The sequence below is a fragment of the Streptopelia decaocto genome (assembly GCF_964273445.1).
Source record: "Streptopelia decaocto genome assembly, chromosome: 1".
In the NCBI taxonomy this organism is placed as follows: domain Eukaryota; kingdom Metazoa; phylum Chordata; class Aves; order Columbiformes; family Columbidae; genus Streptopelia; species Streptopelia decaocto.
This window is the reverse complement of record NC_138663.1, coordinates 113073854-113183762: the sequence shown is the minus strand read 5'-3', so window position 1 is coordinate 113183762 and position 109909 is coordinate 113073854. Positions and strand designations below refer to the sequence as shown.

Sequence of the window (109909 nt, the reverse complement as noted above, 5' to 3'; positions counted from 1 at the left end):
TGGTGTCCAGCCAGGGTCAACCCACCACAAAGGCAGAAAACACCAAGGCTGCCTGGGCTAGAGGGGCCAGAGAGGACATTTGCAGCTGTGGATAGCAGATGCATTTCTCTGGCTTCTTCCAAGCAGTGATGCAGCTGCTGCATGTTCTTTAAAATGCAAGGGAAACAAATGGGAAAGCCAGTGTCCATGCAGGATGTGCTAGTGCATATCTAGTTACCACCATATTTGCAATTGCCACCCATGCACCCAGAAAGTAACCATGACCTGAATTTCAGTAATTAGGTTGTCCTATACTTCCAATTCAGAAGGACAACTTGGCATCTATGACCTCAAAGAGAAGGCAAGGGGAGTCTGCAGTCCACTTGTACAGAAGTTATAGAGCTGCTTTCCAGATCCCTGAGCAAATCCACAAGTACAGTCCCCAGGCAAAAGTATAAGGAGCAGAGAGGAATGGCAGGAGGGCTATTTCCCACTTGCAGCTGCCTTCCAGTATACAGGTGTTTGACCTCCCACCCTCGCAAAGGCCACGACCAGCAGGGGGACAAGCTGGACAGTAGTGGTGTGAGGTCAAAGAAGCCAGCTGCTTATGCCCAGATCATACCAAGGGACCAGTGAACCCCGCTGAGGTGGTATCTCCTTAACCTGAGTGCAGGAACCCAACACACCCAGCCAGACTTTCAGACCATTGCAAAGCAAGAAGAGGTAAGCACAGGCCCAGAGTCCAGGAGCTTTATTTGCCTTCCTGGTTTGTCTCAGACTGCAAAGGGCAGCAAGATGCAAAAACCTGGAGAACCAGAGAAAGAAGAGAAGATGGAAACCAGCCCCCAGCTCTGAGATGTAAATTGAAGTGAATACAACTCAGCTGATAGTATAAATAGAGTGATCAAATGTTTTGGGTTTTTTTGTTTGTTTTTTTTATAATAATACTAATTAAAAACAAAAAACAAACAAACACAAAACCAAAAAAACAGGACTAGTAATTACAGAAAAGCTGCACTTTGAATATACCTAGATTTTCTGGTGGGCAGGACCTTGAACTAGAGAAGAGGTAGGAGAATCAGAGATGGAAGGGAGGACCTGCTGAACGTGCAGGGTTAAGGCACATGAAAAATAATTCTTTAGCAAGGGAGAAGGGAACACTGCATTTCCCTTATTCTTATAATCACGTGTTAAAAAGAAAACAGGTTCAATGCCTACAAAATAAAATATAGCTTAAAAACACTTCACCTTTAGAAATTAGGACAAACAAAAAAAAAAAGAGAGAGAGAGACATTGTCAATGGAGTCCCACCTCTAAAGACATGCCAGGCCTCTTGCATTATTCATCACATTCAATTGATGTCTTTACCTCAATGAGATAATAAGGGACATTCTTGAAAGACATGCTTATATAATAAGTTTGCTGCAAGGCATTTCAGGAGAGACAAGGACACAGTGACATATCAGTATTTTAATTTAAAAGATAGAACTGTAATCTTGACAACAGCTTCAAATGTATTATCAGACATCTTTGTCCACAAAACTGAACGTACAGCACACGGTACAAAAATATTCTGGGCAGGCAAAATTTTGTTTTGTCTAAATTTGGGCAGAACTTAACATACTGCAGTGCCATTTACTGCTACTACTGTCCATGTCCAGCAGAATAATTAAACAAATGGCAACAGATTTAAAGCAGAACAAAGGCAGAACAAGGGGACATGACATTTCCTAATTGCTGCAACAAATGACTACATTTGGCATTAGGCAAACCTCCACAATTAGATGCTACCCTTAAAAATATACAGCAAGCTTTCAGGAATGGTAGCACACAGCCATATAGATGTTATTTCCACAAAGCAGAATTGTTGAAATAACTAATCACATGAGGGGCCAAGATGCAGCAAGGGTGAGTTTCAAAATTATGTAAAAACCACCTACAAAGCAAGTTGAGATTCACTTTCAAGTGTCAATATACACAGTATAAGTAACACTGTCTTATTAGAACTTATCAAACAGCATTTGCAAACATGAAATCATCAGGCAGGAAATTCACAGGACACAGTGGTAAAGTTTTGCTAGTGTATTTCTCAGCATCTCCTGCTGAGTTATGCTAAAAGGCATCACTGCAAATGAAAAGTCTGCATCCTATTTTGGAATTCATCACACATTCTACCACCATTTCTCTAGGGTTCTCAAATGTTAACATCGTGTGTAAAAATCAACAAACAATAATCATTTTTTAAGCTATTAAAAAAAAAGAGGTTACAAAGTTGATGGACGTTATTTTTGCAAAGTGCTGAAGAACAATGCTGTATGTTAGGGAACTAAAATCTTGGGTTTTACCTCGTATGGTTGAAAATAAGTGGGACTATCACTTAACTGCTGCATGCTGCCTTCTTCCAGATACTGGAGATTAATGTTCAGGCACAATGTTCTGGTGAGGGTTGCTGAACCAAAGAGAGGGATGAAGAGAGAGCCTTGCAAAGATTTGGGTACAACCCTTTACCATCTTGTGTGACTCTACAAACTAGACAGCTGTGGAAATAGGACTCTCAGCTCTTTTCCGAAGGTGCAGGAGACCCAAGCAGCCTTTCATTTACTCTATAGAGCAAACTGCAGACTTTACAGGCCTGAAGCTGAGCAATGTGCATACCCCTCAAAAAGCCAAAATCATGCCAGTCTAAATGCAACCCCTCATTACCTCTCCTTGTCAATCAGCACCTGTGGATGCTCAATGGCTGCTCTGCTGTTCAGTTGGTATTTTGCAGAATACGACTTAGAATAATTGCACTTTGTAGGGCATAACCAGGCAGGAAAAACAAAAGAAAAACCTAATACATAAAAATGCTTCCTTCATACTGTCTTAGCATAAACTGCACTGGAAGAAGCACGGAAGAATAATCTTCTAATCTAATGCTCCATGAACAAAACATACTCAACATCCCAATGCCTTCCCTCTTAAACCAACTTCTAGACCATCCAGGAAAGAAAAATCAAAATGTGGCATTTAAAAGACATTTGAGGAAGGCAATGGCACTTGGATTACCACAAGAAGGTGGCAACAGTGCCGCTCAGCCTTTCCAGCTTTCCTCCCACCCTCACTCAAACGTAACACGATGGAGGCGGAGGAGAAGGGGAGGCCATTTCAAACCTATTTTAGCGGGCTTTTGGCATCTAAGCGTGCAAGCAAGAGCATCAACATCTAGAAGCCTAAAGTCCCTAGATAGCTGGGAAATTGAGCAGAGAAATATTTCTGGCATCCAGAAAATGGGTCTGGAAACCAAAGTCTGATGGCAGGGCTTAAAGACCCCTCAACATCAGCTCTTTTTGATGGATACTGGCAATAACCACACTGTCTGAAGATGTATTTACTGTCCCCACTTGACTTCTACAGAGGAAGTTGCACTTCGATTCTTCTTTAATGAAGTCAAACCCTCAAAATCTAGTCACAAGAGGGAAAATAAAGTGATGAAAGCCCTGTAGTTACCTTGTTAGAAAAATATGTATCAAATGCATTGTGCAACACATTTTCAGAAACCACTGTAGAGTTGTTCAAGTCTGTGCCCAGTTGTTCAAGTCTGTATGGAAAAATACTGTAGAAACATCAGCTCTGCTATGTCTATTTACTCAGGGCAGGGAGTTTATGAATCAATGTTAAAAATCTGGCTGTTTTCTCCTAAAAATTAGCCTTGAATAAACCATTCCTGCACCTTCAATGCCATAAACATACATACAAAAGGAAAGCTTTAGTGTAATTCCTGGCTTTTTGTTCAGCCCGGTAGCACACAGAACATGATGACGCACAATTATAGGGAATTAATTCACATAACTGGGAAATGAGAAATCACATCTGCAGTTAATCATCTTGTGCTTTTTCCAAACCATAAATCATTTTTTGCCAAGGAAGAGAACAAAGACATCAGAGATGTAATTAAATGTGACATTTCCCACAAATCAAACGCTTCCTACAAATGTGCTCATAACATCATAGACCAGCAAAGCTTCCAAAATTGCTCTAGTGTTGATCTGATGCTCATCATCTCTCTGTGGCTCATTTGAGGCAGAGTGTGATACCTATTACATGCTACCATAATGCAGAATTGTCACAGCTAACCTACAAGGTAATTTCACTGTAGTACTCCAAATCCCATCAAAGGCAAACACCCCTGCCTTGGCCGAAATTACTTCCCAGGTGAAATGGTTCCTTTCATAGGCTGAACTGCAGTTGACACCTACAATCTGTTCATAGCCCCATCTATAATTTCAGGTAAAGGCTCACAGTGAAATTTTGGTCCTTTGGACAGAAATGGCAGAACTTAAAGCCTGCAAATGAGCTGGGTGACACTTTCCAGATGAGTCCACTCATCACAAACTCTACCACAGGACCAAAACAGGCAGAAGTTGAATTATTAAAGCACAAACTACTTCCTTTCAAAGCAAGACTTCATTTAGCTAAAATGTTCATGCTTAGTAGGTTAAAAAATACCATGCAAAACTGAGACAAACTCTTGTACTCCAGGTAAAAGGTTTTGTTCCATTCAAAATAATTTTAAGGTTTTCAAGTTGCCAAGAGAAAAAAGTTTCCATTTTGGAGGATTTTTTGTGTTACTATTGTTTTTCCCATTTTCACCATCAAAATGAAACAAAACCAATTCATTCAACTGCCTGTGTTCCTCTACAACTCTACCTGGAATTTTACTCTGAAGAATCATTTTCTTCAGATTTAACAAGCTTTACCTTTTCAATCAACTTTCAGCAAGCGAAAAATCAAGCTTGTGTCTCCATATCAATACAATATTATTATTCCCCAAATAAAAGCAGGTTTGCAGTACAAACAACAAAGACAACTCAGACTGATTGTGTTAAAGAGAGAGGTAGTTTAGGTGCCAGAAGTTTCAGCTTGGGACATGCTGATACAAAAAAAAAAAAAAAAAAAAAAAACAACCTAATCTTAAAAAAAGACTTATGATAAGAAAAATGTCATATAATGTATGTGCTTGATATTTGTGCCCTAATTTATCATCTCACAGCATCTGTGGCATACAATTAAAAGCCAGCTAAAACTAGACTAGACTTGCTTCACTGCCCCATTTGAGCAGGACTTCAGAAGAAAAAGAACAGATACAGAAGGAAAATGAAGTCCACATTCTTGATCAACTACTGACTTTTGGTTCCTAAACAGAGATTTTCTAAGGCAACTTTATTTTCAAAGATGACTTGGTAATTTCGGAAAATTGGGGGTGTCAAACTGGGCAAGCAATACCTCCAATGACTTTTAAAATTCCTATCAGAATTTTAATAGAAAATAATTGTAATGAAACAATTTGTTTTGTTATAACGAAGATACTGTTTTTAACAAAAATAAGTATTTTTTAAAATCTAATAACATTAGGATTTTAAAACACTGATTGATTGTAAATTTCCCCACAGTTTCAAGCCACTCAAACCAAAACCAGCATAAAATATCTAAAAAAAAAAAATAAAAGAGAGAGAGAAATGGAAAGGACATTATGTTTTAAGGCAGGAGTGTCAAACTCATTTTCACCAGGTGCCACATCAGCCTCACAGTTGCCTTCAAAGGGCAGAATATAGTTTTAGCACTGTATAAATGTAACTGTTCCTACAAAATGAGGTTTGGCACCCCTGTTTTAAGGTTTTGGATTCAGGTCTAAACACATGTATGGAATTGTACCATAGGAGAGCTATAAATATCAACATTTCAGCTGCAGCTACCAGTTCATATTCTGTTGTTCAATCTAGATGTCTTGCAGTTTCTGGATTGTGAAGAACAACATTTGTAACTCTCAAACAAATTAGATTCTACAGTCTACATTCTTCACAGAAATCTTTGAATACTTTGAATACATTATTTGAAAGTCTGGTTTTTTTTCCAGTAATTTAAGTAAAGGTTATGTGTCCATATATTTCAATTTCTTTCCTTAGTACTAATACTACATTCCTTCCAAAATTAAAACATTTAGGGGAAAAAAATAAAAGAGATAAGGATAGCTCTAGACAAATTTACCTGTTCTAATAGGAAGCTATGTTCTAATTCTGGAAAATTCAGAGGAATGTTATTCACTCAGTTTACTGATCTTTGTCTTGTACCCTGAGCAATCACATGCCATGCTATTATATTATTATCCAATCTTGCAAGCAGACGTGCTGTCCTTGAAAAGAGATTATAATCTCATCTCATTATGGTAGGACTGGCCCTCAACAACTATTCGAAACAACGTAAATGTCCTGAGTTGGAGGGGACCCACAAGGATCATCGAGTCCAACTCCTGTCCCTGCACAGTACAACCCCACAGTTCACACCATGTGTCTGAGGGCTTGTCCAGTCTTTTCTTGAACACTGTCAGGCTTGGGGCCGTGACACCTCCCTGGGGAGCCTGTTCCAGTGCTCCACCACCCTTTGGGGGAAGAACCTTTTCCTAATGTCCAACCTAAACCTCCCCTGGCACATCTTCCTGACATTCCCTCGGGTTCTGTCATACTTTTCACATATAACCTCCATAAGTCCTCAAAGGATGTGAGATCTAAGTAGGTGTAAAAACACTTTAGGAAACCACATAGCAAAATTATTCTTTTACAATTGTCATGGTTAAAAAGATTAAACTGGCCAAACCCCACCCTTATCATTAAATGCACTGATAGTTCATAGAGGTATGTACAGGAGAAAAAAGTCCTACTCTAGTTAACAATTGACATGTGTGGGCATGCCTGAATGGGATCCCAGCCCATTCGGAAAAAACTTCCACAGTTGTGCAAACCATTCTGGCATGTGATTCGATCAGGTCACTTTACCACACAATCTGTTGAATCGAGGTCTTGGTTAACTATGTCCAAACCCAGTATGTGTCTCATCTCAGCACCTCATCAGATGGGGACAGGCATGTGAACATATTCCCTCTGTTCAATGACATCAGAAGATGTTGGCTAGAGCTGTCAATCGAATGAAAAACACAGTAATACCAAGTAGTTGTGGAAACTGTTTGGGAATTTGTTATGATTTATTTTCATCAGAGGTTCTTTGATTACGTTGACCAAGTCTGCCTTTTATACAGTGCGTTAGAACAACCCAGAGCATGCCAGAACACCAGTGTTGTGTACCAGCTCACCTGCTGCCTATTTCCAGTGTGCAACACAACACACTGGTCTTCCTTGGGCTGGTTGGTCCCAAGCCTGCTCTCCTGCACACTGCACAGCCCAACAAGCAAACGTGATAAAGAAATTATGTTTGTTATCCATCATAACATTATGGCTTTTTATCTTTCACATACCAAAGCACAGACTCACTGTGAATCTGCTTGTACTGTATCACTGCTGCGTTCCACGCCATCTTTGACCCAGAAGGAGACACGTAAACAGGGCATTACTCACTAAATGACTAACTGCAGAATGTGCTCACTCCATGCCTGCCACAGGTAGAGGTGCTCACCAGCAGAGCACCGGTCACCAGAAGGGACAGGGAATACCAGTCCGATCTCTGTGCAAGGTCAAGTTCTCACTGGCTTCAGGAGGAACATAACCCATACAAGAAGCCTGGGTTAAAAACTTGCGCATGAAAGTGCAGAATGCATTAAAATCTCACTCAGAGCCTTAACATCCAAGGCAAGGAGTACAACCCTTCCCCACTTTCAAATGGGCAAAGTGACAAGAGCCTGAACACCACTCAAGTCAGGAGCACCTCTGGTACCCCTCAAGAGTTAAAGTCTTTCAGAGTCTGCGTTTTCCCATGCTGGATCTCAGCATTAATATCCCCTCCACAGGAGCTCCAGGACTGTCAATCATCTTCTGCCAGAGGTGCTGCTCTTCCCCTTGCGAGTCCATCCAGTCAACCTCCTTGCCATTACTTACACCTGTCAATTACAAAAACATGAGGCATTTTGGCATATCAGTAAGTAGTTCCTTCATATCCTTGCTCATTCGGTCCCACAGCGTACAAGAAAGATGACAAGCAATTTACACTGCCACCTTGCCACCTGTACAGGGAGTTATGCTGACACCAGGTAGCTCCTGGAGAGCACCAGTTTGCCATTACACTCCTTTGTGGCATGTGGGCAGAGGCACACAAACCTCCACAGTCTGCACCACAAGGAACTTTCTCCTAAGAGAGGAGGAATGGACCCACACTGCTTCCAGATCACACCATAATCAGCAGAAAGGCTGTTGCTGGACCAAAGCAGTCTCCTCCTCCTCACTGGGGTGTTAAGAAACACTTTCAAGGTATTCCCCATTCTTCTAGCCTGTACAGAAGTACAACTGGGCCCAAAAGTTTTGGGTCTTACTCAAGAGTAAGTAAGTAAAGAACTAAAACATCTACAGATTACCTGTTGCCTTCTCTCCCTTTTCAGTTTCCCCAAGTTTCCATATACTTTCCATACATTCAGTAGCATTTCTGTCCCTCGTACACATGAATCATGTAGGATGGAGAAGAAGAGCAGAATAAGAAATGCAATCACCAGTCAGGTGGGATCTTACCATTTCCAGTGCTCAAACGGACCCCTCCCAAAAAAATGTTACTGGAGAGTGACTCCTTGTCCCACACAGTTAGTTCTAGGCAGACGTTACGTATATCCCTTGAATTCAGGCCACTGAATGCAAAGGTATGATTCCACTGGGGGTTCACGCTCTTTTTTATTATGGGAGTTTTGTGTTTTGTAGCTTTGCTGTCATCTGGAAGAAGGTATCTAGGAGAGAGGAAAAAAAAGGAAAATTCAATATGTAGACAGGATGTCACAATAGTCATAAAGAATTACAAACATGTAGAGACCCAAATGAGATCAGGACTCTACTCCCCGCTGTTATTAAATTGAGCGTATACCTGAACTGCATATTTAGCATTTGTGGTCTTACAGCTATAGTGTCAGTTATCACCAGCAAAAACAAATTAGGTCTCCTTGCCCCATTCCTTGGCTCTTAACCACAAACTTTTTACTTCAGTGAGACAAAATATAGACAGGATCATAAAATTGTTGGCCAGAAGAGGCCTCTGGAGTCACCCAGTCCAGTCTCTGTCTCACAGCAGGGCAGAAAGTCCTCCAGAAAGAAGTAGAAATGCTGGATAAGGAAGGAATTTCAGCAGTTTAGCACCAGTACTTTGAATTCCCTAACACCCTACTGAGTGCAGAAACACTTTTAGTGGTGAATTTCTTTAGTGAAACTAAGAGAACTTAATATGTTAGCTGAAAATCAGAGGCCTGTACAAATTTTCATAGTCTGTACCTTCAGCTCCTTCAGCAAAGCTAATGAAATGACTGTGTGGTTGCATATAAATACTAAAGGGTAACATGTACTATAGTAATGAATCACTAGAGCTGGATCAGGATTCCGCTGCAAGTTTTTACTTGACAACTAGCAAGAGCTTGTTTACTGCAGGGGGCTAATAAGGGCTGTTATGTCAACTTATCATCCCAAGCTAGTCTGAAGCTAACAGTGCAGATCAGAATGCTGCAGCACCTCAACTTGTTTGTGGCAACTTCATTATGCATTTGGCGATGACACATAACAGAGAAATAGTTCAAGGAAAACAAGACTCCCGTTCACTGTACTGAATAATCCATGTCAGCAACAGCAAACACCACTAACTAAAGAGAGTCCAGAGACTTATTTGCCACACATTGCTACTGCTAATGTGAAAAGGCTTTGGCAACATTTTCTCCTTGAAGCCTGTTGCAAGCTCCAGGTAAGAACACATTGTAGTGGGATCAGTCTATTCAGTAAAAGAAAATGCCTTCACATATACCAGGCAAAGAGAGATGGCATGGGAGAATAAATACATGGAAAGAATAGTTCAAAATTCTTCATGAAGTGTATGAGCTGAGTGATAGTTTGAAGCACACTACAAGATCAAGATAAATTCTCAGCTCCACCAGGGAATTAAGGGCAGGATAGTCACCATTTAGTAACAGCACTCAAACTGTTAGAAATTAACTACAGCGTATTTAAAAATCAGCAACTCTGAATGCTAGCACTGAGAGCAAAAACTGGCAAAGTCTTTAAGCTATCCATTATTTCTTAAATGTAATATTTCAGATGGATAACTTACATTTATGAAAAAAAAACAATGTAATGAGGCATGCAGGATTATATTAATTTTATTGAAAGGCAAGTATATCCTATATGTAACATTTTCTATCTAGTTTGGCTTTTGAATGTCCAACACAAAATGCTGCTTATCTAATAAAAACATGCATATATGTCATACTACATATATTTTTATGTACGCACATGCATACAAGTGACACAGACCTTAAATTTTTCAAAATGAAGCATCTTTAAAATCCAACCTGAAAGTCATCAGAGCAGAATTTTTAAACATCTTCTGTCAAAGAATATTGAATGTTGACAACGAGACAGAATTAGAGTTAAGACACTATGTTTGAAGCCAGGGATAGGCTGCCTGGGAACCCTCAGGGTTTAAATGTGTTCCTTGACACTATACCGCATGCCAAAGAACTTTCCCAGTTAAGCACTAGAAAAAAACCCAAAACTGTTTATAGTGTAAGAGAGAAAAGTTTTTTCTCATTTAGCATATTTACTTGAATCAAACCAGAATTTCTTCACACAGATAATGAATATTCTCTTTCTATATGTTTCAGGTGACCTCTATTAGAAAGAGCCTCATCGAGCATGCCTGCTTTTATAGGTGTTATTTGCAGTTTTACAAGGAATCCAAACAGACTTGTATCTTTCTGAAACAAGTTTCTTACTCAGGACATAGCCTGGCTATTCCTCTTAGTAAAAATTACATACTATTTCAATTTCCTGAAAATGTAAATGGTATAATCTCTAGTGTGAGGGCTCTAATTTACAACTTCTTGCCTCCAGGAGTGATGAATATTCACCTGCCCCTCTCTGTCGACTCAGTGGAAATGTTTTCTTTTACTAAATGTTATATTCTATAGCAGTGTGCACATTAGCACAGTGGACACTTCTGTATGAATGGTTCCATACCATTTGACTGACTGGTGTTTATATATGATTGAATTTAACCACTGGGACAAGTTGTACCTCTCTGCCCTTATTCTGTAGCACCCTTCCCTTCAGCATACCACTTCAAGGTGCTAGTCGCTTTTCAGGACTGACACTCCATACATATATATACAGATATACTGAAAAATAAAAAGGGTCAGCCAAAACATGATACAGCAAAGCCATAAAAAAATGGGGAGAAAAAAACAAAACACAGACCCTTTCACGAAAGTGTCAGATGTGCCTCCTGATTTCACTGCTGTTAAATTCTTTGCTTCTTTGATGAGGACTTCTAATATACCTCCACATGGCATGTGGGACTCCCCCTTTTTTCCTTTTTTAAAGCTCTTCTTTCCTATACGTAGAAAAGAGTCGCAACATCATAATCAGAAATTATATACACACTGCTAGACTGATTTGGAAATGTAAATTGTCTTAGCTAGATTTTTTTTTTTTTAATAATTTACTGCAATGGCATTAAAGTATTCCTTAGGAGGATATTCTAATTATCTATGGGTAGAGAAACTAAGAAGGCAGGGACAGAAAAATAACTCCATATTTGACAAAGAGCTTGACCATGTAAATAGCTAGTCCTTACTAGACACAACAGAGCGCCCTATCTGAAGTGCCATCTAAATGTAAGTATTTGTGGGTTACTGTGCTGAACACAAAGGGCTGCACATCCTCTAAGTCCTATGCTTTTTCAGAATCCACTTCTACCACTGATGTTAAGGCAGCCTCACACCACAAGCAAGGTATAAAGGCAAAGCTTAAAACGCAGAAGTACGCCACTTGAATTCCATGTTTGAAGACACAGTGCTCCTTGGAGACCGTGACAAAGGACACGGTGCTCACTGACACGCTGCTGGTTTTGAACAGCAGCATGAAGACATGGGTACTTGCTGCTTCTGCAGATTCCGAGAGGCTTATCAGCAGGGATTGTACACACTGATGTGGGCTGAAAACATCAGAAAAAAAATCAGGAGTGATGTTAAAATGTACTAATTAAAAAAAAAAAAAAAAAAATCAGATGGCGTATATCTGGACTTTTCAGCTAACAATTAGCTTTTAAGAGAAAATCTTGGAATTCCTGCTAGCAGAGGGAGAGTTATCTGCCAAAAAAAAAAAAAAAAAAAAAAAAAGAGAAAGAAAAAGAAAATGTCTGATACATCTATCAAATCTTAATGCTAGCAAGCAATACTATCACTAAGACAGTGATATACCTGTCGTCTGGTACACTTGAGTGCTACTCAGTGATTGCATTAATTTCAGATGATTGCTGTTCCTCATGCTAATATAATGCAAAGAGTTAGTAACTATTTCCTCCTGTTCACTGTTGATGAAAATAATGGCTTGCCCTAAAAAATTCAAATAATATTTTGCAGGACTGAATTACAGTAATAATACAGTAAAACTGAGCAGAGGTAAAGCAGTGTGAAAAAAGACTGAAAACGAGAAGATAGGTAATCTTAAGGATAATCCAGCATGAAAAACTAAGTGAAGTCTGTTACTTTTATCAGCTATACACTGTGTATAACTAGCTGAACAAAGAACCTACAGACTATGATGCAGACAATTTATTTCTATGTGGCTGTCCTCAATCATGTTACCTAATGTCTGAATTTTTTTAATTAGGTCACAGCCATACATCAGTATTTGACTGCACACTCCTGTTCCCTTCTTTCTCCTTGAATTCAATTTAAGTGAAGAGGATGGAGCAGGAAAAATATATTCATGGTTCAAAATTCCCACAGATAAAGACAACTACTATATTTAAGTATGATTTCAATCTTCACAAATACCTTTACTTCACCCTAGGTGAGGATTTTTACTACTCGAAGGGGTGTTATCATATGCTGCCATTAATGTTTGCTTTACCTTGAAACTGCCCTAGAGGAAGCATTAGGTTTCTGTCTGGGGGAATGTAACGTAAAACAACTGTCAGTTCTCCTTTATATTGAAGACCAATGTCTGTCACTACCTCCACCTGAAAAGAAAAAAAACAAACAGAAATACAGCTAAGTTTAATCATTCATGTTCTCAATTTGATTTTAATTCTGTTGTACCAATATAGTGTTTGAAACACTTCTTAAACATATACCAGCCCATTTTTAGATAAATACACATTCCAGATTGAATGCAATCACATTTTAGAAAATTTTATGAGGTAGGGAGTGTAAGCTCTCAGAAGAATAAAGCCACACAGCATCAGACACTGTTCAGTGAACATGCAGAAGAGATACCTACCACGAATAAGTGAAGCAAACAAACAGAAAAAAAACCCTCAATCTTATTTCTGCACATATAAACTGTAGCTAATTTAAGTTGACATTCAGCTCTTATTTCCCCTAATCAGAATTTTAAACCATAATTGGTTCCATGTATTTTAGAGGAGTCACTCCTGAGTCATTATTGGAATGGAGGTGTGGGGAACCAAGGCAAGGGAAGAGAGCAGAGTCCAGCTCTGAAATAGAAAAGCTTCTTGAAAAGTGCTGTTCTCAGCATCCTTTTCCATTTCTATACAACTACTATTTCTGCATCTTTCTGTCTTACAAACATTTGAATCTTGCCCAGATATCATGAGTTCAGTGCTTTTCAGAGCATCCTTGTTAAAAGAACATTAGGCCTTCACTGACATGTACTGAACTTCCATTTGCATAGCAAGAAGTTGGAAACTACATTTTAGAACAATAGATGCAACACAGAGAGAACATGTTACGCCAGTTCAGACTGACCTCTAGAAAAACAAACTGCAGTGAAAAAAGAAGCCTTGCACATTTACATTAGAGATCAGGTCTATGAAAAACTCAGGCAGATGGTGACCTTGCTCAGCGATACCCAGTAATGGAGGTGGGACTATGCAGATGCTTCCATTTCTGCACATGCGTCAGTGCTCAGGTTTGGGTACAAATCAACAAATCTTCCTCATCTCTCAACAGGGACAAAGCACGTGTATAAAGAAGAAAGGACCCCTGAGTGCTGAGAGACACACACCGAGGTACCACAGAAGTCTTTAAAGAACTGCTTATAGACAAATGCCTGATCTGTGAGAGCATTTATCTGCAATGCATTCAGCTTGTTTCCTAACAAGCCAGGGAGGTCAGAATTCTATTATCAAGAGCAAACATAAAAAAAAGCCCCACCAGAAATACATACAGAGACATGAACAGAGTCAGCACTGCCTTCCTATCACAGACCCCAGGCTAAGGCACTGACTGTGCTTACTGGAGCTGAGTCTCTGCACAAGGATGGGGACAGGGTACAAAGCGATTTTAGTGAAAACAACATGGCACTTTTGTGACTTTGAAGCACTTTCACAGCAACTCGGGCATTCCGGCACTGACTCGGACTAAAACGATCCTGTCTCCACCACTGTTTGATGCCAGTTGCTACAACAGATGACAAAAGATAACCTGTAGCAAACAGCTGTGGAATAATTTGTACAACTTCTAAATCTTGCCAGTCAGGCAGCTCACTTATGGTCTGAACTATGCAAGTTTAGGATCAAGTTTCCCATAAAGACAGCAAGGATTATTTTTTCTGTTCTACTGGTAAGCAAGTGATGGTATAAGTTCTTAGGTCAGGAGCAATTTGTCAGCCTAACCCCCAAAACCCACATAGAACAGGGCTCTAGACTCTGCCTCCTTTTTAACCACAGAACTATTTTATCTTACTTTTCTGATCTAACCACACTCCTCTTGAAAACAGACATTCTATGCTCATAGAATAAAAATGTCTTAAAGTCTCCAACCTTTTCACTAAAGCAGCTAAATGATTCATGATAGAACAAATAAAGCACTGTAATAAAGCACTGTAATAAAGCCCAGGAAATGTTTCACTGCCATTCCTGTCTTTGTCAGGCAGTTCGTATGGGAGAACAGCATGTGACTTGCATGTATATTAACCTGTGCTTTTTAAAAATGCAAAATGCAATAATTGATATTAAAAAATATTATATTTACTGATCAAAAATCTTAGCAGCATTTTAAGTTTAGAAATACTATTTATAACAACTTAGAAGGCAGACAAGACCAACTCTGTGTTTGCTTTCTTTGGTAAAAAAGAACTCATGTAAAAATCCATTTAATGGGTTTGGAAGTAATCAGAAAACACCTTCCAGCTGGAATAGGTGAAATGCATAGCACCTCATTACTTTTTTCCTGAGCAGGACAGATTCATGACTGTTTTGGTTTTGTTTTGGTTTTCCCCATTAGGATTAAAAGAAACCACCCATACACAAACCCCCAAAGATTGACATGAGATGACAAGGAGACTACTGCACTATAAGAAGCGCAATTTCTGACCAACATTGCATACAAACTGCAAGCAAAACAAATACTAGATGTGTATCTTATTTTTGTAAACTTGTGAGTATAAATAAGAGCAGCCTTTGACACCAGCCAGATCTACGAAAGAGACGTAGTAGATATCTATTCTACTTCAAAAGCAGACCCAATGGAAGTAACTTAGATGAAGCAAGCTTGTAAGGAGGCAGGTATAATCCTGGCCTGGCCACGGTGCTGACTGAAACATGTTTGCCATCATTAGCCACGTTTTCGTCCTGGTCTCACCTTGTCTGGACCATCAAGGAAGAGCTAGTGGTCACCCTTGTTAGCAAAGCTGAACTAGGAAACTGGGAATGATTTTCCTTGCCACTTTTAAAGTGTGAGGTGTGTAAGTGTTCAAAGAAGAGACCAGTTTCCTTATGTAGCTTCTGGCAAATTATCTTAATAAAGTATAAATTTGTGACAGTTTAGATGTAAGCCCCACAAAGGGTTATACTCTGAAATCAATTATATAGCAATCAGATCCCTCTCCCACCTGAGAGAAAGGCACAAATCAAACACAGTCTCCTGAAACTCCAAATATAACACTATTTCCTGGAACATAATGAACACAGAGCAAACAAGTCACCTGAGTCTATCTCCACACCACTTGCAGTACAACCTTGGAAAAATACTCTTTCTGAAACGGCAATTTAAACTTCTGGAATTTCTGGGGATTCTGGCTTCTGCAGGAGCAAGCAATGCTGAAGCCTTTAATCCTCTAGCTCACAATAGCTCTTTGAATCTCTTCCAAAAATAAACACCTTTGCCAAAGCAGGGGGTGCCCTAGAGAGAGAAGTCATTCTGTCCTTAGCCAAGTATAATGCAAGGCCTGTTTCACAGACCAAGTGACTTGCCTGCTGAGAAGCCTTATCTTGCACCTTCCTAGTTAAGGTGAGTAAGAGATTAAGAAGTTATTTTGTCACAGCTGAAAGGTGTAGAACACTTTGAACTGAAACAAAGAAAATCTTTTTATTTTAATAAACTGTTAAGGGTTGGATAGGGGGAAGTAGTAGCACAATCCTTTGGTTTATGTACTACTTTTAAAAAAAATCAATTTGTTTACTAGGTCATTTCTACACTGCAGTTTACTACAAGATGAATTTATAGTTTATTTAAAAGTGAGGGTATTTTTGTTGATTTTTAAGTAGCCAATCACATGTAATGTTTCATGAAGACTTGAAAAACAGTATGTTTTGATTGAATAAAGAACAAAGGTATTATTTTATTACCATTAAACACTCAGAGACACTGTTAAACAAACATGTTCCAAAGGAAAAATAACTAAACCTTGCTAAATTTGTTTCAGAGCACCTTCACTGGCCCCTGGAAACCCTTACCTTGGGCTGGAGCACAAACCACTCATCACCCTGACTTTCGAAGTTCCAGGAATCAAACGGAATTTCCACCTCCCCAAGGAAGCTGTTGTGTCCAAATCTGTCATAGTGCCAGACAGAAAGCTGCAGGGTCCTGGTTTCTAGCTGTGTGTGGCTGATGACATACTACCAACAGAAAAAGAGAAAAAGAAAACTCTCAGAATAAGCAGAAATAATAGTTTCCACAAAGACACTTACAACTCTAGCTCAATATCAGGAATCCCACGGCAGCTAACAAAAGAAGCATAAAACAGATTTGTTTCCTTTGCAAACAAGATTGATCTAGCCAGAAAGCTCATAATGTTAATGTTAAACCTAACTCTTTTCTTTGCAGTATATATCCAATGGTAATTCATATTACTATCATGATTGTGTATTTTCTGTATTATTTACTGGGTATATATGACTATAAAGCAATTTGTGATTATTAAAATGATGATCCTGTAAATTTCTTATAAGTTTGTGTAAAAGACAAAGATCAACATCAAAGTTCAGTTCATAAGAAGAAACCCCACTGGCTCTTTCACCCCTAAAGAGAGTCTGCCTTTACACTACTTTATGGAAATTGTCTCCTCTCATTTTCAACTGTGTCTTTTGTAACTTATGAAAAATTGTTCTGAAAACAAGTAAAACTGCATCTGCAGAGCATGCACCAAGCGTATCAGTCTTAGTAACCATTGATGGTTGTGAAAGCTATTAAAAAACTCCTCTGAAGAAACATAATATTCTAGCAAATACACAGAAAATTATAAACATCTGGAATTCTATCTCTGGACACTCTACTTTTAGCAAAAGGCCCATTAATTCCCCGAAATTCACTCTTCTCCTAGTGTTAGCTGAAGAGACCCAGATGTCTTCATTTTTTGCATCAGGAACAATGTCTAGACATGGAGACATATTCTCCAAAAACTGAAACAGTCAAGTCAGTTGGCAAAGTCACACAAGTACGTTATTCATGTATAGATATGTCTACAATGCTTAATCCTAGATGCCAGCAGTACCACTGTGAGAGATGTCACATTTAGCAACAATGAAATAAAAGTCAAAGGGAAGAATTGCACAGGTATAATTTTGTTTGTTTGTTTGTTTTAACAGTAGTTACAGCTTGGATGAACAGATGTAGCTCTTGCTCACTTAACCACAATACAAATAAGCCCACATTGTTACAGTTGGCATTTTTAACAAGCTGCTAGGTCCTATGTTCACCAAGTTCCCTACTAGCAGACATGTCCAGTACTAACTATGTTCCTTGCTAAATTGAGTCTAGCACCTTTGTTTCCAGTTCAGGTAAGTCTTAACTTTACTAAAAACCATTTAGAAATGAGGCTATACAAGAGACTTTGCCTTGGCAGGCAGTCTGGCTAGGCCAAGTGAGTATAAGTCTGCAAAACGGTTTTGTAGTCAGGGTAAGCCAAGTGTACTGGCCAGGGAACATCAATTAGCCTCTATTATAACAAGTTTATTTTAAAACATCACCAAAGTTACCAAAAAAGAAAAAAAAAATCCGGAGAAACTAAAGAGTTTCTGGCCTCATGACAGCCAGCTGGGGTAACTCTTGTCAATCGACAAGATGGAGAAGCACCAAGAGCTTTGTGGTCCAGGTGCCAGACAAGCAGCGAACTGGACAGAAGCTCTGCCATTCCCAGCTGCACCACAGAGCCAAGGAGGTGAATAAGCAGCTCGTGAGGAGCTCAAAATAGTTCAGCCTCTGCAGCAGACGTGGGTAAAAGGCAAAGAAGGAAAGAGCCTGGGCGCTGTGCTCCACCAGTCCTCGAGGGAGTAATCTGTCGTTGTCTTTTGCAACAGAAAATGAACTTTTCCACAGCTTTTTTTTAGGAAGGCAGGGAGTGAAGCTGTTGCTGGCATTTTATTATCAAAGTCAGTTCTACTTCAAAAATAAATGAAAATCTCCAGAGAAATTCAGATCTTGCTGCAAAAGTTTATTTTCTCTTTGAAATCAGTTAGACTGGAAGTTTCAAACTAGGTCTAATTCAGCATTAGTTGCTAACTTAGGGTATATAAAATCTTCAAGGTGCTTTTAACATCTCTGAGATCAGATCACATGGAAACATCAACAATTTTGAAAAAGATCTATAAAAACTAATAGAAGCTCTATCTGTAAAAGGGAGAACCAAACAAAAACACTTCCTCAATGCTAAAGGCCAGAAATTACAACTCACATAATTACTAGATGCTTTTGGTTCAATACCTTCCCTTTGAGGCATCCCTTACAAATTCTAATCCCCACACTGGAACACATATAGCAAACACCTGTGAGCACAAGCAGAACATTCATTACAGCCTGAGAGAGAGACAGTGTTCTCACCTTCAGCGTTTCATTAAATTCTGGATTGGTGCTGTTACTCTTAATTTTGGTCTTGCGTTTACTTTGGCGTGACTTATCAGGCAGAAGGTATGCTTTGACATATCTGAAGACCAAGCAGTAAATTATTAGCAAGGAATAAAAATGACCAGTTTGAGTGAGGACCTGACATTGCTGCATCAGCAACCCATACGAGGAAATTAATTTTTTACAGTCTAAACAATGTACATGTGTAACAGAGAACGTGTGAAAAATGGAAAGGCATGGTTGTTATCTACAAACATATCAGTGTTAGTCAGACAGGGTCAGGATAACAAAAGGCAGAGCTAAATTAATTTACTCATTTTCAGAAATGCAGAAAGCTTTCCTAACACTTTCGCTTTTGTGAAACTGACTGGTTACATGTGACAGCACATACGCTGAAAATACAAGAGAATGAAAAACTTCGTACTTTACATATGATAGAATTACACATTATTAGAGACATGAATTATTACTTCCTGATGAGAGAATTTACATATTATACTGAAAACTATACTGGGAAGTTCAGAAAACATGGTCCTTACACAGTGAATCTATGGATGCGTGAACCAAAGTTCTCTATCCCTCCCTCCCTACAAAACATTACTCCTCTCATATAATTTATTTTTAATTCCAGAATTAAGAAATCAATACAACCTCCCTATTCCTTCATTTTTTTGGACTTTTACTATCAAACAGATCGATAAGTAAACTAAGTAATCCCAGGACATGCACACATTGCCTTAAAAAACATATTGAAATTGCATTTTCCACAGGGAATCCAAACCCAACTATCATCAAACTGCTGGCTTGTAGCAGCTGCATCCTATGAGTTCTCAGGCTCACATCACAGCCCCAGGCTACAGGACATGATGTGGTAGAGGACACCCCCAGCAGAGTTTAAGGAAATTCTTTGTGCTTACGGATCGGTCCTGTGCTTCTTCTCATCTGCAACAGCCAGGTTTCTGCAACTTTTCACCAGGATGTTGAGGGCACCTGTTTTGTAGCTGTAGTTGATGTTGAGAAGTATTTCACCACTGACCTTCACGTTGCCATAGTCACCAGTTTCACTATATACACTCAGCATACTGTTGATGCTAGTCTGGAGGGGGAGAGAAAAGGGACTTAGAGGCTTCAACAAATCACTCTTTTTCAGAATCTGTTTTTTTTCATACAGCCACAGCTTTGCGATACTGTCACACTTCTTAGGACTTGCTAGGAAAACAGATATACCATAAACCAGAAATACCACCATTTTATGCAAAAGGGAATAAGAACTATAATTAATAATAGCTTAAATGTCTAGACAGTTGATGTTTTTCCATGCAGGACTCAAACCTGTTTATAAACATGACAAATCTAAATTACCACCAGTTAATTCATGCATGAACTGAAAAGCAGACAGGCTACATAAATTGTAAGCTCATGTAAGTTCCAAGCAGAAAAAAAAAAAAAATATTTAAAAAATATATTAAAAAAAAAAAAAATCACCTCTCTGTCCCAGCTGTGCACCTAATTTTTCCTGAGTTTCATAAAACAGCTGCTGACAGAACCATTAGAAAAAGTTATAAGGATGTTTCCCATAATGGAGACTGTATAAATCCATGTTTGTTTAAAGTGACACCCATCTCTCATTAGCAATTCTAAAAGAATGAGCAAAATTTACTACCCACCATTTCTGAAATTTTCCTGAAGCCAAAAATGTTTAGCAATAATCCCACAAAATTTTCCACTGCAATGTAATACATCACTCCTCAAATCCTTTTTTACACTTATACCATGCACAATATTGCTGGGAGGATTTCCTCTTCCAAAAGATAACAATTAGGAAAGAACTAAATAGTTTTGAAAGAAAACCAGAGCATTGTGCACACTGCCAGAACCAAAGGCATTCGAGAAATCTGGTGCAGATTTTCTTTTGAGTCATTGAGCAAGATCACTCAAAAACATATATAACCATCCAAACCTTAACATGTAAGAAACCTTGTGAGACACACAGGTACAGCCTTCAACAAAAACGAACAAAAGAGAGAGAAACCTTAAAAGTAAGCTAAGCAGAAGTTTCAGGAGAACTCACAGTATCACCGTCTGTTTCAGGCACATTTAAATACGTCCATTTTCTGTCAGAGCCTTCTGGGGAGCTCTTTAAAGAAGGTAGTGCAAAAGGTCAAGAGAAAAGAGCATCAGATAGCTGTAATAAGAAAGACTAAGTGCAGCAATAAATCTTTACGTATCTAAAGGAAGTTTGTATTGCAAAGTCATAGCAGGCAAGAAAGAAAAATATCTCATCAAATCAGAGAAATGCTAAGTGTTTTCCCATATACTTCAAGTATTAAAGGATGCATGGCTCGAGGTAATTAAATAGAAATTAAATATCTGCTGTATCAAAATAAACAAATCACACTTTAGAACACCAACTCAGCAGACTTGGATTTGTATTGGATTGTATTTGGATTTGTTCTCATTTACATCTGCAAGAAATCAACTCTCACTTAAGGTAGTCAAAAAGCTAAGTATTCATGTATTTGCAGGATTGGCTTCTTTGTAAGAAATTGCAGTTTCTCTGTGGACTTTGTAAGAATAGATACAAATGCACACAAATGTTTAAACATGTCACTCTTTGGGAAAAAATACAGTAATAGAATATTGGTGGAAGCATTCCCCCCACCACCCCCTGCTTGCTAGAGCAGTATCTGGAAGTGTCACCAACAAGCTCAACAGAAACTACATCTTGATCTACCTCCATCCTTGTTGGCTGCAGGGAGGAAGGTAAAGGACAATCAAGGGGAAGAACCACACAAAAATAATCGGTCTGTGGCAAAACTCAACCCTCTAAGCATCTTGCCTAAGGGCCTTGCAGCACAGAAAGCTGGAGGGATAAGCAGGCCTGTGTCAATATGGTAAACAACAACAGACATGAAAAACCAAAACAAGCAATTATTACCCATAAAGTTAATATTTATGCACTGTGCAGAAACAATAAACGGCAAAAAAGGTGGGGTTTTGTATTTCTGCTGGCCTTCTTCATCCTTCATTAAAAAAACCCACAAAACCAAAAAACAAAATGAAAACAAACAAACAAAAAACCCAAAATGGCCTGTCCTTTTATTCCTTTGTACAATTGGCTGAAATTCCATGAACAGGACTGGTTAAAATCATTGGAGAATGAGCAACACTCACAAATGTGTCATATTTCCTCCTTTTCCTTACATGCCTCAAGCTAAATTCCAGCCTTTACCATTTCTGCATTTCCACCTCTAGTGTACGTGAAAGTGGGTATCCTTGGACACTGTTAGTTAACTTAACAGTCCCAAAATGTGCTGTAAAGTACCTAAATTATCCCTGTAATAGAAAAGTAAGAATTTGTGTGCCCACTTCAGAAAACAAAGCACAAGGAGGTGGATGAGTTGTTCTCTACTGAATCCAAATATTCTTTTTCTTGATCTTTAGAGAAGTGGGCAGTGAGGGATAAATGATTGGGGGAAAAAACTCAACAGAAAGTCCTAAACTAACAGAAGACCTCCAACCCTAGAATTTATGCAAACACAATTTCTGAATTGCTTACAAACCACAAACAAAGTAACACAAATTCAGTAGAAGTATTTCATATACTTGGCTTTTTTCCCCATAGACTCTGTTCTGTGGCATTTACACTGGACATTATATACGCTAAATGTAACGTCCTTAAGAAATCTGCTCATTTTCCAGTTTCATAAGTAATAAACAAGCACCACATATGGAGGATGTGGAGACTCATTTTAGCACCTCAGTAAGAACTATATTTGTTTCGCATTGAATCTGATTGCTGCAGCAAGGTATGGAACAATTCAGTCTTACTGGTGTGATGGGACTTCACAACACACTAACGTGCTTAGGAGAGGAACTGGTGAAGGATGCAGGTTAAACTAAATACACAGTTGACATATTAGCTTTGGGAAAACACAGAGAAAAACGCCCTAATGCTGAGATACAGTTCCTGTTCAGTGTCACTTTCCATTTTCATTTTTGCTCACTCACGTTACAGTAGATTTCAAGTATCTTTACCCTTTGAGGTACTTTTTCCTTCAGCTCAGATGCTCATTGTCAGTGTACCCATACTGTACTTCAAATTCTCATATTCAATCAAGAAAGGAAAAAAAAATTAAGAAAAAGAAAAAACACACAGAGCCTAGTGTTCATTAATAACATTATGTCAGCGTGACTTAATATTACAGTCATCTGACAGATAAGTATGTGAAAAAAATCTGTGCAGTGCAGAAGGCTCAAAGGCTTACAACAAGCAGAGTAAAGGCAAAAATAAGAGGAGCTATGTTAGTAACTAGTAACATACACTTAAGGGGAATTAAAAAAAAGAAGGTGCAAAATTGACCTCTTCTTGCAGGGAGAAGCAGCTTGCCATTTGCAATTTTGCCATTAACATAGCATGCAATGACATTAAAACACATGTCATGCTGAATTCAGAGAAACAAGAGCATTGAGATGTGAGATTATCTCAAAAGTACAGCAGTGGAAAAGCTGCACTCTGCTTAAGAAAAAGGTCAAAGGGAAATCTACAGCAAAGGGCAAAATCCAACACACAGACAGAATGCTACCTACAGCACTGAGTTCCTCAATCACTGACCTAAATGGAGAAAGCACTTAAGTACCTGCAACCCTTATATCAATATTCAGAGGAAATAAAAATAATTCTGTCTATAAAATCCATGGGACCAGGAAGCATTGGAGACAATGAATCATAATCAGCCTCACGTAAGTGGGTCTAATTAGACCAATGTCAGGCTGCATTGGTGTGAAGTGCTACATGTCAGTTGTGTCCGTTTCTGTGAACTACACAAATAAGAAGGGAAATAGAGTCTGGACATGGGCAGATCTAAGATACTAAAATGCTGTGATGACAATTTTCCCCACCCTTTCTCCTCCCCAGGTGAGCCAAACTGGTATTCAGCCAACTCCATCTCTTTGGGATCAAGAACTTAGGAGGGCATCCCCTGGGGACTAATGCAAATGCAGTCTGGAAAGCGCAGTTCTTCAGTTACTGTCATAGATGAAATTTTATCTTCTCTTTTAGCACACAAACTCCTCATCTCTCTTCATCCCCTTCAACTCTCTCATCTTCTATCTGGAACTTGTTGCAGTGTTCTGATAGCCTATATACTGACCAGAGCTATTCTTAGGCACCAGATGACCTTTGAAGTTCCCTTCCAACCCAAACTGTTCTACGATTCTATAAGAAGAGTGGCCAGAGAGAGCTCTGAGACTTTTCTGAAGATACTATCAGTTGCCCACATCCTAAGTGTCAGATCCCAAAAATGAGGTACACAGCAGGCAGTCATAAACTAGACATGTCAAAGGCTACTTTTATCAGCCATTTTCTTTCCCAGTGAATAGCAGACTCCATAATGAACTGCATAAGTCTTATTATACCAGTTCTATTGCAGCTCAAGCATCTGTTACAATCTGAAAATGCAGCTATTCTTTTAAAACCAACATTCAGTTACTACAGTTAGACACCTGCAAGACTCAGACATCTGATTTACAGTATATAAGAAACAAAACAGTATACAAAAATAAAAAGGATATAACAGAAAAATACTACAATTATTGCAGAAGGTAGAAAAGTTGTCACCAACTAAAATCCCCAAGTATCTCCCTCCTCACTGTAAAGAGAAACACTTTTCAGATGTGGGTGGCATAGCAATCATCTCATGAAAAATGGGAGAAGCTGGGCTGGGGCATGGACAATGGTGCCACAGAAGTGGTATGTATGCAAACACACAGACAAGTACTTGTGTCCCAAGGACCTGAACAATCAGAAAGTGGTTTGAGGTAGAAGATCCCACCATAGCCTTGTTCTCTTCATTTCAAGTAAATAAAGATTAAGTGCTCCTCTGCAAAGCTGAGCAGTCGCATACTGCAAACATGCATGGTTTACCTTCTTCACATGTCAGCTTGGTAGTAACCTGAGCATGTGAGGACATCTGCTGATGAGTATGTAAAATGGTCTAGTCTTTCCATGCACCACAGAGAATAGCATTTTAGCTTTGAACAGCACTAAAAATATAATAGAAAAACTATCTAAATATTAAAGAATGTTTCTCAAGTGCAAGATGAAAGATGATCTGCTGCCAAGTGGTATGAAGTTAAACTTCTTTTTGAAGGAAAAAGACGGTCTTTTGTGAAAGGAAAAAGCATATGTTTTCCACTCAAGATCTTACTGTTAATAATCCACTTGTCAAATGTCCATGTTTCCTTGAATAACGAGAGGCCACTATGTCATCAATATCTTCTTCTGTTTCATCCAGATAATCCTAAATGGCAAACAGGTATTTTAGTTGCTGTGTTTTGCTCTGTATTTGTTTACCCTCTGTGGCTTGGTTTTGGTTCATGTATTTTCCACTTTAGGAAGGCAGTGCAGGATGTATTCAAAATTCTAATCTCTAGGGGAATTTTGATTTATATTTTCCACATCTTTGCACAGGCACACAGCATAAGGGGGAAAGATGCTGTTAAGGTTTCAGGGTTTAAAACCCTGAAAAACCTGACACATCCTTCATATCTTATCCTGGAGGTGCACACCTTTACACAGCCAACAACTGTGCACATAAACAAAACCCACTTCCCTGCCTACTAACAATCCCCTGTGAACTACCTTATTCTGTGTACTACTATTTTTATTCAGGAATTCAGGTTTGGAAAACTTAGAGGGACGTGGTGAGAATTTTTCAAATCTTAACAAAAGAAATTAGTGAATTAAGGTCCAATACCAGGGGCCAGGGGATCATTGATATTGGTTTACCTGAAGACATTTGTAGTCAGAAGCCATGAGATTATTGATTTCTTGGTTACAGTCCAGATTTCATGTTTTTACGGGACATATATTTTACAATCCAACCATCTAGTTTTCTAATTATTATCCACATTTATATCAGTCCCACTCATGCAAATATACAAGCACACAATTTACATTACACTTGCACCCTTTCACTCTGTCTGGTGACAGGCAATGATTTCGTGAACAGAATCATTAACATAGACCCACTTTCTAACAGTCAGTGCTGGGAGCCCCGGGTTATTGTCAAACCACATGGGAAGAAACTTCTCCTGCCATCATACACAATGAATGTATTCAAGCAGCAAACAAAACAAAAAAAAAATCCAGTTGATGTGCATGTTTTTAAAATAATTAAATCCCTGTATTATTTTAATACTTTAAAAAGGAGGAAAAAAATCAGTAATTGCACAGCTTCATATATATGCTTGAGTTTTAATAAGCAAGGCTGAACTGTAACATCTTTAGGTCATATACAGAAAAAAAGAATTTACATTTTTTTAAACATAGTAATCAAATAAAATCTAAAAAGAAATATAAAATCTGGTTGATGGTCCTAATGAGGCTGTTAATTTTAAGTAAAAGTTACAGGAAAAAACCCCAACCAACAGCTATCATCCTAGTAAGTGTAGTGTGGAAATTTCAAGCATTTTCCTAAACCTTAGGGCAGCTATTTTGAAAGACTCTGCTCCTGGTTTTCATAGAATAGAATCATAAAATCATTTCAGTTGGAAGAGACCCTCAGGATCATCAAGTCCACCATAACCTAACCTAACTCTAGCACTAAACCATGTCCCTTAGGAACCTTGTCTAAACACCTTTTAAACACCTCCAGGGATGGTGACTCCACCACTTCCCTGGGCAGCCTGCTCCTATGTCTAACAACACTTCCCATGAATAATTTTTTCCTAATATCCAATCTAAAACTCCCCTGGTGCAACTTTCCTCTCGTCCTATCACTTGCTACTCAGGAGAAGAGACCAACACCCTCCATGCTACAACCTCCTTTCAGGTAGTTGTAGACAGCAATAAGGTCTCCCTCAGCCTCCTTTTCTCCAGGCTGAACAGCCCCAGTTCCCTCAGCTGCTCCTCATCAGACTTGTGCTCCAGATCCCTCACCAGCTTCATCGCATTCCTTTGCACTCCTTCTAGTACCTCAATGTCCTACTTCTGATGAGGGGCCCAAAACTGAACAGAGAATTCAAGGTGGAGACTCACCAGCACCAAGTACAGTGGCACAATCACTTTTCTAGTCCTGCTAGCCACACTATTTCTGATACAAGCCAGGATGCTGTTGGCCTTTTTGGCCACCTGGCCACACTGCTGGCTCATGTTCAGCCAGCTGTCAATCAACACCCTCAGATCCCTCTTTGATAGGGAGCTTTCCAGCCACTCTTCCCTGAGCCTGTAACACTGCCTGTTGTTGTGACCCAAATGTGGGACCCAGCACTTGGCCTTGTTAAATCTCATACAATTGGCCTCAGCCCAATGATCCAGCTGGCCCAGATCCCCCTGCATGGCTTTCCTACCCTCCAGCAGATCAACACTCCCACCCAGTTTGGTATCATCTGCAAACTTCCTAAGCGTGCACTCACTCTCCTCATCCAGATCATTGATAAAGAGATTAAACAGAACTGGCACCAGTACTGAGCCACTTGTGACCAGCCACCAACTGGATTTGCCTCCATTCACCACAACTCTTTGGGCCTGGCCCTGCAGCCTGTTCTTTAACCATCTCAGAGTTCACCCATCCAGGCCATTAGCTGCAGCTTCTCCAGGAGAATGCTGTGGGATATGGTGTTAAAGGCTTTACTGAAGTCTAAGTACCCAACATCCACAGCCTTTCCCTCATCTACTAGTTGGGTCACCTTTTAAGGGAAGTCAAATGTTCAACTTCCTTATATCTGTTTTGCAGCTATAATAATCTCACATGGTCAACTACATAGCTATCACTTTCTTAAACTAAACAGAGAAGTACTGTACTCAAAATCAGGAGTCTCAAACACTTCTATGCTAATCAGGAAAAACAGAGCAGAGAAGAAATGCTGCTGGAGAGTTGAACTGTTCATTTAAAGATTTGCAGAGTATTTGTCATTAGTATGCATAAAACTAGCCGTTATTTCTCCTTTGCTCCAGGGACTTAACTAAAATGAGCCCAGCTGAAAAGGATGCAAGATCTTTTATTACTACTTTACAACAGTAACTACATATTTAATATTGAGCAGAGGGAAATCAGGACACGTCATCACTATTTGGGACCAGAATTTATATACCAAGGCAAAAATTCCTCTTAACTTCATATTTTTACAACAAGCTTCTTCTGCTGGTCTCTTTCTAATCTGTTCAGGGCACTGTTAACATGCCACAGAAAAAAAAAAAAGTCATAGCTATTTTATATGCTAAGGAAAAAGTCCATGGAGACCCAGGCACAACAGAGCAAACTATAGAGGGAGACAGACAGAGAGCTCAATCCTTCAAAAGTTAAAAACAAAAAGCTCCTAAAATAAGAACAAGAAACCCCACCCTTCACTTCTACTTTCCTCAATTACTTCAGAATTCAGGTGTTGTACTTTAGTTTAAAACTTGGCACAAGAATAAACAATTTTCTTTCTTGCCCATACAACAGGAAGAACCAAGTCTGGTAACAGAAGGAAAACTTTTTCCTTTACCCTGTTGTATACATACCTGTGGACTTTAAAATAAACAATGTTATGTTTTTATTGCTGAATAATTAAATACAGGACAAAAAAGGTAAGACAACGTCTTCAAACTGTGTTGCTTCTGGTCTAGACGCTCCAATATTAACAGTACTTCACAAAGAGTCCTAACAACAGCTAGCTGACCAGCAATTTTTGTCTGCAAGCAGATATCTAAAACTAAAAATATGGTTAACATTTAACCTATCCGCTTAATTCATTTTGTACCACAATGATTATGTGTCTCAGGAGGTGTTACAGAACTGCAACTACATAATTGGTTAGTGTTATTAGCTTATTAAAGTTAGAGCTATCAGGTCATTAATCTCATGGTCTCTAGTAGGGGTTATAAAATGCACATTATCTAATTACTCCTACTAAAGCAGCTGAGGATGTAATGAACACTACTTGGTCAGGATTTCAACAAACACCTGTCCAGGTAAGGTGCTCACACTTGAATACAACGCTAGATTTAACTGGTTCCCCATACTCCTTGATAAACACCTACTACAGTATGTGGGTTTCTGGAAGTTGTTGCTTTTCACTGTCAAGAGCAATGTTAAGTTAGAGAAGCAAAATACCCATTCAATTTTCCAGCTGATATCTCTGTATGTGTAACGGGTTTTCCTGATAGAGCTGGGAGCAAAGTGGCTAAAAGTCTTTTCCTATCCTTTCAGCCGATAAATTCCAGCAATCTACATATCCTATTGATATGCGTCATCTTCCACACCACCTCTATCAGCTCCCGTCACCCAGGAATGAGACTGAAGGAGCTCAGTGAGCTCCACCAACTGGCCAAGAGGAAAGGAGGTACAACATTTCTCAGGCTGTGGGAGCTGTTGTTATCTTCATCAGATATCTTTCTTTTGGCCTCTTATATTGAGCACCAAATAAACTAAACTCCAGCAGGAATACAACTTATATCTCAAAACACTGCATCCATAATGAATATAGGGCAAGATTCTGAAGGACTCCTGAGAGTCAAATTACCCTAAAAAAATATGGTAACATTAAAGCTGATGAACACAATTCAATTGGTGTCATAAGACAGAGCAAGAGAGGACATGGGTAGAATCAAAGATCTATGAACCCTGCTATAAATGAAGTTTAAAGGGGAATTAGTACTCTCACAGGCCCTGGAGGAACTAAATCGAGGTTATGCAGCAAGAAAGGTCTCCTATGTAAGTTAGCAAAGAAGCCAGTGAGTTGCTGAGGTGCAATCTGAAATTTCATTCAAAGTTATCAAGAAAGAAAAAGAAAAAAAAATAATAATAAAAAACCCCATCTGAATAAGAGGAAGACAAAAATCAAACAACAGATACCATTCCAGATTTGGAAACTCTGGCACCTGCCTCAGAGAAATCCCTAAGTGATAACTATGGTACCCTGTACAACTAGAGGAGAAAACTAATATAAATACATTTGAGGTTTGTATTTTCTTATTTTATGCTTTTCTTCTGCAATATTTTCCAGCTTCTTAATCAAGAACAGATCACTTTTCTTTACTACAATAAAAAAATAAACTACTTATTTTTGAAGTTCTTCTTGCACAGAAATCTGACACACAGGAAAGGCTTTTTTATTTCCTTAAAGATTAACCCAAACAAAGCAGTGCTGCAGGCAAATTCTCTAAATGGTTACAATCCAAGAAACAGGTGGGAATCCCAACATATTGTTTTCCACCAAGCCACAAGTATCAAATACTACAAGGTGGGGAGATATCTCCCATGGACGATGCTCTTCTGAAAAGAGCAGATGGTTGGGAAGGACTATGACAATAGACAAAATGTGTAAACTGTCACACAGAGGGTTATGGATTTTTTTAAGGTACAAGCAAACACACATTTGGAAACTTCAGAAAAAATTATGATTAGATGAAGAACTAATTAAATAACTCTTTTTTTCCCCTCATGCATATTTAACAAGCTTGGAAATTCTTTGATGACATTGATGCATATCTTCAACTTGGATATGTGGATAAGAGGAGTGGGAGGTTGTGAATCACTTCAGAAAAGCAGCTCATAGAATACACAGAAAAAGTTGTATGGGAGAAAACAGTGAACAGGAAGAATATGCAAGCAACAGTGGAAGAACAGAAAGTTGGGGCTTCATTTGCTAAAAATATATACATGAGGGGAAAATCAAAACCGGACAAACATTAAAGCTTTTAAAGCATAGTATTTCTCAGCATCAAAATTAAAATCTAAGAAAGTATGAATTAACAGAATTTTGGAATCAGTGTAACATAGTGCCTGAAATGTATTTTCAGGCCAGTATTATTTCACCTGTAAACCCAAAAACCAGCAGATCATTAACAAACTGTCACCATGGCTATTCATTGGAAACATTCTATATCTAACATACTCAGAAGATGAAGCTGTTTAAAAACTCATTAGATATCTCTGAAATAATGTTCTACATTACTTATATTTTACATTGATATATATATACAGCACTGATTTTATAAGATTTCCACCAGATAAACATTTACATGTTTAGAACTCACCAGTTCCTGATCTAAGGCACTAGGTACAGATTTGCTTCTTAGGCTCAGAGTATCCTCATTTCCTTCAGAGAAAGATTCACTCAAATCTATCTCAGATCGGCTACGATCTGGAAAATAGAAGCCATTCAAATGTTTGCTATAATTTGTACAAAAAAATTCAATTTCATCTTCCACAATTTATTAAATGTTGTCTCAAATCCAATAGTTTTTTAAGAAAAAAACACAACAATATTTTAGGTATCTGTCACAAACTCTATGACAACTGAATGTTAATATGATGAATGGAAAAATATGCTTTCTGATGCTCTTCAGCCTTCTGGCCAATACTTTTCCCCCTATACTACTTATCTGAGGTAATGGTCTACTGTGAATGACATTATGGATCAACCTTTGGACTTTCTCTGGGAGGCCTGTCAGCCTGGAATGTTGCAAAATTGTGTGAATTCAGAGGTTGTCCCATGCAGGGATGTGAGTTCAACTTGATGATCCTTATGGGTCCCTTCCAACCCAGAACATTCTATCATTATATGAAAACTTGCAGTATGAGTGTTCACAGTGATTATCACATCTCCCACCACCAAACTCTTCCCAGCATCTGCTTCAGAATTAAGCAACTAGGGATCAGATGGACATAAGAGGAAGTACTTCTGTCATTACTGGTGTTCCCTGTGCAGAAAGGAGGAAGAAACAAATAAGTCTTCAGAGCTGCACGAATTTCTTTCAGTCCTACATGTATCTCATCCACTCTATTAGGAATAAGACACATTTGGTGTCTTGGAGAAAGATTTTCTTAGTCTTCCTCATATAAATATTTTGTGTGACTGTTCAATATATTGAGAAAGAAAGAGGAGGAAGAGAATACTTTTAGGTCCTGCAGGCAGGAATCTGAAAAGTTTTTAACTGTGCATCTTCTGCCTGGGCTACAGCTGATGTGAGAGGAAAGGTCACTTTCTTGAGCTTAATGTCCTTTGAGATCCTCAAACAAGGAGACAATGAAAAGTCTGAGGCCCATTGTCAGGCTGCCTGCAATTTTGCTCAGCATCCATCTGCTTTGGTAACATGAGGCCAGTTCTTTTCTACTGGAAAAACCTTTACTTTATAAAGAACTTTTGCTTCATAAAAAAGTAGCAGTCTGTAGTACCTCTGCCTGCATTTGCACTGTACAGTATTCTCAAAGAAACTCTGGTGCTTTCAAGTTGAAAAATCTAAGGTGAAGAATGTTATCTCCTTTGGTTAGCTGTGTGGGATATGCCACTAGGTTTCTGCTTTGTGCTAAATTCAGCTGAAATAAAGTGATCCCTGCTGCGTTTCAGAGAGAAACCTGTAAATCTGAACCCACCCTGTTGGCCTCGTAAGAAGCCAACTGAGTGCCTGGGAGAAGCAAAAGAGCACAGGGGGCTCCTGCTTCTTATTTTGGATGGGAAAAGGAGGGTCTCTACCCACTGTTGTGAAGGGGCTCTGACATGACCTTCCTGTGCAAGCCTTATTTACCTAACAGCCTCCAACGAAATGAGGTAAATTGAGGCAAATTCAATGCATGATGTATAAAAATGAAATGACAGACATTCTATAAGGGACTTGTCTCTGACAGCTCATTGTTTCCCAAATTTCCTTCTGGGCAAAGTGGGAGTAAAATGTAAAGGCAGCAGCACAGTAATACTTTACAGATTGCAGATTGGTAGTATTTTATACAATTGACTGTACAGAGAATGATTTAACAATGTGCAATTGTGAATGAAGTCTTTTAACAATTCTAAGAGCATGTGATTTACCTAATGCAAACATTATGCCAACATTATTGAAGTCAGTATTATATTTTTTTCAAATGTAAAACTTGTGAAGTGGCATAAACTTGGTTAGTAAAAGGGAAGAATTTTCAGAATGAATATGAACAAATTTATGAAGCTTGCATCTGATTCTTTAATGTGCTTTAAAAACAAAAGGAGCAGAATCACAATAGGTACAACCATCTGATAATAAAGGCTGCCAGAAAGCAGAAAAAGATTTAATACTTGCCTGATGACAAAGATATTCTTGAAACTGCAATGGAAGGTGTTCCAGATACTTTCCTAGGGTGCTTCTTTACTAAATCTTCAGGTACACTTTCGCTTGCTGGAATAATCATGCCATTTTCTAAGCCAGTGTCCTGACCAATAAGAAAAATGCACATCCCATAAATACAAAAAGCAAGCTTATTCACTGTCAGTCTACAAAAGTGCCATTTTTATTAGCTCTCGGAAGCCCACAGCTCTTTTAGCATCCAGTCTATTACTGTACATATTTAGATTACAATCTAATCTGCTTTAATTATCACAGATCATGCATAAAATTTGCACAAATATGTCATTCATGTATACATTCTGAGTTTGCAACTGAAGAATCAGAGCAATGCATCAGGAGCAAGAGGAGGGAAGAGAAACACTCAAATATATTAAAAGTTCACTTAGCTTAGAAATTAAAAAATAAAAAGGAAAAAGATAAAAGAAAAAGAAAGAAAAAATAAAACCTACTGCTTTTGTACCAGCATAATGATTTCAGTCAGGGTAAAAACAACTGGACTTGAAGTAATTAAATTCTGCCCATATAACCCCTTAAATAAAGTTAATATACTTGATATCATTATAGCTTTTTGCCTTCCTGTAACAGAATAGCTAACAACATAACTCCATCTAAATTAAATAGATTAGCCTTTTTCAACCAAATTGAATGCATTTGAAACCGAGCCAGTCTGTTTGCCAACAGGAATATAAACAAAACAACTATTAATTTATTTACAGATCCCAAAACTGCCTTCACGTATACTAACTTATATACTGTCTTTCCTAATAAAAAATAAGACCAAGTATTTGGACGTTAGAAAATGCTCACCTACTTTTTCCCAAGCAGTAATGGTAAAAGGCATTACCTCTGACTGTAAATTTTGCTTTCCTTAAACGCTTAAGTCATGGCAACTTAGAATAACTTGCTCGTACAATCCTGATTTCTTAAGAGGGGTGACTGAAACAAATTCAGGATGGGGTCTCAGTGCACAGCCAAGAGGAGATGCTTGGCAAACAGGCAGGCTCTCCAGCAACGAAGAGAGCGTCTGGTTTTGGCTAGATAAACAACATCCTTCTACTTATTACAAAACAGCCAAGGCAGCGAGCTCAGATGAAGCCACCTTCATCCCAAGAGGCCTAACTGCGTGCAATTGGAATCCCACCTTTCATTTTGATAGAGCATCTCCCATTTTGCGTTATGCCATAATTTATGTAGAGTCCAGTGAATCCAGAAAAAAAACCTAAAATCAGTACAGCCTGATTTTCTGCAAGTACTGAGCTTGCAACATTTCCCTTAGAAGTTAGTGGGAGTGTGCAGAACCCTGCATGCTGGAAAGTTGCATCCTTAGCTCACAGCACTTACTCAAGACCCTGATGTGCCAAAAACACTTATTCCCATCCTTTGTGCTTCCCACTTCAGAATCTGTAACTCATTATACGATGATGGACATTAACAGCAAGTTTTAGACACAGAAAAATCTCTGCCAAACCAAAAACATAAAGGATAGAGCATGACAAGTTCTGTTCTAGTAGAAATCTTCACTGGTCCCAGCAGAATTAAGGAAGAAACAAAATCTTCTCTGTCAGGCTTGTCCTTTCTGGGCTACAAATCAGGGCAGACACCAGCCAAGTCATCTTGTTTGGCGTCAGCCGTATTTGACGTCAGCTCCACATCACTGTACTTACCCTGCTATGATCTGCAGTCATGCTGCGTGTGCTGAGCGCCAGAGACCTCGGGAGGGCAGGTATGGACATGTTGCCTCTGCTGGCAGGACCCACGGCCCCTCTCAGGTGGCCTCCATTGGCCTCTGCATCACTGCTGTTCAGAGAAAGGCTGCTCCCTCTGGGATAGAGAGGAGAGTATTAAAGTGTTATTGCTTTGAGCAAACCAAGGCAACCCACCTAGCAAACCATTACAAGAAAACAGCTGTGTTGACAGTTCAGAAAAAATAACACTGCCCTGGATGAATTGTGTGATCTACTGGAAGGAAATGGTCACCTGGAAAGAAATACACAGGCAAGGGTGAATTACAATTACTTTATATATAAAAGTGATACAAGTATTTTCAGCACTTCTACCAGAATTTGAGAGGCTGAAAAGGGCGTCTCTTGTCCAGGCTGCAGAAGCTGCATTTGTCCATATTCATTTCAAACTGCATTCATATTCCGGCATCCCTTGTTTTAAAACAAAACTATGGTGACATGACAGTTCTGACCACTTCTGCAGCTGACGTTAACGGCAGCACCATCTCCAGAAAGTCTAAAATCCTTGGCTATCTGCTCTGTCCTTGCCAGAAAAATGACAACTTGCTCACTATCCTATTTATATTGCAACAATGATTCTTGGCCCAAACTGGTTGATTCTTTCAACCAGCTTGGAAAGCTAGGAAAGCTGGACAAGTCTTTTTGCCAAGTTTTGTGTTAGTATGAAAAGTGACAAAAACCATCCGTGACCAGCATAACAGAACCTAATTGCTGTCTAATACCACAAGAGGCAGAAATTTTTCCATGGGACATTTTCTGTTAGAAAATACTGATTAGAGCATGTGAACACTGAGGGCTATAAAGGGTAAGCTCTTGCATTTCTTTGACCTTTCAATATAATTAAAATGATTTTTAAATGTATTTCAACACATTTCCAATTAAAGTTTTCTTTTCATTTGAAATTTGATTTGTAGTAAAAATACAAATTCTTGGATAATCTACTCTTCTTTCTCCACAAACATCAGTTCAAACATTTCCAATTTTCTTCACAATTGAGAGAAATAACAAAAAGTCTTGCAGGATAGTAACAGCTCTGCATACAGTCCTACTTATTACTTTAAGAAATAAAATTACTGGTAAATAGGAATTGATACCAGAATTGAAGCCTTTTCCGTATGGAAAATACAGTGTCAGAGGACAGTAATAATGTGAATTTGCTGGAGAAAATTTTTGGAGCTTACAGTACATTTTCAGCCCAAAGAGGCTTGCTTAATCAATATTTCAGATTTGCAGGCATCTTCATTGTGCTGGACAACAGCTGAAGTCCACCTTCACTTGGTTTAGGCTGTCATATCACGTTTAGAGTAAGTAACTGCAGTAAAAATCTTCTCTACCACAATGGAAATTTCGAGTAGAACTACCGCTGAACTGAGAAAAAATACTCTGGAACACAACAGATCCTGTCTCACCACTACATTAAGCACTGAGCACAGGCTCTGAATCCACATTGGTGGAGTTATTGAAAACAAGGAATACAGAGGAAAACCCCAAACACCAGAACTGTCTACAAATGTTGTGCAACCATATTTTTGTCTTTTAGTAAACATATTTTAACAATTATCCAAGTTCTTATATTGACAACAGTAGATAATGCATAAAAAACAGGCTCTTACGCATGTCCACTTGACATACATGCACTGCTACTTTTTAATTTAATGAGCTAGTGATCAACAAATCCTCCTAAATGTGCTTTGGTTGAATTATAGTCCTACTGTTTATGTAAAAATGAGTCTTTGGTGCTGTAAAGTCAGAAAAATCAAGGTCACTGGCTGTCATCTGTATTTAATCAAAAGTGTTGGACTTAGAGGCACACACCCTAATTGCCAAACCTGCCAGTATATGGCAAGTAGCCAAAATGTTGAAAACCTCAGTTGTATTGCAGGCCATATCACTTTTGATGGACTGCGGTGACTTTCTGTTACAAAAATTGTTGTTACAGATTTTTTTTCCATCACTGTGCGAACCAATGTGAATCAAGAGAACTGTTCAGAAGTAATAGTGGGCTGGGGTAAAAGACTGGAAAACACATTACAAGGGGTTCTGCAGGAGTCATCAGTCAGACTGAGCACTTGCACATCAAACCTGCTCAACAGACCTCTCTTGTATTTTGCCCTCATTTCAGTCTGCTATTAGAGAGAGGTTAAACACACTTTATACACATATTAAGTAGATGACAAAAGAAAAACTTTGTTGTAAGGTGACTTTGCCAGGTATTTCCATGTGGTAGACAAGACCTCAGAATGATAGGGCAGTGTGCCTGTGTAGATGAGTCTGAAATTCCTGTAGTATTTCTCCTAGAAGTACTCTGATGCAGTCTCACAGCAGTAGAAATAAACCAGTTGAAGGGATGAATTCATGGCCTGGGACTCCCTATTCCCAGCTCAGTACATCATCTCTTAAACCAAAATGTTTAGAAAGAATAAAAATTGTCTCTCGGTTTCCCTGCTGGTAGGTGAAATACTACCAATTTTGGCAATGCAGCTAAAAAGATTAGGGCAATTACAAAAATCAGTAGTATGCAGGAAAATCTAGGACAGGTACAGTGTCACAAGATGGTGTTATTTTAATTTGAAACTCAAAACAGTTACAGAGGGTAGCCTGCGAAGCTTTTCTATTATTTTTAATAATTACTACTCAACTCTATAAATTAACTAAAGCAAGCATCCTCAAATATCTAATTATGTATTTAGCCATGCATGCACAAGACAGGAATTTTCATCCCTATACTGAGAAATAGAAGCTGCTGCTCAGTCCTTCCACAAACTAATACTTAGGAAGTTCCACATCTTCCATAGACAGTAAGATAATTCAGGCCCCCTACCAAAAGCATCTCCTGGCAACACAGCAGAGTCACCATGTACTCTGACACAGGACACCAGTTTGATCAGGTAGAGATGAGATGATGGCTAGAGAAGGAAGTTGCCCTGACTCAATATCCTTAATTTAATAAGTTCCGCACTTGGGCTCTGGGTGAAAGCTAAAAATTGATGCTTTATGTGAAAGTTAAGCAAGGCAGTCAAACCTAAAGGTTATTTTCACAGGCTACTTCGCTATATCCTTCTAAGCCTTCAAACAGCTTAACAGGTGCTGAATTCTACCACTCTGAACAAAAAAAAAAAAAATTGCTTGTTTATGGTTAACTGAGTTACAACTTCCTTGTAGTCTGGTACATCAGAACTGCTGCACAGATCTCTCACAAGCAGCCTTTTGTCCTTATTCTGGTGAACTCTTAGAGAAAGTTACTTAATATTGCATAACCTTAGTGTTATGTAGCACAGGCACCAGATGCCTCAATTTTTCTCTCTTAGATCCTTCACTAATCTCTATTTAACGAAAATCAAAACAAACTCAGAAAAATACCAAAAATACTGCTTCTGGTGTCAGGTATGAGTCTAGTTAGATACAGAAGGCCTAATTATCTCAGTGAAAAAAACCAAAGAACTAGGCATGGGTTAAAGAAAACTACCTTTAAAGCTGAGTTGGCTAATAAGTGCTGAAGCATCCAATGAAAAATTCAAACTTAAACTTTTGAGAAGATTGTCACCATCAACTTCAGGCCTGTTGCAGAACATTCAGCAACTGGGTTTTTGAATTGTAGGTAACTAAGGGAAGCAAGTTCTTGCTTAAACAAGAAGGGTCATCTGTGGATGAATTAAACTTCATGATGCTCCTTTTACCAGGTGTTCCTGTATAGCTATCTGGAATCTCCTAGGAGCACTTATTTCAAGCTAGAAAATACTATTGGATTTTACCTTATTATTATTATTATTTTTTTTTCTAAATCCAAATTGTAAAATTTCTAGGTGCGTGCACTTAAGCAAAGAATGTGGGTCTACATCTGTTATAGACTATCCAACTGAACAACAAAAAAAAGTGAGCTATTTTTTCACTTCATTTTGGAGTTGGTACATGAGAGGATTGTTGCATCTGGCATTTTATTATGCTATCAACAGAGACAATAACAGAGATCTCTTAAGCCCAGAAGAATGATAAAGGGAATTCTATTAGAAATAACTGGGACAGTAACCACGGAAAAAAAAGGGCAGAGCCTTTTAAGAAAATATAAATTTTAATCAATTAATATGTCATTATTGAATAAAAACTTTGGAACAAAGGGTCTCAGTTCCATAACATGAACACAGGTCATCAATTAAAAGCCAGAAATCATGGAAAAACACACTGACAGCAACGACCACCTGAACACAAGGACAGAAAAGGAAGATGGATGGGGATATTTTTTATTTTTCTTCTTTTGTTTTTTAAACATCATATCTGTTTCTGAGATAACATTAATGCTGAGCATTCAAAGACACAGTGCAGCACAGGCGACTGGCACACAGCCCTAGGTCAATGTCGGCATGAGCTGCACCCGAGTTCTGCTGCTCACCTCTCAGAGCAAGGCGTTGACTTGCCGCTGCTCAGACTTTGCGTTTCAGCTTCTGGGCCTGCGTTCCTTTCACCTTCATCTTTTGTGTTTGTAATCTCTCCTTTGGTAGCTGCCCTAATTACCTTCCTGATGAAAACAGGGAATAAAAGATGTTAAAAGTTGTTTTTCCCAGGAAACAACAGCGTGCCGGAAATACTGTGATGTGCGCATTCTGTTCATTTCATCTGTCTGACCTACAGATAACTCTGGATATAAGCATCCATAGACCACCAAATCTGGTTAGCAAACTGATTCCTATGAACAAAATACCCTATATGTATTTTCTCTGAAAGATTTCTTTGCAGCTCTACAATTATATGCATCAATGCCCCAAATATGCTATTTTCTGAAAACTTCACCTTATCCTGCAACATGTGGCCTAAGAAGACAGAAATAAATGAAATAAAGTTTTGAAAAATAATAGTATTCTTCATAGACTTACAAACAACAATAGACTGTTAAGATATCTCATATCACTGTAAGCAAGAGTTGGCCCCAAAATCACTTCGCTAAAACAAATCCACTCACAAGATACATGAATCTGGAGCCTGAGGGAGGAAGGGAGAGCAAGGAAGGAAGAGGATGAATAATGAACTACTTCCAAGAGAGGCCACAAAATGTACTAGGAAAAGCAAGCCTAATTCTTGCAGGTTTGAATTTCCTCTGTGGGGAACGCCACCATGAGAAAACATTTAAGGCCACAAGCCGAAAAAGGTTGAACACCACTAAAATAAACAACAGACAATTAAAAAAAAAAAAAAAATTCTCATTGTCGAATATGACTAATAGATTTGCACAAGCAATTTAAATGAAAGGAGAATTAGAAAAGTAAACTTTAATGCACTCTTATTCTAGCTACCAATTAGCATGATTTACAGCAATAGGTCTTTTTATAGGATAATAGATTCCCTAAACTGGTTCTTTCTTCACCTTAATTTGACAAGCCAAATACTCTTTTCCCCAATATTAAAGAGAGATAAGTCACTCATGTTAATTTCTGGAGTCACTGAAACAAGTAATTCCACACTCAGCTCTCCTCAGCTTTCCACAGCTTTTTTACTTCTATCTACCTAGCCTATATTTAGAATCCATAATATGTGTTCATTCTTCCAACAGAAATCAAGTTTTCCAACTATCAGCCCATGGACCTCCACCCATAATATGAACGTTCGTGTGATATTTCTTCCCCTTCACTCAATAGCATCAAGTTACGTCCAGACACCACTTGCGCAACCATATATTCAATGCATCTTTCTACATCCCCTGGGAATAAGCGAGCGCTCTTCTAAGGGCACAGCCACACTGGAGTTACATCTGTCACTGAGACTTGCAAGACAACTAGCAAACGTATCTGTTTATTCACAGTCACACACACACACAAAAGGGGCACTTCTTGACTGTTAGATTGAATCTGCAAAGCTCGAATCTAAAGGAAAACCTGACTTGTGAACAGAACCAACCAGTGTACATAAAAAAAAGCATTTGCTTCTTCAACAAACCTGCCTTTAGGAACACTCCGTTACTTCTGAGTATAAACAAGAAAAGTCCAGGAGTAAAATTGCCTTTTTTTCCTGCTACCTTTATAGCTGAAGAGTAATTACTGCTGCACTTCCTAGGAAACAGCAGTCTAATTACAGTAAGCATGCTTTTAAATGAAGGCTGTTTCTAACCATGGTAAGTTTGAGGATGATGTGGAACGCTGGAGGAACTCAAAAGAAAATGCATCCAACCATATAGAGTTGTTATTCGATTTATCAGTTTGCAAAAGAAAAGGCTTTACCTTATCTTTCTGTGTCCACTGAAGACTGATTTATGCCCAGTTGTGGAGGAGGCTGATACATCCAGACTTTTTTCTTCATTCTCTTGGGGTTGATCTTTAAATGTTCTTCCTTCATCCTTACTGGAAACTGTATCTTCAGTGAAGGGGGAAATTTAAAAAAAAAGGTAATGTCTGCCCATTCCATTTTTCAATATTAAATAAAACTATATAATAAAGTATCATGAGAAAAAAAAAACCTTTTGGGGGTTCTTTGGCTTTTCCTTTTAATAAAAGAAAATAAAACCGTACGTATTTTGAAACGTTTCTCTTTATCACCTCTTGTCTTGAACTATGCTTCTGAATTTATCACTGGTTGGGTTTAGATCTCTACATACAGCCAAACTTCCTGGCATCAACAGAGAATGAACTTTCAGAGTCTCTGCTTCTGGCTTTGCAGCTGAATAATAATGTCCACCTGTTTGGACAGTGAGATTTTAAGCAGCTCTCTGTCTCCACAGAGATACTTCTTCATTCATCTGTAGCTTACCTTTCCTATATATTAATCATTCACAAATCACTGCATAGCAACACCCAAATCTGAAATTAAGATTATAATCCTGATTATACTTACACCTTCAACAGTGGAGAATAAGATACAATACAAGTCAAACACTCTGGAAACCAGGCTTAAATGTATTAAGCACAAGCAAATCTCTCTCTTGAGGTCTCTACCTGGAAACTTGTGCAGGATAGACTGTCTGACAACATCAGTTCCAAGAAGATTTGATTGTTTGAAGCGCTTTGCTCTCTCTTCAAAAAACCATTCTCCTGTCACTATCCGTAGCTGCCTATATGGGGAAAAAGAAAAAAGCCAGAGAGGCATGCATGTTAACAGACTTAGCCAACCAAAGCTACTGCTTCAGCCCTTGGGTCATCATTCATGCGTCAGGCTTGCAAACGCTGGACAACATTTGTACAGTTCAAAATAGAAAGTAAAGTGATTGATTGCAAAGCTTGGAATATGTAGCAGAAAAATAACATCATTTTGCTTTGTGAATGAAAAGTAATTTTCGGTACATGGAAATTTACTTTGCAAAAAAAAAAAAAAATATTTCAACCACATTTACTAGATTTGTAACATAGTAACTCTCTAGTCCTTTGGATAGTGAGCTACTCAACCTGAGTTTCCAGTATCTCAAAAATTACAAGATCTGTAGAAAAAAACAACAGTGGATGGAGGGAGAAAACCCCCCACAAAAGCTCCTGCCAGCCAAGCCAGCAGTTCATGGATCCAACCTGTTTATATACAGGTTGCTGCAAGCCAATATATTTCTCATCTCTAAGTTTCATATGCTGCCACTATATGCAGTTTCTTCATATGACAACGGTGTTATGAATTAACTATGTGCCAGAGGTTCAGAGCCATGAACTTTCGTCTCTGCCACTGTTCTGCATAATGCTGCTTTTTCTGGTTTCAAATTCTCTGACCTATACCAGCAACAAATAAATCCTGTACTGCTATTGGTGTTTTCCATAGGTTTATTTTTAATTGATTGCTAGCCTTTTCCTGAATTAGTTTCATTATGGTCAGTCATGACCATTTCTACAGCCTCACCACATATAGTTAATAGCAAAAAGCTACTAGTCATGAATACTCAATTAAAAGCAAATAAATAAACAACAAACAAACAAACAAATAAATAAAAACTTACTTAGCTCCAGACATGCTCCTTCTTACTTTATGCTCAACAAGAAAACTTCTTTTCAAACCCATACCAGAAGAGAAATCATCTAGTTCCTTGAGCATAAAAATTACTACAGATAGATTTAGAGCACCGATCTTCACTGTTAAATTACTTTTTGGTCATGCCTGAATGGAGAATCTGACTTGGAAAAATACTAAAAACTACAGAATAGGATCCGGCCGTTGGTAAAAAAGACCCCAGTTCTTCCTAACCTATTAATGAGTCATGGACCTTTGCATGAGTCATTAAAAAAAAAAAAATCCTCCAAAACATGTGCTCACAAGCATAAAAATAGAAGATTATTGCCCTTATCTTGTTGCTGCAGACTCCTAGTGACAAACCCCTCTATAATTCATCATCACAATCAGTCAGTCATTATGCAAGGCACTAAATAGAATCTCTACATTTCCACTCAGAATTTTTAAATTAGCTTTGTTAGATACAAACACTGAAAAGGATTAATTGTATTAGAAACTATGCACAGCCTGGCTAGTATGAAAAACAGTTTTTTCTCTGAATGCGTATTTTCACTATTCATTTACAGCACACACTTCTCTATGCAGTTATTTTCATACCTAGGTTTATAGTAAGTTTAGTACTTTGTATAAAACTACAAGCCTTTCAGACCTTTGACTACGCCACCATATTCTATTGCACTATATATGACATTGCATTGTAGAATGAACTACACATTTCATTATTATTATTATTATTATTATTATTTTGTCAGTTACTCCCAGGTTTGACCATAAAACTCCACAAGCACTGTTTATTCATCCCTAATATCTTACCAGCAATACTTAACTTGATCAGGGTCAGACAGGGCACTCCTCACCCCTGTATCCAGGCAAAAGCCTCCCTCCTTCTCCTGGCTCAAGACAATCTGAAGGAGGTGGTGTGACCTACACCCAGGGTGTCAGCAGCGTGAGGTGCTGCCCGACACAAAGCTACATGTTTCCACAAACAAAAACTTGTAATTATTTCCACACCAAAACCTGAACTGTGCCATTCCCCTTGGCTGTGGTGGTTCATGGAGAGGCAGCCCCTCTACCACACAGTCCCTGGAAAGCCACCCCCTACATTTGAACAGTGATGAGAGAAAATAAACCTCTCTGGTGCCTCCTGCATCACAATCACCCAGGGCACTTCAGCCTGAGGGCAACTGTGTCCAAGACCCGTGTGTCTGCTTGTTTTACCATGTATTAGTCATACAATCTAATGTGGAGATTCAGTCTTGCAGCAGCAGGAAGATCGTGGGGGCTAGAGAGATCAAAGGAGCTGCAGCCAAGGGAAGGACAGCTGGGGCAGCTGTAGGAGGAGGTTGGGAAGGAAGAGGACGGAGAGCTGCTGAGCTGTGCAAGGAAGGATCAGTGAGAGTGCTGTTGGTGGGGAGAGGAGGTACTGCCCCAGCATCCATGCCTGGGAGAGAGCCTTCCACTCCTCTTCCAATCCATTGTGGTTCAGGTCACCCAGACCCTTAGAGCTCACCATGACTCCCTCTCTCTGTCCCCACTCCATCCCATACCATTCTGAACAACCTGACCTACACCTCGCTCTGGGAGTGAAGCACCCTGCAGGAGAGGAAAGGCTGGTGCCAGGCCAGAGAGCAAGGCAGGAGTATTTTGGAGAAGGACTTTCTTTTCTTCTTGCCATGCCCTTGTAACTATCGACCCCACACTCATCTTTCTCGCAGTCACAAAGCTGTTCAAGAGGGACATAAGTTAATCTGTTTGGGTGACAACAGTTGATCCCTGTATCTTCTGGCAAAGGATAAATAGGCAGTCTGCTTCTCTTAGTAACCTCTCTCTGCGGGCTGTAACCTGCCACAATTAAATAGCCCCCAATTACGTAGCTGGTATCCTTTTGCTCAACCAAGGCAGTTCAAAGTCATCGCTGCACACTCTGGCAAACACAATCCAAACCCACAAGGAAAGAGGAGGATGTGAACTGTCCCTTTTGCAGGCCCGAGCCAGCAAGGGAGTGTGACAGCTGCTGCACCAATGGAGCTGAACCTTGTGCCAGTTCACCAAATGAAGGTAAACTTTGTCTTTCTTCTTAATCTAGCTGATCTTATTAAGTAGTAATAAGACCCACATTTTAAATTGAGGTGCCAACTCCTTTGCATGGCTACTTTGAGGACACCCACATCCATGCTGCTCTGAATTCACCAAGACAGCCAGGTCTGAAATAAAACATGGACAACTCCCTCAACTGAGGCAAAAGATACAGCAAATATAGGAATTATTGCCTTATTTTAGTCAAGTGCTTCACTTCTCTACCCACTCCTGCTATTCACAGTGAAGGGGAAAAAGCAACAGACATCAACAACCAGCCATTGTGAGTGCTGCATGAAACATAGCTTAGAAGCCTCAACCTTCACTTCAGACCTTTGTCCTCATAGTCACCAATGTTACTGTCAGTCTTGGGATCTTGACTTCAGTCGGCAGTACTCTTTTGCAAAAATGTCTTACCCAACAGAACATCTCTACAAAAATATCACATTCTAATGAAATAAGGGGGAAAAACCCTAAGCCTTGTAGCTATGAATTTCTACTGCGCTAATATTGGTTGCATTTTTCACATATACTGAACAATTCAGAGAAAGACTAGAGTTCACGTTATCTTAACCATTTGTACGTGCCAGGAGTACCTGTTAGAGCAATTTTTGTTCTACACATAAACAGAAATGAACTCAGATTAAATGACTTCTGACTTGAAGCTTGAATTTCATAATTGAATTTGACATTCTGAATCAAAAATTGAGGAGCAAGACCTAAACAATCTTACAATAATGTTATTTTCATGCATTTATAATTATGACAAAGGAAGCCTGTCTTTCCTACTGAGATAGTGCATTTTCCTTCTATTTCTGATACAGGACTTATATGAACCCTTCTCATCTAAATAATTGTTTCTGTTAGAAAAGAAACAAGGTGTTTACTGAACAATACATCAAATCAGTGCTTGCAGGTTTGTTTTTTTGTTTTTTTTAAACTAAGTCCAAGGTCAATACTGACTGTAAATCACAGTATGTGCATGCATTTTCTTTACTTTCCTTTCTCAGCTAGAACATAGCATACAAATTAAAAAATATGTATGTGTTCTGCCAAAATAGTGTTTAGACTGGCCTTTCAAGGTGTGCCACAAATGCTAAATCAGTAGCTTTAGAAAGAAGAAAAAACAGTGTTATAAATTGTGATGGCAGCAATTTTTGCATGATTGCTCTTTCCTGTACTCAAAATGGCCAGGAAAAATTTAATGAAAAATCACTTTTGAGTAGCTAGGTTTAATACTTTAGGTATCTGCTGGTCCTTAGACATTAATTACTGATCCACCTATCACCATCATCATGTGAGAGGGAGTACATTACAGTTTCACGTTTCTTCTTCCTCTATGATCTCCTACTAAAAGGATTAGCTTTGCCAACGTGCTCCTCAGTTTAAAAATGGAACATAACCTGTGGCCTCTCCCTGCCAAAAACTCTGCTCGTTGTTTTCCAGTCTCATTGTTGCATGACACTTCGTGGTTAAAAGCCTAATTATAAAAATTCCATTTAAGATGGAAAGTGCCAGTTGTTACTTTTAATAATCTCTTTTGGGAAAAAAAGCCCACACTGGTAAAATAGTTTCACTATCCATTTGATCATCCAGCCTGACTCACATCTACAGTAAGGGAGAGAGATTTAGTCTAACTTCTTTTCCCTCTCCTGTTCCTCAAGTTATTTTACTTCCTCCTTGGGAGTAAAATTTGGAAAACTGGCAAGACAAAAGGATGGCTGAAGTGCAGCCTATACAGGAACATACCAAAATATACAAACTCATATTTGCATGTATTCAGTTCCACTGAGTATTTTCTATAACATGAATTAATCCCACACAGAGTAATTTTTAATAAGCCATGAAGCTATTAAAAAGAAGACAAATCTGCTTAGAAGTTACTAAAATAAAAAGAAATTTTAAGAAATGTGAAAAACATTTGCATACTAAAATATTTGAAATGCCTCTAATTTTAGGCTCCTAATGGGAATAAATGGTACTAAGATTCTGATGAACTTTCATGACACATTAAGAGAACATAATTATTTCAAAGATAAAGATAGATTTCCCATTACTGCTTTGTTCTGCTGTAATTACTTGGACCACCTAGGCATTTCATCTCACTGAATAAGTAAATCAAAACAAAGGCATTGTTTGCAGATATCTAGACACATTCATAATGAGAAACAAAGGCAACATCAAGACACAAAATCAGTTTGTCAGCAGACTGCTTGAAGAATTTGATCTCCCTTAAGCTATTATTCATTTTAGATGCCAAATTTCAAACAAAAAGTCACCACATTTTAAGAAGATGCAGGGAAAAAAGTTACCTCAATGGAAAGTTTGTTTTAGTACCTAGTTTAAAAAGCTCTGATGACCTCAGTTCCTTGTATGCAGGGAATGGAGCAGAAAGCTTCCTCTTTCATCAAGTGCATGGCTACAGACAGGCTCAATTTACCTCATTAGATACTACGGCGTGATCATTAAACATACAATCACATAAAGAGTCTCTTATTCTCTGCCCTTAGGAACTGCAGATCTAGGAATGTGGCAGAAGACTTAGCTCTAACCCTCCCTGACATTCAAATCCTTTATCTTGCAACTCTGTATTCTAATGGGAGGGTGGGGAACAAAACCACCACAGTAATATTCTCTTTATGTCCATTTAAGGGGAATATCCTTTTTCAGTAACTGTAAATTGTAATACAATTTATATGTAATCCTCAGTTCGTTATACTTAAAAATACTGATGAACATCTCTCACTATTCACATTCAAATGTCTTTTCTCAAATTCACTAAATCTCTTTTTGAAAGTGTTTTAGAATGTAATTAATGTGTAATAATGAGCTTCCCCATCACCATAATCTGTTTTTCAGGCAAGCCTGACTCCAGAGAAATGGCAGATATAATGCTTTAAAGATTATTTTGGAGGAGTGAAGTCAGACTCACTTGTTACCAGATGAAGATGTTATAGTTGACAGATGAACATTTATATCGTGTTATTAAACAAACTGGTATTATCTCACTCCTACAACTACCATCATGCTACTATGTAACGTTTTTAAAATTGGTTTAGAAAATAATAGTATGTCTTACCATATTCTTATGCTTCCTAGTAAACATATTTGCAGTTTCCCACCACCTTTTTTTTTTTTTGGAGGCTGGACATAAACCCACCATAAATGTTAAAGCAAAGCAAAGATAACATTTGATCCCAGGCTACATGATGGAACGTCCTTTTGCTGTACTACGTATACCCCAAACTCTTGTGCTATCAGTGAGTGAATTGGCAAGATTCAAGATGCTCTTCTGAGGGAAGGAAAAGTCAAAATGTATTAAATGAAGCATCAGGCAGAAGCTGACTGATATTATCTACATTTCCTTTTATTTCCACAGATCTTCTTTGTTTCAGCAACCATTTTGGATTACCTGTGTAATTCAAGGGATTTCTGCAGTGATTTCTGTAGTAGTTGTCAACCTATCTTTGAATGAACACATCACCCAGTATCAGACCTTCTTCATTAACACCTCACGCAATGCAGTATGCTTCCCAAAAGTTCTGAAAAACTTGCTTCAGAACATATTCCTGCAGGTATAGCTGATGACTGCATAGCAGGACTCGCACAGGTTACTACTATCACCATCATCTTAAGCTTCACTTAATAGACATTCTTGAGGACAGTTTTGGCAGAACACCCAAGAACTAGTGCAGTACCAAAACGGGAAACAGTTTACAAAGGCCATGAATCCTTCTCCCTGCCTTTTAAGGGTCTGACAGTATGTATAACAACATACATATACATTATAACAATAGTATAACCTAGCTCCAATACTGTAATAGCACAGCAGGTGCTAGCATCTACACAGATATCAACATTAACCTAGTCTCATTCATTGAGCTTGCTAAAACAAAAGGACAAGGGAAAAAAAAATTCCTAACGTTTTTTTTGCAAAGCCACTAGCATGGTGAGACAATCCAATTTGACATACACAAACACTGTACGCAGATCAGTACTACACAGCTAAAAGATTTTTTCCCCTCCTTCTGCCTTTTGTTTGCTACTTATACAGCATAACTGGCTCTTAACACTGGATTTCCATTTTCTTCTCCTTGCCATCTAGCTTTTAATCTTGCCACAGGCCCTGTTCACATCAACTTAATCAGCTCCTCCTTCAAATGCAATTTAAAAAACCTAGAAATGCTATTTTTTCCTGCATTTCTTATTTAAGTGAGACAGAGGAAAGCAGAACTGAAATAATTTAAACTACTCACAATGATTTAACCGAAATGCCTTTCTCAAGTGTTCATCCCTATACTGCCCACACAGAAGATAATCTTGCTGTGTACCCCTAGCAGTGTAAAAAGCATTTTACAGATCATTAACTGTCACTATAGTCTTGCAAAAACACCACTGCATAAGAACAAAAAGAAAGGACAGAAATTTCAATTTAATAAAGATACCTAACACGGAAAAAACTTTAGCACTTGCAAAGTTTAGCACCTTGCAAACAAATTACACCATTGTTTGTAATAACTTAGAGATAGGCTTCAAACAGAACCTATTTTCAAGATGATTGCTGGGACCACTGCTTGGCATACAGAATTGCAGCACAATCACAGGAACCTGGGGTGGCGTAAGTCTTGAATCCATCTTCCAGCCTCAAAACAGGACCATCTTTACTGATGCCATCATTCCTGAGAGACAGTTATCCACTCTGTTTTTAAAACAAGAGTCTGCAACCTCTCCAAGTCATATCAATGTTCATACTACCTAAATGGAATCCTTTCCCTGCAATGTAAGTATCAGATTACTTTTCTTATCCAGCATTTCTAGAACAGCATGCATGCCTCCTTAATGCAGATGCCTTTTGTAGATTTAAAACACACTTATTTTCTGTTTTCTCTTGCCTAGGCCAAACACTTCTGTCTCCTTCCATTACTCCGAACATACTGTGTGCTAGGCCTGCAATGCTTATTTTCTGCTGAACTTTCAACAGTTGGTCAACATGAAGTGTGCTACACAAAACGGGGCAGAGTACTAGACATACAACAGGATTGTGTCATGTATTTTACAGGCAATAATTCTGCTTGTACATTCTTGTGCAATGCTGGACTTTTCTACAGTGGAAAATACTGTTGATTCATATTCAGCTTTAAATTCAGTAAAACATCCAGATCCTTTCCTAAGGAACAGCTGCATAAACTGTTTTTATCCTCATTCTGTGTTTCTGCAGCTGTGCTTCTGCCTAGTTGTAGTACTTGCATGTGCCTACAGGGACCCATCACTTGTTTTTTCTTTAAACCTCTTCTCTAAGTTGTAAGCATCACTTTGAATCCTAATCCCGTCCATCAGCACTTCTCAGTTTTATGTCATCTGCAGGTGTAACTGGCAAACTCATCTGCTGCATTGTCAAAGTCATTAACTAAAATAATTAACAGGAAATATTATAGCCAGGAAATACTATGTTCTATACCTATACTATTGCCTGGGGTTTGTTTTTTTTTTTTTTGACAGTGAAATGTCCATAACTACTTTTCAGGCAGGTCTGCAATCACACTGACAGAACTTATTCCGTGGCATAGCTCCACTTGTTTATCAGCTTATTAGAACGGCACAAGAGAAAGTATCAAAAGGTTCACATGAGTCAAGTTATAAGACATCAACAGATCCTTCTCTATTCACGAGGTCTGTCACCCCATCAAAGGAGGAAATTATATTGGTTTTGACATTATTTGTTCTTGAGCCAGGTGTTATTCATTGTCCTGTCATCTCTCAGCTTTCAAACAGCAGAGCAATCATTTGTTTCAGTATTTTTAGAGAAATTAAAGGTGACCTGACAGGGCCAACAAATCCCTTATTTGTTCTTTCTTCATTTTTAAAGAGTAGTATTGCATTTGCCATTCTCCAGTCTGTCACCTCATTCGCACCCCATCATTTCCGAAAGGCATGGCACTGAGTTTGTGTCAGGACTGGCTGAAGCATCCTACAAGGAGCTCAGACAGGTACCTGCCAATTTAAAAGCATTTTACAAAGTCAAGCACTTGAACATGTTTCATCTCAAGAAAAGGTGAGACATTGTCCTCTGGATGTGCTCCAATGGCTGCAGAGAAGGTTAAGGCATCAATCTTAAAACAGATGTTAAACTTCTAAAGCTGAAGTTAGAAGACACAAACCCTAAAACTCCATGTCCTGCTGGATTAATTTTTCACTATCTAGGTAGCCCAAGTCTGATGTAACTAGCAATTTGGGTTCACTCTCTGTATGATTTACAAAAAATCTTATCTTCCTGATCTCATTAGTTTGATGGTCTGTAAAAAAAAAAAAAAAAAAAAAAAAAAAATCCTCCTTTAACATGATTATTTTGTCATGTCTTTTATTGCTCAATACATTTCTTCATGCTTATCTGAGTCAAGCTACAAAATCCCATATCACCATACCAGTCAAGTGAATTATTCTTCCAAGTATATATAAAGTAAATAGCTTTGAACATCTTTTTGTTTATTCACTTGATATATTGTGTTAGAATACCAATCCTCTGTTTTTCGGCACCATGATCTGCTACCCTCCTCTATTCCCCACACTCAATATTCCAACAGCAAGAAATGTGAAGATTAATCTAATCCCTTTTGTTTTCCCTCCAACCATAGCACAATTTACTTCAGAATGCTCACTAATAGAGACATTATAAATACAACCCTCTCTCTTCATGCAGATATGTTCAGTTGCCATAAACACAGAAAAAAGCAAGGATAGAAACATTAATTGACATGCTTGGACTCACAATTTTCACATCTCTTTCCTTACAAATTCACCTACTGCGTCAGTCAGAACATACAGACCTCACTTCTTCTGAAGTCTGTTTTCTTAAATTTTGAATTACTTGATTCTTACATTTATGTCTTCATAATGTGAACAGACTATTACTGGCTTGTAACTGATGTTCTGTCATTTTCAGAGTACCTCCCACCAACAGCTTACTACCTGTGATGCAGGTTTCTTTGCCTCCTCCCTTGTGTACTTGCTATGAATATGCTTTTGTGCTAAGGGGATGTTAAACGATAACACCAGCACATCATTACTTATTCAGTGGTAATCTCTAAATGTATTTATCAAAGCTGCACAACTTACGCAATCTTGGCACACACTGAGCACTTCCACTGCCCATCACTTCCCACAACACGACACTTATTGCAAACTCGAAGTTTGCATGTTTGGCACAGGTCTCCTCTGTCAAAGATTAAGCCCAGGCTTTTCTGACAACGAACACAGATCCTGCTGTTGTCCTGTTGACAATGACGGCTTCCACCTTTCCTTCTCACTTCCAGAAGCTCATTTTTTAATTTCCTGGAAGAAAATAAAATATTTTAATTTGGAGATACAACTCAATGACCTGCAGTAGCTTTTTAACAGAGTAAAATTTAGTGCTAAAAACTACAGGACACAAATAAGTACAATACATTTTTTATATATTTTCACTGTATTTTTTGACACACATATGACAAAGAAGAATAAGTCTATCTTCCACCTCTCAGACACACAGTCAAGAGGAAAATCTTGTGGTAGATCAGACAGCTGAGCAGTTCTAGACAATTGGTAAACCATCTTTACTTGTTCCTCATTGATAATTCAAGTCATGCTGAGCCTAGGTTGACAGCAGCTCGAAACTGACACCACCCTGCGAATCCACAGAAGGAAAAGAATAAAATCTTTACTGTCATTAGAGTGCATTCAATACTATGCCAGTGTAGAGTTAGCTAGGAATGCATTTACCATTCTGCACTGGTTATTTGAAGCCTAAAAAAAAAAATTGAAGGATGCAATTTCAATGCTGCCTGAGTTGATTCCTTAATAAGAAAATAATAAGTGAGAAGTAACAAAACAAACAAACAAACAAACAAACAAAATTTGAAGAGAATCAGGAAGGATGACAGGAGAAGCATCTTGCCCATCTTCCCAAACTGAGGACTCAAGCAGGACCACATCATAACCCAAACCTCTCACTAATAGCTCCTGGTACCTTGAGTCCTGACCTCAACTCCAGAGCTTTCCCTCCCACACTACAGCCTCTCGCTATTATCCCTCCCACCCCGACCCACAGAACCATCTAGGTTGGAAGAGAGTATTGGAGGTCACCTAGTCTAAACTCACAGCCAAAGCAGTGCCAATCAGACTGGACTGATCAAGGCTTTGTCCAACTGAATCTTCAGTAACAGAGTAACTCCAAGTAAAGAGTCTACAATGGCAACTTGTTCTATCTCTGGGAGCTTGTTCCAGAAGCTAACTAGTTCCCATTGTCTCTTCTCCTTTCATTGTGTATCTCTGAAAGGAGTCTGGATGGATTTTTTCTATACCATCACACTAAGGATGTGAAGACCGCAAATATGTATCACTTTTGCCTTATTTTCTAAGCAAACCCCATTCTCTCCACCTCTCCTTCTATGTCATGTGCTCCAGCCCTGTAATCATCTTGATGGCCCTCCATTGAACATGCTTCGGAATGTCAATGCCCCTTCTGTTATGGGGAGCCCCAAGCTGGAAACTGTATTCCAGATGTGGTCACACAATTGCTGAAAAGAGGGGATAACAGCCTCAACTGCTAATGTAGTCCTGTATGTGGTCAAAATCATTATGTCCTCTTAACACTTCACAGCTGAAGCTCCATCCACTCAGCCCCCTGGCTCCTCTTATCCTCTCATCCATCTCAACCTTGTCAATAAACAACCTACAGGTCACCTGCTCTCTCCAGGAACTTTCCTAGCTTCCCGCCCCATCCAAATCTCTTCTACCTTAAGCTCTTCCATCCTTTCAAATCCTTCCTGCACTCCATTCCACCCAGAATACCTCCTTCCCAGGGCCTCAGCTCAGCAGCTGCTGAGTTCTTTCAGTTTTACATGCCTGGGTGTTGCTGTGTCCTCATACCTCACGTTTCCCTATGTTGTCTTGTTCAAGCACTGCCATTAGCCAAGAGCCTCCAGAGTCCTCCTATCGTGAAGTACTCCACCTCACTGAAATCACAATCTCTGCATACACATAAGTGTTTCAAGGGGGATTTAAAAAACCTGGCTACTGGCTCCACCTAAAGATCAATAAAAAGGTGTGAGGAAGAAAAACACTTTGGGAAGATAAAACCGATAACAGATTACAGGTTGCAGCCCAGTGAAGGAGGCCAAGAACATTGCTTAGGCCATCAGGGACTAAGCTCTGACAGAATTAGGTTACTTGTGAAAACACTGCCTTGCTAAAAGGTTGGCTCACATTTTGCTTCCCACTGGGATCCCCCAAACAGCGGCTCTGCAGCAACCTGGCCTGTGGATGCTCAGCCTCTGAAAGCTTTTGAAAAAGGGCATACCCAATCCCTCCAGGCAGCAACTACAAATCCTGTCAAGACTTTTCCTCTGCTGGCCTCAAACCAAAAGTGATTTCTTCATTCTGCTTTGGACCCTTCTCCCACATTTAATCCAAATAGCCTTTCTCATGCCATAGCCTTCAGAAGTGTTCTTGGTACTTTGCTAACTGTTCTTGCAGTTTATCAATTGCATCTTACATCTGTCTGTCTCCTGCAGAGATGCACTTATTTATAGGTCCATGTCCATTTGCTTCTTCTGTCAGTCAGCCAGTTCCAAATGCAGATGGGTGACCTGCACTACAGCAACTGCCAACTGCACTGCAATATTGCCCTCCTGTGCAGGGAAGGTAAATGATCGCCACTTTTGCCACCCCCTCCTTGGATCTACCTCCTAAACAACCCTGCCTTCAAACAGCAAAAGTCAATTTATGTGCCTCTTCTGGACTTAAAACAATGGGGGTGGGGGGTTGGAGTGGGGCAGAGAACACAACACAAAAAACTCCTGTTACTAGAATACTCTCAACCACACCATTTAAAAACAGATAACACATCTATTCTCTTCAATAACAAATACACTTTTCAGTGCTTGTGAAGACATCTAATTACCACTGAGGTTTTGGTTGCATTTCACTAAATATCAAACAACGTCCACAAAATCCTTGATGATTCACTGTCTCTCCTCTCCGCAGTATATATTTGTCAAAGTACTGTGACACATAGCCCTTTTATTTTAGTACAGCCACCCTGAGTACCAGCTGATCTCAGGGAAATTTGTTAAGATTGGATCATGGTTTCACACACTGAGATGTATTACATCTCTTTCCAGGTTCACCCCCAAAGCCCCCAGTGTCACAGCTGAGTGTCCTCCTTCACCAGGAATTCTTAATCTGGCCAATAATTGGTGCTTTTATCTACTTTTTGTCTTCCTGGACCTTGCTGAAGTCGTCCACTTGTCTCTGCTTTGGGTCTACCCCAATGAACAGTTCTCAGAGCTGCAATGGGGAACGCTGCTGTCGGGAAAATTTCAATTTGCTATACTATTCATTGATTTGAACTACTGACTGACTGTAACAGGTACATTCACATCTTAAGAAAACAAAGAATGAAATGTTTCAAGGTCCAGGAAGAACAGGAGTATATGGGTGAATCATCTGAAAAATCCATTATAACAGCCTCTAAACAACCACAGCCTAGCTGCACTAGTCCCACAATACTGAAAAGGGAAAGAGAATGCAGCATGCAGCTGGACTGCTTACTGCTACTCTTGTTCCCCACAATACAGGAACCAGGTGTATTATAAACATCCAATTTCCTTTCCCATTCTAACATTTGAGCTCTCCTTAATTTTAAAGGAATCTAATTAACCATGCAGTTAGATATTTTTAATCTCAAATATTAAACAAGAATTAATCTTTATCAATCCACTCCTAGTAATATGACAGAGAAAATAAACTCAGCAGAGGGCAATTTAATGAGCTGTCGGAGAAAAATAATGTTATTACACACTAAAGTTTTTAAACCATGTGTTACAACAGCTGTTTGATAGAAGATAGCTATTAAAGATAAATTTGTTACTGCCCAAGGATAGCAGAGTATTCAGCCATTCCTCTAAATGTGAATTTATATTAAGGTCCCTCTAGTGTCTGAAAAAATACATTAAGTGCATTGGAGAAAGGTTGTGTTGTAACTAGTATTGCAGGTGACACTGAATGACTTAATCTAAGCCTTTCCAAATAAGGCCTAAAAGACTCACACATTATAAAATATTAAGAAGACTTAGCCTACAGTAAATCTGATGAATGACTCAGATCCTAGATTAAGACCCTATAACAAGTAAATGTGAAAAGCCGATGCCTCGAAAAGATGAGGAAAAAATGCAGGCAGTTAGGACGGCGTTCCTACAAAACCCAAACCAAGAGCAGCAAGCAATCGTAGATCTCCACACTGTTGCTCACTGCCTGCAAGAGGCGCAAAACAGGCCCTAAAAGAGTCTGACTCTTGCCCACTGAAGCTGAAAGTCATGACATGGTCAAAGGGACACATTCCCTCACAAATGCATCCTCCAGAGATGGAATATTCCCAAACCTTTATAATCCTGAAAAGATGACAAAGCCATGAGATCAATTTTTTCTTAATAGTGTGATCTACCCAAGAGAACGTTTATTCCCCAAATACAGAAAAGTAGAATAGTTGTACTGCTGAAGGAGGCAAGACAGTCACTGCTCAAACCATTTAGTTAAATGAATACCACCATTTGTTCTTAACTCTGTAAGCACAATCCACTTGCTTTGATTCAGATAACTTTTTTAAAAAATACCAAACTGTGTTGTATTTTGGTTTTGTTGTTTGTATTGGTTGTGGGTTTTGTTGTTGTCATGTCTTGTTTGTGGTTTTGTGTTGTTTTGGGTTTGTTTGGGGGTCTTGGTTTTTTTGGTTGTTTGGTTGTTAGTGTTTGTTTTTGGTTTTTTGGGGGGGGGTGTTTTCTTTCCTTGGGGGGCAGTGGGTGGTTGTTTTTGTTTGTGCAGTGGGGGGTTGGGATGTGTGTGTGTTTTTTTTCTCCCCAGTAGGATTTTAGAAAACTCCTTTTTATTTTGAAAAATTTTTCTACCTCATCTCCTTTCTCTTTTTTTTTTTTTTTTTAACCTGCCAAATACATGATTCCTTGGTTTAACTTTCAAATGTCTCCTGCATCTTCCTTCTCCCCATTTCAAAAAACTTTTTCATGTTAAGAGAGGATGTAAAAGCAGCAGAATCCAGGTATTTCTAACTACGCTTTGCCATTCTAAAGTTCCAGACTCCAAAGAATCATAAAAAATTACCGTAGAAAAAGTCTGCCCTCAACCAGCTATAATTAAAGACTTCAGCAGGAAAGTTTAAATGTGTGAGATTGCTCCAGTATTGCACCTGTTTTTAAGAAGGTTGTTTCCTGCACAGATGAGTTCCCACATCCTCCTTCTCAAGCTGTGCAGCTCTAACTCAGATGCATTTTTTTTCTGTGCAGGAAAAGGTATCAACACACTTCTGGAGGCTGAGGGAGAAAGGAAAATCCCTCCCCAAACTGATTCCCAGTACCTCCTTCAAATTCAACCAGATTCCCTTCACTGTCTGACACAATAAGTGGAAGGTAACAGTAAATAATGTTGACAATTCACAAAAATATGGGCTATTGAATTGTAAAATCTAGCTATTTGAGTACCTGAAGTATTTTTTTAGGCTCTTATTTTATAAGCACAGATTTTCACATTTTTCCTATGTAGCAGATCTGTAAGATAAAAAATGTCTTAAGAACATCAGAGTATGGAGGTATACTGGTGACAATGAAAGGAAATAGAAAAAGGCAAAGAAAGAATTTGCAAAAGAAAACTGGTGTAATGAACAGCAGAATGGAGTCCAGTGAACAGAAGGAGGTATGGGAACTGAAATGATATTGGATACTATAATGATGACAAACTTCCATAGCTGAACCTTTTTCTGAGTAACTCCTTCATCCTCTCAATTAAAAACTAAGATTAAAAAAAAAATGCAAATTTCTTGTCTGTTTCTTAGTAGTCTTTGATAAAATAAATTGCACCCAGAGTATGAAAATTAATCATTGGAAATTCTTTCACCAGCAGAGGATCTTCATTCTCAAAGAACACTGGAAAGCAAAACAGGTACCTCTACTCTTAGACTACTGACAACAGTATAGTAACTACATTTGATAGAAAAGTCTCTGGTTCATAGAATAACAATGTGTTAAATTCATTTGACAAATGGGATAGCTGCAAGACAAGCCACCTCCTAACTTCCCATACATGTATGGATGAGCAATATGCTTTAATATAAGGACCCTTTCCTTCAAATATTTATATGCAGCTTTGCCAAAACAGACCATGTACTATATGCTATGCTATCTAGCAATAATTTTGTGCTTATAAACAAGTCAAATGTATACTCAGCAGATAGTCAATTCCCATTCACATTACTCACACTTTTTTTCCTAAAGTAGTTACCTGTAGTTACCACATGGTGGTATCCACACTAACAGTTTATCCTATATTGTAATGAAGTTAATACCCTAAATTGCTTCTGTGGATCTCTTCAGACTGATAAGGAAAGGCCATTTTAGTTAACTGAAAAGAGAGGAATGCTGACTTTCCTTTTCAACACAGATCTGGGGCTGGTGCAATTCTTACACAACTTCTAGTAACCTAAATGCTGAGGGAATGATTCAAGTAATAACCCAATAAAGCCTTATCCTTGGAAGAAACTGGCATGTTCCTTCTTTGTTTTCCCAGTTCAGTAATTATTACACTGGTAACTCCTCTTCTAAAAGCATGTATTCACCGCTAAAAGCAAGTATTCACAGCTTTACTTCATAAAGAATGAGAAAAAACTTTGTCTTTTAAATGCTGTCTAGGAAAACAGTCAAGGTAAGAAAGCAATGTACATTAGCAGTGTGCCATGCAAGTTTGCTCTATGGTAGCATAATAATATTGAGATGAAGAGCTAGCTCCAAATGCAAAATGCTATGACCACCAGACCCAGTTCTGTGTAACACCACAGCTGGAGAAGATGCACTGGGGCTGCTGTCAGAACATAAATAAACCAACAACAGTCAGATGAAACACACCTGGTACATCATACATCCCCCTTTCAGCAAATTGTTGTTTCGATTAGGTATTGGTTTAATGACTTATGACACCACACATTAAATGCGACATGGGTTTGCATAGAAAGGTTCCCGAAAGAACAAAATTATTTAAAAATATTACAAGAATGGGGAAGTAGGAAAAATATACACGTTTCAGTCCAAAACATACAGTTCAGAATGTCTTGACTGATTCTACGATTATCTGGATGCAAGTTTCTCCCAGCAACTCACATGTTTAAAAAAACCCAAACAACACACAACAAAAAACCCCCAAAACAACAACAACAAACAACAAAAAAACACCACAAAACACCCCCACACCAAACTACTTTGTCACCATCAGAATGGTCAAGTTGACTATTTTTAACTCTACACTATTTAAGGATTTCACCCAAATGATCTTCACATTTGAACACAATCATGATGGTAATTCAACCGACATCAAAAGCATCATAGAGCAACATTTAGAACACTGTAGGTTATTTACACAAGTAATCTACTAACAGCTTTAAATCAACAGTCAAAGACAATTTCAAGTCACACAAGAGACACACTTAAAGTTAAGCACATAAACCTTAATATTTGTTAAGCAGGTTGCTTATTTGTATTGTCAAAACTAGACCACAGAAAGAGTACTTGCTACCTTCTGTGTTTCTCTTGCTTGTATGTGAAATATTTGTACATCAAATAAAATTGTAAAAACAGCCACCTGCACTCTGGAACACAAATATCAGCAGTGATAGTGAAAATAACTCTTAACAATTTCACTATTAGGGCAGCCTCCTGCACTTAACTATTGCTTTCATGTGGAATAGAAAGACATTTTCAAGTGACAATGGCTTTTGAAGACTAATAGGAACAGAAAAAACAATTATCAAGATAGATCCAGAAAGAGTGGAACAAACTAATAAAAGCTCTTCAGTACAATGTACAAGTAAGCATCTTGCCAGAATGAAAAGTGCCTTGAAAATAAATACAAAGGGATTTGTTCTTCTGCAAAGTCTCTCAATAAATTATATAACAGATTGCACCAAATGAAATTCCAATGACAAGAAATGTTCTTCTGAGTTATAAACCATAATTAAATATATCCTTGCCAAGCTGTATTCAGAAAGAAAAGTTATGAAGCCTCCTAGGAAGAAGTTACCTGCCCAGTTCTTCATAGTTTATATATCTTGGAAGTCTTTTCCAGACTACATTCCACCATTATCAGGCATAGTATGGTCTAGTGACAACTCTCCAAATACACTCGGAGTCTGAAACCAATTGGTTCATATACAGGTGTTAGAAGTATGCATAAGCACCACACTGCATCGTACTTATCCGAATTAGCAATTTATTTCAGATTAACTTCATTTTCAGCCTTTTCTTAGGGTGCTCTTTCCATTTTTGCCAATGCCACCTGTTGCTTTACTGAACCATATCCCCCAGAGGTGCTTTGGGTTCTCTAACTCAGTAGGTTTGGCAGAGTGACTGCCAGTGCTGCCAAATAAAAAAGCAGAACATTAGGGGGTTTAAGACATCATTAAAAAACAACAACCACCACCAAAAAAAACCAACAACAAACCAAATCAAACCCTCAGGAGTTTCAGCTTTCCACTTCAGACTGGGAAATGACAGCAGTAGAAAATAAAGCTTTCTGGGGGTTTGGGAAACAGCTGATCTGATACAGTGCTGCACTTCATACTGATGCCTTTGATCGCTGACTACTGGCACGTCACACATTTCCAAGGCCAACACCTTAGAAAACTGAAATACTCCGAAATGCTTATACTACTACAAAATAGAGCACAATGCCTGGAACAAACAGTGCTCCATCTGTTTTCTTGTGTTCTGTTTTCTCCTTCATCTGACAAATCATGAAGGAGATGAAATTATTAATTTGCCCACACTCCCATAAAGAAACACCTTTCCTTCCAGCCTTGCAGCAGAAGCAGCAATCAGTTTTAGCCCACTCCATTTAGATGAGCCACTACATTTCCCCAGTTAAATGGGCCCCAATAGGGGCATTGCGCTTAGGCTCGGTTCTCTCAAGGTAGAAAGACTTCCAAAACCGGTGGCTAACTCTGCATGGATTTCCAAATAATCACTTCATACGAAAGAAGCCCCAGCAAGTGCTGAATGTACATCTCTGCAGTGCACAACGTCTGAAAAGCTTTTTAGCAAAACAAAGGGAAGAACAATGCAGCCTGGCCTTGGAATATGCAGACAGAAACCAGCAAAGGCTGGAAATCTTCCCTTTGTCATCCATTATACTCAGCAGCCTTGCCAACACCTAGTGCTGTGTACATCCACACTAAGCCTGTTTCTCAGAACCAGCTCTATATAAAAGTTTAAAAGGGCAGTGGGGAGAAGCGAGAGGAAGCAGCAACAGCGTACTGGAAAAGCATATGAACCTTTGCAGAATCAATACTTCATTGAACTAACTGAATTTGAGTCACCTAAAAGAGCTGACTCTCAGCCTGCCTCCACACATTGTTCTCTGAACTTTGATTTTTACTTCTTTTTTTTCCTCTCAGAAAACAATTATGGACTCTATTAATACCCTGAGGCTTTACGTCTTCCATCAATGTCTTTTGAGATCCATACCCAAGAGTTTCAATTTTATTTATTTATTAGTAAATCTAAGCCTCTTGAATAATGAAGTGTCCCTCCTTCTCCCTATTCTGTAAGTACTGCAGAGAGAAAAAGGTCACTATCTCACATTTGTCCCATATTTTATGGGCTTCTGTACACAGGCAGATACCTATTCTCTCTCCCTGTAACACCTTCCAAAGTTCCTCTCCCACAGTCAGCTCTGAAGGCACAAAGCATACAGCTCCTCTCAGAGGAAGAAAGTTTGAGAGCCTTATTAAAGCCTCCCATTCCTAGGGGGAAAATTCAGCCAAACCAGGCAAAATCTTCAGACTCTGAAATTAAAAAACTATGGCTGTGTATTTTTGTATTTGTTATCTTTCTTACTTTTTTTTTTTTTTTTTTTTTGCCTTGAAGCAATAGACACAATCTTCTGTTTACAGAGGGCCACACTAGCAAGCAATTATCTTTTTAATACACTTTACTTTGACTCATAATTAACTGTGCCACCTACCAACACCCATCCTTCTTCTGAGGCATCCAGAAAATCTTCACTGGCTACCACAAAAATAACTATGCTATGGACTGTATTTTTTAAAACAATAATAACAGGGATTACCTTATCCTTTTATCGTCAACTTTTTTCAGATACTCGTCTCTCTTCAATACTCCCAATATTGTTTCCCTTTCATGTTCCAACAAAAATGACAAATTGATGATCTCCAAGTGCTTTGTCATGATTCTTCAATAGCCACTGTTTCAATGACTGCTTTGCCCAATCAATTCTTCCAATGATTTATTTGCACAAATCCAAAGGCACGTTTGTGTCAGAGAAGCAAGATCCACACAGTCAAGAGGTATGTTGAAAAATGCTCCTTTAAGTTAACCAAGTGTCAAGATTGTATTGCTTTGCCTTCTAACTATGCAAGAAATAAAGGTTTCTTCTTGGTTTCTTCCTCAAGAAAGCCAGTCATTTTCCTGGTTAGCGAATACCCGTGTCCTGGACGATGCTCACTGGCACACCGCAGGCCTCCAGACTGCATTCACAAGCAGCTGCAGAATCAGCTTCCTGGCATAATTGTTGTTTGGAGCCACCAAATAGCTGGGTATATTCATTTCAAAGTACCTGAAAGTCAAAACAAAGGAGTGTAAGTGATTTTGACATTACCATTGTAGTCTGATTTGAGAAAGGCTTAATCTAGTAATGGTTGGAAAGCCACCAAAAAACACCATGCAGACCATCAGGGGCTACTTATACATCATGTCTTCTATGTTGTTGTTTATTTACTCACTAGTGTTTTATTATTATGCTCCCATGAGGGCTCTGCAATTTTCCTCCTACTGAAATACATTTAAATGACTATGTTCACTATGTAATACTTCCAGCCTAACAGTAATAAGCGTGGAGGTAGGAGAGGAGGAATGATTCAACTCATTTCCCTGAGATTACTTTAAGGGAAAAGTACAAACTAACAATTGGAAGCGCTTCAGAGGACAGCAGTAAAGGTAAGACTCACCTCAAAACAGGTATACACCTGCATCTCAGCAAGTCATCAATTACACTCACTTTACAGTCAATTTAGATAAATAGGAAATTTCAAGGAGGGATTTATCTACTGACTGCAGACATTTAATTTAGGATGACTGTTCTAGACATGCTCATTCCCCTCCAATAAAGACAGCAAGAACTTAGAGTGACTTATTAAAATGTATCCACATAGAAGTAAGACAAATTTCAGTGTGTTGGGTGCTCTTTTTTTTTTGGTTCCCTAGCTTTCAACAGTTTGGAAATATTTGACAAAGATAAACAGCAGAGAGAATTGAAGGAGTATTGTTCAAAGTCTAAGACAACTATAGGTATAAGGCAAGATACCCTTCTCTTTCTCTTCCTAACAAACACTGAAGAAGCAAATACTGTTGCGAATGGCATCAAATGAAATTCTTGTGTTGCTTTTCACCAACTACTTCAAAATACAGGTTTTGAAATATGCCATTCCCCCAGTTATCTGAATATCAGTAAAGGATACAAATGTCACAATTTAAGATCAATGGTGATTTTTTCTCATATTAGTCTTACATAAGCATGGGATTTTTTTCTGATATTTTGCAACCTGTTTCAACTAATCTTTAAAACTTTCAAATTAATAAAAAGGAATAAAGTATACACAACTGGCATATAAGTATTTATATCTATTTTTTTTCTTCCCCCACCCCCAAATAAAACAGTAATAGACATCTTACTGTTTCTGCAAATAGAGATTCAACTATCAGTGTCACATCAGGTAAGAAAGAAAGGTCATATACAAACTGAAGGTATACAACAAGCCAATGCAAGGCAGAAATAGAAGTCAGGGTTACCAATTATCAGCTTGATATGACTGAAAATTGAGAAACAAACCACAGACTAGTACTTCTGACTAGATTTTTATCTTAAACATATAAAAGCCAAATAATAAAAACACACATGGAAAAAAATTACTTTGATTTTCTGCATTTATTTTAGTAGGAAAACAAAAAACAAAAACACTGGACCATTTTGTTTACTCTTAAATTATTGAAAATGCTCTTTTTATTAATACCATAAAGCCAAGTTAATTGCAAGCAAAAGGAAGAAATCCAACATGTGAATCATACTTTGTTACTATCAAGAAAGCTTGCTTCTTTCCTGAACTGCCTCACAAAATGCCTGGTGAAAACTACTTTCATCCCACCTGGATCCTAACATCAATGGGCAAAGGAGAATGGGGCATTGGCATAAAACTCTCAGAGCCAAGCTCAGCGGTCAGAGAATAATCTCGGTTGTTCGGCTGGTCAAGGTGCTCCGAATTTTTGTTCACAAGTTTTCCTTGCAGCGGTAGCGTAGATGACACACAACATTACTCTAACAGGCAGCTATTATTTTTAACTGAGAAAAAAAGCAAAGTTTTATTGAAAAATGGAAAACCAAGAGGTTAAGGGGAAAGAACGAGCAACACAATTATAAATTTAGGACAACAAGTGTGTTGAAAAGGGTCTCTGAGAGCACCATCATTGTCTCGATGATGCACTACAGTTAACTAGGATTCTTGCAGAAAAACAGTGCAGTGGTACAACAAGCAAGCTAACAAGAGCACTCTACCTTGTAAGACGTATTCTAGTATTGAGAATTCTGGGAAGAGAAAAAAACACTTTAAAATATTAACTTGACAACTGGCCATATTTTCTGAGCTTTTTTCTTTTAACTCTAAAGAGGTTATTACTCCTATCAGACATGTGAAATTCACAAAAATTCTGTTTGGTTAAACATATCACCCACCCTTGAATGTCCCGGAAGATTTTTCTCTCAATACAGGGAGGCACATATGAAATCCAAATTTACTAAGGTGACATACCATAATTGGGAATCCAATTATTTCACTTGCCACCAGGAGCATCAGGTCAAGTATGTAGACTCCAGAGCACAACTGAGCATTAATTAAGGATAATGAGATCACAAAATGTCATATTCAATGGACTTGAAATTTAAGAGAGTGCTACACCTCTCCTGTGCCAGATGTAAACCAGCTGAAAGACCATCCCATTAAGTTTCTTACAGCTTTCACCAGTGAGGAAATTCTAAACCACAGAACATGCACCATTGGCAGCAGAGGCAACACTTGCAAGTAGAAAGCAGGTAGGATCTAAATCCCACATGGCTGGGAATCCTTCTGAGCCACAGATCAACAGGCAGTCACAGCAACCCCTGCCTGTGCTCAGGAATAGGTGGGAAAGAGTTTGGCTTTAGGGGCCAGCACCAGAGGTGGCAATAAGAGGTTTGAAGGCACGGTGAGTGGAAGCACGCAAAAAGAGGTTAACGAAGGAGAAAATGGAGGAATTATCCTTACTTCCCACAGGCACAACCTGACATTGCAACTGATCTCTGAGTTACCATTTCTTTCTATGCCAGATGAGACTGGTTTAAAAACACCAGAGCAACAAAATTCTGGTATCTCATGCTGACAGCTGACCTTTTAGGTGAACTATGTGAATCTTGAATAGACATTATTAAAATCTTCTTAGTAAAGACAACACAAACTACATTAGTGCTTTCAATATAGAGAATAAAGCAGAGTATTATGATGTTTACCGACCAGACAGACCCAAATTACATGAATGTTACCCATATTAAATGAAAGATGTTTGTAGTAAAACAACTTCTTTATAGAAAGACTATAATCAACTGAAGTTTTATTTTATTCACAATGGGTTTTTTTGCTTTCTTTCTCTTTTTTACTGAACGTCCCTGAGAATACGTCCTTCAGTCCCATTTATGATAAAAATATTGTGGGTTTTAACTGTGGGATCTGGCAATTGTAAGAAATACTATTTTACCTGCTTATGTGTTCAACCAACTCTATGTAGGTTAAAAAAAAAAATCTTATGAGTTAGCAAAAATATTATCCTGAAGAGCTGGCATGAGAGCCTGTTTAATGATCTCATGCTCAGTATTAGCCAGATGCAAAAGCCACCAATGAGAGTTTTAAAACCCAGCATACTCTAATTTCCGTTTTGCTTTGATGGGGGAACCCAGTCTCCAGTACAACACCGAGCCCGTTGGCAATACAGCTTTTGTGTTCAGGGCTGCAGGAACATATCTGATGCTGAAATAGGACAGTTTTTCTGTTCGCCAGCTATCCAACATACGTGTACCAACCAGCTAATTGAGATTCAGACACTCCTCACCTTCCAGATTTTCTTCTGCACTATAAAATTGCTACTCTACTGAAAAATAGTAGATTTACTAACTAGACACTGCCTAGTTGCTGAAGCTTCAGCAAATATCTCAAGAGAAGATTGTATTTCTTCAGACAGTATTCCTCCCTAATACATTGCACTCGTGACCTCTGCCTAGGTGATATTCTCTGCCCCAACGCAGCTGAAGTACTAGCAGCAGTTAACTTTGCTTAAGCCAGGTTTCCCCAGTTCTTAGATAAGATTACTCTTGCAAGGCTGTCTTTTAGGACTAAAGATAACATGGGTATCTTTACCCTACATGAAGCAGATTTAGTGAAAAAAACCATGTCCCCGCATCCTACTTCACTCCTGCCTGATTAGCCAAATTCTGTGTTGAAACTCTGACAATACTGCCTTCATTCTGCCATGTGCTGGTACAAGAGGAACCCAAACATCCCCCACCCTCACAGCAGGAGACCATCTGGTTTAGCTCCCATAACTTTTGTGCTAAGTGGTGGGCATTTCTGTTGTACACATAGCTGTTAAACAAACGAAACAGTGATAGCAAAACACGCTGGAACGTTTGCTCTATGTAAAAGGAGACTAATAAGTAACAAGATACTGTTTTTAACAGACTACCACTTAAGACTTCCCTGCTTTAGAGAACAGATGATTAGAGACCAGGCTCCGCATTAAGATTTAATAGGAAAATCTGTGCTTCTCCATTCCTGCACTACTCTCTGCTCTCTCTCTACATAGTCCAGGATAAATCAGCTGACAAAAGCTGAATTATGAACCAGTTTAGGGTTTAGAAACAAAAGAAGACAGCCAGCTTTTAGAAAGTGACAATGATCCTTTTAACAGCCTTTTGATGTTTTATTAAGCAGCCCTGTGGCTGATTAGGAAATTTAGTTGTTTTCATCCTAAACTGAGTGAGGATTTCACAAAACAGAGCATTTGGAGAACATTAAAATGCAGATTAGGACACAAGGAAAAATGCAAAGCCCCCTAATAGGATGGGGTTAGTACTAATTTACATTCAGTCTGCTGACAGCATTTGTTTCTTAAAACAGATCTAACATTGGACTTGCAAAGGAACTAGTTAAGGAGGAGGAATGACTACTGTCATTGCCACATGTGTCCTCCTGAACCGAGCAAATCAACAGCTTCAGCTGCACTCCAGAACAATTTCCCATCATCTCTCCCCCATCTCTTCAGGAAGGAGAAGAGATATCCTGCCCCCAGGAGACAGAGCTGAAAGGAAGAGAGAGGAATTATCCTCTTTTCTTCAATGGCACTATTATCAAATTGCTTGATGCAAGAAATTACTCCCACTGCCAAGCCATTATGTTTACTTAGCCAGAAGCCAGTATGTGGAACGATTTAGTGACTCAGCAACAGAGCCAGCATTTTTCATGTGCGCTACTGTGCTATGGGAACCGCAGCATCACCTCAAGTTCCTGGAGTGCCAGAGCCTTCAGCTACTGCTGGTAGGAAAATCTTTGCCTACAGAGAAATGCTGTCTGCACTACAAATTTTTACTACCACAGGTGTATCTGGGACAGGCACAAACAGTATCTTCATACTGGTAAAGATACTCCTACCAACAGTGGCCAAATGCAGCATGGTGGTGTGGACTGTAACTGACTTTTACCACTTGAGAAGCTGAGATTTGCTGTCTCTCAAAAAGGCACCAACCACTGCCGAAACCAATGCTGCATAAGGCACAAAAGCAGTGTTTAAAACTCAGCAGGAGCAGGACCGATGGCACTGCTGCCTCTGGCACATGCATCAGGAGGCCACAGTTCCCACCTTCCAGCTCAGCCCTGGCACTATGTATTCATTTGCGCTCATATTCACAAATTTAACGGGCTGAATCTGGATCCAGTGCACCCAGCTTTGGCACTCAAATTAAAAGAGACATGTTTCATAAATGCAGTGCTTAAAACACACCAGTGCTATGTGTCCCAAGTTCACTCATGTAGGAGTCCAAAAGGAAATTCAAAACTAAGATAGCATCACTAGGTAGCCACCAAAAGATGCTCCATGTTGTCATTTATCTTTTCTGAGGCCCACAGCTGTATGTACAAGCCTATGATTGGAGAAGGGAGGGAAGGACTGGCACCATCACGCCTAATAAAATTGCAGACAGACAGACAAAGGTTCCTGTCATATAAAGAATCCTTAAAAATATGAAGTTTACCATGTTTAAAGTGTAATGGCCAACTCATCTCTCTTCCTGGTTTAACTAAAGCATATCACTTGCAGAATGCCATACACAGGAGCAAGAAAAACCAGCTTCACTTCTCAATGATGTGTTTGCAGAGTGCACACACCCACGTAAGCAAACTAGGTGCCAGCAGGAAATGCTTGTTACACAAAATCAATACATTTACAAACTAAGGAAAAGCGACTCAAGAAACTGAAGTCAAGTGGCAAGAAAATAAAACCAACCTGAATTTGTTGAAAGCGATTTTGCTTAATGGCACTTGGATTAGATTGGCTGAGAGCTCTAGCCAGTATAACAAATCAAGTAGTAAACCAACAGATTATTTGCCTAAAAAACAAACTTCAAAGATCTTTAGATATAAGAGCTGGAAGATTATGAACTGAAAAGTTACATATTACTGAGATAAAGGCTGAAACTCTATTTTTTTGTGTCTAATCCTCTGTAAGTCATGTAGTATGTTTGACTTCATAGTAGTAAGAAACTCAGATTCACTAAACAAAAAAAAAAAAAAAGGATTTAGAAGCAGTTAATTTTTTAGGTCAGCCACAATTCCAGGTTGCTGGTGATGTCTTGCCAAAGCTGTCAAACACCTACAGGACTGCAGATCTCTCTCTAACCACAGTCAATGCCTTTGAGCTACATCTAGTTTTTAGCACTGGTGTAATAACATTTCAAAACCAAAATTGTGTTTAAAGACTAAAGCAATAATGTTAAAGCTCATTAAGTCTACAAACTATTCCACTTTACTCTGTAAGAAGGAAGTAAATTAATATGCCTGACTTCTTAATAAAAGGCTAAGACAAAGCTCAGTGCCGCCAGCCTCAGCATTCATCACACCATTCTCCTACTACAGGTCTCCCTCTACTTGTTTTACAGCCCTCATACAAATTTTCAAGTAACATGAAAAAGCATTTTTTAAAAAATAGAAATGATGTTTTCTGTTGCCTTGCTGTAGAACTTTAGGCTTATCCAGCTCCTCAAACAGTCAGGTCACATACTGCATGCAACCGGGAATGCCAGTAAAAGCTCCCTATAGAGCACGATGCTTTGTTGCTGCCCCAACAACCTTGTGCTACTTTCTGAGTGTGCTATGCTGGGAGAAAGGGAGGGGATCAACTGCAGAACAGACCAGAAGTAGAGAGTACACCAGACGGCGTTCACTTGTGAACACAAGCCCACGCTCCCCAGACATCCTACAAAACAATTAAGTGAGAGAATTTAACTCCATAGGTGATGCTTTGAAATAACAAACAACTAAGAATCTTCTCTATGTTGCACTAGTGTACTTACAAGCAAGGAGAGGAAAGAATGACACAACAGGGTGGCTACCTTTTTCTTTTGTTTTGCTCATCATTGAGTAAACACGGTTCACTTACCTGGCTGAGCATTTAAGCAGAAGAAAAGATATCTCCCAGGGCAAGAATGGAAATAAAATTCAGTGCATCTGCTTGCAAAATTAAACAAACCAAACAGAACTGCAGAGAACATCTGTGCAATGTTAAGTCATTCACAAAAATATGACTTAAGGCTTGAGTCATCTCAATTTTACTGCTTAGTCACAGCGTATATGAAGGCAGTATTGATTCAGCACTGAACTTCCCTTAATATGTTTAAGTTATTCCATGCGTCTCTATACTTTCTGTGATAAAATTGAAAGGGGTGAACCAAGGTTTAGAGCAGATTTACACACGGTTGCAAAACGAGTTGTAATATGCATCTTACAGGCATTTTGTTTTATAGCTGGACAAATTATAAATTTAGCTAAGACTCACAGTTATTAAATTTAACAAGTTGAAGAAAGTTTATCAGCTGTTTACTTGTAGAGAATTTCTAACAGCCTTTCCCCACATTAAAATAGGCATCACCTGTGGGAGAGAGAAATCACTTCTTGATATTGTGTTCTCTTAGAAATATAAACCAAATATAATGTTGGCAAGTTTCCTAACCCTTCTTTCCGACCATTCACATTTCTTACAGTACACCCCTACAACTATGAACCACAGTGAGTTTAGGAGAAGTTAAATTGATACATATTGTGTTATGACATGATTATATTTGATACCAAGATGCATGGGAGAGGAATGAAGTAGCACACCCAGGACACCTGAAAGCCATTATCGTTTCCATCACTGGTCAGCAGCTGCTGCTCTGGGATCTAGTCATGACCTATCTCCATCCTCTTAAAATTCCCTCTCTAGTCATCCCAGCCCCATGACAAAAGCAACAGAGAGAAAAAGACATTTCTAGGGCATGACTCACCTCAGCTACATGAGAAGCTTTTAAAAAGGTCAGAGAAGTCCTTGTACAGTAGCATCCATTTCTCTTTACTGACTGTGAAGGGGATGCAGCATGATGACCTCAAATACAGGCATGCAAAACACGAGAGAATGCATCCTCCTTCTCATTTGCAGTATAAAATGAGCTATTCACAGGGACACTGGTCCAGAAACTGACCACAGCATATAAACCGCTTAATCAGAAAATGGGATGAGCCTGGAGTGTTGTCTTGTTTTGTTTTTCATTAAATACAATGCTGCAATGTTTGTTTTTTTTTTTCCTACCAACAGCAAATAAAGCTAATAGCTTGCTTAAGTCTTGCCACGAAATTCATCAGTGTGTTGCCCTAGCAGGTCTACCTCAAAATGGGCCTGACTAGGAAGTCTGCATTTGTAAACATATCAGTTTCCAAAATTCTTATGGCAGGCAGGAAAAAAACCAAACCAAACCCACACCTCACAAAAATCTAGTTAGAAAATGTAATCTCACTTTCACAGGTTACACTGCTGTCTGTCTGAAGCCTGGGCTGTGCATCAGCTATTAAGAGTCCTGAGGATGACTTTCAGCAGGGCAGAGGAGATAGCAGAATATTGGAAGGCTTCCCTCTGCTTCCCGAGGTGATAATTGTAACATAGGTGTCTATTCAAGACAGCTCAAAGTAACAGCACAGGGTCTGTGAGGAGCAGCCATGCATATCATCTGTGACTGAAGACCAGAACTTGGTGGAAAAAGAACTGCACCCTGCGGTCTGATCTGCTAGAACCCCAATGAATTTCAATGAGCAACTTCAGCAAAAGCCTATATAGACTGCCTGACAGCAGCATACACAGGATAAGCATCATTCTTCATACAATGATGTGCTGGTTTGACTGGAAATGGGTTAATTTTCTTCATGTACTTGGAAACCTTTCCTTTTCATAGCTAGCACGCTCATTATTTTGACTTAGTTTGAGAACAAGAGATAAAACCCCAGCACAGAGCTAATGTTTTTAATTGCTCTGATCTGAGAGCCAAGGATGTTCTGAGCTCTGCCCACGGACATGAGGCATCGAGGAAGGGGGGGGCAGAGATCAATTAGAGTATTCCATCCCATTAGCATCATGCTAATTTTTTAAGGAGAGTCGGGACCTTCCAGTCTCTATCTCTCTCTCTCTCACTCTTTTGGGCATTCTAGCTCTTGCTTGCTCTGGGGTACAGCCAAGTGACTTTGGATTGGGAGTTTTTGTTCAGTCTTTTGCCGTTTTGCAGAGGTCTCTGAGCCTTTCTGTCTTTTTCCTCCTCTTTCTTCTCTGTTTAGGACCAGGTGCGGTTTCCTGGGACTGGCTGCTCAGTGTGCTCATGAGGAATTTGCTTGAGTATCTTTTATTTCTATTTTTTATATATATATATATATGTGTATGTATTTTTATATATATGTATTTATATTTACTAGTACTGTATTAGTATTTTGTTATTTTATTAAACTGTATTTATCTCAATCCAAGTTTCTCCCTTTCCTTTTGATTCTCCTCCCTGTTGGGGGGCAGGAGGGGGAGGGAGTGAGTGGCTATCGTGTTTGTATTGCTAGCTAGGGTTAAACCATGACAACTGTATAACAAGCAAAGTGACAGATTCCTCCAAAATACTGTTCATCAAACAACTAGAACACCTGGCATGGTTTTCTTTGCCATTTTAAAACTCTTTGCCCTCACAGCACAGCCCATTCAGTGCCCCAGATGTGTCTCTCCTGAGAAAAGGGCATGCAGTTGAAGCTATCAGCGCTGAACAGACAGTCTGGCTTCAGTCTGGTTTGCACAAAAAACAGCAGTAGAGATTTGGCAGCACAATCTTCAAAGGGGCCAGCAAGCTGCAGCCAGGCACAAGGCTGGAGAAGTTCAAAACTGCACAAAGAATCTCTGCCTTGGAAGTTCTCCAAACTAGAATGAAGCACATATATTATAGCTAAAGATTACTTCATAGGACATAGCAGAAGATACAGACTTGCATTACAGAAATGCCATACGAGACCTGTGACCTTGACAAGTCTCCCTTAGCGATCTGACTTTTTCAAACATAAAGGCTACCTGATGTACACTATACCATGATAATTTAATTATAAGAGAAGGATCGCAGGCTCTCTCATGTATCCTTCTGGCCATGACCTGTTAAGGCAATTCCAGAATCACAGTATCACAGTATGTTTGGGATTGGAAGGGACCTCAAAAGATCATCTAGTCCAATCCCCCTGCTGGAGCAGGAATGCCTAGGTGAGGTCGCACAGGAACACGTCCAGGTGGGTTTTGAATGTCTCCAGAGAAGGAGACTCCACAACCTCTCTGGGCAGCCTGTTCCAGTGCTCTGTCACCCTTACTGAGAAGAAGTTTCTTCTCAAATTTAAGTGGAACCTCTTGTGTTCCAGCTTGATCCCATTACTCCTTGTCCTGTCAATGTTTGCCACCAAGAAGAGCCTGGCTCCGTCCTCGTGGCACTCACCCTTTATATATTTATAAGCATTAATAAGGTCACCCCTCAGTCTCCTCCAAACTAAGGAGACCCAGCTCCCTCAGCCTTTCTTCATAAGGGAGGTGCCCCACTCCCTTCATCATCTCTGTTGCCCTACGCTGGACCCTCTCCAGCAGTTCCCTGTCCTTCTTGAACTGAGGGGCCCAGAACTGGACACAATATTCCAGATGTGGTCTCACCAGGGCGGAGTAGAGGGGAAGGAGGACCTCTCTCGATCTACTAACCACCCCCCTTCTAATACACCCCAGGATGCCATTGGCCTTCCTGGCCACAAGGGCACAGTGCTGGCTCATGGTCATCCTGTTGTCCACCAGGACCCCGAGGTCCCTTTCCCCTACACTGCTCTCTAATATGTAACTTCCCAACCTATACTGGAACCTGGGGTTGTTCCTGCCCAGATGCAGGACTCTACACTTTCCCTCGTTAAATTTCATCAGGTTATTCCCCGCCCAACTCTCCAGCCTGTCCAGGTCTCTGGATGGCAGCACAGCCTTCTGGCATGTCAGCCACTCCTCCCAGCTTGGTGTCATCAGCAAACTTGCTGATAGTACACTCTATTCCCTCGTCTAAATCATTAATGAATATATTGAATAATATTGGCCCCAATATTATTCATATAATATAATATTGGTATATTAATATTATTATATTAATTAATTATTATAATATTATTAACATAATATTAATATATTAATTAATATTATTATAGTAATATAATATAATAATAGTGTGAATATAATATTAGTGGGTGCTGTACTAAGAGCAGGAAGACACAGAAACCCTCAAGAAGCAGATCCTACTCCAACACAGACAAACTTTTAATAATTTCTCTTCACTTCAGATTTCCTTTGATATCATACTTGATACCTCTTTCCTTCTTTCCAGCTAGATGCGTAATTCCAGTGGTATTAGAAGCAAAAGAGTTCAAGAACCTGGAGATGAGTTTCCAAATTTTCTACCTGTCCTAGAGCTACTCTTCCAAGCTTTGGGAAGACCAGCTGGTGGGCACAGGCAACATATTTTATTGGGACACTAGCTTTTAGGTGAAATGGCAAAGGAGAAATTGTTCAGGAGAAAGACAGCGCAGAGCTGCACTCACAGAATATTAATCATAGCTTGACCTTTCTGTAGCAGCTTTCTGCCTCCTTTTGGCCAAGATTTACTCCAACAATCTGCATAGTAAGTGTTTTGGTCTTTTCATTGCATTTGCAATACAGACAGTTTATGTCACTTGAAACGATACCAAAATGTCTTATTATGTGAGGGTCAAACTACTCACGGGTCTGGGGGTTGAGATGCAAAGCATAGTTGGTGCACACTTCCAGTAGGAAATTTATGAAAGATCTTTCAGAGAGGGACAAGTCATCTCTGAGATAGTACAGTGTACACAGAGCAGGCAGCCAAAGTTTGCCAGCATGGAAGGGATTGTGGCTCCATGTCCTGATCTGGAGAGCACGTATGTGCTCCCCAAGATGATGGCAACATAGTCAGGAAATGCTAACGGGAATATCTGTCGCTACTGCTGCCACCTCTTGCTAACCTACAGCAATCAGCCCATCACAACCTGACCTGCAAAGCCAAATTCCTCATTTATTAAAGACTGGTTAATAATTTGTCAATGTGAACAGTGTTACATTTTTTCCAGTGATCGAATGCTAGATACCCACATTCCACTCTTGAGCATTTCTCTTTATATAGCACGTGCAGTAACTATAGTGTAACAGATGCCCTCAGAGAGTATATAGGAGTGATAAGGACAGTCTTAGCTTGAGACTATTGAAAGAGTAATAAGATTTGTCTATTCAAACACTGACTCACTTGCACAGAGATTTGGGGTAGGTTTTGTTTTTCTCCCCACATCTATTAGTATATCAGCTTGTTGTTGCACACAGCTCATGCTCTTCAGCCTAGCAGGCACCCTTAGAAGGATTCATGCATTCACCTTGTCTGTGGCTTATCTTCCAAGAAAATCTGGAAAAAAATGCCTCACTACATGATAAACCCAAATGGTCGAGGAAGAAAAAAGGACAGAATCTTTTCTGTGACTTATTCCAATATTAGATCGTCTTAGCCCATTGAAAGTGAATCTTCTTAGCCCATTGGTATTGAAATACCGTTCAACAGCAAATACTGTCCCATATTTCCACTTGTAGACTATTGGGTACTAATAACTGCTTGAGTCCCCTCAGATACTGCAGAAGAGAACCTGTTGGGACTGGAAGTCTGCTAGTTTATAACAGAAGAACAAGGCTCACGTGTTTTAAAAAAGGGCATGATTTTGACTCTGTCTACATCTTCATTCCTTCTTTTATTATTATTGCAAATCAGCATGCTCAAACACACATCTTTTCCTGTTTTATTAAAAGCCTCTAAGGTAACATTTCCAGAAACCAGGTAGATAATGCAAACAGAAAAGAGGTCTTGACAATAGCACTTTCTGGTCATCCCAAGTTAATATAATAACTCCTGCCTTTACCACTTGTGAAGATCAGTACCATTCCAACTCATAGCAATTAAGCTTGTGTGTGTGCACAAAGCCCCTTGGCAATTGTTGCTATATTGTAAATGCTATTCCTGGAATTCTTCAAGAAAGAAACAAAACACCTCTAAGGCACAAAGTCTTCAGCACAGTCTTCAGTACCACATCACACTTTCAACTGCTCAGCACCTTTTAGCCATGTAAGTTTTTATTTTGCTTCTTCAGCAATATGAGAAAGTTTTTAAAATACATAATTGCAAATGTGATTTTTCACAGGACTCCTATTCCATTCAGGATGCAGGCAAGACAACAGCAAGGCAGATGCTTAAAATTTCTGCCAAGTTTCACTATTCAGCATATAGCCCATGCCTTATTTGTGGCATATTTTCTCACTCTTGAATACAGAATACTTATGGACTCCCAGCATTTTTGAGTGTCAGAAGCTGATGTATAAAATACTTGACCTTTTTATAGAGTACAAGAACCCTTCACTCATCCTCTTCTTTCCTTGCAAAGAGTTCCCTTTGCCCTCCAAAAAGCCACAAAACATCTATTCATGGGAAAAAACGCACATTTATCCATTACATATTTTATATATATATATATATACATGCCCATATGCACACACCATTGAAGAACTGTAGAGCAATGACTCTATTTAATATAAAGTGATAGTGACATGGGTAAACTGATAAACTAAAAAAAGCCAAACAGTTATAAGAAACATGATTACATTTCTATATTCAAATTCAACACGGCATCTAAGATCAATTGGAAATCTGAAACTGTTCTTCACAACATTTGTTTAAAAGCAGCAGCACTACTGTAAAACTAATCATTTCCAACAAAAGCATAGCAAGAGATGCTAAGAAAGCCAGTCCCAGAAGCTAAATGGCCTTTCCAGCTGTGAGATGACATCTTATTGGAAGACATTCAGTAATACATATTTCTATAAGCTTTTTTTTATATAGGCTTTTAAAAAAGATGCAAAAACAAAAAAATCAAAGGAGAGTGAATGTTACTAGGGCTGTATAACGCATGAGACAAAGCAGTAAAATACAGCTAATAAGGTACATTACAGTTCCAAATTTGTGTTTGAAAGCAGAAAATACAACCAGAAGCTAACAACATAAATAACATAGCTTTGTCTTTGCCACACATGATCTACTGAACGAAAAGTATAGCCTCATAAAGAACACACCTCAGGCTATTAAAAGCATATCAAAAGGATAAAATATTCTCCTCCAGTCTGAGGGGATTGTACTTAGTAACAGCTTATTGAACTTTTTACTTCTCAAATGCTTCAAACTTAACTCCTAAAACTACAGACCAATGCCAACAACAGAGGGTAGCTTGATCCCTTTTATCCACTTGAACTCTCTCTGGAGGGGTAATTCAGCATTAAAAATGTGTTAAAAATAGTATCTAAAGACACCACTTTCTTTAGTACTTTAATCTAGTACTACTGAAATAGCAGACTAGATCACCATTAGAAAGGGCAGTTCCTTCCCTTCTTAAATGGTGAGTCCTAGAAACTCTAAGTTACTTTTTAGGAAATATATTTTAGATTCACAGCCTTCTTCACTCCTTCACCTCTTAAATCTATAAATAAGCTGCCTGTAGCAATACTAAATAGTCTCTTAAAAATGGAAGCACCATACATTTCAAAGCAATACATCATGGCAGATGGGAGGACTTTCTATCTGAAATCAGTATTGTTTTGCAGCCCATCTGAAGGTGCAGCTCCGCAGTGCGGTTGTGCCAGTCCATAGGTCACACACAGTATGAACTCAGGCAGTTGCAGAGAAACCATGGGATGCAGAGCTGTTTGCACACAACATCCTCAGGGAGGTTTCCTGACATAAGGGAACATGTGGTGCTCAGGCAGGGAACACCACTTTATTAAACAACAACAACAGTTTAAGCTTTCCCTGAATTAAATTAGAGCTTGGGCACTCTCTTTGGTGCATAGCAGGAGGAAGAGTGAAGAGAAAAGGGGCGCAGGTTGAAGTGTACTTTCCTATGAAAAGGATCAATCTTTGCATCGTTGAATTTTATGACCACAACATAATAAGCTAACTTGATATATTTCAGCCATGTTAAAGAGTAGATTTGGTAAACTGATAAACAGATACATTTTTACACAAGTTTAATATGCTACAGTAATGATCACTAATCTAGAGAAAATGGCTGGAAGTTCTCTCTCTACCTTATAGTTCAACATTGCTAGCAGTACACCAAAAGACTGAGTGCACGAAGATCCTGAAGTTCAATCAACTGTCTCTCAGCTTTCAAAAATCATTTAAAAAAAACCATGAAGGACTGGTGTGCATGCAGAGTGATGTCAATATGTTTTTAGTTTTTTCACGTTACAATAGAACTTCAACGTTCCACCACTGAAATGGGCTACTGGCACTACAGAAAATCTTAAGGAACATGCATCACATGCATCAGTAGAAAAAGTTATCACAAGATGCACTCTATTATGTTCATGAAAATCCAAGACACAGTTAAGCTTCCTATGCAAGGTTTACTTATAGTTCTTCCAGTGTTACCTGAAAAATCATATTTTCTGCATACAGCTTGAATACATATGTGACACAAATTCACACAAAAAGGAATTAAGATTTTGCTTTATAGTAATGACCATATTTCTCAATAACAGTAACCTTTTTTGAAGGGAAATTTACCATCAGAGATGCAGACCTGTCAAATCTCATCTATAAGACTAATTCAATTCCCATCATAGGCTCCCTTATTGTTATATCTCCTTCGCAGCCACACAAGAGCTTTTCCCAGTTTGTGAACTTGCATGAACAAATGCAGCTGGTCAGCTCATCATGTGCCTGGCAGATGAGATAACTGGCGAAGAAAAAAAATCTATTGTGCTGCACCACAACTTAATATCTCTGCTGGTCATAACTCCCTAGGAAACCCAGTCCCCAGGTGCCATTTTCTTGCGCAGATCCATTCCTTTCAAACGACCTGATGTGCATAGGAAGCACCCATCCCACAGCACAATGCAGAGGTATGTATTCCCCTGACATGACAACAGACACAAGCCTGTGCATCAGAAGAACAGAATGCAGAGGTTTGGAGATGGCTTGGACCAAGCCTACCTTGCCCACATGTGGCCAAAATCTGGTTTGTTTCACTGGCATAGACTGCAAGATGAGCATCTCCCTGGTCTACAGGCAGACCAAGGGGAGGCCATCTCTTGCAAAACATTCACAAGTTGAAAGGGAGATGATCTCACCTGTCGGATGTTCTCTTCATTGTTTGTGAAGGGAGTAAGACAAGACAGTAAAAAATATTTGTTTAAATAAATTTTTAAAAGCTTAATTGCTTATACACCATCCAAATGTTTGGATACAGGGAAGTCTTGCCCATGAAGGCAAACTGGAAGAGGCATAGTTAGGTTTCCAGGTGTCTAGGCGTGGTCAAAAATTGGTTTAATAACGAATCCACTGATCCTAGATGTATTGAATGCAGGCCCCATTGCTGTTACAAATCACCTGACAAGATGATTACTCATGACTTATTGTGGAGACAAAGGGAACAAAAGTATCTGAATGCTTTCAGACATTGGAACAGACCCTTCAAACTGGAGAAGTAGAGGAGAAATCAGGATTAACTGACCACTTAATTGCTAGACACGGATTACACAGATTACTCATTTTCCATCCTGCCACAGAATGCAGTAAATAGGACTCAGAGTGCCAAGTTCACCAGAACATGGGGGAATACATAATACTCATTTTATGTGAATTTACAGATATAATATTGCATGAAACTATTCTCAAAACCCATCCATCAATTTACTTGCTCTGACATCTTGCTTGTATTGAGCTTTCTGAAATTTTCATCAGCTTTCCAAATACTGTCTTCTTCTGTAGTAGCAGGCAAATCTTACTACAATTCACTTAAAGGCATTTAAGATAGGTGTAATATTTGGCACTCCCTAGCTCTTCAATCAGATTGTATCTGCTCAGTAATTTGTTACAGAAGCTTCTAAAAGTTCCACCTATACAAGTAATTTCCATGTAAATTATTATAAAATCCCATAAATCTTGAGAAGTTTCTCAAATACTTTTGTTCTGCAATACATTATCATGTAAATCATCAATTCACCACAGCTCATGAGAAGCTATATCACCTTGTAAAAATGTGAAAAGCAATAATCCTCTGAGGGGAACAGCCAAGTCCTACTAAGAAGAAACTGGCTTTGTCACCTGTAAACTGCGGCAAAGCTCTTTGCTTCTCTATACTTCACCTCCCAGCCTGCTCAGGGAGAACCCTTCTCTTGCCTCAAAAGGTTATATCAAGGAAAAAATATGTCAAGGATCTTGAGAGTCTCTGACCTTATGGGTATACCAGGCATTTCACTAAAATTTACACATTATGTCAAATTGCTAAAGTCCCACATTTATTTTCTGTGGCAAATAGGGTCCCTCTTTCTTGGTTTACATTTAACATTAGATGAGCCAGGACGTCTCCCCATTAAAGACTAACTGACTTTTTTTTCCTTTATAAAACACCATTTTCTTAAAAACTTTGCCAACTTATCTTATTTAAGATTAAGTTTTCCATGGTACTCATATTGAGGTTTTGTGATATATTTTAGCAAAAGTTTCTGAAAAAAGGCAAGAGGAAAAAAACCCATCATATTGCTCTTACTTTGTCATAAGTGTAGCAATTTCCATTTTCACTAATTCATATACAAGTTGTAGGACAGGCACTTCAAACTTAAACAGGATAGGGAGCATTTTCTATCAGGGAGTATCTTTTTGCAGATGCTGTTAAAATCAATCTGGCTAAATCTACATTTTAAACTTGTGGAGGAAGGCATAGTTCATACAGAACTGATCAAGACTTGCTAGAGCTACAAAATACATAAAGACAGAAATTTCCCAAGGGTCAAATTTGGGCTGACTTTGGTGGAATGGGAAGGAAAACAAACAACCCAACCAAACCACAAAATTAAAAAAAAAAAATTAAAAACATGCTATGTGCAAGACATACTGCGCAACTTGATCTATAAGAATTGCTGGTTATGCCACTTATAATAAATCCAAATCAACTAACTCCATCTGTTCTCAGCCTTACCAGAAAGGAAGTTCTTTGAAGACTTTCCCATAAACATCTGTGTCACCCCTTAAGCAATTAAATTCAAGTTTCTGGAACAGCTGAAAGTATTTGCTTAGCAAAAAGAAGCAACACTACACACCAACACAAATAATTCATTTGATGACTTTCTTGTATAAGTCAATACTATAAATGGTTTAAAAGTTAATTAAATTGATAGATTGAGAGAGCAAGTCACTAAAAGCTAAGACTAATACCCTGGGGTATCAATATAGAAACAATTCAGGAGGTTTCACAAAATTTAGAAAGCTTGCTTTGATTTTAGACTTCCATCGGGTCTATTAATTGCCATAGTCCAGATACAAACTTAACTGAGGAAGCATAGGGGCACTGGTTCCACTTAGCTAGGGAGTTATGGAGAGCTGTGGGGAGGATAACAAAGGTATTATTTGGTATTTGCCCCATTTCTTCTGTTCTTTCATAGTCAGAAATGCCAGTCCTCTCTGGACTTTTTTTCTGACCTAACAATAAGTGGTCTTATGCTTTGCTCTCAGAGAACATGAAAAACTGCACCTGTACAGGTCATGAAACTTCACTGGAAAATATCATGGTTAATGGCTGTAAGTCTTAAATACTATTCTGCTGTTTTCAGCTTGGCTGACTGCTTTCCTCCTCTGTGAGCTCTCCACTTATTTACTTGCAGTATTTTAGTGTGGGGAAGGTGTTAACAGTATTTTGGTAAGGTAGTCACTCTGATCTTAGTGTTCTGCTGGAATTAAAGTGTGAAGAACTATTGTACCGTGGGTTGGAAAAGGGACTCTAAGATTGAGATAATTAGAGCTGTGAGAATTTTTATTTAGTTTTATTTTTTTTTTAAAGAGCCCGAGGCAATTATTTTCTTTGGGCTGCAGTCATCATCACTGCAACAACCATTCTGTTCAAACTCACCCTAGAATCAAACCTACTCAAACCAATTTTTAATGTGTTTCAGTGTAATTTTGTTTCAGTCCAGACCTACCACAAACCTTGGAATGCCTACTTTGATTTTCAAGCTTCTCATTAAAATCTGTTCCCATGAACATAGACATATTTGAATTTCACATTATTTGAATTTTCATATAAGAATGAGAACCAGCTGTTCTCCTACTAGCTTCCAGTAGATTTCCAGATGTGCAGGGGTGCACATGTACAAATTAGTATCCATGTGTATAAGCCGAAGTCCACTGAAACCTGTAATTGGTAAAATTTCTGCTTCTTCCTTGAGAATCCTGGACATCTCAAGTACCACATACCATTTCATTACAACACTGTCATAATCATTACTGCTCAACTGTTTCTACATATCACCTCATGTTTTTCTTCCATTTACATTTCTTTATATGACAGGGTTTCAAAACACAGCTGAAGAAGTCAGCTTCTACTACTGAAGATCATACTTTTGCAGTGCAACAAAACCTACAGGCAGAAAGCCAAAGTTATGCTGTACTATGCTGTGTATGAATGAATCAACATCCTCAAAAACCAGTAGGTATTAACCAAAGATGCAGTAATAAGTTGGTTGAATCAACACTGTGACATTATTAATACATTATAACCTTTCTGTTATTTAAGCAGTCAATGCAAAGAACATGGTCAGAGTCCCTTAACTGAATGATGCATAATTGGCATCTGGCTCATTCAGAAACATTTGCTTGAATGCCAACTCTAATCAACGGAAAGAGTCTCCTTATTTTTAGGGAGCAATGTGCTCATACCATTTTCATTTTGCACTACCCATATTCGCTGGTAAACAAAGAATATCATACCACAGGGAGTAAACTTTAGTATTAGAGTTATTTTCCATTGTTATTTTAATATATTCTTTCAAAAGAGCAAATTTCTGTCTATGCTATATAGCTCTTAAACCACAAGCTGCTTAGGTGTAATAGGTCCTTCAAAACTAAGCAGGGAAACCCACTGGGAAGCAAAAAGAAACTCATTCTAAGCCACAAAGCACAGTCTGTTAATTGTCACTGGCCTCCTGCTTATTCCGTCCTGTCCCTTGAGACATGATATTGCATAATCCTTATGCTGTTACTCTTTTGCGTGACAGCTCCTATTTGGTTATGCATGTTAGTATTACAGTAAAGGAAAACACCTTGTGATCCCATAAAAGGATGCCAGAATTATTTATCCCCAGCAACCTAAACATAACACACTTTTAAGATCTCACATATGTATTTTTAATGCTTTCCTTCCCAAAATATTGTTCAAATATCTGTTTGAAATACTGAAAGGGGAACGTCATGCCATGTATTTTACCCTTCATGATTTACAGGTCTTTTTGTTTTCCTCCCCAAAATACAACCAAAACAAACACACACACAGAAAAACAACTACAAAAAATACAAGCAAAAAAACCCAATGGAAATAAAACAATGGGGGACCTTACATTGACAGCAAGGCTTAAGAATATTTGTAGTAACAAAAAGAAAGCTTTCAGCCTTCTCTCAAATATTTTATTCACTAATAACTGAGCATTACTTCATTTTTTTCCTCAGGCATAACTGTCTGAAGACATTTGCATAGTTAGATAACAAAAAAATATGTTTGTGAATCAACTTGAGAGAGTTTTCTATGTACATGAACATATACAAATACATTCTTCTTGAATGAAGCTACAGCTTTCATACTATACAGATAACAGTTAAACTCTAATGTTGAACTTCTGAGTGTCTTTTATTGTCTTGACCCATTTCATGCTTGTGGTCTCCTCTCTCTGAAGTCAAAGTGATATGATTCAGCCACCTGGGAACAAGCAATAGACCCCAGTGTGCTCTTTGCCCAGCATCACTGCATCTTCACCTAATGTAATGAGATGACAGGAGGAACAGAGCACTGAAAATCCAAAAAGGGAAAACCAGTCTGTCGTTTTTTTCTCTAGCTTCAGCTTGCACTTATGTAAATGAAATGTCTTCACTGTAAAACCAGTCACAACAGCAACACAAACAGCTCTGCTCCATTTAATGACCCCTGCCTTGTTAGTGGTTATTTTGCCAATGAAATCCCTATTAAAAAAAAAAAAGAAGTCTCATCCCTGGCTACATGAGGCTGCTATGTGGTGATATGTTATTCTGTCCCTCTTGCCATTTCTCTGTTCCTTAAATATCACAATAAAAAACTTCAACTTGCATTCCCTCACCATTAACAAGAACCAAAAGGTCAAATGGGACATTTTTGAGAATGTCAAAAATAAAGGCAGTTTAAAAAAAAGTCCAAAATTATACATCACATGTGGTCCACCTCCATGCAGAATCAGAAGGACTGTATCAAGTCAAAAGACAACAGTATCAAAGGAGATTTGATTACTAGCTTTTGAGCACAGGGCAACAAAAAAACATGTACTACACACACTACTTACAATAAACTATTCCACCATAAACAGCTTGTGCAATTAAAGTTCTCTCTCTTTTTATTAATTCATGGGGTGTCCTGGTTTTGTTAAAAACAAGTTTCTCTTTCAGTGAATTTTGCCTGTCAGCTAAAGCCTTCGTATTAACTGCATTTTCCTGGAGAACCAGACACATGTTTTGGTAAACCTAGCAATGGAAAGCAAACTTATTGATAAGCACGGATGGACATCTCGCGAGAGGGGCGACGAGAAACAAGTGACCAAGAAACTGACCAACTGTGTATAACATTCCATTCACGTGAATACTTCATATAAAAGTGGGAGATCACGGGGATCTCGTCCTTTTCCCTTTTCCCCTTTGCCTTTTTGCCTTTGCTTTTTCCCTGCTGCTTATGGCCGACATTAGGAGAGGACCTTTCTAGTCGTCCCTGCGAACTGAGGCCTAGTGACAGACTGAATCCAGCTCCAGTTGGCTGCAGAGTCCAATCCAGGACTTTTGGGGGCCGGCTCTGCAGTTGTTGAGACTTTCAAGATTGGTTTTGTATATTTTGTATTATTTTCTCTATTCTTATTAGTAGCATTAGTAAAACTTTGTTAATTTTTCCAACTCTCTTCTCTCTGTCCTTCTTTTCCTCCCGATCGCCTGTCCTGAGTGGGAAGGGGGAGAGGGAGGGGCAAAAAGGAGGAAGTGGCAGGGGAGAGGGGGTTAACAATACATCTGCCAGGGTTTTATTGTCACCCCGCAATCTTAACCCTCGACATGGGGGTTTCAAATTTGAGATTAGCTGTTTGTTTGCTAACAATACAAATTAACACAAACACCCCCCAAACAAACTTGCAATCCATGCTATAGTGTCCAATGGATATTTTCAGTATCAAATTAAATACGATGTTGCCCAGACTTAAACAATAACTGTTTCTTAACCTTTTCTAATATTTCGTTCTCAATTAAAGCGAGGGTCAGGCTAATAAAACATCATTTGTTATATTGTTATGCATTTTAAGGTGGCATGCTACAAACACAAGGAGTCTCTGAATTGATCTGTAGTATGTTTAAAATAAACAAAATTAATCTACCTCTAGTAACAGCACTGACTCAGATCAATATCATGAGAAGCCAATATGGGAATGAGTGCAGAGGTTCAATGCTTGAAAGCCAGAATCTTCATGATGGTAGTAGGCACAGTAACAGGCCAGAAGAAAGACTGCACTTGTTCAGAAAGATGACTTTAGCTAGATCATTTTACTAAAGCAGTAGAAGGCAAGGACTTTTGAAGCAAGATTTAAAAACAAACAAACAAACAAAAAAAAAAAAACCCAGCTCTTTTTTTTTGCTTTTAGCCAAGAGCAAATCCTTCAATCTTGAGGTTGGGAGAGAAAGAACAAACTGTTCAGAAAACAGTTCTGCACCACTATATTTGAACCAGAGGTCTTCTTACTGTTAAGTGTAAAAGTATCATATGTATTTTTAAATATACCCAAGGATTAACTCTATGCTGAAAAGTGATGAACTTAAAAACAGTAGCTTGTGACTGATTTACAAGTTTTACTACTAGATGTTGGGCATCCCTGATTCATGCAAGGAGGTAGATTGTGAGTTTCCTTTCCTCATACAAGAGATACTCATCTACTAGAACATCATTCAAAGCAGAAGCAGGATCCTGCCCAGGCTTGTGCATGCACAATTGTCAGGCATTGTCCAGACCACTGTAGATGACCATCTAATCAAATTAAAAGCATCTGCAATCTCAACGGAAGTTGAAGGATGTGGACAATTAACACACATCCTTTAGAACACTTCTTTTCTCTTGTTTTTGTCAAAACACAACTTTACTCTGAAAATGACAACACTGGAAACACCTGTAGCAATCATCAGTTTTATCCTCACTAAATGAGTGAGAAGGTATCAATGGTTCATGTCCTCCGTCAAGCCTAAAGCTGAATTATTAATTGCTTAACTTCCAAATTGTCTTTTCATATTTGGAAACATGATGTGGCAAACATTAAAATGTTCACACAAAATTAATCAGAAGTGAGCTCATAATTTCAATTCAGCATATCTTTGATATAAACACTGTTACAATTATTACTGAAAGACTTGAGAATGTGCACTTTTAAAACTCATGTCTCACAAATCACTTTGACATATTTCTGCTCTTTTCCACAACAGAAATGTCATCAGTAAGTTCATGGTTCAAAGTGATTTGAGGGAAAACTACAAATTCCTGGCAAATTAGTGTGTCTCTCAAAAAAAAAAGTCTTAAGAAAAGGTTTGATCAAGAGGGACTTGTACCTCATAATGGATTATACTGTTCACATGGTTCTCTTAAAGGATTCTCATAGTCCTCAGGAAAACAAATCGCTGCCTAAATACATTCAAGAAAAATAGGAAAACCAAAGGAATATTATTTCTAGTGAGAAATGTTGACAGCTCAAATACTGGAAAATGTGCAGTTAAATTCACCCAAAAGGTCTCCATTCCAGATCTGCACTTAAAAAAGCCAAAGCCAGACAAATGTCTATTAATGAAAGCACAGGTTTTCATAGAATCATATAATCATTTAGGCTGGAAAAGATCTTTAAGACCATCAAGTCCAACCATTAACCTACCACTGCCAAGACCACCACTAAACATGTCCTTAAGTGCCACATGTACACATCTTTTAAACACCTCCAGGGATGGTGACTCCACCACTTCCCTGGGCAGCCTGTTCCAATGCCTGACAACCCTTTCTGTGAAGAAATTTTTCCTAATATCCATTTTAAACCTCCCCTGGCACACCTTGAGACCACACTATTCCTGATACAAGCCAGGATGCTGTTGGCCTTCTTGGCCACCTGGACACACTGCTGGCTCATGTTCAGCCAGCTGTCAATCAACACCCCCAGATCCCTTTCTGCCAGGCATCTTTCCAGCCACTCTTCCCTGAGCCTGTAGTGCTGCCTGGGGTTGTTGTGACCCAAGGGCAGGACCTGGCACTTGACCTTGTTGAACCTCATACAATTGGCTTCATCCCAACAATCCAGCCGGTCCAGATCCCTCTGTATGGCCTTCCTACCCTCCAGCAGATCAACACTCCCACACAACTTGGTGTCATCTGCAAACTTACTGAGGGTGCACTCAATCCCTTCATCCCGATCATTGATAAAGAGATTAAACAGAACTGGCCCCAGTACTGAGCCCTGGAGAACACCACTCATGACCAGCTGCCAACTGGATTTGACTCTGTTCCCCACAACTCTGGGCCCAGCCATCCAGCCACTTTTTTACCCAGAGAAGAGTACACCCATACAAGCTACGAGCAGCCAGTTAACAATTACACCACGTCACAATGGCATGAAGAATTCTTTACACCTTGGTCTTTCAGGGCACTCCTTACTCACACCAACGCCAGCCAGATGATACTTGTGTTTGCACAGGTTACTCATACTTCTCCACCTCTCTTTGCTGTCATAATCATTTCACAGCAGAAAGAAAAAATACCAAGGAGTTATAGCCTTCTCCCTCATTAGTTTTCAGTCTTACCTAATAAATCATTATTCTCCAGCACATTAATCATACTACTTCTCCTAACTGCATCCTACTCATCCATATTGTTCTGACAGTGAGGGTTTCAAAAATTAGACAGGATTAAAAACTACAGTCCCATTATAAACTCAGCTATCATTATTTTTCCCCTCTAAAACTTAACAATTTAGAGGGCTCTAATCTGGGTAAAGATGCAAACAGTTAATAGACATTTTCACTACAATATTATCTAAATCTACTTCAACCTACCTGTAGAGCAAAGGGATAGAAGTGCTTCTGGAGATAAGTATATACTTTAACGCCAGAGCATGACAAAAGTCAAAGAAGCTGTTTTATAGTGGGCAACTTCGAAAAATGTTACAGGAAAAAAAAACTAGTATAGAAAAATCTGTTAGAAAAAGTGCCTTCAGCAATGCAACACTTCACTGCAGGCAGCCATATTGCAATTCTTTACTATTAGTCTCCAATGCAAAACCTAAATACATTTCAAACCTACAGGTTTCAAGAATACTCACTTTTGTAATTTTCTAGTCTTCCAGATTACTTTACACAAGATGAAGATTCCCCACTTCAAATATAAATCTCAGATTCTTGCCTGTCCATGTTAACACACTCCATAATGCAGTTAGTACTAGTGGTGCACTGATGCCTACAGTGACCTACACCATAACCTTATTTAATTGAATGTATGACATGCTTCTTTAGCCTTCTGAAGTCACATGTGTGTATGGGTGCCCATAATCCTTAGCATCATTAGCTTATTTATTATCTTACACAGGTTTAATATTGCAACAATGGGAATTCAGTTCCCCATTTCCTCAATTTTTCTCTTCCCCAACCCATCAGGCACGTCAGGAAAAAGAATGAGGTTTTAGAAGCAATATTAAGTACGTTTCCTCCTACATCTGACCTTTCTACTAGTTCTGCAATGCCCGCACACAGAGACAAGCTCAGATTCAGCCCATATACAACTGCTCAAAAAGCCATCAACTGCACCGTGTAGTAACTGCAATGAAAAAAAACATCTCCAAATGACAAATGGCTTGCTTTCAAACAGTGTTTAACCCCAGAAATATGTCTAATAGCAGAAACTTTGGGAACAACATTCTCCATAGTCATGAACATTTGCTTCCATGGTATTCAGTTAATACCCTGCAAGTTCTGTAGAATACATACAGAAAAAAACATTTCCTTCAAGCTCCACTCTCCTGTTCAACCACTGGAAACTCATTGGTGCTTTATATAATTCCTGCATTGTCCCCATCCTTGCAATATATTATGTAAAAACTTGGGGTGATCCATGCTGTGAACATGTTTTCCTCTGATCTGCTGATACACTGCTACTTCCACAGTTTGCAAGGCTGTTACAGATCAAAGGTTATTAGTCGAATCCAAAAGTTACCAGAGTCCCAATGGAGAGACACTAGTAAGTTCAGCTGCATTCAGATCACGGGTTATCCCAAGGCATAATGCAATCACTCCTAAAAGAACAGTCTTCCTCACATGACATGGCTGTGGTAAAAGGTAACTTCTCACCAAAAAAAATCCAAAAAGCTATAATCTGGAACCAACATACTGAAAAGATAACTTACACGTCAACAATGAGGAACACCCCAGAGATTTTAAAAATTCCAAAGATGCATTGAAGATGGAGGGCAGCTCTCTTAAAAATAAATAAGATGCACATTAATACTCATTTGTGGAAAATAGTACAAACCAAGATGGAATTTTTTTTCATTTCTCATATCCATTTATGTTTCTAAGTAATACCAAAAGCACACCCAGGGAAAAGTTACAGTGAAAATAAAAAGGTACAAATTAGAGTAATTGAATTATGAGGAAACTCCAGTGCAGGCTGAGATAAAGATTAAACAAAACAACAAAAACAAACAAAATAAATTAAGCAAAAAACCACAGATTAATTCAGTTCCTGAGCAACTGATTCTGCTCTGAAATTGTGCCTCATGACAAGGACAGCTTGCCTTGTAGATGACACCAAGTTAAGTGGGATTGTTGATCTGCTGGAGGGTAGGAAGGCCATACAGAGGGATCTGGACCAGCTGGGTCATTGGGCTGAGGCCAATTGTGTCAAGTTTAACAAGGCCAAGTGTTGGGTCCTGCATTTGGGTCACAACAACCCCAGGCAGCACTACAGGCTCAGGGAAGAGTGGCTGGAAAGCTGCCTGGCAGGAAAGGGATCTGGGGGTGTTGATTGACAGCTGGCTGAACATGAGCCAGCAGTGTGCCAGGTGGCCAAAAAGGCCAACAGCATCCTGGCTTGTATCAGGAATAGTGTGGCCAGTAGGACTAGGGAAGTGATGATCCGCCTGTACTTAGTGCTGGTGGGGCACCACCTTGAATAATGTGTTCAGTTTTGGGCCCCTCACTACAAGAAAGATATTGAGCATTGAGGTACTGGAGAGAGTTCAGAGGAGGGTGACGAGGCTGGTGAGGGGTCTGGAGCACAAGTCTCATGAGGACCAACTGAGGGAACTGGGGCTGTTTAACCTGGAGGAGGCTAAGGGGAGACCTTATCACTTGCTCCAACTACCTGCAAGGAGGTTGTAGCATGGAGGGTATTGGTCTCTTCTTCCAAGTAACAAGTGATAGGATGAGAGGAAGCACCCCCAAAAGTTGTGCCAGGGGAGGTTTAGATTTGGTACTAGGAAAAATTTCTTCATGGAAAGGATTGTAAAGCCCTGGAAGACATTGCCCATCATCCCTGGAGGTGTTTAAAAGATGTGTAAATGTGATGTTCAGGGACATGGTTTATTGTTTGACTCGGCAGTGTTAGGTTAACAGTTGGACTGGGTGATCTTAAAGGTCTTTTCTAACTTAAATTCTATGATTCCATAAGGAAAGCCACATGGAATGCGGCCACTTGGTTACACCCAGGACCAACTAAGATACAAGCTTAAAAAGATCTTTTTCTACAGCAGAGCCAGGCTGTTAGGAACAGAAAGAAGGCAGAAGGCTTCATAGACATATCTCATATGTATCTGTCATGTTCATTGTTACACATTGGATGTATAGTTTATATGGTCCTTCTATATAAACAGATAGGGAAAAACTACTCTAAAGGTCCAAAAAGAATACATACATATCAGCTTCCTATGCCTACCACATGCCTTCTACCTACCACCCTTGGACTCAAAAACAGGCTGTTTTTTGAGGTCTGCTCTTCTGCCCATTCTTACCTATTCTGCCTTCCCAAGCTTCCAGGCTCTGGGATAACACACCAGTGTGTTCATCCCTGGTATGAAGGAAGTTTGATTAGAAAGCAGAGTAAATGTAGGCAAGGCAACAGCAATAAAAAAGTGAGAAACAAAGTGCTCAGTCACAGAGCCATCCTGCACTGCAGCTGCCTTCAGCAAACAGATTACCTTCCTCTGTCCCCACTCTGCAAGACCAAATGTCTTACTAATAGACAGCAGTTAATCATCAGATATGAAATTCATCTCTCTTGATAAGGAGATTTAGAGGAGAGATCATTATGTAATAAGAACATGTTTTGTAGATAGGCAAACAACTAGATGACAACATCACACTAAAATAATTTTATAAGATCTTTCATACTTACTGCTTTTCCACTCTAAAAAGTACAGCTACAACCCAAAATGCACTCCGAATTTTGGTTAAATAAGCATTTCTCCCTCTCAAAAGAACTTAAGGATTTCAACTACCATGAAATCTTACAAAAGTCAAAACAGACAAATAAGTATTTCTTAAGGGTAAATGTGGTGCCAAAGACAGCTTATAAATGTTAACATGTTAAATCACTTCAAATGTTTAAGCACAGTGATATTGTCTGGAAATCGTACACATACCTCCAGCCTTACAAACCACATTCCTCAAACCTTACTCAGATCTACAAACAGCAACTCTCGCCTTTCAGAGCTTCACTATAATTGCTTAGATGCAAAAACAGAAGCACAGAGACCCCTGGATCTAATTGCATTTGGGGAATAATTTATGTCAGAGATACACAGAAAAGCATATAGCCAAAGGCTAACCATCAGTACCATCAAGCTCTCCTACATCAAGAAAGTTGGGCAAGCAAAGAGAAGAGAGTATATGAAGAGTGTGCTCCCAGAAACGACACAGGTTTCCAGATGATGTGTCTAACAGAGGCAATAAGGGTTCATTATGATCACCTGTTGCAGCTTCCCTTATATGTAACCCATAAGATTTCCCAATACAAAGTCCTGTTAAAAGTAGACCTGCCTTTAGAAAATAAAAAAATTCCTTTGTTTAAACTTGTTTAATGATGAATAACTTTAAGAACTTAGTAGTCTAATATGTGCTGTTAGTTTAAAAAACTGCACTCCCTGTCTAGTCTCAGGATGCGCAACTTCAAATTTCCAACACTGGTGGTTGTTAAACTTTCTCTCACTTGAGCTAACAGCCCATTAGTCCTCACCTTGACATTTCTAGGCAATGATCCAATCACTTATTTTATTCTTTTGGATTCACTCAAGGCAACATATGCTCTGAGAGGCTTTAGAGCACGTGGCTTTTTAATGTTTTATATAGTGCACTGGGCTGCACCTTGCACACATCTCTCACCTGAAGTGCATACAGCAAAACAATAACACTTGTGCACCTCACAGATAATTTTCCCACCTGCTTTTCTATCTTCTCACATTCACTTAAAGGGCTACTTCCTTGGCTGACTGCCTGCCCATCAACCCCCCTTCCCCCACGCAAGCCTTTCCAAAAATCATTATCTCTGGGCCATAGAATCCCCAAACTCACTGTTCCTTGTGGTACAACACCAAATTTGATATGATGAAATGCATACTGACTAGCTGCACTCAGTAACTACCAAATAACCCAGACTACTTTATATAAGTGGTTCTCAGTCTCCATCATTTACTCCTTTCTTTGTATAGTCATATAATAAATTTTAATTTATACATTATTCAATAACCAGACTACATTTTCTAAAACATAAACCTGGAAGAAAAAATTTGGCAGGACAGAAGAGCTGATCTTCACCTGAGCGCCACAGAGACACTCACCTGCTCAGTGATGAAGAGGACAATTAAGTGCCCGTTCCTTATCAACCCTTCCCCTGAACAATAACCACAAACAGCGTCACCGATGGGCAAGATCCACCACCTTCAATTTTCATAGTAACATATGGTAGAAAGCATTAAAAAATAAAACCCAACCGAACATACAAGCACCTCCGTTCAGGTTATTAAAGCCAGAAGCACCCGCTCTCCGCAAGGGGTGCCGGACTAGCGCAGCCTCAGCCGGGGAAGGGCACCGGCGGGGGACGAAGCCCCGCGGCTGGACGAGCCCAGCGCGGCGCCCCGGCCGCGGCACTCACTCTCCACCAGGACCGCGCCGCAGGCTCGCTCTTCCACCGCTCCCTCGAGTCCTTCTCTCGAGTAATTATTAACAACAAAAACAAAGGCAGTAAAAGCAGTTGCTATTAAGAAAGGACTTACCAGGAGCCTCGGCAGGAGAAGAAAAATACCTAAAAGCAGCAGCACCCCCGCCGCGACAGCTGAGGGTTGCTGATGTCAACTCCGCAGCTCGATGGAGCTGGGAGGTGAAGTCCCGCTCCCGCCGCGGCGGGGCTCAGCTCCCGACTCAGGCAGGGAGCGCACACAGCCCACACTAAGCACGCACACACCCGCACTCCCACGCACACGCACACCGGGTACGGGCAGACTCGCACTGATGCCCGCAGGTACAGCCCTGCGGCAGCCCCAGCCTCGCCCCTTCCTTCCCGCAGCACCGCTCTCCTCCTCTCCCGCGCATCGGGGAGGGCTGGAGCCGCCCGGAGCGGCTCACGGCCCCGCCTAGAGGGGACCTGCCTCCATCGCCCCGCGGGCGTCCCCCCGTACCTCTAAGGCTGCTGCTGGGCGAGTCTCGCCGCCCGTTTCCCAGCGGCCGCCCCTAGCAGTGCCGCCGCCCGCCAGCGCCCCTCGCCGGCGGGAAGCAGCCGGCTGGAGGACGGGCCGGGCATACCAAGCGGGAGCCGGTGCCACCGCCGTCCCGCGCTGCGGGGAGAGGGACCGCATCTCCGCCGCCTGTTCTGCCCCACTTCCCTCTTCTCCCGCTCCCCCTTGGCGCACGGGGGTGCGCAGCTGCCCGCCTGGGGGGCCCCACCCGCCGGAGCAGGTCTATCCTCCCGACGGGGCTGGGGAAGGGTGCGCAGCGCTCCTGGCTGCGGTAGCTGCGCTTCCCCTCCATGCCATCTCGTTTTCAGCAGCTCTGGAGGCGAGTCAATGACTTCTAAAAATGGGCTTGGAAGGAGGGCAAAGGGTGTTTACTTCACAGTTTTACGATTTTTCAACCGTTAGTAAGTATCTGTCTGTGCACTGGGTGAAGGAAACATCCAAAAGGTAAAACAGTATTGAAGTGTGTAATAAAAAGCACTTGTCATAGCTGTCCTCCCTATAGATATATAGAATAATTCTAAAACTTCTTGACTATCACTTTTAGTGGTTCAAGTGAGCTAGATTTATCAAACAGCTACAAGTATTACAAAATATTCCGAATTTCAAAAGCAACCAATCAGAACAACATCTTGATTCATCCAAATGAACTAAATGATTCATTCACCCTCATAGGCATTCTCAGGCACCTGAAGAGCTCACATAGCAGGCATCTAAGACTGATAAAGAAATTAATTCAGCACTCATGTGTACTTCCTCACGTTAAAATAGAGTGTTGAAACCGGTGCAGTAGACACAGGTAGGCCACATGAAAATACTTGAGAGCTTTTCTTTTTCACAGTTGTAACTGATTTTAAAACTGATCTAATATTATCACATTCAAAAAATTCTCATACATGGAACCAAAATCATCTGGTCACCTTTCACATTTCACTTTTCACATTTGTAGCATAAAAATTGCAGTTTATGCACAATAGCAATGTAATGTTACTTGTTACCTTCAATTTCCTAGTGTTACATTTTTAAGAAACTATAGTATTTGCATTATTTCAAATGATGTTTACATTGGGAAGCTTGTACTTAGCAGGTATAATGTTCACTTGGTTAGTATATAAACTCATCCTCTTTGAAGGCTAATTTGAGATTGCTACATGTTATGCTCACAACTTGTTCAGGAAAAGCTATACATTAAATGCTCTAAATTAAATGCTCAGGTACATAGTTTGTCTGTAATTACCAGAATAACACATTGGTTTCCGTAAAAGTGTGAATCATTATCAAAAAGGACACAGAGATAAATATGTTTTGTAATGCATGATTTAAGTATTAAAACCTTCAGATTTATGTGGGGGTTTTTTTACATTTTCATCTTATAAATGATGTTAGGAGGGGCTGGTGAAAGAAAGGGCTAATGTCCTTTTGCACAGCAGCCTGAGAGCTCAGATACAGCATTATCAACTAGGATACCCATGTACAAGGAGAATTTCTGAGAAACATGACAGAACTGTTGTGTTTCTGTTGGGGTAGTGTGCTGGCTTAGCTGAAGTTGGCGTAATTTTCCATGCAGTTAGAATCTTTTCTTCTTAGTATCCAGCACAGTCTTTTGTTCTGGATTTAGTTTGAGAATAAGATAGCACCCTGGGACAGAGTTAAAGTTTTCTTCCAGTAGCTTTGCAGTCTTTGGGATTTGGTATGAAAATGGTATAAGAATTCACTGGTATCTTGGCTGTTGCCAAAGGGACAAAGGACTTTTCAGCTGTCCAGCTGCAAGTGCAAGATATCAGCTGGGAGGGAACATAGTGGCACAGCACCTAGAATGACATCCACCTTGATCAATCAAGTATTCCATAACATGAATGTCATTCTCTGTATAAATGAGAAGTTGCTTGGGATGGCCCTTCTTTGGTGGCCACCATTCGTGCAGGTCTGCTGCTGGTCCTGCTCCGTGACTTCCCCACACTGCTGTGGTCTCCACGCTTTACTGGACCTGCTGTGCTCACAGTCTACACCCTCTGGCGTTCATTGTTGGGAGCACATGTTCCAGGGACCAAGTGTTGCTCTCTGTTGCTTTTATTATTGTTCAATTAAATCTGTTTCCATTTCAACCCACAGGTCTTTCTTCATTTTCCCTTCACCCCAGGGAAGAAAGGCAAGAGAGCGAGCAGCTCTCTACTGTTTAGCCATCAGACCAGGCAACTCTTTTTAGAGACTGGAGGGCCCATGTTGTTTTAGTAGCACCACCCCATACAAATCCATATTTGTCTAGCACCCTTTGTGATCCATAACAGACCACATGAACCAAGGGCTTTATAAATCAAGATTACAGAAATCTGTGGCCTGTTTAGAACAAAGGTAAAATATTCTTGCTATAATTTATTCAGTGACATCAGTCTCCACCAGTAACACTAGTATCACTGTAAAGAATTACCCCAGTATGGTCCTGGGCTGCACCTTTATTGAGAATAGCTCGTAGGATTCATGGTCCTTTTCCTGAGTGCTATGGCAATGCTCTTGTCCTTTGGGACAGTAGTTTTCCAGTTGGTTTTCTTCTCTGGATATGAGACTGCTAACTCCACACACCAGAAATCAAGGAACTTAAACACTTATTGATATCCTGGTTCATACAGCCACAACATCTTCCAAAGGTCAAGAACCTGCACAAATTACAGAGTTCAGTTCAATAATGTTAATGAACAAAACCTAGTTTCATTTCAGGCAGCATTACAGAGTGCTCTGCAAGCTTTTATTTCTCCTCACCTTAACCTAATCTATCAGTAAATATCAGAAAACTAGGCTAGCAATGCAATTTGCTAAACCAAAAGGTTTTGAGTAAGAAATGGTGTGGCATGGAATAGAAAATAGATTTTTTTTTTTTTTAATAAGCACCCATAGCTATTAACAGCAAAAGCTTCTGTGAGGTAACTATTTACATTTCACTCCTAAATAGTGCAGGTGCTAGGAGCAGAATTTGAGAAAAAGATTTTAAAATAAAACTTCGTCAAGGAAGCTGAGATATGTGATTTCTCATCATCCAGTTGAGCACTCCCTGGGCTATTTTCCAAAAGTAGAATTGCAGCCATAATGAAAAGAGAGAAGTGTGCCTTTTACTAACTGTCATTGCTCAAGGTTTTGAGCTGTCTCTTAGTGGAGATCTTCATTAAAAAAAAAAAAAAAAAAAAAAAAAAAAAACCACACAAAAAAATGGAGACTTCAGCAATTACTTTCATCAGTCAGAAAGTTATGGAAGCGACTTCAATAGAAGTGTCCTATTTCTGTGGGGTTCTTTTCAGTGTTTTAAGATCTTGTGTGTTCTGCATTTTAAATGAAGAACTTTTTGGCATTTCTGTAAAAAGGCTCCCTGTTCAAATTTTAATGTGGCTTGTGATACGGATGTGCTTCTCTCCGCTGCCAGTTAAATGGGGAAAAAAGGTCAAATTCTTGTTTTGAAAAAATGCCCGTTTTGATGCACTAATGAATAATAAGGCAAAATAACATTTCAAGAAGAGATACAGTGGCTGCTGGAGAAGAAATAGCGCCACTATGTTTCTTGAAACCACTTATCACCTTGTTCAGCATTCCTTCTTGAAAGAAGACAGATTTATCCAATCAATGTTATTATGCCTGCTGTTTCAATTTTATTAAAATATATTTAATTTCATTTGAGATTGTTTTTTCACAATACTTGCTTGATGAGTGTGTGGCATATGGGGCTTGTTGGAATTTGACATAACCCTGTCAACTATGGTTTTTTTCACTGTATGTCATAAACGCTCATGAGATCAGTGCAACCAAGCAGTTGTGGGATCCAGACCCACCTGCTTATCCTATGACTTGAATTTTGTGGTTATAACAACAGTATTGGGCTGTGAGTCAGATGTTCTTGTCCCTGAGCCTCCTTGCCCCACCACTTTTACTTAAGCGACACAAAGAGGTTTTCTTATTACAAAGCCAAGAAACTTACCCCTGAGAGGAAACTGATATTTTTCAAGCTTCATTCCAGTTATTCCCTATTGTCTTAGCACTCTTTTCCTCTCCATACTGAATAAGTGTTGTGAAAAGCAAGATGAGGATGCAGAAAATGTTATACAGGAAGAATGAATCCTTCTCTTGTACAATAGGGCAATATTTTGAAAAGGCAGTTATTTAAGGTTCTTCTTAATGTTAGTTACTACATGAACAGGAAAATTATATGCCACTGGCTTAGAAATGAAAAAGGAGGAACCAATGACATTAGCTGTTCCGAGACAAGGCCATTTCTGTTTCAGCCAGTGAAAAGATTTAGAAAAGCAGGTATTTACAAAAAGCTTTTCAGGGCAATTACAGTGTCTTCTGTTATTTTTAAAGGAGAAATTAAAAGCAGACTTAGAGATATATCAAATGCAGCAACACATTTATACTTCTTTTTCTCACATCATACAATGTGGAATTGATTTATTTGCTCCTGCTTTTCTTCAGTACATTTAAAAGAAAAAGAATAGGAGACTGAATTACAGCCTAGAATGAACTCCTGCAAGCCTTATTACTGTGTGTACTATTTACTTAGACAATTATTTTGATGTCAGCTGTGGCATTCTTTGCACAAGCAAGAACCATGCAAAGTGAGTAAGAGCTGTAGGATGAAATGCTGCATAAAGAAATGTTCATCTGACATCCAGGTGCCCTGTGTTTCACAGTAGGATGCCAAGAAGTGTTCCTTGAGAAAACACTGAAGGAACCATTACAAGAACTTGAACATGTATGACGCATCTGCAAAACATAAACTGGGAGCACAACATATAATTTAATCCTAAATGTACTAAGGTACTTTTTAGAATTGCCATTTTACTTAAAAATAGCTAGCTATAGTTCTATCAATTAGCACATCCATCAGCAAATTATCTGTATTTTTCACAAATGTTTAATTGCAATGAATTTTAACAGCCTCTACAAAGTCCAAAGACATTTCATTAAACCAATTGATTTCCTATATACAAAATTTGTAAGGTTCATCACAAAGATAGCTCAAGTCACCTAAATTATGTTAGTGATCATCTAACTGTCAGTTGACAAGATTTAGGCCTTTTCAAAGATGCAGAGGAAAACAAATAAACAAACAAACAAAACCTAAAATTCCACACAATACAGAATGAGCAGAAACAGTCTTCTCCTAGCTAATTATTTATTTTTTTCTCACACTTAACCTCAATATTTCTGCTGGAGCTGTGAAAGAGTTATGCCATTTCTTCTAAAAAGAACTCCCTAAAATTTTACCAGATGCCTATAGTTACTTTGACTGAAAATGCATATGCAGGACCCTTAGAGTCTGTCAATAATATGCAGCTTGCAAAAATTTCTAGGGTTTCAGGCAGAACTCTTCCTTCTATTTGCTGTCACTGAACTTCTCTAGGGTCAAGATATTTCACTGATGTCTTTGCATCATCTTGACTCGCTGTACCACTTTGATATATGTCAACCAGAAAATGAATCTATAAAAGTACAGGGTTCATGCACTGGATTAACAGAGTGTACCAACTCACTGATCCTCAAATTTGTCTTTCATCTATGGAAAGCAAAGATAATTGTTAACACCAATACCAATCATTTCAAGCAAGCTTTATACCCAATGCTTTCCATTCCGGTCAGAAACTGAAAGGTCATTTTAGCTCAAATAAATTGGGTCAACTTGTCTTTGACAAGAAAAACTGCTTAGGAAGTGAGAAGCTGCATTCTGCATTTGAAACAGGGTTTAGAAAAACAACTAAGGTGGCAAACATATCTTCACAGTGAAAAATGTGTCCATTTATTTTATAAAATATTCTTCACCCTTTGGAAAACTCAATGACATGGCAAGAGTCACTAATTTGTCTTTCATTTGCATTATGTTTTGCTCAAAGTACTTGTTCACACTTGTAGCTTTATAAGATAATTATTTTTGCTAAAACTGTCATCTTGAATGAAGTGTTTCTTCAACACGATTTAAGTGGCTTACAAACACAGCCTGTGTTGCCTTGAACCCTATAGAAAGATAATGCTTTCTATAGGCACTTTTCTATGCAGATGTCCGGTTTTCTCTTTGTAGAAAGCACTTTTTCCAAAGCAAACTCTCCTTCTTAGAGTCCTTAGGGCACAATCACATCTCTTTGCTGGCTGTCCCTCCCTTAGCACATAAAGACAACTGCTAGTCCCTGTATTTCCAGTTCAGAAAAGCCTTTTAGTCCAACAAATTTCTTTTCATGCTTTTCTGTTCTATGTTGGACAGTACTCGGGACAATGTTTTTTATTGTTTCAGCAAGAATGATGAGAAAGTATGTTCAATGTCTCTTCCTATTTAGTTGGAATAAAAGTTCATTGCCTGAAACCAAGACTGTGACAGAGATGAATCATTAAGATTTCTCACTGCCTAACAGTAGCTCCTAGCATAGGTATAGGGAGACAATTACTCTGAAAAAGATAATTAAAGAAAGTCTTTTGATACCTGGGGAAAATGAGCTCATGTTTGGTTAAAAGGCTACGTTTGTGTGATAACCTGCAAAAACTGAAAGATGAAACCCGCTGTTCACTACTTTTTTCTCTGTTCCTCACTGGTGTCCTGCCCTCTCCCTTGCTCTGCTGCCTGTCTAACCTCTTAGCAAGCCAGCGTAGAAAACTAGCAGAAAGTTAATCAGTTTTTGTAGCTGCTGATTTAGTGAGCCCCATCCTCAGGGTGAGGAGCTGGTGGAGAACCAGAGAACTCTGCCTGGGAAGGCAGAGCTGTGCTGCTGAGGAGAGAAACTGAGGGACCACTCCATGCGCTGGCACTGAGCCTTCACATCAGCTCAGCTGTCTTGTGTTTGCTCAGACTTAAAAGTAATGTGTGTTTGGTTTGTTGTTTGTTTTCCAAACAACAAGAAAAAGATCACCAAAATGTAAATGCATCCATGTAACATTCTTGTCAGTTTTTAATTTAACATATAGTGGTATGGCATTTTACATCAGCTGTATTAGGAACAATGTCAGGAGTGTATCCTAGTCCTGTAATGGTTATTTTCACCTCAGTAAAGCAAATAATAGCTTAAAAGATAAGTGCTCTGGTCATGGTAAAGAACCATATGTTTATTTTAACTTTCATGCAGTTAAGGTCTTGTATTCAAGAAAAGGATAGAGGTGTGCCTGCTTTTAGCAGGTGATTCTGCAGCATTTCTAAATTGTAAAAGCCTGAGATTAAGAGGTTTTAATGCACAGTGCACAATAAAAAAATTCATAGACTAGATGTTTTTAAACAAATAATTTTTAAAACAATTCTTATATTTACTTAAATGTTTATACATCATAAAACATGTTGTCTTCAAACATGTGTGTTGTAGGAGTTTTTGGACACAAGCTCTCATAATTTATAATCTTACAGCAAGCATTTTTATGACTGCCTGAATAACATTTAAAACAACAGTATATTCCATGCATTTTAAGATACATTTAATATAATTTAACAGGAGCAAATGAAGAGTTAGAAACATGTGACCAAGCAGCCTTGGTACACTCTGATGTCTACCCAATAAGCTCACTGAAGGTCATTTTCTTTAACACACCGTACCATTCTCAGTTATCTTGAGAAATAAAACAGTTGTCTCAAAAATCATTGGAATTTATGAGCCTCCATAGTCATATCAATAGCCTCACTAAGGCTTTATCTATTTCTGTTTCTTTGACTTAGAAGGTTACTCATGTACCTAAGTAAACCAAATAGCAATTGAGAATTTCAATATAGGGATCACACACTGTTTGTAAACCATCTGTGGTGAATTTTTATTTCTAAGAGGGACTCATTCAATAAATTTTGAACAAACAAGTCTGGAACCATTCTAAATGGAACCCAGGCAATTCCAGTTATTAAAAACAAAACCAAAACCACAACAGAAAAAACAACACCAAACAAACAAACAAACAAACACCTTATGCAATTTATATACTTGAAGGTATTGATTTTAAAATTCTGATAACTGGCAATTCCCACTAAATTGTCTTGCACTTTGTTTTGCTAAACAATGTTTTGGAAAAGTAAAATATATTCTATAATGCTCATTTTATCTACTTGGGAAACCAAGTGTTTTGCACTCACACTTACAATTACATATTGAATTTCTAAATCCAGAATTACAGCTATAATTAGTCCAAAAATGTTAATACAGAATGATGCTTTATAATACATGTGAAAATTAGTAATGCATCCTAAATATAGTGTGCATTGCCATTGATCTTTTAGATATATTCTCATTTCCTTATCTCCCTGGAACAAAGGCATCACTTTTATAACAAGAAAAAGAAAAAGACATGGAGAATGCCTAGTCATATCATCTGTGCTAGGTTTTTGCTTCAGCATTCTGCTCTTTAGCTGATCCTGCTGTTCTTGTTTTCTATTTACTGAATCATGAGAAAAATGACTGAAGTGGAACCAATGATAAACCGAACATGCATTTTCCTCTCATGCTCTAAGAAAGATGATATTCAAAGGCCTTCAGATAACACTTCCCACCCTCCTGCCTTTTTAGTGTCTCTAATTGCCATGTATTACTGAATAAAACCATGGTGGCAGCTATTCTGCACCACTTAGAGAATCACAGAATCACAGAATCACGGAGTGTTACGGATTAAAAGGGACCTCAAAAGATCATCTAGTCCAATCCCCCTGCTGGAGCAGGAACACCTAGATGAGGTTACACAGGAATGTGTCCAGGTGGGTTTTGAATGTCTCCAGAGAAGAAGACTCCACAACCTCCCTGGGCAGCCTGTTCCAGTGTTCTGTCACCCTCAATGAGAAGAAGTTTCTTCTCAAATTTAAGTGGAACCTCTTGTGTTCCAGCTTGAACCCATTACCCCTTGTCCTATCATTGCTTGTCACTGAGAAGAGCCTGGCTCCATCCTCGTGACACTCACCCTTTATATATCTGTAAACATTAATGAGGTCACCCCTCAGTCTCCTCTTCTCCAAACTAAAGAGACCCAGCTCCCTCAGCCTTTCCTCATAAGGGAGATGCTCCACTCCCTTCATCATCTTTGTTGCCCTACGCTGGACTTTCTCCAGCAGTTCCCTGTCCTTCTTGAACTGAGGGGCCCAGAACTGGACACAAAATTCCAGATGTGGTCTCGCCAGGGCAGAGTAGAGGGGAAGGAGAACCTCTCTCCATCTACTAACCACCCCCCTTCTAATACACCCCAGGATGCCATTGGCCTTCCTGGCCACAAGGGCACAGTGCTGGCTCACGGTCATCCTGCTGTCCCCAGGACCCCCAGGTCCCTTTCCCCTACACTGCTCTCTAATAGGTCATTCCCCAACTTATACTGGAACCTGGGGTTGTTCCTACCCAGATGCCAGACTCTACACTTGCCCTTGATATATTTCATTAAATTTTTCCCTGCCCAACTCTCCAGCCTGTCCAGGTCTCGCTGGATGGCAGCACAGCCTTCTGGCATATCAGCCACTCCTCCCAGCTTAGTGTCGTCGGCAAACTTGCTGACAGTGCACTCTAGTCCCTCGTTCAAATCATTGAGGAATATATTAAATAATACGGGTCCCAGTACTGACCCTTGAGGCACTCCACTAGATACAGGCCTCCAACTAGACTCCGCCCCATTGACCACGACTCTCTGGCTTCTTCCCTTCAGCCAGTTCACAGTCCACCTCACTACCTGGTCATCCAGACCACACTCCCTCAATTTAGCGGCAAGGATGGTGTGGGAGACTGTGTCAAATGTTTACAGAGTACAGCTTGAGGTCTGGAGAAAAGCGTTGTTTCCAGAAGTCTGCAGGGAGCCCTGACTACAGCACCTGGGGGGCAGTAGATGTGCTAGGCCCTGACCCAGCCACTCCATCACTCCCCTCCTCAGGGCAGGGAGGGAAAATAACACAGAAAAGCTCATGGGTCACGATAAAGACATGGCAATCACTCACCAACTACTCTCATGGGCAAAACAGATTACTTGGGTAGAGATTAACTTAATCTATTGCCCATTAAAAATAGAGTAGGATGGTGATAGACAAGGACAAAACTAAATCCATCTTCCCTGCAACCCTCTCTTCTTCCCAGGCTCAACTTTACTTCTTTGCTCCCAACTCTTCTACCATCTCTCCACCAAGCAGTGCAGGGAAATCAGGAACCAGGGCTGCAGTCTGTCTGTACCAGCTCCTCTCTGCCACGCCTTTCTCCTCACTCTTTCCTCTGTTCAAGCCTGGGGTCCTTCTCATGCGATACAGTCTTTCATGAACTTCTCCAACACGGGTCCTTCCCACAGGCTGAAGTTCTACAGGAACTGTTCAAGCACAGGACCTTTTCCAAGGGGTGTAGTCTTTCACAGACTGCTCCTGTATGGGCTTCTCTCCACAGGCCACAGCTCCTGCCAGGAGCCTGATCCTGCATGGGCTATCCATGGGCTGCAGCTTCCACCATGACATGACCACCTGCTCCAACAACGGGTCCTTCACGGGCTGCTGTGTGTGTATCTGTTCTGGCATGGTCCTCCAGAGGTTGCAGGACAACAACCACCCTCATCATCATCTTTTCCATGGGCTGCAGGGGAATCTCTGCTCTGGCAGCTGGAGCACCATCTCACCCTCCTTCACTGACCTTGGTGTCTGTGGGGATGTTTCTCTCATGTTTTTCTCACTCCTGTCTGCACAGGTGCTGCACAGTGTTTTTCACCCTTTCTTAAACACATTATCACAGAGGCACCACCAGCTTGGCTGATGGGCCCAGCTTTGGAGCATGCTGGAACCAGCTGTATCTCAGATGGGGGCAGCTCCTGGTGTCTTCTCACAGAGGCCACCCCACTGCCAGCACCCTGCCACATAAACCCAGTACAGAAGGGTTGCACCATTATTTGGGACCTCTGTGCCAGCACAGGAGGATAGGCTGCAAGCGTGTTGTTCTCTCCCTAGGTAAGAGTTTGCCTGTTTCCTAAAAGCTTCAAAAAGAGAACCATTCTCAAGGATCACCTATTGCTTTCATCTCTTCCTTTGAGGCTGACATTTATATTTGAAACCTAGATAGATTAATTAGATGCATCACAAACTTTTATTGAGTTTGGTGCCAAGGAAAATACTAAAGAGCTTTTTCCAGAAGAGATCTCCTTCATAACCTACTTGCCCCCCATTTTTTTCTCCTCAGCTTTAATTTTGGAGAAGGTAGAAGGCTTTATAAACACAAAACTACTGCAAGCATCCTTAAGGGCAAGCAACAGCTTCTTCTGATGTAGTTCAATGAACTGATTAATTACTGCCACGCACAGCATCATTCATTTCTTCAGACAATCACATTCTACGTTTCGTTAGTGCCTCACCCAATGTCCATCGATCACTTTTTCTTCTGTATTGCTAGATACACTTGCTGGTAGCATTTGGCTGCTTGTTCCAGAGAGTATGTATAGTACTGAGCTTTTACATATAGACAGTACATATGGACCAGTGCAAATTAGTTTGATCATAGACTGTTTTGTCCTGTCATGAAAGCAACAACAGATATATTGCCCTCAGTAAGCCGGTGACCAGTTCCTACAAATTACATTTCATTTTGAAAATTATTTTTCTGCCAAAACTGTAAGGTCTGAAGTGCAAAATGTCGATCAGCTTTTATTCCAAGTGAAATATGTCTGTATAGTTGCCTGGGAACAAGGACACAACACTGTTCTATCTGCTTCGTGCTAGAATAATTTTCAAAGCTTAGGAAGTCAAGGGGGCAAATGCTCTGCTCTCCTTCCAGCTCAGTAGTTTCTATGTTATGTAGTAATAGTGCTTCTGACTTTCCACAGTCATTTGCAGCATTAGCTTGTGATAAACCTTTATAAAATACTCAGTCTTGGGGTTGCAAGAAGGTGTGTGACTTTTTTTTTCTGTGCTAGAGTATCTTTCATTTTGCCAGTGGGGTTCACAGCTATTTGTTGACAAGCAGAGGCATTTAGAAATTCAGGTACACTGGGCTTCATGTTCCAAAATGTTCCATGCTGGCTGTCAACTTCTTGTTCCTTCCCTACCATGCTTCTCATTCCTTTTAGTCTGTCTCATGCCTACTCTGTCCATACCATATTCACATCTAACACTGTCTCTCCATTCTATTTCTCTGATCATAGAATCATAGAATCATTTTGGTTGGAAGAGACCCTCAAGATCATCGAGTCCAAACATTAACCCAACATTGATGGTGGCTTTTCTTCTCAAGCCAATGAGGTTACTGAAGTTTGGAAGCAGCCTAAATAGTTAAATGGAGACTTGCAATTGAAAGTCCTAAACAACTAGCAGCAGTACTACCAAACAATATATAAAAAATAGAACATTTAGCACATCAACACATTAAGAAGGGAATTGATTCTTATTCCCTCTAAAGCTCATAGTACCATACTTTCAAAGACATACAGCACATAAATCAAAACACCACTTAGTGCATAGTGCGAGTAAGCATGTGCTCTCAGTTTTCACCTTTGAAGAGATTTAATCAAATGGTTGATCATTTACTTTTACCAAGCATGGTTTTATTGCACTTTTGAAAAATGCATAGCATCAAAAATTTCTTTGTTAACTTGAGTAAAATATTGTTGCTTCATTCTCAACTCAAACACAGCATGTGAGCTATACTTATAGAAAATAAACTTACTAAAAATCTGAATAATATTAATTGTGAAACAGAATTAAAACTTCCTATTTATTCATCAGATGTCATAATACTAATGTTACTGGTTTGGAACATTTAAGAGGGTAGGCCACTACAGTGGGTGCCATTCAAACTTACTAGCATTGAAAAATTATTCTACCTAGATGTACATCTTAAATACTGACTACAGAAAATAAATGTTTAGGGCATTTAAAAATGTCCCCTGATCAAGGTTAACCCAGAAATCGACTGTGTATGTCATCATATCACAAAGCTGATCTGACAAATCAAATCAGGTTCTGAGGAAGCGAGCACAGACTTGCAATACAGCCACTCTGGTTCGGGACCGAGCAAACACCCCACACTCAGCAGCTGCAGGGGCTGGAGGCAGCATCGTGCGGATGTGGTTGCAGCGATTCCAGATCCACACTTTGTTCCATGGGGCTGGGCCAAGCTGCTTGCACGGACTTGGTGCTGTAGTTCTCTTCTCACTTGTGATCACCGTGCGGTTTCACAGTACTCTGACAATTCCAAAAGTACAGAATCTGCTTTAACAGACTATTTGTAGCATGGAAATAGCAATGTCTCTGTGACAACCTTGAAGCACTCCCCCCATCCCAATTAAAACAAAGAATGGTGTCATACCTTAAACATCTAGTTTTTGATACTTTGGGTGGAAAAGATAGATGGCTGTGGCATCAGACACCTTGTCTTTTCTTTCCCAAGGTTTTGTGAAATGAAACATAGATTTTTAAGATAGAAGCCATTGACAGTGATGCTGTGAAGGCCTCATGGCCTAATTGGGATGATAGAGATGAAGTGTCTGGTGGACAACCAGTGACCAGAAGAAACCACAAACCAACAGCTACCCCTGAGAGGCAAAACAACTCACTTCTGGTCAGTACTGTGAACTTTCCCCTAGTTTGAAGACCCCAGACCCATTTCCAGAAGGAACAGAGGGAGGAGTCAAACCGCCCCCTCCTATCTCCCAAGTAAATGAACTGGGTTATAAAATGAGCTCACGTGTGACATGAGGTGGCAGTATGTACTGAAATCTTCAACATGACCACACCCTCCAGAGAACATCATGGGACTGATCAACCTGTGGAGAAGTGATATCTTTCTTTCTCTCTCTCTCTCTGATATCTTAGTTTTCCTCCTCTCTCTCTCAATTTTCGTTCTTCTTGACCATAGAAAGGTAATATCTTTTTAAGCTCTGCTGCTAAAGTCTTACTAAGTTTTGTGATATAATAATAGACTTTTGACAAGCCACTAATCACTGTAACTTGTATTCTACCAAATGCTTTTAGTAAACTCATAATTAAATTGGACCTCTCGAGTGATTGTCATTCACTTTGCACAACCGCACAGAAATACCCAGAGTTAACTCACACCTGATCTCACATGGTGAGACACATCACGTTCAGAGTTAACTCATCTCTAATCCCACCTGGTGGAACGGGACAGTCTTTGGCACTTCACTGGGCATTTTTTAAAGAATGGTTGAGTGAGCATTCTGCTCTTCAAAGGAGTTCTAGTAAGTCACTGCACTTAACATTAAAGTACCTCTCAGAAAAAAAAAATATAAATAAATAAACAAATCATCAAAACCTCTGCTGAGACCAAGCACCTCTGATCTGGCCCACACAAAAGCTGCCACTGATGTTGATTAGCCCAAGATTCCATCTAATTCACCACTCCGCTCCCTGTGATACCAAGCAGTGAGTGCGTAGGAAGAGTAAGAACAAGAGCAGCACACACTGAGCCTTCCTCCTGCTTCCAGCCACATGTAGCTTAGGAACTAAGAACAATTAAATACCAGAATTCTACTGATTTTGTGTTCAACACTTCAAAGTCAAAGTGAAGCTTTAAAATGTTTACAACAATTTAAAGGAAAAATTGAGAGACGAGGCATACTGTTTTAGCTGCATTAGGACTCACAGTTTTTACCAGCTGAGCACAAGCATGGAGGATCTGTACAGCCTTGCAGGGCCTGCCACCTCTCCAGTATGCCAAATCCTCTTCAAATATTTGGGTTTTAATCAACAAGCTATTTGAGCTGCTCTGTTTATTCTCTGTCTTTTCAAGAGCTCCTGTTCTGCATTTGAAAGATGAAAGCCTACAGCTCCTTCAAAATTAGGGTTGTATTTCTGAGCCACCTCTTTAATCACTTTTGCATTTTCTGTTACAGTTCATAGAACTAACTATACTGCCAACCATTAGCATTTTCCAGTTTACAATTTAAAGAAATGTAATAAAGAATGAAGCATGTTACCAGGTAACTCCCCTTGAAAAGAAGTGTACTGGTTCCTTGTTACAATTTAGCATTGCTCTTGTGAAAACAGTGATAGCATTAGTCATTCTTGGGAAAAAAAAAAAAGAAAAAAAAAAAAAGAAAAAAAAAAAAAGAAAAAGAAAAAAAAAAGAAAAAAAAAAAAAGGTGATTTTTGTTATTGAAATAAAATAAAGAGTTGATCTGTAGGAAAAAAAGGAAAATAACCACTCAATAGTTGTGAAACCTTAATAAATCTAAGTCTAAAGCTATCTCAAAAGATGATTTAATACCTCCTCCCCTCTAAAGGCTAGCTAGATGCCTGGCAGATGTTATCTAATGCGTTATTGATCCAGCAAAGGTGATTCCAAACCAAGTCTGCTTCACTGCCTTATTACTCTTATACTTGGATTTTATTTTTCTAATATTTGACATAAATCTCCCTGAGCTCACACTAAAGGCATTATTTTTTGTCTTAACTTTCATCATACATTGGCCCATTAATAACCTTTTTTGGTGAATCGCTATGCAGTCAGAGACATGTACGAGGAAGACTGGGCAAGGGATATAAAACAAATGCAGTCCCTCAACAAATCACATTTTCTACACTTCCTTTTGGTCTTGCTGCCTTCAGGGAGAATTACTTCTCTCTCCCTGACCCACCCTCACACTGAGCTGAGAGTTGCATTCAATGCCTGATCAACACTCAGCAGAACAACATAGTTGCCTTCTGTGCCCTTCATGGTATTCTTTCCTGTATTTAGCTATTTATAACTTCATGTTTGGGTTCCTATTTATTGTAACTCCTTATTTTTTTCTGCAGCATAACTACCTAGACCACTAGTCCCGATTTCGTGTTTGTGCATTTGATGTCCTTGTTTTACAGATAGTACTTTATATTTTTTATTAAATTTCTTTTTGTTGATTTCTCCAACCTATTCCGTATTTTAAGCTTGGATCCTGTCATTCAATGTGCTTATAACTTCTTTCAGCATACTGTCATTAAAAAGCTTTTGTAAGTACTGTTTTTATTCCATGATTCCGGTAATTGCAAGTAATACCGATGAGCTCTTGGGGCGAAAAAACACACATCTTCTTGTGTTTATTCCTCCCACTTTGATAACCCCTTATTAGGAATGACTCGTCACTTTTTCCTCAGATGATATATTATGTGGGAGAGCATAAAAAGACAAATATACTACAGAATAACACACCTACTGTTTATCTCCTCTTCATCCATTAAAACAGTTGTCCTACCAAAGAATAAAATCAGATTGACATATACTCTTGACAAATCTGTGTTGGCTGTTCATGGGTGATGCTGGATATTTATTTGTAAATGCTTTCTGTTTTAAAATAGTTTTTTCATTTTGTTATTTTTCTAATGGCTCTCTGGATGTTGAGCCTGATATACTTAGAATTTCCTCAGACCTCCTGTTATCCTCCTATCTGGAAAGGGTAGTGGAGGAAGAAGGACAGGTAATTTTTTTTTGCATTACACACACTCATTGATCATTCAGGCATCCTCTCTATTTTCCATGAAATTCAATGAGATAATTGTTGCTAATATTTCAAAAAATGCATT

General features: G+C 39.2%; 1 protein-coding gene across 1 annotated transcript; it reads right to left on the bottom strand.

Moving 5' to 3' along the window:
* Positions 1 to 7056: 7056 nt before the first annotated feature.
* Positions 7057 to 62100, bottom strand: SYTL5 (synaptotagmin like 5; the record flags this gene model as incomplete). Its single annotated transcript, XM_082052099.1, has 17 exons — positions 7057 to 7846; positions 8469 to 8677; positions 11181 to 11316; positions 12840 to 12948; positions 16627 to 16788; positions 18989 to 19091; positions 19930 to 20108; positions 21084 to 21149; positions 25222 to 25314; positions 31038 to 31144; positions 33054 to 33183; positions 34763 to 34919; positions 39228 to 39353; positions 41047 to 41179; positions 41758 to 41873; positions 51938 to 52153; positions 61982 to 62100. 17 exons carry the CDS (start codon positions 62098 to 62100, stop codon positions 7704 to 7706), a joined length of 2304 nt encoding a protein of 767 aa, XP_081908225.1. The 3' UTR covers positions 7057 to 7703.
* Positions 62101 to 109909: the final 47809 nt, after the last annotated feature.